A 144179-nucleotide genomic window follows, 5' to 3' on the forward strand; every position below is an offset into this window, starting at 1 on the left:
TTGGGCAGTTCTTGGCACACTGGTTTTGACTACAGATTATTCCATTTACCTGATCAAGACATAGGGATCACGGCGGATGTGACCGGTGAACAGGGAATGCTTACTTCTCCTGGACACCTGGTCCCACCTCTCGTACATTGTATGCCCAGGGTTTGTGTTTGCCCCACTCTTTATTTTGCATTCCTTGTGGGAGTTATGAGATTGATCGCTATTCGTTATTTTCGCCTTTCATACCTTTGATTTTTTTAGTTTATGTTAATTTGGCGCCCCATATGTTTCACTAATTTATTTTTCTGGTATTTGTCTATTGCATTTTCATCGCAAATCATGTCATGAACTTTGCCGGATTTATAAAGTAGTAAGCTTTAAGAAAAATATCTGTTTAAAGGATATTTGACAGAATTCTATAAATCTATGAAAGTTTGCATCTAGCTATGCAATCTTAATCTGCAATTGTTGCAGTTTGCAGTGGAGCCCAGCTTTGGACAATAACTCAAAAAATAGATTCATGTGTATGGTACATGTATAAACAGACATTTTATCATGGCCGATATTTCCCAGAAGAAAAACCGTGCAAAAAAGCTGTGAAAATACCGAAAATGGATTTCTTGTTTATGATGTCATAATTTCTGTTTTACATCTTCTTCTTATCAATTTGAGAATGACAATTGAATTGCAATAGGATTCTTGCACAAAAAATTTCTTATTATTTTCTTTAAAACAGTATGAAGAATGTCGATTTTAATGGACAAATAGAGCTGTGATCATAATCCTCTGTGGACTTCATGATTCCTGAGCCTAGGGTGTATGGTGTTTATATAGTGAAATGCACTATTTCTTTTAAAATCTAAACAAGCATATTATATAATGAGCATGAATATATCTACTACATGTATCATATATTTGGGTCATTACTAGCATGCCGTGGCTATTATCTCTTCTTAATCATCATTTGTCGATATCATTTATGTAAAAGAATTATTTACTTTACCTAAATTTCCGGAGACTTTATTTTAGTAAATAAAGAATACAAATTTAGCTGGGCGGATCCAGAACATTTTCAAAGGGTAATTGCTAACTCAAATGGTACTTTTACACCCCAAAACCTGAATTACAGACCCCATATTGTCCAAATTATCCTTTAGATGAGAGTGTTAAAACATTTTCAACAAAATAGGTGTAAAATCCCCTCTAGACTCATACATAATGTACATACGCCATTCTACAATTCAACATTTTCATAGAGAGATATAAATGTAATGATAATTAATGGGTCTTTCATCTACCTGTAATCAATGTCATTCTACAAAATGCAATCAATCTATCAATGAAATTCGGGATCTTTAAGATCTACATATACAGGTATTCAACAAAAGCACCATATCTTCATGAATACAGTTTAGATTACGGTTAAACCATTGATAGCAATTGTAATGATTCATAAATACAATGTACAACGTTAATAAATTTAATTACCCTGAGTTTGTATTGCACGGCAGAACCACGAAACCTTCCACCACCTTATAATTCTTCAAATTCTCTCGAACACCACGCTAAAACCAGAAGTCCCTTAATCAACATAAAGAATTATAATTGTGTCACGTGTTTCCTGTGGCAGTATAACCTTCTTATCATACACTGTGTGCGCTTTAGGTTTAACGCCATTTTTATCAATCGTTAGTTTACTCTGTCTGATAACATAAACATGTAGCAATGAACGAATAAAAAGGAAGAAAAAAGTTTTACTTGTGAAATTACTTGTGGAGGGGACTCTCTAAAGGTTAATTCAGGTTACAGGTGCATACACGTGCAGTTATATAAATTATAGCAAAAGTTCCTATGCTTACTATGTAAAACTTATACGGTACCAATTTTGATGCACCAGATGCGCATTTCGACAAATAATGTCTCTTCAGTGATGCTCAACCGAAATGTTTGAAATCCGAAATAACTATGAAGTTTTAGAGCTAAATATAGCCAAAAACAGCGTGCCAAAAAACTGGAGCCAAATTCGTCCAAGGATAAGAGCTATGCATGAGGGAGATAATCCTTAATTTTGAAATGAATTTCTAACTTTTATAACAGCAATTAAATATACATCCGTATTTTCAAGCTAGTAACGAAGTACTTAGCTACTGGGCTGTAGAGACCCCCGGGGACTAACAGTCCACCAGCAGAGGCCTCGACCTAGGGGTCATAATGTAAAACTTATACGGTACCAATTTTGATGCACCAGATGCGCATTTCGACAAATAATGTCTCTTCAGTGATGTTTGAAATCCGAAATAACTATGAAGTTTTAGAGCTAAATATAGCCAAAAACAGCGTGCCAATGTGACGGCAGGGTACTTAAAAATCATACGAGATGAGGTAATATACAAAATGATTCCCCCAAAACATGTACCGATGTTTTTTATTGATCAAAGTTTAAACACTATAAAACCTTGATCAAAGTGTATTATTCACGATTATACGAGATAAGATTATGACAGGGATGAGTTTAAGCACAGTTTAGTCTTTATGAATCATGACTACATCACGATTTTCTTGATGGTTCATTAGAAAACCTTATCAAGTGTCTTTAAACATATAACCCTGACTTCCCTTTTAGTAAGTGCTATGACCGTTCCTGTACTTTAATATCTTTATCATTCACACTATCAGTCCTCACTTAAGCTTGTTTGCTCTCATGTGTCCATGTTTCAAGGATGTCGCTTCATTTTTCTTATATTAACTAATTATGAATTCCTGAAACTTATGTAAGATCAATGCATAATGACACTGTTATGACTAGGGCTGCGCAATAATATTGATATTCTCATGTATTGCGGTTCGTTGGCAAAATATATCGTATTCCGATACGGTGTTTTTTCTTTTCAGTACCGATATACCGACAGAATGCTCGGAATTACGAGCTAGGAATTCCTATAATAAAATAGCATAACGTACCAGGGGCGTTATCGTGACGATGATTTCTTTTTTTGATACAATATTAACTCGTTATATCGCCAGCCTTTGTGGCAATTAGATTTTGGAACGCAGTTCGCAGTTCACTATTCGCAATTCAATAGTGAACTGCATTCTAGAACGCAGTTCGCAATTCATATTTCCATATGCATAAAACAACACCACACAGGAATTATAAGGACGGGGTGCCAGTTACCAACCCCAAACACTGCGAAGAAATGGTGATGGTAATCTCTCTAGATACGGAGATCCGCCTCTCCAATTTTTATGTATAACGCAATACACTTAGTGAATAAACATCGGGTTTGGAACAATCGAAGACCCCTACCCCGGGGACTGAAATTTTGGGGGAGGGGTATTAGTGGTCCTCTCCCATCACTGTGAAGAAATGGCAATGATACTCTCACTAGTTACGGAGATCCGCCCCTAATTTTTAAACATAACGGATTACATCTAGTGAATAAACATCGGGTTCGGTATCATCAAAGACCCCTACCCCGGGAACTGAAAATTTGGGGGTACGGTATAAGTCATCCACTCCCACCACTGTAAAGAAATTGTGATAGTACTCTTACTTTTTAAGGAGATCCGCCCTCTATTTTTATGCATAATGCATTACACTTAGCGAATAAACATCGGGCTCGGAATAATCTAAGACCCCCTACCCTGGGGACTGAAATTTTGAGGGTATGGTATTAGTGGAACTCTACCACCACTGGGAAGAAATGGTGATGGTCCTCTCTCTGGTTATGGAGATCCGCTCCTCCAACTTTTTTTAATAATGCATTACACTTAGCGAATAAACATCGGGTTCGAAATCATCGAAGACTCCTACCCCGGGCTTTGAAATTTTGGGAGTAAGGTATAAGTCGTCCACTGCCGCCACTGTGAAGAAATGGTGATGGTACTCTCTCTAGTTACTGAGATCCACCCCTCCGTATTTTTTTATGCATAACACATTACACTAAGTGAATAAAGATAGGGCTCGGAATCATCGAAGACCCCTACCCCGTGGACTGAAATTTTGGGGGAAGGGTATTAGTGGTCCTCTCTCCCTACTGTGAAGAAATGAGGATGATAATTTCTCTAGTTATAGAGATCCGCTCCTCCAACGTTTTTTAATAAAGAATTACACTTAGTGAATAAACATCGGGTTTGGAATCATCGAAGACCCTTACCCCAGGGATTGAAATTTTGGAGGTACGGTACTAGTGATCCTCTCCCACCACCATTAAGAAATGGTGATGTTATTCGCTCTAGTTACAAAGATCCTCTCCTCCAATTTTTATGCATAATACATTACACTAAGTGAATAAACATCGGATTCGGAATCATCGAAAACCCCTACCCAGGGGACTAAAATTTTGGGGGAAGGGTTATAGTGGTCCTCTCTTTCCACTCAGAAGAAATAGTGATGTTACTCTCTCTAGTTACGAAGATCCGCCCCTCAAATTTTTATGCCTAATCCGTTACTCTTAGTAAATAAACATCGGGTTCGGAATCCTCGAAGACCCCTACCCCGGGGACTGAAATGTTGGGGGTATGGTATTAGTGGTCCTCTCACCCTGCTGTGCAGAAATGGTGATGGTACTCTCTAGTTATTGCAATCGGCTCCTCCAACATCTTTTAATAACGCATTACACTTAGTTAATAAACATCGGGTTCGGAATCATCGAAAACCCCTATACTGGGGGACTGAAATTTTAGGGTAAAGGTATTAGTGGTCCTCTCCCCCCACTGTGAAGAAATTATGATGGTATTTTCTCTAGTTATGGAGATCCGCTCCTCCAACTTTTTTAAATAAAGCGTTACAGTTAGTGAATAAACATCTGGTTCGGAATCCTCGAAGACCCCTACCTCCAACGATTGAAATTTTGAGGGTACGGTATTGGTGGTCCTCTCCCACCATTATGAAGTAATAGTGATGGTACTCTCTCTAGTTATGGAGATCCGCTCCTCCAATTTTTATGCAAAAGGCATTACACAAAGTGAAGAAACATCGGGTTTGGAATCATCGAAGACCCTTACCCCGGCAACTAAAAGTTTAGGGGAAGGGTATTAATGGTCCTCCCCCACCACTATGAAGAAATGTTATTCTCTCTAGTTACGGAGATCCAAACGTCCAATTTTTATGCATAAAGCATTACACTTTTTGAATAATCAACGGGTTCGGAATCATCGAAATCCCTACCAGGGGAATTGAAATTTTGGGGGTAGGGTATTAGTCGTCAACTGCCACCACTGTGAAGAAATTGTGATGGTACTCTCTCTAGTTATGGAGATCTGCTCCAAGTTTTTTTAATAACACATTACACTAAGTGAATAAACATTGGGTTCGGAATGATCAAAGACTCCTACCCCGGGGACTGAAATTTTAGGGGTAGGGTATCAGTCGTCTTTTCCAGCCACTATGAAGAAATGGTGATGGTAGTCTCTCTAGTTACTGAGATCCACAATTTTTTTTATGCATAACGCATTATTTTGACTGTGGATAACTCCGTTTACCTGACCAGGATATGGGGCTCACGGCGGATGTGACCGGTCAACAGGGGATGCTTACTTCTCCTAGGCATCTGGTCCCACATCTGGTGTGTCCAGGGGTCCGTGTTTGCCCAACTATCTATTTTGTATTGCTTGTAGGAGTTATGAGATTGATCACTGTTCGTTATCTTCACCTTGCATACTAAGTGAATAAACATCGGGTTCGGAATCATCGAATACCCCTACACTGGGGACTGAAATTTTGCGGGAAAGGTATTAGTGGTCCTCTCTCTCCACTGTGAAGAAATGGTGATGGTAGTTTTTCTACTTATGGAGATCCACTCCTCCAACTTTTTTTTAATAAAGCGTTACACATAGTGAATAAAATTCGGGTTCGGAATCATCAAAGACCCCTACCCCGGGGGACTGAAATTTTAGGGGTAGGGTAACAATCGTCTTATCCAGCCACTATGAAGAAATGGTGATGGTACTCTCTCTAGTTACTGAGATCCGCCCCTCCATTTTTTTTTAATGTATAACGCATTATACTAGGTGAATAAACATCGGGTTCGGAATCATCGACACCCCTACCCCGGGGACTGAAATTTTGGGGAAAGGGTATTAGTGGTGCTCTCCCACCACTATGAAGAAATGGTGATGTTAGTCTCTATAGTTTACAAAGATCAGTTCCTCCAATTTTTATGCATAATGCATTATACTTAGTGAATAAACATCAGGTTCGGAATCATCGAAGGCCTCTACCCCGGCAACTCAAATTTCGAAGGAAGGGTATTAGTGGTCCTCCCCCACCACTATGAAGAAATGGTGATGTTTCTCTGTCTGGTTACGGAGATCCGCACCTCCAATTTTTATGCATAAAGCATTACACTTATTAAATAAACATCGGGTTCGGAATCATCAAATATCCCTACTCCGGGGACTGAAATTTTGGGGAAAGGGTATTTGTGGTCCTCTCCCATCATTGTAAAGAAATGCTGATGGTACTCTCTCTAGTTATGGAGATCCGCTCATACAACCTTTTTTTAATAACGCATCACACGTAGTGAATAAACATCGGGTTCGAAATCATCGAAGACCCCTATCCCAGCAACTGAAATTTTGGGGGTAAGGTATTAGTCGTCCACTACCACCACTGTGAAGAAATGGTGATGTTACTCTCTCTAGTTACGGAGATCTGCACCTCCAATTTTTATGCATAAGGCATTACACTAAGTGAATAAACATCGTGTTTGGAATCATCAAAGACCCATACCCCGGGGACTGATATTTTTGGGGAAGGGTATTAGTGGTCCTCTTCCACCACTGTGAAGAAATGGTGATGGTAATCTCTCTAGTTATGGAGATCCGTTCCTCCAACTTTTTTAAATAACGCATCACACTTAGTGACTAAACATCGGGTTCGAAATCATCGAAGACCCCTACCTCGGGGGACTGAAATGTTAGGGGTAGGATATCAGTTGTCTTCTCCAACCACTATGAAGAAATGGTGATGTTACTCTCTCTACTTATTGAGGTCCGCCCTCCAATTTTTATGCAGAATGCATTACTCTAAGTGAATAAACATCGGGTTCGGAATCATTAAAGACCCCTACACTGGGGATTGATATTTTGGGGGATGGGTATTAGTGGTCCTCTCTCTCCCCACTGTGAAGAAATGGTGATGGTACTCTCTCTAGTTACTGAGATCCGCTCCTTCAACTTTTTTTAATAACGCATTACACTTAGTGACTAAACATCGAGTTCGAAATAATTGAAGACCCCTACCCCGGGAACTGAGATTCTGGGGGTAAAGTATTAGTCGTCCACTGCCACCATTATGAAGAAATGGTGATGGTACTCTCTCTAGTTACTGAGATCCGCCCCTCCATTTTTTATGCATAAGGCATTACACTAAGGGAATAAACATCGGGTTCGGAATCATCGAAGACCCCTACCCCAGGGATTCAAATTTTGGGGGTAGGGTATTAGTGGTCCTCTCCCACCACACTGAAGAAATGGTGATGTTACTTTCTCTGGTTACGGAGATTCGCCCCTCCAATTTTTAAGATATTGAATCACACTTAGTGAATAGACATAGAGTTGGGAATAATCGAAGACCCCTACCCCAGGGAATGAGAATTTGGGGTTAGGGTACTAGTGGTCTACCCCTACTACTGTGAAGAAATTGTAATGGTACTTTCTCTTGTTATGGAGATCCCCCCCTTTTTTTTTTAATTGATAATGCATTAGAAGCATAGAATAAACCTCGGGTTCGGAATCATCTAAGACCCCTACTTATGTTTGAAAGGTCCACAAAAGGAGTGTGGAGGCAAGGAAAGGGACCCCTTGGGCTCTCCTTTTTGCCCTTAGTTTTGGACTGAAGGAGTAGCAAATTGGGCCTCGCGAAGGTTTCTCCACTTTTCAGACCTCTTTAATAGTTGAATATGGTGTTTGAACAAAATGAAACTGATACACGGAAAGAGAACAACAAAGACAAACTTATAGAACCCTGGAAAGGGATAGCATATGCCTTTATGGACAATTGAGCTGACCTGAAAGTTCCTAATCTTAGATAATATAGGGTCATAACGAAGGCAAATATTAACTTGGCAACTGAAACCTGGACTGTTTTGGCCATAGGGACATGGGCCTCCTGTTTCCCCCCAGAAAGCCCGAACGTCACGGGGACTTTCTCCTCTCCCATCAGTACCAAATTTTAAATCCAGGCAAGCTTTGTGCTGACGTAGGAGCTCCATTCCCACATAATCTGATCCTCTAGGGGAGGCACATAGGCTTGAAAGCTGTATTCCACATTTCCTAGGCGTATATCCACGGGACCAGTGATAAATCTTATCATCCTTGCATTTTCGCCAGCCTGCACAAGGGTGACAGTCATGTTGCTTTATGAGCGACTTGGGATCAAGTTCCTCGTAGACCATGGTGAAAATAACACTGACCGTATTACTACTGCTTGCAGTTGCACTCCCTGGATTGTCATTTCTACAATGGATCATGTGGTCGGGCGTAATTGCCCAACGGGGTAAAGAAGTCTCTGTAGGGCCCAGAAGCATGCTAACAGGGCATGTCATCCGTCTCCTCCGCTGCTTAGCCAAAAACCATCTCCAACCTATTTTTCTCTTCTGGCTGAGAAACTTCCTGCGTCACTGCTTCTGGGCATTTCTCAAGCGTCTCATTATCCGTCGTCTTCCTCTTGAACAGGTGACATCTCTTGATCTGGTTAATACTCCAGGTCCCTTTCACCAAACCCTTTCAGGTCTGGCACTGCAATATCCTATGGGAATTCGAACCTGTCTGAGACACATGAGTCATCCATGGAGAAGGCTTCAAACTTGTCGTCTTCCCACCCGATGATTTAGTATCCAGATTCCTCCTTCTCCTCTGGTGCCTCCAGGAACTGGATTCGGATCCTGTTGTTCTTTAAATCACGCGCACAATTGAGTGCATGGTTGTCCCTTTTTCCCGATGACTTTTTTCCCCAGTGTCCGATACCAATATCGTGGGCCTTTGCGAAGAACGCACCGGTGTCAGCATCCATACATCCCCGTGGATAGACCCCTCTTTAGCCAACGGTGGATGGATCGTCGCTCCCTGCCTCGCAATTATCCCTAGCCTTCACCGTTGCCTTCTGGGTGCATGAAAGGTGAAGAAAACAAACAGTGATCAATCCCATAACTCCTACAACCAATACAAAATAGATATTTGGGCAAACTCGGACCCCTGGACACACCAGAGGTGGGATCAGGTGCCTAGGAGGAGTAAGCATCTCCTGTCGACCGGTCACACCCGCCGTGAGCCCTACATATATATCCTGATCAGGCAAACGGAGTTATCCGCAGTCAAAATCAGTGTGCCAAGAACGGCTTAACAATCGGTATGAAACACGTCAGACAGCATTTGACTCAATGATGGGTTGTATTGACGAACTAGATCGTTATAACGACCATAGAATTTGCTAAATGCTGACTTCATTCCAGACTGTTGAAACCCCTGTACCATAAACTTGTTTGTCAGTAGCTTACCTCGATTTAAAAACTTACCATTAGTCTATACGCAGAACGAGCTCTTGCATATCGAATCAGTTGAGATATATAAACATCATATGCAGGTGATAATGGAATATTGCTACATAAATATGGGAAGTTGACGATGGAGAGGCTGAAATCATCCCGTTTGTCATACAGTTGAGTTGTCAGTCTACTTTCAATAAAATATCTAAGTATGAAGCAGAAGTGGATGACTCTGTGGTGTCTTTTATTTCGAGCTCACAGGGATATATCAAATCGACATATGAATGAAAGTTATTATTGTTAATAGACAAAACGTCATCGATATATCGAAATGTCGAATTGAAGACAACAGCGAGAGATTATTTCTTCTCACGTAGAAGTTTTTGAATAAATTCTGCTTCATATGATTATAAACACAGGTCAGCTAACAAAGGAGCACAATTCATGCCCATGGGAATTCCAACAGACTGTTGGAAGACCTGATCACCAAACACCACGAAGATATTGTCAATGAGGAACTCTAGCATATTTTTCATTTCAACTTCAGAGTACTTGTGCATGGAATCAGAGTGGTGTTTAACAAAGTAAGTTTTTGAATGACTGATCACTAGATATGAATATTTCCGTTTTCCATTTTTTGTTGAAGAAGCAACTGTCTATGATGTCAAAAAGTTTTTAATTTATCGTGAGGAATGGTCGTGTATAGTGTTGAAAAGTCATAGGTTTTAATGTTATTGATTTGGGGAAAATTCTGCGATTTCAAGTTTACTAAAAGTTCTTTAGAATTTTTAGAATCCACATTTGATTAACACCACTTCTGGCATAGGTAGTTGCACAGTAAGTTTGAAGTTTCTCCTTCACAGCTGTTAATATTTTCGTGAGGAGCAAAGATAGGGGCTTGGTAGAGCACATACTGGATCCAGCAGTGTATCTTTGTTTGTAAGGGTTTTTATGTAGTTTTTATGCATTTTATGCATAGAACTTGAAATAGACAGCCGCCCCACACTTGAAGCACCCGAGGTTTTCTGTTGATGCCCTGCTGTGATGAATGGTACATCTGGGGGAAGGATTCTGCCCCGCAGTTCCTTCCCCAGTTCCTCATTTCTCAGACATGTCCCTTAAATCCTTCAATGACGTTGTTCCCACCGGCTGCTGGACCTCATCCTGGACTACCATCCTCATTTCCTTCATGGGCTTAGATTGACTTGGTTTATTGGGAATGCTGATAGTACTGCATCCTGTCCATACAGGTAGCTTCCTTTACAGTCTTAGATCTACCATCCAGGGCGTACAAAACTGCATCTCGATCCTCGACTATAAAACAGCCGAGGAGTGAAATGTGAATCCACATCAGGCGCAAATGGAAAAGCATGTATCGCTAAGGTGAGGACCCGGTTCGCCCACTGGTTCAGCGACTCTCCCACACTCAGAAACTGACTGGAAATTCATCTGATGTATGCACTGAAGATTTGAAGCGCTTCTCGAAACGTGTCAAGATCTCAGCCAGTGACAGATTATCGTCCATCTCCAACAACAATGTGTAAAAGTCGCTCGAAGTGTCATTTAAGGAGAAGTAGAATGGGTTGTGATGCTCCATCTCTTTCAATTGTTTATTGCAAGCTAGCCGAACAATCTTGTGGAAGAAGGATTTCCAAGTAGACTCGTGTACCAAGGCGAGTTTCTACCCTTGCCAATCGCGTGTTCTCCTGCATAAGAGTACCGGCGACCTGGACGGGGGTGTGGGGTACTTGGGCTAGACCCCGGGCGGAACGCCTAGAGAAAAGCGTTTGTGATTCTGGTTCACCTAAATGTAACTGGGGCGGAACGTTAGCTACTCTTCCCCCTCTACACCCCCATATAAACAGTGGTACCAGACTGTGCCTGAAAAAGAACAGATGGCCCCTGCTAATGATATAGGACGGCCATGGCAACGATGTGGTGCATATATGTGCCCGCATATCCACAAACCACGGGGTATACCAAGGATTAGGTGTACTGGGCACTCCCACAGACCTCAAGGAAATGGAATGCGTAGGTTTTGCAATGTTGTACTGCATGGTAAAGGGCCAGAGGATCCTTTGAGATCAGGACATTGGAGGGACGTCAGGACCTGGTGAGTTCCAAGAATAACCCCGGCTCCAACAATAGGGCAACTAGGGGATACGACCTTTGTGTAGGGATATGCTGGCGATGACAAGAACCCCTGATACCAACCGTGACCGTATTGGCTTGGGGTCTGGTCATCAACCTATCGGTGAGGGGATTGGGCTGATCTCTCCAACACTGGAATGAAGGGATGCGGTGATTGGGGTATGATATTCTGGGAGATTCCCAGAACTGGGTATGTAACCCACGACTGTATAGTCGTAGTAGGCCTCACTGGGATATCGGGCATAACTGACCCCCTCCCCCATGGGAGACTAGTAGTCGTCATCCAACCTATCTAAGTCCCTAAAACTAGAACTTTTCTTAGACGACAGTATGGATCCCCATCTAAAATCTAAAATGTCAATATCCTGAAAGATGAACTGGAGACCAGTAAACCTCACCCCTACTATTACCACCCCTGAACCTTCCACTCCCTCTCTCAAACAAAAAGGCAAGGACGAAGAGAAATAATCACTCAGGGTCTATCATACCGTCATGGGCACTTCCACTCCGTGGGTTGTCTAAACTAAAGCCTACATTGCCTCCCAAACTACTCATGTGTAAGTACGGGAATATGGGGTTATGTCGCGCTATCGCTGGGGTATCCGGGGAGGGCCACAAGCCCATCAAAGAAGATACCTCATCCATAGACAAATGCATCACCCTCATGCACAAAAATATACAAAGCTACTAAATTTTTATTACAAAATGTCTAAATAATTTATTCTATCTGTCTAAAACAATTACTAAACATCAATTTAATTCAAATTGAATAACATAAACTAAACTGAAAAACTCCGTCAAAATGGCGGCAGACCAGCGTACTGCAGAGAAACAAATACTTTGCAATTCCCCATGGAGATAACTCCGTGGGCTGGAATGAAAGTACCCCATAATTAATCATTAAAAAGCTCTGAAAATGGACCGAGACTCGGAAGGCCCAAGATGGGACCCCAGCAGTAGCAAACTGAGGGCGGAAAATGATAGTCCTAGGGTTTCCCCTTCTTACCTCCATACTCTTTTTGTGGACACTTCAACGATTAAGTTGTTATTAGTCTTCCTTATATATGATCTTACATGATGGAAAATCATAAACTTTCAGGTGAGCTCAATTACCCTTAAAGGCCTATTTGATCCCTTTGAAGGGTTCTATATTTGTGACGTCATTGCCCTCTATCCTTATGTGAAAATTGTTTTCTTTCATCACCCCAATATTCAAACATAAGAAAAGTCCGAAATGTTGCCACACCCTTGGGATCGAGGCGTAAGGTTGTACCACATCAGTCCAAAACTGAGGGTGGAAAATGATAGTCCGATGGATCCCCTTCCTTGCCTGCATACTGCTTTTGCGTAGTCTTCAAAGATTAATTTGTTATTACATGTACTGGGGTAGACTTCACTATGACCCTACATGATGTAAAATCAAGAAACTTTCAGGTCAGCTCAATTGTCCTTATAGGCCTATGTGACCTTTTAAATGGTGTATATGTTTGACTGTGTTGTTCTCTATCCGTCTATCACCTTTGTTTTCTTTCATTACTAAATATTCAATTATTAGAGAGGTCTGAAAATTGTCCCACCTTTATGAGGCCCCAGGTAATGTGACTCCTTGCATGGGTTCTATATTTTTAACGTCATTGTTCTTTACCCTTTATCAGTTTTGTTTTATTCCAATACCCTATAGTCAATTATTAGAAAGGTCTGAAAAGTGGCCCCACCTTTGGAAGACGCCAGGTGGTACCCCTACAGCCCCAAACTAAGGGCGGAAAATGATAAATTTAGGGATCCCCTTATTTGTCTACATATTCATTTAGTGGACTCTTCAAAGATTAGGTTGTTATTAGCCTTCATTATGACCCTACATTATGTAAAATTAGGAATTTTCAATTGAGCTCAATTCTACTTTAAGGCCTATGTGACCTTTTAAGAGGATTCTATGTGTTTTACCTTGTTGTTCTCTACCCGTCTATCCGCTTTCTTTTCATTCATCACCCAAAATTCAATTATTAGAGAGGTCTGAAAAGTGGTCCCACCCATGGGAGTCCAAAGGGGGTACCCCTACAGCCCCAAACTGAGAACGGAAAACGATAGCTTTAGGGGTACTCCTTTTGTGGATTCTTCAAAGATTAAGTTGTTATTGGCCATCATTATGACCCTACATGAAAGTATCACCCTACATGTAAATTCATGATTTTTCAGGTGAGCTCAATATTGCCCTATGTGACCCTTTTAAAGCTTCTATATGCTTACCTTCATTGTTTGTCTAGTCCTTTATCAGTTTTTTTTATTTCAATACCCTACATACATTTATATGAGAGGTCTGAAAGGAGACCATACCCTTGGAAAACCCCAGGTGGCACCCCTAAGGCATCAAACTGAGGGCGTTAAATGATAGTACTAGGCACCGGGATAGGCGTTTTCAATGATTCCGAACCAAATGTTTATTCACGAAGTGCATTGCATTATGAATAAGAATAGGAGGGCGGATCTACGTAACTATCAAAAGTATCTTCAACAAATCTTCACAATGGTGGGAGTGGACTACTAATACCCCATCCCCCAAATTTCAGTCACCGGGTTAGGGGTCTTCGATAATTCCAAGTCCGATGTTTATTCATTAAGTGTAATGAATTATGCATATGAATTGGAGGGGCGAATCTCCGTAACTAGAGAGAGTACCATCACCATTTCTTCAAAGTGGTGGGAGTGGACCACTAATACCTTACCCCCCAAATTTTTGTCCCTAGGTAGGGGTATTCGATGATTCCGAACCCGATGTTTAATCACTTAGTGTAATGCGTTGTGCATAAAAAATGGAGGGGCGGATCTCAGTAACTAGTGAGAGTAGCATCACCATTTCTTCACAGTGGTGGCAGTGGACGACTAACACCTTACCCCCCAACATTTCAGACCCCGGAGTAGGGGTCTTCGATGATTTCGAACCCGATGTTTATTCACTTAGTGTAATGCGTTATTAAAAATGTTGAAGGAGCGGATCTCCATAACTAGAGAGAGTACCATCACCATTTGTTAACAGTGGTGGGAGAGGACCACTAATACCCGTCCCCCAAAATTTCAGTCCCCGGGGTAGGGGTCTTTGATGATTACGAACCCGTAGTTTATTCACAAAGTGTTATGCATTATGCATAAAAATTGGAGGGGCGAATTTTCGTAACTAGAGAGAGCAACATCACCATTTCTTCATAGTGGTGAGAGAGGACCACTAATACCTTACCCTAAAGTTTAAGTCCCCGGGGTAGGGGACTTCGATGATTCCGAACCCGATGTTTATTCATTTAGTGTAATGCGTTATGCATAAAATTTGGAGGGGCGGATCTCAGTAACTAGAGAGATTAACATCACAATTTCTTCATAGCGGTGGGAGAGGACCACTAATACCCTACCTCCCAAATTTCAGTACCCTGGGTAGGGGTCTTCGATGATTCCGAACCCGATGTTTATTCGCTAAGTGTAATGCGTTATTTAAAAACGTTGGAGGAACGGATCTCCAAAACTAAAGAGAGTATCATCACCATTTCTTCCCAGTGGTGGGAGAGTTCCACTAATACCATACCCTCAAAATTTCAGTCCCCGGGGTAGGGGTCTTCGATGATTCCGAGCCCGATGTATATTCACTAAGTGTAATGCATTATGCATAAAAAATAGAGCGCTGATCTCCTTCAAAAGTAAGAGTACTATCACCATTTCTTTACAGTTTATATATGGATAACTGATTGATGCACCTCGTCCCCGAAACGTATTGATGACAAATGTTGCACATGCACCATTAATCCTGCGTATACACTTTTGACCTTCCGAGTTCGCAAGGCAGTTAACCCAATTATTTCGAGGCAAAATGTGAGACCAAATAATAAAAGTTTTGGGGAGTACATATTGTAAGTTAGCAATATTAGCCAAAGTTGACTTAAAATATTTTTGAACGCCTCTTAGAGTATTGTGTGCCTGACCAATATTGTTGCCCCCACAATGAATAATGATAATCTTTAGCACCTCATTACGAGCCAACAAAAACTCGATTGTGGGATATAACTGCTCCCAAACCATACCACGAATTCCATGCCATAAGATGGTGGATGATTCTCGACCAAGTTGATCTTGATTCGATTTCCGTGCATATACATGCGCCCAGTGAATAATTGATGAACCTAGTATCCAAATGGGATCTAAACATAAATTGAAATTGATAAGTATAAAATCAAAATATTAAAATTGGTCTTAATTTTAACAGAAGTCCATATTCAGACTGCAACTCAATAGAAACTCATTGTGCCAATGGTCTTTTGTAGGATTTGTAAGCTGCTGACTGCCACCTTCCCATTTGTTTAATAGCTTCCTCGGAAAACCCTTGTAAGTATAAATGGGTTGCCCCCCCCCCCCCCCCCCCCCCCCCCTGCGAAAAGAGTGAGTTTTATATTCAGAAGTTTGAATATTCAAGAATCGAAGGTGGCGTTATAAAGACTTTGGTCATTTTAGTTCATCGATTTGAAATAAGATATGGTTGATCAATTAATAAATTATTGCCCTTTTATTGTCGTCCACATATGGCAAGATATGAAAAATGCATGAAATTATTTTGCTTTAGTTCTTAAAACTTCGTTAAAGAGTGGCATATTCTGCACTTGTGCATTTGTAAAACACGCAAGTTTATCTAAAATAGTTCCATTTGTGTCATAGTAAGTTCTACGATGACTGAATAGGTTGAGCAGTTGACAAACACACATGTAATGGCTGTAATTTTTCTGGAACATTGAAATATGACATCACAAACATAAATACACACAAAAATCACATGGTACACGAACTTTACAGCAGTTGATAGCAAGCCTCATCGTATAGATATTTGGTTTGTGTGCAAATGAACATTGGCTGAAGTTTGCAGCTGATAGTACTTGTTCACGCATAGGCAATACTGCTGACAATTTCAGAGACACTTTTTAAATTAGTATGTTCAAATCATTATCGCAATTACCTATGCTTACATGTTTTCAGGACACGTACTAAATTTAGTTTCGCTACCAGTGGCGGATTTTCAAATTTTCAAATTTAAGGTCAATCGTTGTATCTTGTTTAGAAAAATGTACAAAACGATAAAAGGAGCAATAATATCTTCCACTCCCAGAAACATGAATGACAAAATCTGTTGATTTCTTGAATTACTTTATTGGGAGAACTTAATTTTTCCAAAAACCCTTCAAATTTGCGTCATTTTATTAATGTCACCTTATAAAAAATGATAGAAAATAGTACAAATGACTAAATAGGAGACAAATTTCAATCCCTATAAAATCTGTAATATCCAGGAGCTCATGGCGGCCCCAGACCCCCTGCCTCATAAAGCGGCGCCCCCCGTAACCGCAATTCCTGGATCCGCCCCTGGCTACGATTCACCGAACAGACCAATTATGTATAATTAGGGTTTCTGATAGGGGGAATATATAAGGAAATTTGGCCTTTTGTACATGGGTGGCGGATGGCGATAGGCGAGGTTGGCGTTGTATCGGGATTTTTAACGTGTATGGAAATTCGTTTTACACATTTCGATGGTGGTATGCGGGGATGGCGATATAACGTGTGGCTTAAATTGTACATTTCTTATATTACTTACTGGCTTAGACGCTACAGTGTATAAAGGAAAGCGATTTAAAGCAACCTGAATCCTACCTAAACCTACAAACACGTTCCAATATTTGGAACGCAAAAGTGCAAATAATCCTTCAGTTTTAAGAGATTTATTAAAGATGAAACCATACGACGTATGAGAAAAACAAATGATGGGGATGTAATTACTAAGTTACTTCAAGAAATAGAGTTTCTAAGTCCCGTTTACTTTCACTTTCGTTTTACAACTTCCGGGTACATCAGCGTTCATAGTAACAATATGGTGTACTGTTTTGCAAACGATTGGACTCATCGGATTGGGGGAAAGCAAACATGTAGCTTGTTTAGATTCCCAAACGATCCCCCATAGACGCTTGGACACACACAATTACATCTCGCATCTCATCCACAACAAACCAAATATCTCTTCCCCTCTCTACCGCCGCCTCGCCTTTACTTGTCAACTTCGTGTGCCTTCAACGTACTTCGCCCAGTATAAAATAGATAACGCCATTGTTGCAATGTACCCGGAAGTTAATTCTCTCGCGAAATCACGTCTGTCACGTGACAAGATTTACAGACCCAATTCTTAAAGAATTAAAAAAAAACTGCTGTTTGATGGCAAACTCTGGCTCTGGCTGTCCTTAATTGCTTTCACCATTTGAAACGATGCTAAAGTGTCTGTTATTTCCCTCAAAACTTTGTCAGTGTTAGATCCTTTCACATTTACTGCATCATTTTACATCACTCTTACAAACCCTCGACTTTTCTGCATTTTCTTGTCAGCGTTCTGAAATGCCTGTAACTCAACGGCATGACGTACCGCATCATTCAAATCCGCCGGACGTGCCTGTTTATATCGCAGTCTCATGTCGGAATCTCTGATCGCATGTATGAATTGTTCCTTCGCAAGAATCTCCTTAAGATCAACAGTGGCTGTTGAGTATGCCAAATTCGTGAGTCTTCTAATATCCTGGCCTAGCTCAGGCAGAGTCTCTACTGCTCTTTGCTTTCTTTCCCGGAGTTGAGCTCTGTATAACTCAGTCTGGTTTGTCGGCGCAAAGCGCTGTTCCAGAGCAGTACACAGTACTTTATAGTCACGTTGGTCAGCTCCTGGCAGATTCCCCAACACACCTTGTGCATTTCCTCTGAGCAATACTGCTAAATACATGCCTTTTTCTTGAAGTGACCAACAATTAAGCTCTGCACAAACTTCAAAATGCGATTTAAAATCACTCCAAGACGTACTTCCATCAAATATCGCAGGTTTAATGAAATGATGCTTTTGATCTTCATTGCGAGATTGCGAAGCGTTTAGTTTCCTGAAATTGATGATTTTCGAATGTGATAGGACTGTGAGCGTGGGGCGTCCGAGAAGAGTGAGGAATATATCGTATTCTGACAGGGCACAAAGTTCAGCTTCCAGGTGTACGCCGAATAAGTTTGATATAGAATTCCACCATACAGTATGCTGGTTTGAGAGTAACGGACAGGAGATTGCTGTGTGGGAGAAAACGCCAGTGATAGTATGACCACATAGCACACAAATGACTGGTGTTTCTAAGGGTTTAGACGCAATAAGCTTGCACGTAAATTTAAGGTTCTGAATTTCACTGAGGGAGTTTGCTGAATGCCAAATGCAGGTTGGCTTAGATATGCAGAAGATGGTGTTGAAGCGGAAGAAATCTGGATCAATATTGGTGCAGTTGTTACGTTGAGAAGTTTGGTTTTTGTACACGGAAGAACGAACTATAGACTTCCAGGATGATTTCGGAGGGAATGATCCCGTTGAAATCCATGTATGGAGATAATCCGACAGTTGGTAAGTCTGCAGGAGAGACAAGACATCTGGAATGAAGCCCATTTGGTTTTCGGAAAGCTGATACAGAAAAGAGAACAATCATGATGTAAAAATCTTTTTAGAAAAGTAGTTGGAGTCCATTCGACAGAGTCTGCCCATAAAAAGAAGTTTCCTTGTGTCAATTTCTGCAGTAATTGGTAGGCTATTTAAAAATTGTTCACAAATATCTGATCTGGTGAGTCTTGGGAGGTTGAAAATTTGTTTAATGATTCCGTGTTGAAGTGTGTTAAGACGTCTTGAATCTTCTTTATTAGTGCTATTCAAAAGTTCACAGCCGTAGAGAATGGACGGCACAACAACTGTTCTGTATAGATGAGCCATTATCATAGAGTTTACTCGGGATGTATCCATGTCGGATAGTGCGTAAAACGATTTCCACCCCTTTGAACATGTGTTAGAGATTCGAGAGCTTGATTTGGTATTACTGTTAATAAGAATTCCTAGGTGGTTGTAAACTTGTCCATATTGTAATTTGGAGTTTCCCAAGAATATATCTATGTTTGCTGGTTGTCTTTGACCTTTTGCATGGAACGATAAAATACTGGATTTAGAAGCGTTGAATTCGAAGCGCCATTTGCAATCATTGGCTGTTGGGGAACATTTGTAAGCAGTGTTCATCATAGATTGGAGAGCGGAAGGGGAGAGAGCGATGCAGGCAATGTCATCTGCAAGAGTTGGAGAATGGTAATTATTGTTGAACACCATAGGGTAGTTAGTGTTTAGGAGTTGAAGTTCGTCTAACAAATTGTTAATGAAAACAAGATAAAAAAAAAAAAAAAGGTTGACAAAACACCACCTTGCCGAACGCCTTGTTGGACGGGAAACCGGTGTGATTTAGCACCAAAATTCTAAATCTTCAGTATCTGATAAGCAATCTACATGTAACGAAGGACCCGGTATCCAACCCGGGGGATAGTTGGATTATCTGGCAGGAATCTTCAGGTTCATATAATCGAAACAAAGTTCCAGGCTATCCCAGAAGTCGAAAAAAGACACAGAATCCAAGGCAGCAGGATTTCCCATTTCCGTCATTATTATAGTGATCGGTTTATCATTTACAAAGCGTAACACAAATCCGGATATATTCCTAAACATATGTAAAGAGAGAGAGAGAGAGAGAGAGATGTTTGTCTTCTATCAGAAAGGGGTTCCCTCCAGTTTGAAAATGAAGTGAATCTAAAGTTTCTGAAGCTAAAATTGGAAGACCAGTTACTCTTCTGGCAGCAAATATTTTAACTTTTTTAACTGGTTTAAATCAAAACCCACACATCCAACTCCGACTACAGAGGTGTATTCTAATACAGGTCTAATAAATGTTGTATACAGTAAATTTTAACTTTTTTAATATACACTGACCAGCTTAAATCATTGTAAAAGATAAGACCAAGGTGTTTGTGAACACTAACATATTCAAGCTGACATAGTCAACTCGTACCCTGACCGACTCGTACCCAGCTCAACTCGTACCAAATAGGTCAACTCGTACCCAAAAGGCAAAAGTCAACTCGTACCCAAGAATCTGCCCATAATGCAATATATATATGCACATATAAGTGACATACCGCTTAGGTACGAGTTGTCATCAACTGAAGAGGAGGAGTCAACTCGTAACCAGATTCTTGGGTACGAGTTGACTTTTGCATTTTGGGTACGAGTTGACCTATTAGGTACAAGTTCACCTGGGAACGAGTCGGTCTGGGTACTAGTTGACTTGACTCCTGTTGAAACACTATCTTCGGGGTTTTTTCAAGGTAAAAAATATTGCTTTAGTTTTATTCGGATTAAATTGAAGAATCCATTGTTTGGACCATTTGTCTAAGATTTTTAGATCATGATTAACGTGTCGTTCAATTACAGTTTTGTTTTTACAATGGACGCTATATAGCCTATATTATGGATTATGCGGTAATAATAAAAATGAATAAATGAAATAAAATGCAATAAGATGAAAATAAAATGTAATGAAAATAAAAACAAAAATTATAGATACATGATAATTAGATGTTTAATATATCGTATAACAGGTATTTTCTGCGGTTGGAAATTTTTGCGCGATTTGATCTGTAAATGGTAGCAATTTATATTCTGCGTTTTCAATTTCTCCGGTTGCATTATACCTGTATGTACCTATGAGCATCTTATTATTTTGCGATTGTAATTTTTGCAGATTTTTCCTATCCCACGAAATTCCGCAAAAAATGGAGAACCCCTGAAAATACCTGTTATACAGTATGTATTTTTCCTTGCAGATAATTTTAAAATAAAACGTTCTCATAGGCGTAGCTTGGGTTCGAATATTACCGAGGCAGCGGGTCTGGGGAGCGAAGCCCCCCAGAAGCTATCGACATTTTAACAACGTAAAAGGTTTTTTTTTTTACTGAGGTAGCTGCCTCGGTTGCCTCAATGGAAGCTACGCCACTGGTTCTTCATGATTACGACAGAGTATACCATGAAGTATGCGGCAGTGTTCAATACGGAAGTTCCGAGTTCTGCGGGAGTTACTTCCTGAACGCACAAGAATGTATCATTTTAAAACATTCATTGTTTTACACGTGTATGCATGTGGTCGGACGGTTGACTGGCTACACTATATCCGTTACGGGAATCAAGTGTTTCTTTACCTAGAGTTAACGCCCGTATTCTCTTCGTGCATGAAGACTTACCATCTGCTTCGCGTTAAAATTTCATTTGACAGTTTCTACTTTTCTGGAATATTAATTTCCAATAGTTTTCTTTAAACATTGATCCCTGTTTAAAACCGAAGACAAAATGAACCCCCTAGAATGAATACAGATTAGTTTTCACTAAAACTCAACACATGATGTCGTAAACAGCGAATGCTATTTATAACTATTCTATTAGGTATGAAATTATACGCTAAAATAAGTCTTCAAATAGGTTTTACGAAAATCTTGTAAAACTTAATGTAAATAGGCGTGGGTTTGACAGTTTGGAGTTAAACGTTTCAGCTTTAAGTTTAGGCGAAGTAACATGGAATTTTAACCTATGCAAAGCGACCAGTACCCATTTCCACAATTTTAAGTTACATGTACGGTAGTTAAGCGCAACTGACAGCATATATCTAATTAACATTACGTGAATGTACGACTTAATGGTACGTTAATTGTCAGTTAAAGTTAAATAGCCTTAACATACTTATCTTCTTATCGTACCAACGCCTACGGTGATATAAGACCTCGGACTTTTTACGATCGCTGCAGACACGGGCGTTGTACGAAAGGCACCTCTACATTTAGCGCAAAGTGCATTGTACACACACATTTGAAGAGAGAGAAAAAAGAGATAGAGAGGGAGTAATTTTATCGACCATTACAAAGATCAAAATTAAGTTTTACAATGCAATGCTTCTAATTTTAACTTGAGAATCGTCTTAGTGAAACAAGTGAATGAAAAAAGATAAATGCTTAAACTCTGAAGCTAAGTAATGCGTTTAATTTTCAAGTTAGACTTCGAGGTACAAGAATGTCTTTAGATGAACCAATGAGTATTGCAGAGAAACCCAATTCCTGATTTATGAAAGACACATTTGCCTATTGTTACCGAAATGACTAAAAAGGCTTAAATATACAGTACATAAAAAAACCACTGTCCTATATTGTATTAAAATTCACACAACTTGCAATTTCTCCTTGTGAATTTTAGAATTGCTTTTGTGTAATGGCCGAAGCATTATCGTATGGAAGTAAATAATTCATTGCGGATAAATTGTAAATAGTTTTTATATAATTAGATTGGAGACCGCTTTTTTCACTCTCAGATTTCTGTTTCTTTATTTTTAAACACACTCCAGTAATTTAATCACGATTCAGATTTATGGCAATTGTTTTAGTTTAAAACTATTGAGCAAAACAATTGCATACAACAGATTTAATTTTCATTGCGATTTCGATTACCTGGGATTTGGTAAATGCTTTCGCAATATTTAGGTAAAGCTTTTTTTTGTATATTTATACGTTATATAATTACGGCAGTCTGTAGTCTAACAATGTCCCGGTTCTTTGTGCATAACATCACTTCCATGCTGATTCCATTGTTTGGCAATCTTTATTTTATATATACATTTTGTACTTGAAAGGGAAATTATTCAAATACCAGTATACATCATTTTCCAAATATTTGATTTGCGATTAGATAACTTTTCGATCACAACAAAACTTCTAAATTTGGCCGATGATTTAAAGTCCCAAATTTCCACTGTTGATCTCGAACTCTTTGAGCATGAATTTGCATATTAAAACATTTTCACTTGTCCAGACAAAAATATTGTGTGCCGTGATTCCTTGTGTGTGTGTGTGTGTGTGTGTGTGTGTGTTAAAATACATGTGTATAAAACGTGTTTAACTGTTGATAATGACAATAACACCTTTATCCATTTAAACATTGTTGCATCCCGCATTAATTGGTACCTCGTGCATCAAATTACTAGAAATGTGTTCTATAACTGCCTTTCATGCTGAAATCGTGCACCAGCCACTGTAAAATTCACTAGGTTTACCGCGCCATAGGTCAAAAACGTGGAACAAAACGGAGGGGGGTACAGTATATACATGTGTATATATATATATATATATATATATATATATATATATATATATATATATATAAATATATATATATAAATATATAAAACGTGGAACAAAACGGAGGGGGGTGTACAGTGTATACATGTGTATATATATATATATATATATATATATATATATATATATATATATATATATAAAACGTGGAACAAAACGGAGGGGGTGTACAGTATATATATATATATATATATATATATATAGTTCATGGTCAAAAATGAAGTCGCTTATGAAAGCAACACTCAGCCTTTAAATGCTTCATATCAACAGTGTAAATCTAGGACAAACCCCGCCAACAGTGTAAATCTAGGACAAACCCGTCAGAAATGACCAACTCCGTTCAAAAGCAATTTGTTTTAGTCGCCTGTAAACAGCACTCGTGCGACTCGGCATTTAAATGTTTGATATTCGATTAATTGGAAAATGTAACAGTGTAAATATAGAACCATGTCCACTAGGACACTAATAGGACACTATGAGAACATTATGAAAGAACTAAATTTGTCTTTAGTGAAGTTCATATTCAATGATTTTACACACACAAATAAAGGTTTCGAAATGATCTGGGACAGCGTGACAAGGGTTTGTCCTAGATTTTAAATTACAGATAATTACTTCGTGATAGGAACCGGTTAGAAACTCACCATTCCAAAGACGAGGTGTGCATTTACCAATAACGACCGGAGAACGGCGAATATACCCTCTATTGTAAACCAGAGAATTGCTAATATACCCTCTGTTGTAAATCAGAGAATTGCGAATATCTCCTCTATTGTAAATCAGAGAATTGCGAATATACCCTGTATTGTATACCAGAGAACGGCGAAAATATTTTTTACTTATCCTTGGAATGTTTCTTGAATTTGGACTATAACTTCGGGGTATTTCATATTTCAAAGTCAACTTTGGAAATTATAAATTGACAGGTCCCAAATAGATATGGTTATTTTTTTTTTAGATATATTATGTTTTGAATCAAATTATAAAAAAATATTTCATACCTGTTATTTTTGTACAAATATTGTTTGAAAAGCTAGCTATAGGGATGCTGTAGTTAGGATATAGAAGCACCAGTAACATACAGTGGTTAAAATGCTCATCAGATTACAAATTCATAGTTTATATAGAAACTGCTTCTGATGTGAACAGAGAACATTCCAATGAGGCAGCCCAAGATTAAGTTGCCACGAAAACACATCTGTTTGAAGCACTTCAGGTGGCAGGGGACAGTTTCTTTGGTTTTGAAACATGTGGATAGGGGGTATACACCAAAGTCAGATTATGACAGACTAATGAAAAATCATATTTCCATTTTATGTCAATACTTGTATTTCATATTAGTGTAGTTAATAAATTATGACCCTAAATTACATGTAATCTATAAATACTGGTGCTGGTGCACAAAACATGCTCTGAGCAGGTTCCCCTTTTTTGCTTTGATTTTCCCTCATTTGGGCTAATCCGCACCACCCCTACACCATCACAGTACCAAACATGGGGATTTAGACACTGTGCACAATCAAGAACCCTATCTGCCCTTCTCAAAAATATACCTCTCATATGGGGCCATCCACCTTCCTCACAGCTACAGACCTTTTGCTAGACCCTGCATGTTTTCACCGGAATTTCTTCAGCAACTGACCACGTGTCTTAGTTTCGTATTTGCACCCATCTATATGCTAGGAATCATGGTGACACCTACATGTTGTATATCAACATTTTTACTAAGCACTCAGCTACATTTGACATGCATCCTAAAATTATTGTATACATTTTTACACATGTAATATCACTTCAAATACGGGGTAATTCCATTTTTTGAAAAAGTTGACCGGGCCTATAGTGCGAAACTGTCCCCTGCTACCTCAGCAGGACGGTGAAACTGAGCAGACTGACAAGGGAGGTCACTGATGGGTATACATTCAATGAGATTGGGAAAAAAAACGTGAAACATGTCATCCTTTTAGATATAAATGTATAGTAATTATGTTCAACAATATTCTGGGAAACACAGTAAAACTATATGTTCATGATGTAAGCTTTATTTCAAATACAAATACAGGTATAAAATCATGAAGTATTGACAATTGATTATTCAACAGGTACACCACTAAATATGCAAGATCCATTTCAAAGGTATTTTAAAATGCAATCATACTGCAAATTTGCATACATGCAGGTAAATAATATGGCTTAAGCAATGTGAAAAATTGACTAGAAACATTAGAATGGAGTTTCTTTTCTTTTGCTGAGATAGTTTTTAATCTTTGGGAGAGCCTGTACTTTCGCTCGACAAGCCTTGATTTTGGGAAACTTGTCTAAAACTGCCGCATCTCGAGCAACAGCAGTTTCGAAAGCCTCAAACAGCAAAATATCCGCAAACGTCATCTGAAATTTAACAATATCAAAATCTGTGTTTTTCTTAGGTTTACAAAATGTAATAACGAGCATATTATCCTTATCATGAGAGAGAGAGAGAGAGAGAGAGAGAGAGAGAGAGAACTAGATGTTTGTTGACAAGACAAAAATAACTGTTTGTTAATAATGAACTGGAGAGATGAAGAAGCCTAATTTTGAGCTCAAACTATCAAACACAACATCTCGATTTGCCGAACCTTTGTGGATTGAGTACTTACTTTTTTCCCCACAGCCCAACCGTCTGTAGATTTGTTAGCTGACATAATGTTCTCCACCCGAGTACAGGATTTGTCAAAAGTGGAACCTAGCTCTTCCTTGGCCTTTTTCTGAGATTCCTGTGGCAAAGATTTCATAACTCTTAAAATGCACTCAATATATCATCTAAAACATAGTGTTTGCCTCATTACTTTTCTCATCAACATATCAAATGTAGGTTACTTGTTTGATAAATGTAGGTACTTATAAAATGTCACATATAGGTACGTATCACGTTACATGTCACATGTAGGTACGTATCACATATCACATGTAGGTACGTATCACATGTCACATGTAGGTACGTATCACATGTCACATGTAGGTACGTATCACATGTCACATGTAGGTACGTATCACATGTCACATGTAGGTACGTATCACATGTCACATGTAGGTACAAATCACATATCACATGTAGGTACGTATCACATGTAAGTACAATGGTTAATGATATCAATACCTCATCTTTGGGAGCAAACATCATCTTAAATCCAGCATTTTTAAATTCGATGAGATATTCAACGATTTCCTCCACTTTAGCTTTGTCTAACAAATTTTCGCCATCTAGACCTAAAAGAAAACAGGTACTTAATTTGTAAAACAAATTTTCTTGTTCAAGCAAGTTGTGTTTAGAATATTCAGAGAAATCCAGATCTTACCAAATGAAAGTCAAATAGGAGCGTTTAAGGTTTGCACAACGACTTAGTGTAAAATATATCTATAAGGAATGAATTTAATTTTGGGGCATATTACGAGATATTACCTGATTGAAGTCAGTTTACACTTTATAATCCGCGAAGGATTTGGAAATAAGTTAATAATTTACGTAGGTCTTGTGCTTAACAAAGTTTTATTTTAATTTTGCATATAAATTCTTACAGTTTCCTGCACTATATACATGTACAATAACATCAATTGGAAGGGATTAGATTTTGCCTATTTTTCTATACAAGAAAAGTTTGAAATAAAATATAGTTTTCTTCTTTCGAAGTGCTTTATATTAGTGATTTCTTTTTCATCATAGACGAGATATAAACCCTTCAGAATGATATCAGAAATTCTAGGGATTAAGTATTAAATGGTTTGTACTTTGAAGAGGGAAATACGAAATGTATGTCAATATTGTTTTAAAAATCTAGGTAAGCTTTATGTAAAATTCCATCCATGAATTACATGTACAGGTTTCTTGCATAAATTATTCTAACATGGACCCCATGATTTAATTCTTATTTGATTTTTATGTCAGGGTTATAATTTTCTTCATTTCATGTTTCAATAGTTTCTGACTTTTAACCGTTTTATAGCAAACAGAAATTTTATGTGCAAAATTCAATAACGTTTTGTTAAAAGGTCACAACAGACAAAAAGAGAATAATGAAAAGAATTAATATACAGGATATCCTCAAATTTCATCAAAGTCAGACATGCGTATCTGACAGTCAAAAAGCAAAGCAAAGAAGCTCCGTTTTGCAGCATTGTAAAACCATCAACATGTAAAGGTTTAGCAAAATGGAAATTCAATATTTAAAAAAAAAGATTATTTTACTTGGGGAAACTGGTCCATAGCCGTCGTCCAATCACATTTTATCTATTATGATAAGCATTTACAAGAACATTGGTTTGATTGTGGGCGATGCATGTGCTCTATACTTTCAAGTGCTTTAAATATGTTTTTCTTCTGCTAGTTTCTCAAGACATCCACCTATCTAATGCGTCATAGTTAATGTCACAATGATACGAACAGTTAGACTAAAATGTGCAGCAATTCTTATTTCCCGTGTACTATACTGTAAAATACGGTGGTACATGTATATATAGGACTTGCAAATATTTTTTCCTTCTTATGTTAGAAAATATTATATCGTTCGAATGGGATATTATGTCATATAAATATTTGCATGCTCTAAATATACTTTTAAAAATAAAATACATGTATATCAAAAACAAGACCAATATACAAAGAGTGAAAATGTACCTGCTTTTTAAACTACCGGTATTTTACTTTATTTTATCATACAATTATCATGGAGATCTACTCAAGCCAATCATTAAAAGTGTGTATTTAAAACAGCTAAATGCTGAATTCAAAGTATGAATAGGTCAAATCAATGCCTGACTTAGTTTTTTAATGCCTGGCTTAGTAATAAACACATAAATCTGTTCTTTTCTCTCCGATTTTGTATATCGTTATACATCTTGTAAAAATATACTTAACGAAATTTTCTTTTGAATTTCATACCCAGTAGTGAACATTTTGAAATCTTGTATATAAGTATCAAGAGACAAACAAGATTAAGTGAAGGACATTCCTTCATGTGTACTGTGACTCACCAAACGTCCTCGCTAAATGGCGAAAAATAACAAGGCTTTGCGAAACTGGTTGTCCATCTACCTCAAGAATTGGTAATGATCCACCGGGAGTCTCTGGAAAAAATAGAGAGAAAAAAATGTTTTTGAAAAACTGCATACGATTGGCAAAACATACTACTGGCTGTATCAAATGTTATGTAATGGGGATTTTTCAGCACACTTTTTCAAAGAATTCAAATGATAAATTTTTGGGGAAATTTAAAATGAAAATGTATCCATCTAAGCTTATTGACATCGTACTAACTTGGTTTTAAAGCTGGCCATTCTTCTTGCTGCAGACGGCGATCCTCAAAGGGGACTCCTGCCGCTGCAAAAAGTATCCTTGCGGGTTCCCCTCGGCCACGGCCGTCAAAGTATGTGAACACGTATTTAGGCATTGTTGTGATGTCCAGTTATTCAACACAACTTAAGATATACCCGTCGATTTGGCTTTAAATACCACACATTTGTATGTTCTGAAAATTGACATTAAAGCTATCCAATGACTGTCACTGGCTGTATGCTTCAGTGGAGCTTTGTCAATATTATACTCGTGAATAAAGGTGTACTGTATTGAATAAGAGCTGAATCTAATCCCAAGGAAAGATTTTATGTTGGCTAAAATTTCGAAACTGCAAGTAAATTTCGGAGTTTGTTATGATGAATATCATATTGCTATGGATTTTCCCTAATAAAATTGTTGTAGTAGAATCTAGTACATGTGTACTTGTTAGTATGCGAGCCTTACACGACTTTGTTATCAAAATACCGTTTCACTGTTATTTAAATTACTATATTATCCCGTTACCATTGGTTTTAAAAGCATACTGGAGGATTTAATGTCGTAACATGTCGTTCTGTGCAGCAAAACCGTTAAAGCCACCTCCATAAAAATATATAGACCTAACAAGACACGCCTCCTAAAAACTTATAGATTGTGCAAAACGTGCAAGTAATTCTTCTAAGACATAGACAAGTCCACTGTTGCTCGGAATTCCAGGGGGTGATTTTGAAATTAAACAAAGGTGAACTTTCCACATTGATTATTCAGCCAATTGTTGAAACAAATCATGATATTAAAACCACCAGGTTGAGAAAAGTCCGATACATTCGTAGCCCTCGAAGCAATATGAATACGGTGTAAATATTTTACCGCCATTTACAAAATACGGATGTACGGAAATAGTAAAATTAAGTAGTAAGAATCACGGAATGATTTTGCATGGATGGTAAAGCTTTAATCATAAAAGGATAAATATATAGTGTTGTCCGATATATTAAATGTAATACACTAAAGTGTATGTATCCAAACTTCACACCCAGAAAAATACAAATGCACACTTGCAATTACATAAACACCTGTCATTCCAGTTGAACTGCTTCAATACCGGAAATATTGAGCCATTCGTTATCCACAGTTCCGTTAATTCGACCAAGCAATTCACCCGTGAGTATAACCCCTATGCGGATTCAACACTTAAACGGACATCACTCACGGATGATGTCCCTACTCCCGGATTCCCCAATGTTCCTTGATTGTACAATGTACGTCTTTTGTTAACCTCCTAATTTTTCTCAACATGTAGGAATAAATGGTCTTCTTAACCTTATTTGATCACGTTTCATTATTCAATAAAGACTTTTTTCCATCAAAATTGTTCACAAATTTCAAGGCTTTCTTTTTACAACAATAAAAGTCGACTAGTCCGGTTATTCGAAATTAAGCATTTGACTTTCTTGCAGGTGTGGAAATTAGCAGTAATGACATAATAAAAGAGGATCGAGTTTTTAAATAAATATTTTTTTATAAATAACGGCGTAACATGCAATTTGTTTGCTTATTGGGGCATATCAAAACATACTTGAAATAAGTTCTAAGCAAATTAATCGGACTGGTATTGCTGAACAAGCCTGTTCATGATTTACCATTCATAAGATTAATGGGATTTGTTTATTTCATTGAAATCAAAATTGTGAAAAATATACGATGAATACCCAATAAATTGAACATTAAAAATACAGGTGGAAGGGGTTCCTGCCATCAACAAGATCCTGTGACTTTCATAGCTTATTTTACTTTACCTTTTCCTTCCGTTTGTACCGGTGGGTGTCGCGGGGAGATACAGTGGTCCGTCAGCAGCAAGGCGAGTGGCCTGGACGAGGGACATCTTGTGAGCTCTCTGGGCGTCTGCCACGGAGTCGCTCCAGCGTCGCATTGGTCTTCCTCTGGTTCTCCAGCCAGAGTATCTGGTGTTATATATGTCCGAAGAGCTGGTAGGTTTTGACTCTTTGGAGGTGTCCGAACCACCTGATCCTCTGGTGCTCGATGTTGTTGCAGGACTGGTGTTGCTCCTACCATGTCTCTTAGACTTCATCTCTGATCTTGTCCTTTCTTGTTCGCTGCTCTTCTTGGACATTTCATTTCGCATGTGACCAGCTTCCTCTCGAGGGTTTTTGTTAGGGACCATGTCTGGCACTAGTATGCGAGTGTTGGTAAGAAAATGGCGTTGATGAGTTTCGCCTTGGTGCTTATGGGGATGTCGGGGTGTCTCAGGAGAGGGGCAAATCCCAAAATAAAAGGTGTGTCTACAATGATTACTGTCGTTCCACTAAAAGCGTGCTACATCGCTTGATCGAGCGAGCAAATTTCACTCCCTGTTCATCGGCCTTATGGTTTCAATCAAAGTGAGTTTGAATGACCACGCTATTCCATTTTTTCAATGTGATCGGTCACTGAGAACAAAAGTGAAATCTGGTTCATTGAAATCTATTAGAAGCCTCGCTTAAACATTTGTACGCTCGGTCAAGGAAAGTGTCATGCTGTTATTGAGACGATAGTAAACCAAGTCTGCATAGACGGTTGAAAAAATTCTTTCGCAAGGAATCCTATTGCAGCCATTGTATTTCATCATACCATCGCCGCGATGAAAAGAAGCTACAATGGCGATTGTACAATGAAATGATTTGCATGATGGCGATCATGTCGTCGTACCTTTGCAGTGATGGTACGATTTAGCACTTGTCAAAAATGGGATTCCATAATTTCGAGCAAAAGAGAACTTTTTGAATACAGCAAATTAATGTCGGAAAATTTCTTATCGAGTACATTAGTATCGAAATCTTCATAGCCTTACTACTGATGCCCTCTGTTGGTGCCTCCTAACTGAACCTGACACTTAATTCAATTCAGATTTTCATATCTCGAGTTACCAAAATAATTTTCAATATCGCCTCTTTCGACCCGTGTACTGAAACTTGATAAATGATGCCAGCTGAACCATGATACTCCCGTTGCAATGTAACAATTAGAAGATACTATTCAAATTAAGATAACTAAAACAAACTATCGGAATGTGGATCTTTTGATCTGCAAAAGCGTATCCAAAAACAATAAGAATTGGTGACATTAGAAATGAATAGAATCACGAGGTATATTTTGAAAGCTCTTTTTCCTGGAAGTCAAGAGAAATAGTAATTTTAGATGTATGTAATTTATTTGAATTCATAACATTTTTATTATGAATGTACCAGGTTCGTAGGATTAGATCGAACCCGGATCCCTTAATCTCTAGTCAGGTGCTCTAGTGTACCCAGTTACATGTACATGTATATGACAAATGGCGATCCTAAGAGCGCGATTATTACAAGATCATCGTTTGAATCTCTCTCTCTCTCTCTCTCTCTCTCTCTCTCTCTCTCTCAGTGCAATATGTATATATATATGTATAGTACATCTACTTTGTGTTTGAAATAAACATAAGCGCACCTTTGAAAATAACTACTAAAACAATTCACTGTAAACAGTGTATCACTCAATTTATTGCTTTTAAACCCCATCAGTATATATACATCTATTGCATCAATGTGAGTAATATGAGAGATCAGAATGGGGTTTCCTTTCTTTTGCTGAGGTATTCCTTTATCTTTGGGTTTGTCTGTACTTTCGCTCGACAAGCCTTGATTTTGGGAAACTTGTCCAAGACTGCCGCATCTTGAGCAACAGCGCTTTCGAAAGCCTCAAACAGTATAATGTCTGCAAATGTCATCTGAAATATGACAATATCAAAATCGTTATTTAAGAAACAAATTTCATTTTTATAAAAAATAAATGAAGTATGAACTGCAATGCTTCACGCCGGTATACTTGGCATACTTCGTAAAGTGCGTTAGCAGTCCATTACTCATGTATATACCGCTTCATGAAAAGTATGCGCGAAGCGTTGTGTAGTTTACATTCTATTTGAAAATCATTTCTGTCAGAATACCTAGCCGTTAGAATAGATGGACAATATACGCTTCATGAAAAGTATGCGCGAAGCGTTGCGCAGTTCATTTATTTTTTTTTATGTTTATATTCTATTTTCATTTCTATCAGAATTCCCAGCCATTAGAATAGATGTACTATATACGCGTTCACAACTGCAGTGCATTCATGGGGAAATGACTTCATTACAATTTGTAAAGATACCAAAGGCAAAATCACTGGAAATGTAAATACAATAGTTTACAATCAAGATTTACTGATTGTTTCCCAAATGGATAGTAATACCTGTATATAGAATTCTTCATCTAGATGCATAACATGCGATTTCCTTTCCGACTTTTGAATAATATTGTGTAATCAACTAAACTAAAAAGGTTTCCAGAATGGCATGTTTGAAATTTATATTTGTATATTGTGAATATGAACGTAATACAGGATTTTTCGTTTACTAAAGATTTCATGAAATGCCTGGTAAATTTAAGAATTGTGTAAATTTCCTAAACCTTAATTGTTTTTTTTAAAAAACTGCCTTACTCATAATGATTTTGGATGAAATATGACATACGTTATTTGATAGTTCTATTGCTTTAGCTAAGACCCATAATATGGAAATAAGCCCAATATTATTCCTACATCTTGCATCATGTGATGTCTATTTCCTCAAGATAGCACGTCATGTTTTGGATTGATGGGTTTCCTTACCTTTTTGCCAACAGCCCAACCTTCCGTTGATTTGTTAGACGATATGATGCTCTCTACCCGGGTGCAAGATTTCTCAAAGGTGGAACCTAACTCTTCCTTAGCCTTCTTCTGAGATTCCTACATCAATATTCCACTAGTGGTTAAATATATGTACAATATATACAAAATGTAGATATTTATTAAAAAAAATTCTTTTCACGAAAAAAGTTATAAGAAATTGTGGTGCATGACATTCCTCGTTAAATTCATTATCTTTGTCTCCTGGTAAATATATTCATTACCTCATCTTTGGGAGCAAACATCATCTTAAATCCAGCATTTTTAAATTCGATGAGATATTCAAGAATCTCTTCCACTTTAGCCTTATCTGGCAAATTGTCACCATCAAGTGCTACAAATGAAAAAGAAATAGAATGTTGACAGGTGTTGAACAAGGTTATATATATATATATATATATATATATATATAAAGCACCAAAATGGCCAACGACACGATCAACCAGATTGTCAAAGTTTCGAGACTACCTCTATTCTTCCGAATTACATAATGTGGCCAATATTAACAGAGAATAATAACAAAACATATGTTAATGTGTCTGGTTTTTTTGGCTGAAATGTGTTTGAAATAATTAAATACTGGTGTTATTAATAAAATATACAATATAGAGCAATTTTCATTTACTTCAAATTTTAGTGACAAAAGGAAAGCTATCATACTTTCTTGAACATGTTTACCCCAAATAACCGACTAGAAGATTTATACCACATTTAGGAGGCCAAGCGTAGAATTGATAACAGTATTAAGCAATGGTCGTGATTTACCAAAAGTTCTTGCTAGATGGCGAAAGATGACCAGGCTTTGAGTAACGGGTTGTCCGTCAACCTCCAGAAGTGGTAATGATCCACCGGGGGTGTCTGGAATTTAAACAAACAGGTTCTAAACTAAATGTAAAAAACAATTCAGTATTTGTTGGATAGAACTCCCAAAATTTATATCTGTAAGCACAATTCATGTGTATAAGGAATCAAATAACATTGAAATTTTACAAAATTAACAAAAAAGAAAACTTAAAAGGTGAAAATATGTGCTTGCATTTAAAAACACTAAGTCAAACATAAGAATTGTAAAATTACATGTAGCTATCTTTATGGACGATATACTTACTTGGTTTAAGAGCCGGCCACTCTTCTTGTGTAAGGCGACGGTCTTGAAAGGGAACCCCAGCTGCTGCAAAAAGCATTCTTCCGGGTTCCCCCCGCGCACGGGCGTCAAAGTAAGTATACACGTATTTAGGCATTGTGTTGATGTTCAACTCCTGCACACAACTAACCATAAACCTCCCGCTCGTTGCATTATATACACAGGGCTGTTGTATGTTCTCAAATTTAACACGAAAACGGATCAAAAACTTTTGTTCAGCTGGTCGTCACGGGTCTGTTGCATGCATGAATGAAACGGTCAATATTGTATACGTGAACGAAAGGTGAAATATTAGAGCAAGGTTATTCTTAGGGTGGGATTATAATATTTCGAAACTGCGGAAATTGTAAGATGGCGTGTTTTAATAAATTGTCGCAGTTATTTCTTTTCTCTAGTATCAATGCTATAGAATCTACGAATACATAGCGAAATTTATTTGTTACATATATGTTATTTGCATTGTTCTTAAGTACATGTAATACATCTTATTTATTATATACTTTCAGTTTCATCTCTTCTTTTTTCTTTAAAAGTTTGCGGGCATATATCACACGATATATGCCCGGAAACATTCCGGCCCGCAAACATTACGTCACAATCAAATTTCTACGCCGTTCATTTTCAAATTTTTTCGTGTTTTTCATCTTTTACTCATTTAAACCGATAAAGCTATTGTTAAAAATGAAATTATTGTTAGTTTCTAAATGAAATTGAAAGTATATGATAAAAAGGTTATAAACTTTGTATGGGAAATATGACGACCTCGTTTTTTGTCGCGAACGGACCTCGCAAGCTCGGTTCGTGTACGCGCTAAAAAACTCGGTCGTCATATTTTCCCATACAAAGTCTATAACCTATAAATATGCTAGATTTAAAGTCATATTTATAGATTAAAAGCCGTAACTGGAAAGTCGGAATTAGATTTGACAATAGATATGTGACAAGTCCTCTCTAAACGTCTACTGTGGTCTTTAATTGACATCACAATTTTTATAGTAGCCCAGCTGTGATTGACAATGAAAATCGATATACTGGTACACTGTATGAGTGATTTCGAAATTCATTTACCTTTAATTCATCACAATTTTTTTTCACACCTGACATTACCAATTACCGGTATTCTATTATAGTCGGGTGGGGTTTTTTTTTCAGAGAGAAAGACATAATATTAGTGTGGTTTTTTTGTGAGAGAGAGAGAGAGAGAGAGAGAGATCGGTTTTGTTGATGTGTCATATCGTGGATATTTCCTCTACCCTTATGTGTGCCTCCTTAATGATCAACAATTGTATACTTTGTTAATCACTTGATTTAGTTATGCGCAAACAACGAAAATTGTTATTCAACGGAAAATAACGAAATGAAACAACAGTATTAAGATTAACATTCTTCAGTCTCAGGAGAGAGTCACCCACGATTATAGGCGATGGTAGATGACAAGTTTGGTTTTCATGATAGAAGTAATCGAATTGTGTGTGTAAAAATGGGGGGAGGGTCGATAACTAACATTACTAAGTACATCTCTCTCTCTCTCTCTCTCCCTCTCTCTCTCTCTCTCTCTCATTGCCAATTTACGATTTACATGTAGGCCTTAATAACACAAGTTATTAAAAAATACAGCGCATGTTGGAAGGACGAGTTATTTTTGGAAAGTTATTTACGAGGGAAACTAAAACGTTTCAGGGAATTATCAAAGTTTCAACGATGTCAATTTGAATTCAATTACAGGGCCGTAAATTACATGGAGGCGGAGGAGGCAGCTGCCTCCTCCAACTTTTGAGCCAAAAAAAATTAAAATTTAAAGTTCATTAGAATTTATGCAGGGCCGTAACTGCCGATGAGGCAGACGAGGCAACTGCCTCGTCTGATTTTTTGGCAAAAAAGAAAATAAAATTATATAAATGTTATATTATAGGATATATGTTTAAAATGAAGACAAGCACCTTTGTCTTTGACACCATATTACGATTCTTTACATAGTACAAATGAAACACAAACATGATAAATTGGGATTTAAAAAGTGTCATTTTCAGTCGTAAAGTCAATCGGCGGCCCCCAATCCCCTGCCTCCCCTGATTTAGAACCCTACTTACGGCCCTGTTATGATGTTTCCAATAACTAAGAACATGATACCTCCCTTAAAAAGCATTCCAAATCTTTCTTTTAGAATGAGTTAGTCAAGTAACATCTTAGAAGGCCCTAGAATCAAGGATTTTGCACGAAACGTGTTCAGTGTGCACAAAATGTGCTCAGTGTCTGGGGGCCTGGGCGGGCCCCAGACCCCCGCCTAATTTCCTGCCTCCTCCAAATTGAAGGTTAATTTACGGCCCTGAATTACCCCGCCGAAAATGGAAATTATGAGAGGATTTAAACTTACCGGTATATTATTAATCAGTATTGGAAGAGGCAGATCAAATTCAGTGTGATACATGCAATTTGCTTATCAGACGGCAAGTTACAGGACGCCTCAGTACCACGCGCTGGACTCATACATTATATGTAGGTCCTTGTGGACAGGACTTCCGGTATTTTTAAATGTTCAATTCCTTGGGTATTTCGGACATATTTTTTTTAATCAAATATGTAACTTCAGAGTTTATATATTTCAATGGAATACACAAATCTCGCATAGAAACCGTTTTTAAAAATGTCATATCACCAATCATTATTATGATCGGTACATTGTCCACGTACATTGTATCGAGGCTCTCTCTTCCACCAATAAAAACTGGGCGCCACCAGATTACTGAGAAATTGTTGGGTGTGGCGAAAAACAGCAAAACAATGCTACAGTTCGAAATCAACTTGACGCAAGGCGTCAAAGATATCAGGCCGCAAATGATGAAAATATAATTTCTATTATGATGCGCGGCTTGTAATAAATATGCATCATTTAAGGGTTTGTATTATAGGCATATATAAACAATGGATATTTGGTGTAATTGATTTTATCGAAAAATAAAACACATTGAAACAGTATTAGTTTATTACTGATAAAACATTGAATAATACATGTAAATGGGTTTTTTTAAATCAATTGTTAAAACGTGTACGTACTACATATATATCATTCACTTTTAAATGTTGCTTTTTTAAACAAGTCGCCCATTCAGAGTACACACCTCATGTAATTTCTTTCACAAAATGATTAATGCTACATTTTTAATCACATACATGTATTCTCACTAAGTCATGAAACATTAGATGGAAGACGGTTTTCTTTTACTGAGATAGTCTCGCATCTTCTTGTTGGTCTGAACTTTGGCTCGACATGCCTTGATTTTGGGAAATTTGTCTAAAATAGTTCCATCTTTCGAAAGACCAGTTTCAAAAGCCTCAAACAGCATAATGTCTGCAAACGACATCTGAAACACATTGAGTTACAGTAAGTACATGCTTACGAGTATTTTCATGAATCAACTAAAAAAAAATTAAAAGTCAGATCAGTATTCAATGTAGATTCAATAATCTATATGTGTAAATTAAGATGAGAATACAATCTAATAACCTTAGGCAAACACATGGAGACTTTTGAATAGGAATAATTATGTGTATGTACATGTACGTGTATTTTAGAATACATCCAAGCAACTGCATGTGTCGATAAAACCAGCTTCTCAAGAACGGGAAGCACTCGACCTAACCAATTCAATTTTCTTGTACTAATGTAATTAAATGAAATATGATCGACCTCATCCCAGTTTGATAGTTCAAAATCTAGAGCTAAAAAGTTTAGTATTTCATAATTTTGTAGTCTTGATTTACGGGAGCGTTTTGATGTCAACTGAAAATAAATCTATCTTTACCTTTTTGCCAACAGCCCAACCTTCCGTTGATTTGTTAGACGATATGATGCTTTCTATCCTAGTGCATGATTTCTCAAAGGTACCGCGAAAATCCTCCTTAGCCTTCTTCTGGGATTCCTATATGATAGTTCACAAGTTATGATTTGAAAAAGTAATTCAGTTAAAACCTATTTTTTTCTGTTGAATACATTTTCGGTTATTGAAAAAAAAGAGCTTTTCCTCTCCATAAAATTATCATGTCTAATGCAAGTAAGTATATGTCATTTACTATTTGATTGATTCATTCTTTGTCTTCAGATTTTATTACCTCGTCTTTAGGGGCAAAGAACATTTTAAATCCGGCATTTTTAACTTCCGTGAGATATTCAACAATTTCTTCCACTCTAGCTTTGTCTAATATATTTTCGCCATCTAGACCTACAAAAGGAACACGAGTAGTCGATAAGTAGATGGAGCATTTCAGACAAAGGAAAAGTGTCAAGAATATATTTTTGAACTGATTAAAAAGTTACAATTCTAGGTCAAAATTCCACCCATTACTCTTCACGGACAGTTAATGTCCAATGACTATAATGTCAATCTGACTAAAGTACAGACCTATATTATTATTATTATATATATAATAATATAGGTCTGTACTTTAGTCAGATTGCTATAATGTGAAAATAAATGATGTAGTTATATTTAGAAAGGTCATAATTTGTAGCATTCAATGCTGGTCACCATTAAAGTGATGAAATCCTCCACATCTCCGACTAACTTTCAAGTTTTCAAGGACCTGAAAATACTCTCTGTAGACTATGGCCAATCAATAACAGATATACGTGTGGCATCGTCTTTCATACCTCGTCCTTTAACCATTAACTCGAGTGTCATATCAACTCAAAATCTTGTATTCAAAACATCTTATTCTGTGCCTCACCAAATATTCTTGCTAGATGACGAAAGATGACCAGGCTTTGAGTAACGGGTTGTCCGTCAACTTCAAGAAGTGGTAATGATCCACCAGGAGTCTCTGAAATTCAGTTTTTGATATATCAACAGATACATTGGAAATTGTATTCTACAGGTAATGTAAAACTCAATGATAAGATACTCGTATCGAAATGGCCAGAACACAAAGCGAACTTTTTTCCCTTTTCAATGCTGGCTTTTTATTTTGGTTATAATGTCATTACGTGATGATTTTTTTGCAATCTCCGTAAACTATTCTCACGTAGTTGCAACACTAATATGTACACTCATCAACATATCTCAATTCAACTATCATTCATATGCATGTTTTCCCTCTTCCTGAAACCAAAAAGATTTTTTTAAAACAAGATATTTTTGGCCTGTTGAAAGAAAATGGCCAGATAATCACACGTTTGTGACGGATGTACAAATGAATTCAGAATTATTTGCTAAAATTGTAATCAGTTTCAATTATCTAATCTATTTAATGACATAGTTGTAACAAACTTTTGTTATCAAGTTCTATAGCTGTACACTTCCATTAAAATGAAGACCAATTACTGGTGTTAGTGGAATTTTTCCGTTAGGGTCAAAAATTGGTATCATTACATTTAGTCCTCTAGGAATGTTAAAAATCAACTCCATTGTGAAAAGACGAAAATCAATAAACCAATGAAATGTGTGTATATTAACCCAGTTTTATGATACATGTATATACTTACTTGGTTTAAGAGCCGGCCATTCTTCTTGTGTAAGGCGACGGTCTTCAAAGGGAATCCCTGCCGCTGCAAAAAGCATCCTTGCGGGTTCCCCCCGAGCACGGGCGTCAAAATAGGTGTACACGTATTTAGGCATTTATATTGATATCCAGTTTCTCTAACAAGACTGATAATGGACTACCCTCGTTTGGCTTTATATACCAAACTTTTGATTGTCCTAAATAGTCACCATTAAAACGTGAAGCATGATCTTTGTCCTTGAGTGGAACTTTGTCAATATTGACCATGTATTTGAACAAGGGTTGCCTAAGAGTAATTATTTATGTAAGAGTCAATAATTGACATCATGTGCCCAGGACTCCACTTCATCAAGCCAAAGATTTAGAAAATAGTATCGGTTAATGTATTTTCAAGCAGCATGGTCTTAGAATAACGTCTTCTTTGCCTTACTTTGAAATTCTTCATAAGGTACTGACTGGTGATCAATAATGGATTATACAGCACAGAGAACACCAGCCCACAATTGTTAAGATATGATTTGGGGCATTCCATTAATTTCAGAAAAATAGGTAACGAAATTGGTATGCAGGACAAGAAAACACATCCACCGCGGACAACTCTTTATACAAGTGCCAGCGGAAGGAGACTGCATCTTAAATTACATTGTTTCCCTTAATTTATCTATTAGGAGTCTCACAATACGGACAGTGGTGGCATTCCTCCTCCCAACCCGTGCTGGTTAGCTGTAGTCAATCTAGGGTATTAATATGAACCGCCTAAAATCAACATTTCCCCAGTAAAATCAAATTGGTTTGATTTCTTTTGCATAATCTAGCCTATAGATTCAAATCCTCTGAAATATGTCAGAATCCTATTGTCCTTAATGATATATTTGAACAAACTTTTGTTATCTATTTCTATAGTTATAAACTTCCATAAAAATGAAGAGTAAGACCAATTACTGGTGTTAGTGAAATTTGTCCTCTAGGGTCAAAAATTGGTACAATTACATCTAGTACTCTAGGATTGTTAAAAATCAACTCCAATGTGAAAAGAGGAAAACAGATAAACCAATGAAATACGTGTAAATCAGTGGCGGATTTAAGGGGAGCGCAGCTGCCCCCCCCCCCCCCCCCTAAAATTTTCAAATAAGATAAATCGTGAAATTAACAGACACCATTCATGGATTCTCTCAATGTTACTTGTGGTATGAATGAAGGTGCTTATCATTGATATCTTCCTTGTATGTAAAAAAAAAAAATATATAAATGCTTGGAACAATCTTTTTGACAAACTCTTCAGACTTGACGAAGCTATCATTGTAGACACACATTTATAATGACAGTTTAATTGTCTCGTTTTAATGGCTTTATTTTTTCGACAGTTCATAAATTCCTTAACGAATCTGGAAGATATAAAGTTTAATAGCTACCCTCATGTGACCTCGAAAGATTTTGCAAAATCAATTATTTGTGTTGGTGTTTTTTCTGATAGTTATTGCAAAAAATCTGGTTAAGCATAAAATATTTCAAAAGTCTAAGTTATACAAATACAAATATTTATTGGCACAAACACAATTACAATATTTGGCAAAGGCCCATTGAACATCATTAAATAATCTTGACATAATTTTTATGTAGTCTTAAGTAATTGACTTCGATATTCAAAACAGTCTGTAATAAATTTCAAAGTAATTTTTAAGACTTTGTGTAAAACACTGTTAAAATATACTTGTAACATCTATCTTTCATTGAATAATCAATTATTGAATCCAAGGGCAATGAAATCTGTTTTCATTGATTCTTTATCAGGGTCCATTATGCGCAATGTTTTGTTTATATTACCCAGCCATTTTGTAAAGAAACAGTTTCATGAAATTGTTATGAGTACTGTTATATCATTATAACCGGTTTTTGTAACTTTTTAAAAAAAAAAAAATAATGTATCTTAACCCTTTCTCTACCGGCATATTTTAGAGGTTTTTAAAGACTAAATGACAGTATTTTTAAATCAATATAAATCTGCATGGATCACGACTTGGGGTAGGCATATGACATATAATTTTGTTAGGAATTGGACAGAGAACAATTTCTTATAAAATTTGTCAATGTATCCCATGACCTCAAAGAGGTCTACGGGGTCAAAGGTCATATAAGTGCACATTTTTGCAATCTTTTTTTCTCTGAAATATATATATTACGACCCCTCTCACTAGATTAGAGTCAAAAATAGGAAATTCTAAATGTATGAGCTAATGTGCCTTTTAAAATACTACAAAAAGAACACAATCAAACTGATAAATTTTATTGACAAACAAATATTTTTGGTTGCTAAGTAACAACACTCATAGTACAATTTTGACCATAATTTGCCTTTCTGCATCCATTCGACACAATTTAAACGTAATTACAATCCATGATGATTAGTAAATGTCACATTATTTTAAAAATATAATCTTTAAATAGATCTTAATCATTTTAAAAGGTTTTTAACAAAAAATATGATGAAGAGAATTAAGGTCAAAGGTCATCAAATGGAAACTTGGTCCTTTATATTCTTGTCCATCATTTTCTAATAATATGACGTTTTGCCATTATGTTCCATTAGATAGAATAAGTATTGCAACATTAAAACAAAGATCTTTCAATTATTGTTAATCTAAAATAATTTATTTTTTTATTCAATTATATTTGGTTGCTAAGCAACAACACCTTATCAAATGTTATCAAAAAGTACTAACCATTTTTCCTCCCCGAGTTCAACATATACAAATGTTCAAGTACTTACTTTCAATCACTAGATTTAAATGTACTTGCATCATATTTAACAAAAATGTTCTTATATTCAACCTCTTGAAACCTATTTCTAGACATAATTCTTGATAATGAGTTGTTCCGACAGGGGCATGCGTTGACCATTATATGTCTATCGACTGGAACTTCACAGCAGGCATGTATAAGATAATGCACAAAAATCTGGGGGGAAAGTATGTCTTAATACTTAGTCCTAAACACTAATGTATTGTCAAAGCTTTTGAATACTCAATTGGCTCTGTAAATGTTTTCGATAATCAAGGCCCTCTGAAAAGTATGCATTTAATTACTTATGAAATTTTATCAGAGGTAATTGTAGTACACATTTAATAAATGAGTTACATTCACAGCCAGATTAATTTTGGTAAAGGTAATCTTTTTACTATGCATTTTATTATTCTTTTTAAACTGGAAATCACTGCCACAATATCGGTTTTTAAAACTAGTAAAACGTGTACAGTTCCTCTTCAGTGAGAGGCTGCAAACTTCCTTGGGAAGTATATGGTAACCCTTCCCCCTAGATATGACCATCTCAGCATAATGGTTGGTGGCAACACAGATGGAGAAAACCAAATCTTCTATCAGAGACAGTTTCATAAAATCTGCAGTTCTCCGAGTAATAGGGTCCCATATCTGAAAGAAAATTGCAAATAAAATCAGTATTGGCCACCATACCTTAAAACGTGTCATACCTTATAATTAGAAACTAATTAGAAATTGTTTTGTCTCTTTTTGTATGTATACGATCCCTAGTTATGCAGCACCCACCCCCCACCCCCCAAAAAAACCCAGTAAAATGGTACACACATATCAGTGTACCATAATGCCATGATTCCATTTGTGAATGTATTATCTGGATTTATTTGAATGTTAATCAAATTTATACTGATTTAACCCTATATTCAACCTCAAAGAGTCATACCAACTTAGGGATGTCCAATCGGGAATAAAAAATTAATCGATGATCGGATTAATCGGATCCACCTTTTTGATTGATTAATCGAAAAATAATCGAATTTTATTCATTTCAAATTTATGGCATAAATATATGAATTTACTTTTTTACCCTAAATATTAAGTTAATTAGAATAAAATCATTAGATTAATTGATCTTATCTTGTTTAACATCTCTCTCTCTCTCTCTCTCTAGAGAGAGAGAGAATTTTTCACTAATGGAGACATCTAACAGTCTAAAATCATTAGAAATTTGAAGTTAATAATCCGATACTTTCGATTTGGTTTTCCCGGGATAGGGATAGATTTCTTGACTTTTGCTGTTATTCTTGTGGGACCCGGGTTAGAATAGAGTCTTGCTTGTTGTAAGAGGCAAAATCCGAGGCCCCGTGTCACAGGAGGTGTGGTATAAAGCACAGGGGCTCCAGGTTGTTAGATATTGAAGTTTTGTATTATTTGTTCCCAAATGATAAATTGAAGTTTAGCATGATTTGTGTCCGAATAATAGATTATATAAATAAAATCCACCACCAAAATCCGCTTTTTTCGAGGTTTTAAAAAAGGTGTATCGTGTACATTAAAAAAAGTAAAGGGATGACACTCACCATCTTGGATTTCTGGGGGGGCCTCGATTCACGGCTTGTTTTTAACAATTTCTACTCTCTGCCTACCGGTTTCTGGCGAGATCTATGTTAGAAAAATATCCAACGACTTCTCCCTATCGTCTGCTTATGTCTACACGCCGTATTAAAGATCCAGTGACCCGAAACATCCTCGATACCTGCCCCTACTTATCGAAAGCAATGGTATAAAGATCCCTCCCTGCTCAAAGACTGTAAGTGCCGAGCATAGGCCTAAATTTTGCAGCCCTTCACCGGCAATGGTGACGTCTCTATATGAGTGAAATATTCTCGAGCGGGACATTAAACAATATTCAAATTCAATCTTATCGGATGATTCAGTTTCGCCAGCCATTTTGATTTTAAATAGTTAATTCTCGGCAGGAATATTCGTATTATTAAAAAGATATCGATGTCGGCGATTTTCGAAATGACAATCGATTGTTCACATCGTTTCAGTTATAGCGACCAATAATCGAAAGTCAGCGATAATTAGTACATCACTATACCAACTGAAAGCCAGGTTGTCATCAATGCCACAGTTCTTGGATCAGGTGTCCCTGTGTCGTCCACATCAGCATCCTTCCAATCAATCTCTCACCAGAGGGCGTATTACGCTGCGCTACAACACCTCTGTCAACGTCTAAATGACAAGATTCTTGGCAAAACTTACCTATACCTATAGCATCATGGATAATAATTTTATAAGTTAAGTTTTATGCTTTAAATCTTAAAGTAGGTTCACAAAAACAACGAATTCCATGATTATACTAGTATTATTGAATGAATGAATATTTATATAAACCTAATTCGCTTAGGTGTCTCATATTTACCATCTTCTGATTTTAAAAAATTCAGAGAAGTGTTTGATTTGCTCAGATATTATCATTACAGTTCGATATGCTAAGTTGGTTTTTGTACATTTTGATATAACTTTTTAGACGTTGACAGAGGTATTAGTGGAGCGTAGCGGGAACGATAACTCTGGGTAGAGATTGCCTTCCAATGCCAATCTCTACCCAGAGTTATCGTTCCCGCTACGCTCCACTATTAATACCAATCGGAACTCCTCGAATGTCTCGCGCACTCGACATTCGAGGAGTTCCGATTGCTATTAATACCTCTGTCAACGTCTAAAAAGTTATATCAAAATGTACAAAAACTAACTTAGCATATCGAACTGTAATGATAATATCTGAGCAAATCAAACACTTCTCTGAATTTTTTAAAATCAGAAGATGGTAAATATGAGACACCTAAGCGAATTAGGTTTATATAAATATTCATCCATTCAATAATACTAGTATAATCATGGAATTCGTTGTTTTTGTGAACCTACTTTAAGATTTAAAGCATAAAACTTAACTTATAAAATTATTATCCATGATGCTATAGGTATAGGTAAGTTTTGTCAAGAATCTTGTCATTTAGACGTTGACAGAGGTGTTGTAGCGCAGCGTAATACGCCCTCTGGTGAGAGATTGTTCCAATGCATGTCTGGATTTGCCAGTAGACTGTCGCTAGCGGATGATACCTGGGAACTTCCCAGTAAATTTTGGGATGTCAATACCCTTTTTAAAGAAGAAAAGAAATTACAATTAAGAATTGTTGGTTTATGTTTAAAAAGCAAAATATAAGTTTCACGGTAGCATGGAACAGTTTCGCACTTAAATTTATTTACTCAAATTTATTTAAAGATAAGGTAAGGAATTGCATACATGTGTTAGAAATGAATCGAATATTTTATTATACATTGCGAGAGTAGCAGAGTGAGTAATGGGGAAAAAAAGTATCATGTAGGTGTCTGCATTATGCCTAGCATATACATGAGGGCAAATACTGAGGAAATTCAGGTTAAAACCTACAAGGTCCAGCGAAAATACTGAAACTCTGAGGGAAAGTGAATGACCCCAGATATAAACGTAGAATTGAATTGGTTCTTCATGATACCCAGTGTCTAAATCCCCTTGCATGGTACTCTGATGGGGTGTGGATTTAGTTGAAATTAGAGAAAATCTAGGCAAGAAGGGATTGATTGATTGATTGATGTTTTCTGCCAAACTCAACAATTTTTCAGTTATCTGGTGGCACCCAGTTGTTTTTTTTTATTGGTGGGAAAACCCAGATACCTGGGGAGAGACCACCGACCTTTCGAAAGTAAACTGGGAAAACTTTCTCACTTACCGGCGCGAACGGGATTCGAACCCGCGCCGACAGAGGTGATAGGCCGTGTGATTTTGAGCGCGATGCTCCAACCACTCGGCCACGGAGGAGGCCGGCAAGAAGGGGACAAGTGTCCATCAGCTCATAGCATACAAGTACCAGCATGTATAGATCACATGCAATTTATGGTCATAAGCTACTAAGTGTATATAAAATACATGCATTTGGATAAAAGAGAAATCAATATGATTTTTCATTAGCCTGTCATAATCAGACTTTGATCGATGTTAACCCACCCCCATTTTGGCCCAAACACACATTTTGTTTTTATTTCTGTTACAGGATAAAGAAAATAATTCAAATTATGATAATAAATTCTATCATTACAGTAATGCAAAGTGTGTTTTCCAAACAGATTGTGTTTTCTTTTCATAGAAAGATAGTTTCTTTTATAAACTTGGAAAATAGCCGTCTCACCAGCGGTCGTGAATGCCCAGTCTGATTAAAACCACCCCATCCCATTATACACTAAATCCACCCCCTTCTTACACTCGCGCGTCAGGTAAGGAGATAATTCTGGGAAAGGGGGTGGGGGTGTTAATCAAACTGCCGGACCCGGACAGGGTGTTATTCACTTGGATTAGATATCATAAAATATAAATATTTTCTTTCATGAAACGACAAATTATGGCATCAAATCGCGGTTAATTAATCGTGAATTTTTCATAACATGACAAAACCGCATTTTTTTTTTCTTTTTAGTCGGCCTATGTGGCTACATCAACTTGCATGTACGTACTTATACTGAATGCATGATCGTTTGGGTCATCCTGCAACAGGAGATCCAGGGCATCTTCTTCTGACATCAGGTCGTTTTAAAGATGTAAAATACAAGCGTTCGCTGTGACAGTCACGGTGAAGCTGTTCTTGAAGCGTCTTCAATTCAATTTTTTTTATTTTGTTAACAAAGCAATATGTTCAAGATTTTTTGGTAATAAACATCGTATCAATTTATTGGGATAATAAAACAATGAGACTTTATTTTTCAACACAACGAATATACAATTTTCATTCTGTGCGGTATCAATACATAGCACTTCGTGGTATAAAACGGAAAATCCATTTTTTGTTGCAGTTTTCGGCGATAAGAGGCAATGAATGCAGTCATGTCATACATGGTTTTTAAGTTGAATGATTGTACAATACAACGGTAGTAAATACATTTACATAGCATATTCCCTGGAAGCTCAAAAGGCCGAGATTCTCAGGGGGTGCCATTCTGTGTCATTTGAAGCTAGGTACCTTGTGTTGTTATTAGTATACAGAGGTAATAAGTCATTTACAGAAACAAGTGCCTGTGATAAATATAGATAAAACGCCGATCTGTTTAAACATTGAGAAATAAAATCGTAAAAAAACGTATATGTGCAAAAAATTGCTATTTTCTTATAACTTTACCAGGCATTAAAAATAATGTTTATATGTACTGAAAGCATGGAATATATGCTTTTCAAAAATATAAAAAATATTGCATTCATAGGGAAAATTAAAAAAAATCATAGCGAGGGGGGGGGGGGTGGGGTGGGGGGGGGGGGTGGGATGGCCGTGCGACAAAGTGTTGCGTCATATATAGACGAAGTCATCTTTCATTTTAAATGCTTTTTTAAATTTAATGTCTTTATTTACTCAATTGATTTTTACATAGTTAAAAAATATAGAAAATTTCCAAAAATATGATATATAAAACATATATATTACGTCCGAGGTTTCAAAGATTTATAGACACTCCTTTTGCGTAGCTCTGTTTTTACGCGCTATCGGTCATATTGACCGATACGGTAGAGAGAGGGTTAAGGAAAATTACATTGGGAGGGGGGGGGTTAAAAAAAATGGAGATAGCTAAATTAAAATATTTGAAATATTCATGTTTCCGTACCACTTGCCTAGATTATTTCAGATAATTATATGACACTAATATTAGTTACTACCATCAGGAGAGGAACTTGTAAGCTGTAAAAACTTGTTTCCAATCTCTTTGCAAATTCATTATACATATACAGTGTATATTCATGTAACTGTTGTATTAAAATATGTTCATATCAAATCCATAAATCCATATTATCTTTACTGTATACATGCAATCGTCAAAACAATTTGTTAGGACCTAATTATATAATACGAAACGAAAACTTTGATAACTATGTTGTCTGACTTCAATTCTTTTCAGTAAAATAAGGTGAGAGATAGGTCACGTGATCTATGTTTCTGCGGGGTGGATCCAGGATAAATCAAGGAAATTTATCGAATATGGATGTTCAGACAACAAATCAATAATTATGAAAATGATTGTAGTATCGAAAAATGTATTCTGAGATTATAAAAGATGATCAAAAATGGCAAAGCAATCTAATTGAAATCAGATCCTAGGATACGCTCACAATTGCTACACAATCTTACGCAGAGTATACGGCGTGGATCTAAGAGGTCTGATTTCAATAAGATTGATGGCAAAGTTGACTCTTTTCCGGATCTTTTATGTTTGTTTGTTGTTGTTTTTTGTTTTGGTTTTTTCTTTATAATTTTGTTTCGGCTATATCTTGGGAGTGCGTTCGAGACCGCCGTATCCATATTGTGTTTGTGCTCCGTTCTTAAAGTTGCGACTCACGAGTGATGAGAACATGTGTGCACGAACGTTTTCTGGTTGTCTTGTGTTCTGGTGGTGTAAGTTCTTGCACCTCGAACCCGTTCTCGTGATGCGTACTCGGCGTTTGACATCGGCATGCATTCGTATTCGTGCCAAGAATGACGGTCTCGAACGCACTCTGCCAGCGGAAGTCAGGTGTTTACCATGGCCGACTACGAAAGTGTATTGTGTGTGAAAAATAACGTCCACGTATTCAGAATTCCTCCACGGCCCTCAAACAGGGGTTATAGGTGACTGAACTCCGGATATTTATATAGAGATTAGAAATTAAGGGAGTTTTGATACGTATTTGAGAAGGAATCAGGGGTTGGGGGCGTTTCTGTACGATGTCACACCCGGTGTCTCGCACAACAAACACGCACATACACAAAACAATTTACATGTATTTATAGTCTCTTTTATAAAACCTGTAGGAGATCTCACAATTTCTGTTTTAGAATTTTAGACTAAATTTAATGACACTGACACACACCTTTGAATTAAATCTATATATTAGGCTTAAACAGTGAACTACAGTACTGTACATCACTACCTGACTACATGTCATATTTTGACTAATGAAGTCCATCTCAATAGATAGTGATAAGTCTTGGTAGAAAACCATGGCATTTGTCGTGTCCACATTCATTAACTTGAGAGTTTATTAGAATTTCTATGCCCTTGTTTTAACAGTGCAGTTTGAACAGTAGAAAGTGGATACTTTCACGCTGACAACTAAAAAATATATATATTTACATAATAATACATAACCATAATAACTTAATTTTTTTCTAAATCTAATCAATTCAATGACAATTAGCTGACCTTTCCATAAGTGGAAGTATGTACATCTTGATCGAGAAAAGCATATTGAAAATTACAACTGAATACATGTCTTTGTAACCTCTTGAGACTATCCACAGTCATTCAGTGCGTGTTGACAGTGCTTTTACAAGTATTTATTCATGTATCTCTGTTTTTAGAGCATCTGACTGGAAGCTTGATGCACCAGACTGGAATGGGAGGTTGAGGGTAGTGGCTAAAGGCAAAGAATTATTTATCAAGCTGGAAGACAAAACCTCAGGTATACATGTACCAGCATATTAACTTTATGTTCCACTAATTACCGTAACTTGCAATCTAATTAAAATTAGATCTTCTCAAACCGTTACACTAGAGAAGGATCGGACAGCATTGCATTTGAAGTCATGCTATTGACCCCAGTCTCATGAATAATTCAATGAATATGCAACCAATAACAATAGCTTGACAAAGAATCAAGAACCAATCAGGAATCGTTTACTGAAGCATATTTGGATTGAAGGTGTCGATTCATGCAAGTTTATATGAATTCTAAATATCAGCATTAAAGGATTTTAGATACTATGCATCCATTATCATCAAAATGTATTTTCTATGGCATTCTAACATCACTCATGGCGGCCTCCATCTTCTTCGATTATTCTCCTGTGCCCCTGGGTTGTAATATAACAGCAAAATTTTCATGTTATTGAAAGCCGTCATTTGATTGGTCAAGTGTGAAAGGTGAAAAACATGACCTCAAACACAATGCTGTCAGGTTCTTCTCAGGTGTAACGGTTTGAGAAGATCTGATTTTAATTAGATTGCACAACTTGGTACATGTAACTGTCATGTACCACCTACTCCCATAGGTTGCTGTCAATAGTTGTTTATATGCAGTTCCAGTAGAAAATGACACAGATTTATACAGGAGATTAATAAATCAAGTACATTACTAATATATTCAAAATATGTGTACATGTTTTATTTTTTAATTTGTATTTTGGAGACAAACAAAAATAGATTTTGAAATACTTTCAGTGTTTGACACAGCAATAGGAAAATAACTTTCTTTGAAGCTTCAATAGGTGCATGTACCTGGTAATATGTAAACCAAGATTGGTTAAATTTTCCTGGAAGTTTGAAATTGGAACATTTTTATATAGATTGTAGACTGGGAGAGCAGTTAGTTAAACATTAGAAATAAACTTTGTGAAATATAATTCCATTTTCATTTTTAATTTCCAGGGGAGCTGTTTGCCCAGTGCCCAGTGGATAACCACCCAGGTACTGCTGTAGAGAGTGTTACAGATTCCAGTCGATATTTTGTCATCAGGATCAAAGATGATGGTGGTGAGAGTGAAAGAAATTATACTGAAACCATGTAACTTACGAATCTTGTTAGTATTTTTGAAGAACATGTACGAATTATAATAGTGAATGGAAGAATAATTTTGTAATGCCTCCATTTGCCTTGCACTTTTTGGTCAGTTGTTACATATGCTGTTGTCTGACTAATTACAAGAAAACTCTTTTCGTTACATGCTGATAGTCATCATACTTCATTGGCATGTTGGTCATAACTGGTAGTAGTCTTGAAACTGTCGCTCACTTGGGGGGGGGGGGGGGGGGGGGGGTGTGACTAATTTTTATACGCCCGTCTTAAGACGGGCCGTATTATGTTATGGCCTTCATGTCCGTCTGTCTGTCCGTCTGTCCGTCCGTCTGTTAGCTTTTTCGTGTCCGGCTCATAACTTAAATACTATAAGGCCTAGAATAATCAAACTTTGTCAGTTGATACATCTTGGGTAGAAGGTGTGTCGCACATTAAAACCAGGTCGCTGTGACTTTTAATTAAGAAGATATGGCCAAATATGGTAAAACCCTGTCCGGCTCATAACTTGAAAACTATTTGATCTAGAATCATGAAACTTGGTCATCTTATGCATCTTAGGTAGAAGGTGTGTCGCACTGTACTTTAAGGTCACTGTGACATTTAGTTGAAGTGATTTTTTGAAAAAAGTATGTTATAATTGGTACAATCCCTACTCATATAAGAGTTTTGTAGAAAACCTCATTCAAAAATGTTACATCAAGAAAACACATATTTTTTTTATGATATACTGTACAGCTTTTTTTTAGCCTATGTAATGTTTCCTTTGTTTCTAACAATAACATGAGAAATTCCACTTGTCCCATGGGAGTAGCATGCAAAGGGCATTTTGACAAGACTAATTAATGAGTTTTGTGTAGAGTATCTCTGATCAACATGATCAAGCAGGTGTTATCTTTATCTCTAGGGAATTGGGCAGAGAGATCTTAGCCTCTTAATTGCAGATATACCAGAAATTATTTGTGAAAGTGAATTTGTTTGTTGTGGTTAGTCTTTATTTTCAAAATTAATTTGACATTGTACTATATAATTTTTAATTTTTTTTCTCAGCAACCTATATGCAGAGTATCATTTCTCACTAAGACAACAAATGGTTGCAATATGTATAAAGGCCTATTTTAATGATTAGTATTTTGATGTTTTGTTATGGCTGTGGCATTGTTCAGAAAAAAGATATACAATGAACAAAGCTGCAGATTGGGCATTTGTGTAAATCTGAACAGATGAAATAGTATTGCAATAACCATATTAAAAAATGTTAATTCAAGAAACTACACATTCTTCATTATATACACTGTACTATACAGCAGTATATAACAAACAAATTATTTCTTTTGTGTCAGTAACAAGAGAAATTTCCCTTGTCCCATGGGTGTAATTATCAAGCAATTCAGGAGGCATTTTGCTAACAGAAAAATTGCATTCTGTCAAATTACAAATTAATTAATGAGTTTAGAAGATCTGATCAAGGAGGTGCTATCTATATCTCTTGCAATCAGGAATTGGGCAGAGGAATCTGGCCTTCTAATTGATCTGTCAAATTTTAGAACAGTTCTAATTGGTAGCCATTACTTTGAAAGTTAATTTGGTATAAAGTTTAAGAATTAATATGATATTGTAAAATATATTTTTATTTTATATCTCAACAACAAGGTGCAGATTGTCATGTCTCACTAAGATGACAGTTTTACAGTCTAAGAATAAACATAATGACTAATGTTTGATGTTTTATTACGCTGTGCATTGTTCTTCATTCCTTAAAATACAATGAGCAAAGCTGCAGATGTGCATTTCTCAAGTCTAACACAACCAGTTGAGAAATATATGATGTATTATTTTTTTCTAATTAATAACTACACCATAGGAGATGCACCAGTGTTTGAAATAACCGTTTTTAATCTATATTTATTTATATTGACATCACCATGCATATTTTACTTTTATACTTGAAGATTTGACAAAGGCAGATACTGATATATGTATTTTTTGATATGTTGAATAAATCAACCTTTTTGAGTACTCCCATTTATTGTAAGTTGTTTGCTTGGATAAAGGGCTATCTTGCACTTTAATCATTTCATTGAAAACATTTGGGAAAATGTTTTTATATCCTTTTAAAAATCATTAAGCTTACATTATCAATATTTGAAGCAATGTCACATGAGGCCATAAAGTGGGTAAGATTCTTAAAGGAAGGTTGACATTTGGTTCCATGCATACCTATCTCTTCATGGTGATATGTTCATGTTAACAATATGTGACGGGCGTATCATGTGCCGTGGCGGTGCACTTTATTTTTAAATTCATTTTATGACACAGATTTTCTGAGCATGATTCATGTGTTATATCTCCATATTCAGAATTCATATCATATTTCAGCACAACACTTGAATCAATACTTACCTCAAACATTTCATAAAGCCCCATTCACATGTATCCAATACTACAGTGTTTAGTGTTCATGTTATCTGCAATAACACAAAATAATTGTTATAAGTTAACACAGACTTTGATGTTTGTTTATATAAAATGAAAGTATTTAAACATATGAATGTAAAAATCAAATTGGCAACTTACTTGTAACATAAATACATAAACATGTTAACTTACTTGAACCTGCGAGTTTAATTCAAATGGAGCTTAAATAAGTGTTTGAATTTCAGTTTTGACTTAATAGTAGGGGAAAATATATTAGGAATTTTGTGATATTTTAATCTTCAGTATACAATGTAAAAAGACAGAGACATGATACTTGTTTTATGTGTAGAAAAAATAGTTCAGTGAAAGGTTTCTATAACAGGTACAAAATTTATAGCCAGACGGATACAGTTCTACAGATAGAATAGTAGATGTCCCCTACTGATTTCCAGGTCAAAATGTACAAGGTCTCGGGGGTTCTTTTCTAAGCATTCAGCACTTCTTGTCCAACCAATCAAACTTCAGACGCAGGTTGGATATGATTAGTAGATATTGTTGTCCCGCTGATAACTGTGAAACCCACCTGATACATGTATCAGTCATATTAACATCGAGATCAACAGATCAAATTTTAGGGTCAAAAATTTGTTTTATTTGCATTTTTCCATTGAAACATATATGCATATAATATTTATTTAAGGTCAAAGTTTACTTAATTTTCTCTATGTACATTACAATATGGAGAAGAGGGCAGATAAGTTCTACAATCATTTTTTAAAATATAATTTCATTTAAATAAATTATTTCCAGGTCGCAGTGCTTTTATAGGAATTGGATTTGATGATAGGAGCGATTCTTTTGACTTAAATGTAGCTCTACAGGATCATTTCAAGTAAGAATTGTATGGAACTATCACTGTACAAGGGAATCTTCCTGAACAAGGCAAAGATATTTCTACAAAAAGATTCCCTTCAACTTTGTTGTTGTTGTATTGCATTGGGGCAAATAATTTGTGGATTTAAAGGATATACCTATATCACAAATTGAAACTTCATTCCCGCCGTAAAATGACCGAAATATTGCCAAAACGGCATAAAAAATCAACCAATCAATCAATAAACTTCATTGAAAAACCAAAGTTTTATGGTATTAATGATTAAAAACCAGATTTTATTTTTATGATTGTGTAGATGGTGATTAGTTCATTTGTTTTGGCAACTTGTATTCTGTAGGTGGATATAAGCATTGTTTTAGTGAGTTATATTCTGTAGGTGGATATGTAAGCATTGTTTTAGTGAGTTATATTCTGTAGGTGGATATAAGCATTGTTTAAGTGGGTTATATTCTATAGGTGGATATAAGCATTGTTTAAGTGGGTTATATTCTGTAGGTGGATATAAGCATTGTTTAAGTGAGTAATATTCTGTAGGTGGATATATAAGCATTGTTTAAGTGAGTAATATTCTGTAGGTGGATATATAAGCATTGTTTAAGTGAGTAATATTGTGTAGGTGGATATAAGCATTGTTTAAGTGAGTAATATTCTGTAGGTGGATATAAGCATTGTTTAAGTGAGTAATATTCTGTAGGTGGATATATAAGCATTGTTTAAGTGAGTAATATTCTGTAGGTGGATATATAAGCATTGTTTAAGTGAGTAATATTCTGTAGGTGGATATAAGCATTGTTTAAGTGAGTAATATTGTGTAGGTGGATATAAGCATTGTTTAAGTGAGTAATATTCTGTAGGTGGATATATAAGCATTGTTTAAGTAATATTGTGTAGGTGGATATAAGCATTGTTTAAGTGAGTAATATTCTGTAGGTGGATATATAAGCATTGTTTAAGTGAGTAATATTCTGTAGGTGGATATATAAGCAGTGTTTAAATGAGTAATATTCTGTAGGTGGATATATAAGCATTGTTTAAGTGAGTAATATTGTGTAGGTGGATATAAGCATTGTTTAAGTGAGTAATATTCTGTAGGTGGATATATAAGCATTGTTTAAGTGAGTAATATTGTGTAGGTGGATATAAGCATTGTTTAAGTGAGTAATATTCTGTAGGTGGATATAAGCAGTGTTTAAGTGAGTTATATTCTGTAGGTGGTTGAAGAAAGAAGAGGAGGCCAAAGTAACAACTAAAGAATTTGACAGTGGACCCAAATTAGACCTTGGTTTTAAAGAGGGACAAACAATCACTATAAATGTAGCAAAGGTATATGGAGCGCCAAATTAACATAAACTCAAATAATTGAAGATATCATTATTTCAATTATTACTCTCTTTAATTGAATTAATGCGCGCATTAAATCAATTATTGCTCTTATCAAATGAATTAATGCACGCTTCAATTCAATTACTGTTCTCATCAATTGAATTGATGTGCGCATCAATTGAATTAATGAGAGCAATAATTGATTTAATGCGCACATTAATTCAATTATTGCTCTCTTCAATTCATTTGATGAGAGCATCAATTTAGTAGAAATATTGCTCGCAATAATTAATTTAGAGCTCGGTATAAATAACTTGATGATCTCTTTAATTCAATTGAAGATATCTTTAAATCACTTACAATGCTTTTGTATAAGGAATTAATGCATGCATCAATTCTTTTAAAGAGAGCAACAATTCAATTAAAGATATCATTAATTCAATTGTGGATATGTTGAATTGAAGATATCTTTAATCATATAGTTGCTCTCTCTAAAAGAATTATTGCTCTCTTCAAATGAATTAAAGATATCTTTAATTCAATTGAAGAGAGCAATAATTGAATTAATGCGCGCATTAAATCAATTATTGCTTTCATCAAATGAATTAATGCGCGCATCAATTCAATCATTGCTCTCATCAATTGATTTAATGCGTGCATTATATCAATTATTGCTCTCTTCAATTGAATTGTAGCGCGCATCAATTCAATTGTTGATATCATTAATTCATTTGAAGAGATCATTAATTCAACTGAAGAATTAATGCTATCATCAATTCAATTAATGCGCGCAATAATTCAGAATTGAAGATATCGTTAATTATTTGAAGATATCTTTAATTCAATTGTTGCGCGCATCAAATGAATTGATGACATCTTCAAATAATTGAAGATATCTTCAATTATTTGAGTTTATGTTAATTTGGCACTCCATAAAGGTATACAATAATGCAAGCCCAACACATATCACATGTTTTTACCATTCATTTAAGAAATTTTGCTCAGTGCAGATTTTTATGATGTGATAGGGAATGCCTTGAAAACACATTGTTAGACATCTAAATGATGTGTATGCAGATAAGCCAACAATGGGTACCCTGACAACTGCTAAAACAATGTTTATGATTTTGAGTGTGTTTTAAGTGGTGATAATAAGTCTTTATGAGTTAGATGTATCAATTGATTTTGTTAACTTCTTACAGACTAAGAAAGTGGGATCTGATACACCAACTTCCAAGCCTCGACCAAAAGGGACCAGCGCAGGAGGAATATTACCTCCCCCTCCTGGGGGAATGAAATTACCACCACCACCAGGTGGAGCTTTACCACAAACTTTTCCATTGCCATCTACTGGCGTTGTGTCACAAGCACAAGTGAACAAGAACTCTAATAGTAATGTTGATCTGTTAGGTTTCGACTTTGGTGATTCACCTAGTAGTAAATCTTCAAATGTAGCCCCAGTTCAACCTGTACAGACCAACAGTGATCCATGGGGAGATTTCACAGGGGCAGGGTAAGTTTTTAACTAGCAGCTGTGATTGGCTTCTAAAATTGAGAACAAAATCATGAAAACACATGTTAGTTAAATGTCCCTTTAACAACTGGTTGAGAGAAAATTAATTGATGAGTGTAACACGTTCATATGATGCAGTGTTCTCCTTCAATCATGTCATTTACTACAAGAGGCATTAAGCCAGAATTCACAACATTTCATCTACATTTCTCTGAGAAATACATGAATAAACTTATTTTCATATAATTTTATAAATAATTCTCCCTAGAAGGTCCATTTAACATTTCTGCAGACTTCTAAGTGAATTATTTAGACTCCAAAGGATGTTAAAACAAGATTCAGATAAATTTGACAGTGATTAATATTGTTACAAAGGTTCAGAACAGAGTGGAAGAGATTTAGTTGTCCATACTGGTGTACAGTTGTATATCAGAAATCCACAAATGACCATTTCCTCCTCCAGCCCTGTGTAGTGGTCATCAGTGATTGAACCCATGATGAAAAAAATTACTCAATTCAGTTTTAGATTTGAATGGTGACACTTATTATTACAGAATTTCAATTGGATTTTTGAGTCAAAAGAAAACATCAAAAGTATTTGCTGTAAGCAGCATTTACAGGGAATGAAGATAGGTGCAAACGAAACTTCAGTATTAAAAAAAAAATTAAAATTAAGAATGGTATGATAGTATATTTCCTTAATTCTGTCTTCTTTTTCCAATATTTGTGCACAATTAAGTAGTACATGTACATGTTAAGTGATGTAAATTTTTGACACGTTTTTCAACAGCCATATTATTTAAGCGGGCTCTGACTCTCCTAGAGAGGGCATTGACTGGGGGATCATAGGCCGTTTTTCTTCATTTTCTCATATTACTGAGATTTTAATTTTATAAGTATTGCGTGGTTTTGATATATTTGCATGTTGGTATGTTTTAACTCTACAAATCATTCAGAAGTTCTGAAACAGACTTATTCTTAGATCTGCAACAGAGGTTTAAATAAACTAAACTAAACATGCCCACTTACAACTGTATGTCATAGGGTATTTTACATGGTCTGTTGAAGCTTCTACATGTAAATACCTCAGACAGTAACACAGACCTACAGTTTTAACATATTAGTATGGCTTCCTATTGTGTATCTTTAGCTGACATAGCAGACAGATCTAAATGTGGCATTCAAATTTTAATATGGCATATTTAAGAAATGAAAGACTTTAAAATTTATGTGTGTGTGGACTTCCTTAAATATTTTCTACTGATATCAAAACACTACCATTTATGTAGCTTTATTTGGTTTTGGTAAAGTTTAGTAATAAGCACAAATATTCCCAATAATACTTTACTATAAGTTTACAACATTAACTTACAAACACATGTTTATTAATCATTTTAATTTCCCCTTCTTCATTCCATTATAATCTTCTTATCTCAAGTAACTCCTCTGATATCTTTTCTCTTTGTGAAGTTTTGGTAATCGCTAATGGAACACTCAACACAGCATGAAGAGGTGACTAAATACCCACAATTTTGTCACATTATAAAACCATTTTTTGCCTATAATCTACCTACATTGTATTTGTGTAAATTTTATCCCTGCACTTTCCTTACTTGTGTTCAAAATATTTTGTCATTCAACCCATTATAGTACATGTATAGAACTTCCCATTTTGTTTGCAATATTCAAAATCAGACTATTCTAAGTGTTACATACAATATCTACAGATATTCAGGAAAGTTGAGCAGAAAATTTTCATTATATTCATGCAAAGCAAGTAAATAAACCAATGTTTACATTCACTAATATTTTGTCTGTAAAAAGCTTTTCCTGTCTCAGTCATCGTTTTCATTTCTCATTGAAAGCAACAAGAGGTGGAAATGACCTTTCAAGTTGACAGAAAGGCCCGTAAAATAATTTCTGTCCATTTAAGGTCATACACAATGTTTCTCAATAACATAAAGTTTATCATGACATTTCAGGTATAATTCACTTGCATCTTATCTTGTTCTAACAAAAAAAATTATGGGTATACTACCAGGTCTGTTTTTAGAGTTTGCATATTTTGATAGTTCCTGGTTGTGGCAAGTAAATATATAAAGCTCTTATCTATTACAGAAGGCTGTATATATGTACATTACTAAGATATTGTAACAAAGAAGGGAAGAAAAATCTTTGAAAGAATCAGGTCGAACTCTTGTATGACTAGTTAGGCTAACCACTGAGTGAATTAGGTCGACATAGAAAGTATGGTAATATTATTCAATAATTTGCATTATCAACTTTAAACTTGTTTCTGAAATCATACAAGAACTTTTCCTATTGAGGAGATAAGAATTAGTTTTAGGAAAAAAAATGGAAGAAATGGACAGGTATGCATAACCTTAAATACAAGGAATAGACGTTAGTTTGTCAGCGTCATTGGGGATATAACAGTGATTGTAATCATCAAATCACCCATGATTCCACTATTTATATGTGCCCATAATACAACCAAACTAAACACATATTCTTTAATGTCCAACTTTTAAAACCGGGTGTAAAACAAAGCAAGTTCAGACGGAATGTTTAGTTTATTTTCTTTCTCAAGTGTATTGACATGTTGTGGGCTTTTAAGTATGTACCATACATCACAACATGCACAGTGAGAGACTGTAGACAATGATTGTTCACAGTGAGAGGCTGTAGACTAGGATTGTTTACAGTGAGAGGCTGTAGACTAGGATTGTTTACAGTGAGAGGCTGTAGACTAGGATTGTTCACAGTGAGAGGCTGTAGACTATGATTGTTCACAGTGAGAGGCTGTAGACTAGGATTGTTCACAGTGAGAGGCTGTAGACTAGGATTGTTCACAGTGAGAGGCTGTAGACTAGGATTGTTCACAGTGAGAGGCTGTAGACTAGGATTGTTCACAGTGAGAGGCTGTAGACTAGGATTGTTTACAGTGAGAGACTGTAGACTAGGATTGTTTACAGTGAGAGGCTGTAGACTAGGATTGTTTACAGTGAGAGGCTGTAGACTAGGATTGTTTACAGTGAGAGGCTGTAAACTAGGATTGTGTACAGTGAGAGACTGTAGACTATGATTGTTTACAGTGAGAGGCTGTAGACTAGGATTGTGTACAGTGAGAGGCTGTAGACTATGATTGTTTACAGTGAGAGGCTGTAGACGAGGATTGTGTACAGTGAGAGACTGTAGACTAGGATTGTGTACAGTGAGAGACTGTAGACTAGGATTGTTTACAGTGAGAGACTGTAGATTATGATTGTTTACAGTGAGAGGCTGTAGATTATGATTGTTTACAGTGAGAGGCTGTAGATTATGATTGTTTACAGTGAGAGGCTGTAGACTAGGATTGTTTACAGTGAGAGGCTGTAGACTAGGATTGTTTACAGTGAGAGGCTGTAGACTAGGATTGTTTACAGTGAGAGACTGTAGATTATAATTGTTTACAGTGAGAGGCTGTAGATTATGATTGTTTACAGTGAGAGGCTGTAGACTAGGATTGTTTACAGTGAGAGGCTGTAGACTAGGATTGTTTAAGAAATTGATATGTCAGTTCCATTACTTTGCATGTATTAATGAGGTTATACTGCTCGATTTTCCTGCACTGTCATGATATAGAATATTTCAAATTGAGGAATTATTACTATTGAAATTTTTTTTGTCATTTAAAAAGATGATATTCATAATCAATGCGTAAATACTTGTAAATAAATGAAATAAGGACATGTATGAACTTGAACAATTGTACAATCATGGATCTATTGCTGTATCTGAATGAAGAGGTGATGTTCTATTTACCTGTATTTGAATGGAGATTCGGTTTGCATGTAGTTATTATAATATTTAGATTCTTTGTTTTTCTTTTTACAGGTCAGATGATAGTGACTGGGTACAGTTTTGATGGCACTAGATTAAATACCGTCGTATTCTGAACTCATCTGCTCGAAACATCGTTCTGTAGTTACATCAGTCATCGTACACCATTTCGACATTCATGTACTGACAATGTATATACCAATATTCTGCAAACTGCAATAGAAATCATTTTGTGAATGAGATTCCATTTTGTTTTTCTATTGATTTCAGATTTGTTTAATGGTTTCTTTTCCTGATTTTATTGGGGGGGGGGGGGGGGGGGGGGGGTTGAGACAGGTAAATTAGTCATATTATATGCATTTTGAGGTAATACAGAATTTGTTTGCAGAGTGGATGTAAATAATTGAATTACCCGCATATATTGCAATATAATTTTGTACAAAAGATGATGAAATAATTATGTTGTTGAAGCTTCGTGTTTTATACTAGACTACCAATCAGTGAAACTACGAAATTCACATGCAACAGAAAATAGCACTGTTAATTTCAGTGACTCATCATATTACATCTTTACTGTATTGTTTTTGGAAATGCATGGGAAGTGTTGTTTTGCAGCTGTGCTGCATAGTGACAGGTGTTTTGGTTTTTTTGTACATGTGTCATGCACAAGTACATGCACAAGTACAGATGACCTTTAAGCATAATGAATTTTGTTTTGTTATCAGACTGTGTGAAGTTTCTTGACTAATTTTTGAAATTCAGTCAAGATTTGACATGTGTGTATCATGTAGGAGAAGATTGCAGACTGAACTAGGTTTTTCGTGTTTGAAAATACATGTATATGTGTATGGAACTTAGACAGAGAGAGCAAACAAAGGTTGTTGTATTTTATTGATGAGGCATGTAAATGAGCTGGTCTTTATAGAAACACTAATTTGTATGGGGTCTGCAGATACTGAACTCGAAATGTGAAACTGCATAAAAATATTTTTAATTCCTCATCCTATATTTTGGCAATGTACAATCTATGTTAATACTCCCCTTGCCACTAAAAATCATTTTATTGTAAATACTAATATTTGACAAAATATTGTTTTTATAATAGATATTATGATTCCTCTCTCATTAGCTAAAATAATGCATTATTATAGATTCTATTAAGTAATTTGAGTAAATGTTTCATAGTAGTTTTGGAAATGGTCTCTGTATTTATGTAACTCACCAATGCATTTCATTGTTGAGAGGGAGTATGTATTTTGATAATTCGCTCATTCTCTAGTCAGATACATATAACAATTTTAAATAGTTTACAAGTTGGATACCATGTTTATTTGCATGTAATTAGAGATACATTGAAGGGAAATTAAATAGAATAGTGTGGTTTCAGTGATTGATATTGGCATTAGATATTGTGCATTTGCTCAAACAAATAAAATAACCATGAAGACAAAGACAACTATTCTGTATTCATTCCTCTTGAACAAACATCAGACTGCAGTGCTTTCTTGGTTTGATAGTACATGTACTGTTCATCCAAGAAAATTGGAATGAAATGAAAACTGACAAAACCACGGTATATTATGCAGGTTTTCACGATTCCTCTGAAGATATTTTATACTGTAAAAACAGGTTTTTGAGTGATGTAATAATATGTAAAATTTTGACTTAGAGCGGTAATTAATTGTCAGTTTTAATGACTTGTTGTTATTCATAATTGTGATGGGTATTTCACCATATTGAAAAGTACTTTCTTTACATTTGCACTTGTGTGTGTGTTGTTTTTTTTCTGTTGAGTTATTTCAGTTGTTTTGGGTACCCTAATTCATCCTTGTGGATGACAAACTCATTTCCATTCCACTCTGTACATATTGTATTAGGAGTATAGTGAATGTTTTCTTTACATGTGCAAGTATAAGAAGTAAAGATAATGGTGTAATATACAAGTGAAACTGGTCAGCTAAGATACATGCAATGTTGTAAGATTATTGATAGGAAATAAATTGATGTGCATATTCATGAACTGCATTTGGTTACCTGACTTCTGCCAGTTTAGGGTGAGGGGATATTTTTTTCTCCCCTTTTCCCTTTTAGCTCACCTGAGCTGAAAGCTCAAGTAAGTTTTTCTGATCGCCTCTTGTCTGTCCGTTCGTCTGTAAACTTTTTACATTTTCGACTTCTCCAGAACCACTGGGCCAATTTCAACCAAACTTGGCAAAAAGCATCCTTGGGTGAAGGGCTTTCAAGTTTGTTCAAATGAATGGCCATGAAAATATACAGGGAAAATCTTATCAAAAACCACTGGACCAGGAAAGTACAAATTTGTATGACAGCTTTCTGACGTAGTGTAGATTTTAAAATCATGACCCCCAGGGGTAGGATAGGGCCACAATAGGGGATCAAAGTTGTACATACAAATATATAGGGAAAATCTTCTCAAGAACCACTGGATCAGGAAAGTACAAATTTATATGACAGCTTCCTACAAATTCAAGTTTGTAAAAATCATGACCTCTGGGGATAGGATGGGGCCACAATAGGGGATCAAAGTTTTACATACAAATATATAGGGAAAATCATTAAAAATCTTCTCAAGAACCACTGTGCCAGAAAAGCTGATATTTACATGAAAGCTTCCTGAAATAGTGCAGGTTTAAGTTTGTTAAAATCATGGCCCGAGGGGTAGGATGGGGCAACAATAGGGGGTCAAAGTTTTACATGCAACTATGTAGAGAAAATCTTCTCAAGAACATTAGGCCAGAGAAGTTTACATTTACATGACAATCTGATTAAAATAAGATCTTTGATCCGCTCCATTATTGTTGTACGTATGTCGCTACATGACAATAACGGAGCGGATCAAAGATCTTATTTTAATCGGATTGATTTACATGAAAGCTTCCTGTCGGTGCAGATTAAAGTTTGTAAAAACCATGGGCCCCGAGTGTAGGTTGGGGCCACAATAGAGATCAAAGTTTTACTTGCAAATATATAGGGAAAATATCTTTAAATATGGGCCAAGTGAGCAATGTGGCCCATGGGTCTCTTGTTTACTGTGTCCATTTTACATGTACTGTTGCTGGGAATTCATTAATTTTTAGCATAGTTCTTAAACATTAAAGTCAATCAAATGATATTCACACAGGTTAAAAATTATGAAGACAATAAGAGATTAATCTTGAGTAACCGGATGCAGCATTTACAATTTCATGCTTTTCTGAGATGGGGAAACATATTTCAGCAGAATGGGTGTTCCCAAAAAGGCCAGAAGTTGTAAGACAATTGTGCTCTGGTATAACTTATCACAGCAATCTATTTTGCAGCCTTCATTTACTAGAAAAGCAAATTAGCCTTTAATCTTTTAATTAATTTTTAGTCCCGTGGGGATCTTGGTTAGAATAGGTCCTCAGTACCCCTTGCTTGCTGTACGAGGCGACTAAATGGGGCGGTCCTTCGGATGAAACAGCAAAAACCGAGGCCCTGTGTCACAGCAGATGTGGCACGAAAAAGATCCCTCCCTGCTCAATGGCCATAAGCACCAAGCAGACGTCTTCTATGTAATCTCTCACCAGAGGGCGCATTGCGCTATGCTTCAATTTAACACCTCTGTCAACGTCTAAATGTTAAGATTCTTGGCAAAACTTACTTTTAGCTATTGCATCATAAATAATTATTTTACAAGTTTTAGTTTTAAGCTTTGAATCTTAAAGTAGGTTCACAAAAACAACAAATCCCATGATTATTCTAGTATTATTGAATGAATGAATGTTGTTATAAACCTTTTAATTCGACCAGGCGTCTCACATTCACCATCCTCTGCTTTTAACAATTCAGACAAGAGTTTGATTTGCTTCGATATTATCATTACAGTTTGATCACAGGCAATTGCATCGCTTGGGGTCGAATTTACTATTAAAGAGTACTCTTGTCGCAGGATCGCTCGAGGTCGAATTTACTATTAAAGAGTACTCTTTAATAGTAAATTCGACCTCGAGCGATCCTGCGAGTTTGATATGCTAAGTTATGTTTAGTACCATTTTGATATACTTTTTAGACGTTGACAAAAGTATGAGAGGAGCGGAGCGGGAACGATAACTCTGGGTAGAGATTGCTCTCTATGAGTGAACAATTCTCGCAAGAGACATTAAACAATATGCAATCAATCAGTTTCTATCAGCAGTGTTAGCAGAAAATCCAAGTGAAAAAGGAAATTGATTGGCAAACCAAAGATAACTTTAAATGAATTTCAGATTTTTGAAATTAGAATGTGAGATTAATAGAATCCTTCATTAGTACGAGTGTGGGATAGGGAAATTCCACCGAGGGGACAAGATTCGCAGTCTAGGACGAGGCTTTGCCGAGTCCTAGACAGCGAATCTTGTTCCAGAGGTGGAATTCCCCTATCCCACACGAGTTAATAATGAAGGATTCTATTATAACAACCATCAGAGTTATGAGGTTGATCACTGTTCGTTATCTTCACCTTTCATAATGGTGTGTCATATTAGTTCTATCTGCATGTGTCATTCAGATACTAATTAATAGTTTCAGCTCTTTTTTTTTTAGTTCACTTGAGATGCTCAGGTGATCTATTGCAACCCATTGTTATGTATTATTAACTTATTTTGAACATTTTTCAGTCTCAGAAACTACATGATCAATTTTTACCGAAATTGCTGTGGAAAATAAGTTGATGTTACAGCGTATATGTATTATAAACTAGGAACAAAATAGTGAATTTGGGGTGAAACTTAAACCTTTAAAAATTGCAAATTCTTTTAATCCCGGGGATCTGACACAAGGAAAAATGGTTGCAGAGCATAATTGAGAATTTTTCACTCATGGAGACGTCACCCTTGCCGGTGAAGGGCTGCAAAATTTAGTCCTATGCTTTGCGCTTAATGGCCATTGAGCAGGGGTGGGGGGTATTTATTATGCCACATCTGCTGTGATAATGAACCTACATGTAGGTTTTTACAGTCTCATCCGAAAGACCACCTCTTACGGCAAGCGAGGTTTACTGAGGACCTATTCTAACCCGGAGCAGAGCATAAAAGCTCCCGAGTTGTGAAATTCAAATGGGTCAGAGATTCAGGGCTGGACATATGTATCATGCAGTGAAATGCGTTGGATTTTTAAAATTCTCTCTGCGTATCTGGGAAACAAAGTAGGTTTATAATTATAATGGGCTTTGAGGTTTCTACCAATAATAATAAAATTAATGGGTAAGGGGTTCAGACGCTTATTTTCCGTTATTTTCTATACAAATGATTAATATTGGGTGACCCCCACCCCCAGAAGCCTGGGATTAATTTTTTTAGACAAACCTAGATCCCATATACCATTTAGAATGTTGCAAAGATCAAAGGAATGCCGCGGTCATTATTCTGCGATATTCCTTTCTGCGTAATAACTGATTATGAGAAAATTGATACACAATACAATTATCACAACAACAAAGCTTATAAGTGATAATTCAATTCTATACCCATAAAAAGTAATCAATAGATCTATATGTACGTTGTGGTACATATTTTATTTATAACTGACTGCAAAATATTTCAAACATGTCGATGCACAGTCCCCACGTACAGGTATGTATAGTTTTCTTGAACTATGTATTCAGAGCGGTTTATTTAATCCGTCAACATCAAACTATACTTGAAATATTTTTCAAAAATAGGTCTTCTCACTTTTTTCGTCAGCAAAAAACATGTAGGCCTAATTCGTTTCTGAAACTGTTATGACGTCACTGTGACCTGTAATTCGTAGCTGTATAGGTAAACGATCAGCTGTAAAAAGCCCGTAGTAGAATAGAAATAAAGTTCTTGTTTTCGTGTATGATGCAGAATAACCTCTTCGGTCTCGAAATGTTTGAAATATAAAAACCTCGACTATAACGCTTTGGTTAAATATTTCAAAACATTTCTCGACCTCGAAGGTTAAATTATCCTGCAACATACACGAAAAATAGAAATAAAGTTCTTATGTTTTCGCGTATGTTGCAGGATAACCTCCCAATTTTAAGTTGATAAATGACTTGTTTTGAGACATAAAAGCCGAGGCGTTAATTACGAAAACACGGTCATTATTTCTTAAAAGGGCATGGACACGATTTGAGCTTTACAAAAAGAGTGAAACAATTACATAAATCGAAAGAGGGATGAGATAGACAGGGAATTCACACATTTCAGAAAAATTATTGCCACAAAAAAATTATCATAAAGGGGGGATAGTAGTAATATCCATACTTCAGGTGCCTGTGTGACAAACGGAACGGGATGATTTCAGCTTCTCCATCGTCAACTTCCCATATTTATGTAGCAGTATTCCATTATCACCTGCATATGGTGTTTATATCTCTGAGCTCATTCGATACACAAGAACTTGTTCTGTGTATGATCAGTTTCTATTTAAGCAAGGTACATGTAGATGTTGGCGGAAATTGTGTTTCGCTCAGAATCAAGTCTCACGAAATATGAATAATCTACTATTAAATCGAGGCAGGCTACTGACAAACAAGCTGATGTTAAATAGGGGTTTCGACGGTCTCATTTAAAGCCAGCATTTCACAAATTCTAAGGTCGTTATATAATGATCTAGTTTGCCCATATAACCTATCATTGTTTGATATGTTTCATACCGATTGTTAGGCTGTTCTCGACACACTGATTTTGACTACAGACTACTCCGTTTACCTGATCGAGACATATATAAGGGCTCACGACGGGTGTGACCGATCGACAGCGAATGCTTTAAAAAAATCTTCCTATACACCTGTTCACAAAATATCTTAAAACTAAGATCAAAATTTACAAACACTGTAATTTTCTTATTTTTCATCTCTTGTAGACTTTCTTAATTAATATGTAAGGCCGGTACATCCATGGTTTATAAAACTTGAATACATACTTATGACCTTGTGATCGGTATTTGATTATCAGAGAGAATTATTGTTTTCAACTTAGTCGTAAGATATTTTGTAAATAAAGGTCCAGATCCACCATACCAACAGTTACAGTGTACACAAGTGATCAATTATAGATGAATGTCTATTCATTTAAAATAGCATCGCCTAGTTGCGTAACTCATTAGGTTAGTACGGTAACTGTAGAACGCGGATTTATGGAGCGCCAAATTAACATAAACTCAAATAATTGAAGATATCTTCAATTATTTGAAGATATCATCAATTCAATTATTGCTCTCTTTAGTTGAATTAATGCGCGCATTAAATTAATTATTGCTCTCATCACATGAATTAATGCGCGCTTCAATTCAATTATTGCTCTCATCAATTGAATTAATGCGCGCATCAATTGAATTAATGAGAGCATCAATTGAATTAATGAGAGCAATAATAGATTTGATGCGCGCATTAATTCAATTATTGCCCTCTTCAATTCAATTGATGATAGCATTAATTTCGTAGAAATATTGCTAGCAATAATTGATTTAGAGCTCGGTATAAATAATTTGATGATCTCTTTAATTCAATTGAAGATATCTTTAATTATTTACAATGCTTTTGTATAAGGAATTAATGCGCGCATCAATTCTTTTAAAGAGAGCAACAATTCAATTAAAGAGATCATTAATTCAATTGTGGATATGTTGAATTGAAGATATCTTTAATTATTTAGTTGCTCTCTCTAAAAGAATTATTGCTCTCTTCAAATGAATTAAAGATATCATTAATTCAATTGAAGAGAGCAATAATTGAATTAATGCGCGCATTAAATCCATTATTGTTCTCATCAAATGAATTAATGCGCGCATCAATTCAATTATTGCTCTCATCAATTGATTTAATGCGCGCATTATATCAATTATTGCTCTCTTCAATGGAATTGTAGCGCGCATCAATTCAATTGTTGATATCATTAATTCATTTGAAGAGATCATTAATTCAATTGTTGCGCGCATCAATTCAGCAGAAGAATTAATGCTATCATAAATTCATTTAATGCGCGCAATAATTAAGAATTGAAGATATCATTAATTATTTGAAGAGATCTTTAATTAAATTCTTGCGCGCATCAAATGAATTGATGATATCTTCAAATAATTGAAGATATCTTCAATTATTTGAGTTTATGTTAATTTGGCGCTCCATACGGATTAGAGTCCAGCAGGGGTTTAAATTTTTATTTATTATATATCCCCCCCCCCCCCCCCCCCGATTGCTTTCTACTAAAACTGCATTATTGTACATATTCTCTACTTTTCATCCATATCAAATTTCTCTGGTGCAGCATACATCCTTAGTATCTGCTACTGGTAGTAGTAAAAGTAGAGGCGCTTTGGATTTCAATCTCTACCCAGAGTTATCGTTCCTTACACTCACTTTTTTTAAAAAGTGAGAGCAAGGAACGACAACTCTGGATAGAGACTGAACTAGCTCTAAAAGTATCGCATCCACGAATCATTAAAGGGATGAGTTACCTAATATTTACATAAAAAACAAAACCAATATTGTTATTGTTTTTAGTTCCGAATATTGGATATACGGACACAAAACGCAAGCTATGGATTTTAAAAGCCAGTGGAGGTATTATAGATATGTGTATCATATGATTGTTTTTAAATGTCGGAGTATGTCAATGCTGTTAATGAATAATTCGTCTGATTTGAACTGCACACGTTGAGGAATTTCGAGTTGTTGAAAACTTGACAACATTTCACTGAATCTCTGTTCAACTGTTCAAACTGAAATACTCAATGCTGTGGGTAAAATTTCCTTATTATAAGTATATGAATATATTCACAGTATATCATTTGTATTATACTGTAAATTTTATAGATTGATTAGAAATAAAGAAATATTAAAATTCTGAATTATCATTAAAGACCAATTTAAGACTTAAGACCTCCCCCCCCCCCCCTTAAAAAAAATCCACATTAATAATGCAAGGGGATAGCTAGGGATTGTTTGATATGGAAGCAAAAGAGACAAGAGTTTAATGCTGCCTTAAGGACCCCAATAGGCCCAGGACAATGTCATGATGATGTCCAGATGGGCAGAGCCCCCCAAAAGCTGACAGATTTTTTTTACAATCCTGAGACCTAAATGTGAATGTCCAGAAAATAAGGTTTACAGGAAAATGATCTGCTGATTATGTAAAAGTTAATACTATTAAAAGTAGAAAAAGAATCCCCCTTTTTTTTAGTTTTCTTCAACAAATTGTACATGTATGAAAATTTAGATATATACAGTTTTTTCAATAATATATTAAAGCAATTTAAATTTACTGTTTATTTCACAAGTCAAATGTCACAGAAATTTTTTGCTTTCAATTCGATTGTGACATTGTCGCTAGGTCACGTTTTGAAGAAACTTGAAATTATTTTCACTTCATAAAAGACACAAAATCCTCTTGGAACAACCTTGGAGACAAAATAAGGTCTTTTAGCATCAATGTTAACAATTTCAAAGGATGACATGTTGTTTTGTTTATGTGGCGCATGAATGATTGACCTACTATCGTTTTTTCGAACCCTTGTTATTAACCTGAGAAAAATACTGTTGTGTGATAAAACCAGATATATAACGCACAAGAACATTATTTAATCGGGAATTAATGTCACATATTGTATTCATTACTGAATTTTTTGTGGGAGAGGGTTTATGCATTTATTTGCTTACTAAAAAAATGTAGAATCAATGTTTTCTATTTTGGCAAATGATGTGGAAGCTAGCACTTGCATACAACTATAGCTATGCTTTTGCAATATGTAATAAATGATCGATGCACAAAAAATATCATTCTTAGAAAATCTGTTATTGTCACATGGACAAAATTCATGATAATCCATTGCCTAATGTCATGATAGATGCTGACCTTGTATCAAGGTCTCGCAGTGTCTCAGTAGATCTCTTTCAGGGATCTGTTTGATATACATTACTGAAATAATCTCTTATAGATAGAGCTACAGTATAACAATTTATATAATGCAGACATTTTTGTAATTTAGTAAAAAGGAACCCATAAATGGCATCAACTGTTTCTTTACGGAGGACTCCTTCAACAAGTACTCGAGGCTACCATCGACACTGGAAGAGAGACTTCTGATGAAAATTAAACAGATCAAAGGAGAACCTGTTTGTCCAAGCACTGTACAGGTGCAAAGTCATACTTCTTCTCCCAGGTAAAAGTAATTTTGATTGTAATTTAGCCTGAATATGCACTCAAATTGAGTAAGCAGTTAGAATTTAATTAGCATACTTAATTTTGATAAAATCCAGCCGAATTGAACTAAGTTGGGTAATGGGTATACCCGGCGACGCGCTAAGAATCAAATGACTCAGCTACAGTGCAGTAATGAAAATGTTAACCTTCTATTGTATAAACATTATTCCGCATAGAAATGACCAACATATTAACAAATCATGTTTATTTCACCAGTGTATAAATTAAAAACATTATGTCTTAGAATAAGCAACTCTCAATACTACTGTCTCCAAGGATGACAGCATGAGGCCGCCTTCGCCTATCAAAATTTTGTGGCTCAATCAGCTGACCTGGCAAGATGCGTGCGCAATTCCAGCTTACATTCAAGTGTGTCACCAGTCATCACCAGTTAACCCGAGTACACCGGATTGTTAGAATCAAGTATGCTAGTTGCCCCCAAAATCAAAGCTTGAAGGCATATTATTTTGGGTCTATTCATCCATCTAACTGTTTGTCATCATTGTTAATCTTGGTGATAACTTTTGTAAGTACAAGTATACAAGATAGATACTTCCTACTGGATGATCTGAAAGGTCAAGGTCAAAGCTATATGAATAATAACAGTCAACTTTATTTATCAAGGTCATTTTTTCCTTTCGTTTTAATTGGCCACACTCTGGGGTATAGTGTTTGACAAACACAATTTTTGAAATGAAAATGATTGCTTATAAATACACAATGTGTTGCAACAAGTGAATATTGCTTATACACAATATGTTGCTAGAAGTGAATGTTGCTTGTACACAATGTAATGCTACAAGTAAATATTGCTTATACACAATGTGTTGCGACAAGTAAATATTGCTTATACACAATGTGTTGCGACAAGTGAATATTGCTTATACACAATGTGTTGCTAGAAGTGAATGTTGCTTGTACACAATGTAATGCTACAAGTAAATATTGCTTATACACAATGTGTTGCGACAAGTGAATATTGCTTATACACAATGTGTTGCGACAAGTGACTATTGCTCATACACAATGTGTTTCTACAAGTGAATATTGCTTATACACAATGTGCTCCTTCAAGTGAATATTGCTTGTACACAATGATGTTAAATGCTACAAGTGAATATTGCTTGTACACAATGTAATGCTACAAGTGAATGAAAGACTAGAATGCTTCTGTGGAACCTGTTTAGTATGCTAGTTTATTATATAGCTAATAAATAGTCTGTTATAAAATCTGCGTAAAATCTAGAGAATGTTAGTGTTCAATATCCTGAGAATTTATTGAACGCTAACTTTGCATTGCTTGAATTGTGTGCGCCCGAAACATTCTGAGTATGAGTGTTCAATATTGACCTTACCATAACAACGTAAACAAGCCGTAATGACAGGTTTAATATTGAACAGTTAAGAAATGCATGCTGATATTGCACACTTTCACCTTAGATGCCAATATTGATGAATTTTCGTCTGTTTGGGAGTATTTTAAGTGAAAAGGGATATAATTTAACAACTAAATACTTTAGCTATATAATAAAAGGGTTATTGAACTTATATGGTGAATATTGGCACTCGTTGACTGTCAAAATGTACTCACAAGCTTGTGCATTTTCCCAGCCAACTTGTGCCAATATTCACCAATAAGTTCAATCAATAACCCTATAGTATCAATAGTCATGGATTTCTTTACACATTTTTCTTAAGTGTAAATTTATCATGTTGTGTGCTCTACATGTAAAGATATTTTCCCACGATGTTTAATGTTGGACTTATAAGATTGATATTTATCAGAGATGAGACTCCAGTGTTAGGGGAGAGTGTACAGATTTTGTCTGACAGTACAACTGAACTCCCGACCGTACAGAGAGAAACCAAAACCCGAAGTACACCAAACCAGCAAAAAACGTAGGTATCCTTTTATTGATGGTCATACATGATGTACCTCTTATTTTATACCCCCCCCCCCCCCCCCACCTTCCTTCAAAGAGGTGGGGTTTATTGCTTTGCATGTGTTGTTCAGTTGGTATGAGGTTAATCAGTGTAGAATTTGTTGTCCATCCAATTACTAGAGAACCTTTTGTCTAATGGTCATTAACTTCATAGGCAGGTTAGTCGTGCTTTCTGGATAACCTTTATGGGTTTTCAGTTCAAAGGTTCACCATGTATTTTTCAAAACTCATGTTTTCTGATCATGGATTTCAGTGTGGTGGAAAGTGTTAATTACATGTTTTAGGTCACCTCTGATAATGTAAGCGACACTCTCATTAAAAAATTCTATACAGAAGGTCAAAATTGAATAAGGGCTATTCCAGCAAAGAACGTATGGGGGGGGGGGGGGGGGGGGGGGGGGGGGGGGGGGGGGGGAAGGGACGGCAGCAGATATTTTTTTGGATGGGTGGGGGTGATTTGGGAAAATATATTTGTATGGGTGGTTGTCTTCCAGGTTAAATAAAAAACATGGGTGCCTGTGAATTTTGATAAAAATGAAAACGTATCACGCTACGTTTCTATTATTACAAAAGAAGAAGAAAAGCGGAGCCATTCTACATTAACTTTAGTACGGAAAAAAGATTGATAAATGGGCAGATAACTCAATGTTACCGTAAAACTTTCCCCTCCAAGGTGTTACCCAATGTATTGTACCTGTCCTAAACTACCACCTGTCTAATGCAACCAACGATCATGAGTTTTACAACCTTTTCGTGTAATTTCACCTTTATGAAACGACTGTACATTTTTTCGATTACAACGCGATTCCTACTTTCGATTTCAGTCGAGCATGACTATTCTGGGAATTATCGCCCCTAACACTTTCGTTTTAAAATGCGCAGGTAACAGTTCGGCGGTGTTCTTGTTTAATCGGCACTCTGAATCAATTATTATACCCAAGCTATCAATTTGTTAACGTGTAATTAACATGCAGCGTTGTGTGAGGTTAATTACCAAAACCCGAGTTGTTGTTTAATTAACAAAATCAAGGATCAGGGAATCACCGTTGTTTCCGAAGGTGTGAATTTCGACAGACTTTGAGATGTGCGGGGTAATTCGGATATGAAATCTCCCACCTGGTATACCATTACGTTTAACAGAGTGGAAAATTTGCCTGATTGCGATATAAATCGGGTAAATATTATGCTTGGGACTGAAATTTTAAATGGAATATTCGCGAGTTTCCCGTAGGCCTACGAGAGATTGTAGGGGGGAAAGTCAAAGGAAAAAAGTCACAATCTATATGCATACACTTTGTAATTTAGGGAAATATCTATGTCTAGCACTTAAGTTGCGAGAAAACCTAACTCTTTGAAAAGTTCTTCTCCGTTGCTTGCTTGAATTTGTACACCACTATACAATGCCATTTTATGTATACATATTGTAACTGATGTAATAAGACACTTGTCTTTTAAAAGCAATAAAGAGAGTAACAATATATGTGAATTTAAATTAAAAGTGGTATAATATATTCATATTTTATTTAGTTATATATCATTTAAAAAAACCAACTTCTTGTTATTTCAACTGTGCAATTAACAAGCACCCAGATCATGACATGAGTAAAAAGGACATGCACATCTAGTCCAGAAATGATATGACAATATCCCACATCATCAGGGCTTGAAGCTAAGTTTTTATGTCACCAGTCCAGCCGGACTGATGGGGTATAATTTTAACCAGTCCGCAGAAAAAATTACCAGTCCAACAGAGTTTTCCAGAAATAATCAAATATATTTTGTTGATATCATTAAAATGAAATTTAACTCATTATACCTTAGACAATATTGTAACACTTAAATGTGGAATTTATATTTACGAATCAGATTCGTCCGGTTGATTAAACAGATCGAAGCATGCCAAATGTGTATGAAATTTCATATTAAGTATATTTTCCAAAATGATGCTTTAGAAAATGAACCAGTCCCATCAGACTGACTAAAACAAATGTCAGTCAGTCCGCCAGACTTTTAGCCAGTCACAGACTGACGGACATATGTTAATTTCGAGCCCTGATCATTAGTGAAACTGTTCGTTTATAATAAGCAAACAGAGCTTAGGTTTCTACAACTCACATGTTTCCAGAGTATACAAAATTAATTGAATTTTTTCTTTCATTTTATATGCTGAGATCATCCTTTTTTTCTCCCTACCAAAATTGCATTGGAAACCAAAATATGTAATTTTTTCTGCAATGATTGCTACCTTCATCTCCCGATGAAACAACAAAGAAAGACATTTTATTGTTTATATTTTTTGCATTTTTAAAAATATAAACTAGAATTAAGTTCTAAAATATCATATGGTTGATCCATTTGTTACGTTAAATGAAAGTATTGAATTGTATGGGTGGTGGTGGCAGGGGAGAATCTAATTGTATGGGTGGTGGTAGCAGAGGAAAATTTAATTGTATGGGTGGCTGTCTTAAAAATAAAGTGCCTTCCCTCCCCCCCCCATATTTTTTTTGCTGGAATAGCCCTAAATATTAATGCATTGAAACTTACAGGAAAAGGAAACTGGGAGCTGAACCACCATATGTAAAGAAAGTCCCCCCACCCAGGAAATCCAGATTCTCACATGATCAGCAGAAGCGCTTCGTGTACCTTTACAAGAAATATGCTCACAGAGCTTCAGTGGATACAGTAGAAGAAGAGAGAAGTGAAATTAGAGAACTACAGGTGCTGGGAATCATTCAAAGAAAAATTGCTTTGTTTGATCTTAAGAAAATTCATAGGGCTGTTGAAAGTCAAGTGGCAAAATACCTCTCATGACATCCTTTAGCATAAGCCTAGGAAATAGTATACATGTACATGTATGACCATATATGTAAGATATGGTGTAAAAGATGCATGCATGTACATTGTACACTGATTAATTAATTTTTTCTAATTTGATATTTATGACAGATACTGACAAATGAAGTTCTTGAAGAGCAGAAAGAGTTCCAGGAATTTCAGGAGGTGTTAGCCAATACATCTCATAAAACAGACTACACCTACATGCATCCTGCCACCAGGGCTTACACGGAGGCAAGGCAGTGTTTTCCTTTTTCTCTCTTTCAGTTACTATTTGTGAGTCGGAAAAATTAAACCAGCAGAATTGTACTTTGTGTAGGGTACTTTGTATGTGTGGTATTAGATTTTGATACATTTACATCTAGGTAAACATTGAGTTGATAAACTACATGTAGGTAGTGACTGTTCATTTGTCACATGTTCAGCTTTATATGTGACAGTCAGTAGTTCTCCTAATGAGACTTTAAAACCAAGATTACATTCAAATGAAGAGGGACAGCAAAGATTTTGGGGTCATACCACTTTGACTGTATGTAAGTCTGTGTGTATATCTATTGTAACACAATAACTCAACAGTTTTCTTTGTAACAATTTCAAATTTTATACAGAAGGAATTGACATAAGAGAAAGACAGATATCTATTGATTAGTGCCTATAGGAATCACATTGTCCATCTGTTTGTCACAACTTTTGATGTGGCACAAAATCTTGAATAGTTTTCATTGTAAACTTTCATATTTTATACAGTGGTAGTTGACCATTAAAGGAGTATGTCTAAAGATTTTTTTGGGTCTTGAGGTCAAGGTCACAACACCTAGAAATTGTAACTTTGCTTTCTATGTGACACAATAAGTTGAAAAGTTTTCAATATTTACCTTTCATATTTTATGCAAAGGTAATTGGCAATTAAAGAAAGACATCTACATATTTTGATCTGTCCCATCTCTCTATCTGTGATAATTTTTGTTATGACGTGATATATTGAATAATTTTCAACATAAAGCTTTAATTTATATCTTATGTGAAGATAGTTGACCATTTAAGAAAAACACCTATAGATCTGGGAGTCATGAGGTAAAAGGTCAAAATTACAAGAAATTTTAATCTCTGACCTTTCTATGCCTTCATTGCATCACAATATATGGAAAAGTTTTCAAAATGCACCCTTCATATTCTATAGAGAGATAGCTGTTTATTAAAAGAATACACCTATTACCGTGGTAATAGATTATGGAAGTCTGTCTGTTTGTCTGTCATCACTTTTGTTGAATCGATATCTTGAACATTTTTCAACAAAAAGCTTTCATATTTTGTAAAAGGCAGTTGATAAATAATTTTCAACATAAAGGTTTTATATTCTATGCAAAGATAGTTGACCATTAAAGAAAGACACCCATAGGATTTTTGGTTATGAGGTCGAAGGTCATGAATACAGCAAACTAAATTTACTACATATATGTAGAGCTTTTATACTTAAAACAAATGTAGTTGATCCTGCAGTTCAGCATGGAAACAGATCTGGGAAAAGAACATAATCACTCCTCTCTGTAATTATGAACATTAGTGAATTCTGTGTCATTAGCACGTCTAGTAGATGTACATGTAATATATGACTTACTGGGTAAGTTCTCAGTGGGACCCTATCTGACTGAGTCAGGTTCCTAGTTGAAAATATGTTATTATAAATTGTGAATAATTACATTTTCAATTATTACCCCAACCTTGGTCACGGAAATCACTGGCACAATAAGAAATTTGAGATGCTACATGTAAATGAACCAGAGGCTGAGAGCTGATATCGCTAAATGAGTGAATTTAAGATTCTTGAATTGATGTAAACTTCATACACACAAACGTAATATGTAGGTAGAATAATTTTGAGGAATTTTTATCTATTGATTAATTATTTGTTCTTTATTTATAGGATTATATCCAGAGTCGAAAGAAGGAGGTAGAATTATACCCAAAATATTACAATGCAGAAACATCTTTTAAGATTGACGGTGAAGGGCAGTCCTCTAAGATGGTGTACATAAAGCCTCTTCTTCAACTGGTGAGTGTTCGGTGTTTTTGCGTGCATGGTTACACAGTATTAAATATGGTATGATTCTATGTACAGGAATGTAATATTTTTTTATATTTCATTACCACCCACAAGCAATTAAAATCCCCAACTGCTACAAATGTCTGTATTAAATTTAGTTTTCTTTTCTTTTCATATTGATCCATTCTATTTCAAATTAGACCCTTTGATATGCTCACATATATCGCTACATAGCAATATACATTAGTGGATCAAAGGATTTAATTTTAATTAGATTATATTGATGCTATCTGGTATTTGGATTTCTTCTGTCTTTTTTTCTTATGTTTATTACCTAATGTTATATATCCCCTCAAGGGCCCAGAATTGGTTTAATAAATCTTATTTTATTTTATTTGGTGACACAATATGGATATTAATTTTCCTCCAGTACCTTTGTCATTTTACCATCTGTGCAGGGAATTAGAGAAACTACATGTATAATGGAAGTGATCTTTGGGAACTTGATTTTACTCAAAAAATGCAAATAGCAAACACACAATTTTATAAATACATACATGTAGCATGCATCGTTGCTCAGTACTTAAGGTGCTAAAAATTAAACATGACACATGACAGATTAAAAAAAGAAATTAAAGTACAGCATTTACTCATAGATGCTTTTAGGTTCTGTCCATTTATATTATGTGATTAGTGAACACCAGTAAGGAATTTAAAGATGTATAAAACCATTTTATGATTGATATTCTGTACAGATTTTGTACCACATTTTGCAAACTTGTATTCAGATTTTTCACTCAAAATCAGGCCTTTTTAAAGGGATTGTACAGATATGTGGTTGAAAATGATTCATATGCACATTGTTCACATCTTCATCAGATTCATGAGGAAATGGCTGCAACACTTCACGACGGCATACTTTTCATGAAGTGCATGTCCTATTCTACATGTAAATGTACATGAATTCCTAGTTCTTTATTGTCAACTTTGTTTCACCAATCCAGCAAATTCGTTCCTTTTTTTGGTTTTACTAACATGATATGAAACACCTTGGGCAATTCTGGTTGTTTTTTTTTTTTTAATTCTTCAAACTTTCCCTTGTATATTTCATTTCGACAGATCATCAAGAGCACTTGTGTTTAATATAAATGTATTTTCATAGTTGACATCAGCTGAAGGAAAGATGTTTAGTATGGTTAGACTAGTAACCGGTTTTCTCAAACAATCTTTCTTAATTTTTTTTAATTTTCAAGAGATACTCTTCAAGTCTTGTGAAAATTAAAGTACTAAAAGTACATGTACTGAGCAGTGCTAGGTTTGATCTAAAAGTAAATATATTTTTTATTTCAAATAATCCTCATGGTTAATGAGAAGTTAAAGATTTATTTCATACATGTAGTACTTGGATTTGACAGTACCATATTTCAGGGTGCTTCTTCAGTCAGTGAAATTTTTCTTTCGTATCGTATACCATGATATGGGACCTCTGTTTTAAAGATCATATCTGAAAGACCTGTGATTGTCGAGCATTTGGCGAAGAAGCAATCACTACCTATGTTTACCGTATATCTTATGTTTGGTGTGGGCAGAGCTCAAACTGTACCACTGAGTTACAGTGACTGGTCTTCTATCAATTGAATTCAGATATCTAATTTGATAGAAAATGGGGGGAAATGTGTAATGTAATGAAAATCACAGAATAGTATACTAAAAATCTTCAATATTATTTATCTAATGGCAAAGCAGTGATTTTCCTGAAAAGGATCAATTCAAGGTAACAAAAGATGAGGGCTATAGGGAAAACAATTTTCCATGAAAAGTCACATTGTTATATCGTGCGCCTAGTGCTTAAAAATCAAGAAACTTGAGTTTGATTAGAGAAAAAACACTTGCTACCTCACACTGGTTATGGAACCTATATTGTCTGCTTTTTCATGAAATTTTTCCTTTCGCATTTTTTAAGGGAATTGTACCAAAGATGATCCTCCCATCTGTGGCCCAACAGCTGAAGCCAGAACTACCGCTGGACTCACCTGCAATCAGTCAGCAGTATCCAGTGTCTAAAAATAGAAATCACAAACCAGGAGCCTGGAATCATGAGGTTTGTGAGGGAAACTACTCAGGAAATTTTTGTTTTGTTTTAATCATCACTCCATTTCTTATGGAAGAAATCATGAAATACATAGACAATGTATTTTACTTGAAAGTCGTATTTTTGTTGAAAGTCATATACTTTCAGTTTAGTAGGACAGATGTCTAGAATAGTGTTGTAATATTCCTGTGGTCCTTTTCACAAAATATCTTGCATTTTAGATGAAAATGTTCTTCCTGTATTTCAACAATATACACACCACAAGGTCATATTAAGTATGCAAGTTTCATAAAAAATGTTTACTCATTTCATATGATATAAAGTAAGTTGGGGCAGTTTACACATTATATACCGCTTAGCGACTTACTTTATATCGAATAAAATGAGTAAAAATTTCTTTCATTTGTCAAATTTTTCGACATCTGCTTGGCCATACATGTACTTGTGTGATTGAGGCTTACTTAACAGCAATTTTGTAATCCCATGAAAGAATTCATTAATTTAAAAATAAATTATCATATATGAAAAAGTATATGTACAATGTATATTTCTTGTATGAAAATATTTTTTGGTGAAACTAGAGACTTCAATTTCTCTTAGAGATAATACAAACGCATGTGTATAGGATATGGTTTTGATGTTTATAGGATATATGCTTTTGATGTTTTTACATGTAGAATATGGTTTTTATGTTTATATGTTTATAGGATATGGTTTTGATGTGTATAGGATATGGTTTTGATGTGTATAGGATATGGTTTTTATAGTTATAGGATAATACATGGTTTTATGTTTATGGGATAATACATGGTTTTATGTTTATAGGGTAATACATGGTTTTATGTTTATGGGGTAATACATGGTTTTATGTTTATGGGTAATACATAGTTCTATGTTTATGGGGTAATACATGGTTTTTATGTTTATATGTTTAGGTTTATATGTTTATGGGATAATACATGGTTTTATGTTTATAGGGTAATACATGGTTTTATGTTTATGGGGTAATACATGGTTTTTATGTTTATATGTTTAGGTTTATATGTTTATGGGATAATACATGGTTTTATGTTTATGGGGTAATACATGGTTTTATGTTTATGGGGTAATACATGGTTTTATGTTTATATGTTTAGGTTTATATGTTTATGGGGTAATACATGGTTTTATGTTTATAGGGTAATACATGGTTTTATGTTTATGGGATAATACATGGTTTTATGTTTATGGGTAATACATAGTTCTATGTTTATGGGGTAATACATGGTTTTATGTTTATATGTCTAGGTTTATATGTTTATGGGATAATGCATGGTATTATGTTTATGGGTAATACATGGTTTTATGTTTATATGTTTAGGTTTATATGTTTATGGGGTAATACATGGTTTTATGTTTATAGGGTAATACATGGTTTTATGTTTATGGGTAATACATAGTTCTATGTTTATGGGGTAATACATGGTTTTATGTTTATATGTTTAGGTTTATATGTTTATGGGATAATACATGGTTTTATGTTTATAGGATAATACATGGTTTTATGTTTATGGGTAATACATAGTTCTATGTTTATGGGGTAATACATGGTTTTATGTTTATATGTTTAGGTTTATATGTTTATGGGGTAATACATGGTTTTATGTTTATATGTTTAAGTTTATATGTTTATGGGATAATACATGGTTTTATGTTTATGGGGTAATACATTGCTTTTATGTTTATATGTTTAGGTTTATATGTTTATGGGATAATACATGGTTTTATGTTTATAGGGTAATACATGGTTTTATGTTTATGGGGTAATACATGGTTTTATGTTTATATGTTTAGGTTTATATGTTTATGGGATAATACATGGTTTTATGTTTATGGGGTAATGCAAGGTTTTATGTTTATGGGATAATACATGGTTTTATGTTTATGGGATAATACATGGTTTTATGTTGATGGGGTAATACATGGTTTTATGTTTATATGTTTAGGTTTATATATGTATGGGGTAATACATGGTTTTATGTTTATGGGGTAATACATGGTTTTATGTTTATGGGTAATACATGGTTTTATGTTTATGGGATAATACATGGTTTTATGTTTATAGGGTAATACATGGTTTTATGTTTATGGGGTAATACATGGTTTTATGTTTATATGTTTAGGTTTATATGTTTATGGGATAATACATGGTTTTATGTTTATGGGTAATACATGGTTGTTATGTTTATGGGGTAATACATGGTTTTATGTTTATAGGGTAATACATGGTTTTATGTTTATAGGGTAATACATGGTTTTATGTTTATGGGTAATACATAGTTCTATGTTTATGGGATAATACATGGTTTTATGTTTATAGGGTAATACATGGTTTTATGTTTATAGGGTAATACATGGTTTTATGTTTATGGGTAATACATAGTTCTATGTTTATGGGGTAATACATGGTTTTATGTTTATAGGGTAATACATGGTTATATGTTTTTGGGGTAATACATTGCTTTTATGTTTATATGTTTAGGTCTATATGTTTATGGGATAATACATGGTTTTATGTTTATAGGGTAATACATGGTTTTATGTTTATGGGATAATACATGGTTTTATGTTTATGGGGTAATACATGGTTTTATGTTTATATGTTTAGGTTTATATGTTTATGGGATAATACATGGTTTTATGTTTATGGGGTAATACAAGGTTTTATGTTTATGGGATAATACATGGTTTTATGTTTATGGGATAATACATGGTTTTATGTTGATGGGGTAATACATGGTTTTATGTTTATATGTTTAGGTTTATATATGTATGGGGTAATACATGGTTTTATGTTTATGGGGTAATACATGGTTTTATGTTTATGGGTAATACATGGTTTTATGTTTATGGGATAATACATGGTTTTATGTTTATAGGGTAATACATGGTTTTATGTTTATGGGGTAATACATGGTTTTATGTTTATATGTTTAGGTTTATATGTTTATGGGATAATACATGGTTTTATGTTTATGGGTAATACATGGTTGTTATGTTTATGGGGTAATACATGGTTTTATGTTTATAGGGTAATACATGGTTTTATGTTTATAGGGTAATACATGGTTTTATGTTTATGGGTAATACATAGTTCTATGTTTATGGGGTAATACATGGTTTTATGTTTATAGGGTAATACATGGTTTTATGTTTATAGGGTAATACATGGTTTTATGTTTATGGGTAATACATAGTTCTATGTTTATGGGGTAATACATGGTTTTATGTTTATATGTTAAATTTATATGTTTATGGGATAATACATGGTTTTATGTTTATGGGGTAATACATGGTTTTATGTTTATATGTTTAGGTTTTATGTTTATGGGGTAATACATGGTTTTATGTTTATAGGGTAATACATGGTTATATGTTTTTGGGGTAATACATTGCTTTTATGTTTATATGTTTAGGTCTATATGTTTATGGGATAATACATGGTTTTATGTTTATAGGGTAATACATGGTTTTATGTTTATGGGGTAATACATGGTTTTATGTTTATATGTTTAGGTTTATATGTTTATGGGATAATACATGGTTTTATGTTTATGGGGTAATACAAGGTTTTATGTTTATGGGATAATACATGGTTTTATGTTTATGGGATAATACATGGTTTTATGTTGATGGGGTAATACATGGTTTTATGTTTATATGTTTAGGTTTATATATGTATGGGGTAATACATGGTTTTATGTTTATGGGGTAATACATGGTTTTATGTTTATGGGTAATACATGGTTTTATGTTTATGGGATAATACATGGTTTTATGTTTATAGGGTAATACATGGTTTTATGTTTATGGGGTAATACATGGTTTTATGTTTATATGTTTAGGTTTATATGTTTATGGGATAATACATGGTTTTATGTTTATGGGTAATACATGGTTGTTATGTTTATGGGGTAATACATGGTTTTATGTTTATAGGGTAATACATAGTTTTATGTTTATAGGGTAATACATGGTTTTATGTTTATGGGGTAATACATGGTTATATGTTTATGGGGACCCGGTAGTACATGGTTTTATGTTTATAGGGTAATACATGGTTTTATGTTTATAGGGTAATACATGGTTATATGTTTTTGGGGTAATACATGGTTTTTATGTTTATATGTTTAGGTTTATATGTTTATGGGGTAATACATGGTTTTATGTTTGGATGGCATCTTACTGGATTGTCTTTCAGATATACATTTTTTCCCCTTTTCTTTAGAGAGGTTTTGTCAAGGTTATAAAATTGTTAATTAAGATATGAATACTAAAATCTGGGAAATCTAATTTTGTGGAATCACTTATTTTCTGAGGGCAAATATTTCTGAATTAAAAAATAGCATGTTTGTTGGATCTTTGATATAAAGATGACAAAACTAATTCAATTTATTTTAGCTCTGCACAGGAACTTACGCATGTACTCGAAATGTGGTTGTTATGACAACAATATCAACAAATGTAACCAGTAGATAATGACCTGCTTCATATTCCATCTCCCAAACTAAATGTAATAGAATGATATATCGTCTGAAGGGAAAAGCCCGATTTTAATATAACAGTTTTGACTTACTTTGAACAGCCCTGTAGCATGGACGACAATGCCGCACACCTGGCTGTAGGGAACCGAGCACACATTGTGATATCTTCAGGAGCTCTGCAGTGTTTGGTAGACAACCATGCCCCCAAACATCTGGAGGACTGGGAAATGCCAGTCACTGTAAGGGACTACCCACTCAAAGGTTAGCTGATGAGAAATGAATGGCTATTTTGAATACTGTAAATCACATATTTTTACAAGACTTCTGAGAATGTTTATCTTTGTTCATCACTACATGTACATCTATGTACAAAACCTTATTTCCACATCAAGGTAATCTCCAATTCATGTAATCATTGTAATAAAAAAATGTGAAATAAAATCATGTATGAATCACGAAAATGCATATAATTACTTAATAAGTAGATAATTACTAATTACTCTGGATAATTTTTTTCAGAGGGTGATAAAGTTATTGTTCACAGAGTTGTGTTCATAGACAGACCTTTTTTAAAACCACAGTTGACATCCAAAGACAAAAACACAAAATTCTTCAAGTGTGCTCTGAAGGCTTTCATAGCAAAACCTTCACAGAAGGGCCATGTGTTTAGTAAAATTGAAAATTCTCAAACAGATACAAAGCCTGTTGGACCAACTCCTGCAGATAATGCACAGAGCTCCACAATACCTACTAGTAAAGCTTTGATTGAAAATGTAGGGAAAGGTCGTACTGTAACAAAAGAGGAGCCATTTTCTACTGAAGATGTCTCTCTGGAGGACCTTGAATGTTTTGGGACAGCAAAGAAAAATCAAAATTTTTTATCCAAAAACAAGCAAACTTCAGCAGTGGAAGTGAAAATGGAATCTCAGTCAAGTATAGAGGACTTAGAATCATTTGGGACAGTGACTGCAAGAAAACCTGCAGGTAAAGCTAAGCCTAAGGATTCTGATCAAGACTTGCTCAGGAAAATTAAAGAAATGCATAAACCCCAGAAACAAACACTTCCCATCAAAACTCGGCCAATAGAAAAGACAGCTTTAGAAATAAAAGACGTAGAAATGAATTCTTTAGGAAATTCAAGTACATGTGAATTTCAAGGAAAATATACAGACACAAACTCACATGGTGGAGATGACAGTGTTGCAAATTTGAAAGGACAAGTTGCGTGTGCAACAGATACAGTTGATGTACCAGATGAAGAACATTTTCACCCAGATGTAATAGAAAACACAGGTATGGACTCATTAAATGAAATTTCTCAGACGTCTACACTTAATATTATTAATGATGTCACAAACAAAAGTGGAACTCAGATGATACCTTGGCGTACACCAGAATTGTTAAATGAATGTGAAGAAAAGACTACACCAAGGAAAGCAGTAAAAATTCCAGCAAGGAGGGCTCTGGGGAAAAGTGAGGATGACAGCAGTGATGAGGACGAGGACAAATTATACATAATGGAAAGTCCAAAGAAGAAGATGGAGGTAATTGATGAAGCTCCTGCCAGTCCTTCACCTGCTAGTCCTGATCCAGGAACTGATGAGATGGAGATCTGCAGGATCATTCCAATAGGATCAGACTATGCTTCTGACTCAGCTCAAAGCCCAGCAAGATTACAAGAGTCACCCACTAGTCCATGCAAGGAAAGTTCCACAGACTTTTCAGAAGCTTTACCTTGTCCCATTATTCCGCTGTGTAGAGAAAGTGAAGATGAGACTGCTGACACTTCAAAACAGGGACAGACGCCACAACAGAACATTCAGTTGCCAGTCGCTAGCTTTGAAAAACCTGTCAGCACATCATTAAGGAGATCAAACAGGCACAAAAATGAGAACCAAAGAATGGATTCATTGAAAACAGACAGTGGTCAGTGTGAAAGGAAGACAAGTACTTTGGACAACAGTTTCAGGGAGAGTTGTGGACTTGAGGACCACCAAATGGTTGATGGCGATTCTGATGAAGAGTTAGTGATAAGGAGGAAAAAGAGTAAGAGAGATGTCATCACCTCAGACAGTGAAGATGAAGGAAAAGAAGTAAAAGCAGAAGCAGTAAAGAAAAAGAGGGGGAGGCCTAGAAAAAATCCCATTGTTGTATCAGTAGCACCGAAGGAAAATGAGAGCACAGAAAAAAAGCCAGGGGCTTCAATTCGTATGGTGACTCGATCCAGATCATCAGTCGGAGGTACATCAGAGGAGGAGGTATCGGACAAGGAGGTGACAAATAGATCAAGGAGGAAGTGCAAGTCTGGGATTACTACTACTAAAGAAAACAATGTAGAGGTTGGGAAATCTGCTGAGGATGGTAATGAAGTTGTAAAAGATCAGGAAATTGTCACCAATCAACAAAGCTTTTCTTCTGATACTTCTGAAGCATCTTTTGTACAAGCTAAGAGACTGAGATCGGATAGTGCTGGTAGGCATTGTAAAACAGTTTTATAACGAAATAGTTACTATCAATTTGATCTGCAGTTTTAAATAGGTACTTGAAATTTTTGTTTTAAATATTGATGTAATACAAATATTTTATTGTGAAATTGCTTTGCACATATCTTCAGAAAACCTTCTTGGTAAAATTGGACCACAAAAAAGAGTAAGTCGGATTGGCAGACCACCCATTCGTCCACCTGTGCCGATATCAAAACTAGAAAGCTCTAAATCCATACAACCAGAGGCCAAGTCGAGGGAGAAAAGCAGCAGACAAACAGACAAACTGCAGGATAAGTTCAGCTTAGACAGCATCTTAAATGTGCAGCAGAAGCTCCACAAATCTAGTGGAGGTAAAAATGAATATATTCATGATATGCGTCCTGAATTTATCAATTATTGTGCAGTTTAATGATGACTGACAATTGAAATTCTAAATCTAGCGAGAAATTAGCTTCCTTTCAGATTTAGAAATAGATGTATCAAATTAAAGCAAGTACAATTTTTCTTTTGTAGAACCAAATGTTCCTAATTATGCTTCTGAAAATGTTGATCATATATTCAAGTTCCCACAGCGGAACAACGTGACCTATAACCTTTGGGATTTAGGGGGTTTCAGCGTCATCGTACGATGCAACATTCATGGCGTTATAAGGGACATAAATCAGCAGGTGTGTAAATCTTATGTATTTCCATTTCTCATCACTTTTAAAAATAATTCAATATAATTATATGTACAATGTATGTACAAAACAGAGGTAGGACCAACATTCCAAGGTAATCTTTTTAACTACATGTATTGCAATTAATGGTACTATAAACAAGTTATGACATACATGTTCAATGTACGTGAGCAGATCAAAGGATCTGATCTTAATCAGATTGATACATGTAATGCTTTTGTCCATTTTTTATGCATTAAAGATTAGTTTAAAATTTAGTCTTTGATCTCTGTTCATCTTCAACAGTTATCGTTCATTCATCTGGTTCCTAAATTGGAGTACCAGTGTTTATTCGGCATGGAGCAAGTTACACCCAGCGAGACTGCAAGAACATGGATCTCCTCCTACATCAGACCTAACTGTCGAGTTCTCAGGGGTAAGTCATGGAGTCGGGACTGGTCACATTTAGTAGGATGGCTCTAACATGGACTTTCTCTCATATCTGTTGAGTTCTCGGTTGTCAGTCATGGACAGGTAATACCTGATGAGGAGTGACACTCCTAGAACTCGGACTTCCTCTTACATCAGACTCACCTGTTAAGTCATAGACAGATCTCTAGAACTTAATGATGAAACTCCTAGAACTCAAACTTCCTCTTATATCAGACTCCAGGGTTAAGTCATGGACAGATCTCTAGAACTTACGGATGAAACTCCTATATCTTGGACTTCCTTTTACATAGGACTTGCCTATGCATAGTAAGACCTTTAAGAACATGTATTTTATCTAGACCTAAATATGAAGTGCTCAGGGATGAGTCACTAGGAGGAAAATGTTGTGTAAACAATCATAATGTTCCAGTTGTCACTGATAATTAATGGTGGAAATACATGTAAGGAGTGATAGATACATGTATGTTGTGCAGCATTTAGATATAATTGGTACAGCCAGATGTGAAGCACACATCATACAATCACATACTGTTATTTCATAATGAAGAATGCTTTATTGACCTATAAAATGAATGTTTGATTTTGATTTAATCTTATTATATATAGTCTTTGAATTATTTTAATAATTGATTACGAAAATTTTAGGATTTCCCATTGTAAGTAAACTGGTGCTAAGATGAGCATAATTGACTTTTTCGTCCCCAACATGTTTCCTTTCTGTCTGTCCATCTGTGTGTCTATCTTTCTGTCATCTATCACAACTTTCTCCAGATTTTGATTTAGGAAGCTGAAATTTGACATGGGATTTGCTAATGTAATGTTTACAGATCAAGTTTCATCACAGTTGACTGATTTGATGAATTTTTCTAGGCTTATCACTATGCTAAAACAAATTTTTTTATTTTTATTAGCTCGCCGGGAAGACTGTCCAAAGAGCTATTGTCATGACCCCAATCCCAGCGTCACACTTTAAGGAAAAAACTTTAACCTGGGCTTATATCTTTTGAACCAAGGGGGATAGGGTTTTGATGTTTCACATATAGATGCCTCATGAAGAGACCTTTGTTTTCGTACCAAGACTTTTGGCCTAGTGACCTTTACTGTGAATTTGACCTACTTTTTAAAAACTTTAACCTGGGCTATATCTTTTGAACCAGGGGGATAGGGTATTGATATTGCACTTATAGATGTCTTATGAAGAGACCTTTGTTTTGGTACCAAGATGTTTAACCTATCAACCTTGACCTTGGACTGTGACCCACTATTCAAAAACTTTAATCTGAGCTATATCTTTTAAACCGGGGGGGGGGGGGGGGGGGGGGGGGGGGGATATTTCTATATATTTCACATATAGATGCCTCTTGAAGAGGCCTTTGTTGTGGTACCAAGATTTTTGACCTTGTGACCTTGAAGTTTGACCTACTGTTAAAAATTCAGAATTCAATTATTACAAATTTGTTATAAAATTGATTAGTTCTGCATGCATGTATACAGTTGTATAAGCATTCGATATACATGTGTTTGTATTATCTCTAAGAAAAATTAAAGCCTCGAGTTTCGAGAAGAAATATTTTCAGACAAGAAATATACAGACTTGTTTTGATACATTGTAATTCATTTTGATGGATTATGTAATGGAATTACAAAATTGCTGTCAAGTACGCTTCAATCACCCAAGCTACATGTATGGCCATGCAGATTTTGAAAAATTTGACAAACGAAAGAAATTTCTAGAGATTAAAGATGATACAATTTACACTTTGATTATTTTTTTTTTATAGTAATAAGGACTGCATGCACGCCAAGATGTTTTTTTAAAAAAAATTAGTACCATGTTGTTTTAGTGGAGTATATTTTTCACATCTTAAAGTACTTAACTACTCAATTGATTGTTTAGTCAAATGTGTCTAAAAAATTTGTATGCAAAAATATATAGCATTTTCATTCCAGCAAGATTTTTTATTTATATTTTTGATTGAAATGCCAAAACTACATGTTTATATATGATTCGAAAATCCTTGGCCCATAGATGGTTTTTCTGTTTACTTGAATGAAAATGCAATGAACATTTCAGGAATATCGACATCTATTCAATTCCGACCCCGTATATCTAAATTCTATAAAATTGTACATACTTATTTCATTAATTTTGTTTTTTATCATTGGTTTATGAAAATATTTTTCAAGAAAAAGAAGGAAAAGAATGCATTTCACCTTAGATTTGATCTGGGATCACCCTGATGAAAATCAGACGAACATACACTGTACCACGCAGCTATATCAGATCATTTGAATTGAGCGTTTTAAACAGATGCAAATAGAGTGTACAATAAAATAAATGCAATTGTCATACAAATTGAATTAACAAGAATAGTAAATGATACCAATAATATATTTATACCCCACGCAACGAAGTTTCGGAGGGTATAATGTTTTTGACCCGTCCGTCAGTCTGTCAGTCCATCAGTCCCTTTTTTTGTTAGCACAACTCCTATGAGACTACTCAACAGAATTTCCTGAAACTTTGTAGTTTATATGGACACACTGTGTAGATGTGCATATTCCCAGGAAATTTTTATTCAATAATTTTTCCAGGAGTTATGCCCCTTTCGAACTTAAAATTTCAAGCAAGTATGTCATGTTTTTGTTAGCGCAACTCCTCAGAGACCGCTCAACAGAATTTTGCAAAACTCTGTAGTTAATAAGGACACACTGTGCAGATGTGCATAGTTCCAAGAAATTTGGATTCAATAATTTTTGTGGGTGTTATGCCCATTTTGAACTTAGAATTTTGAGTCCGTCTGTCCTGTTCTTGCAGTAATGCATAACATTACCATTCATTATGTTAGGCATTGTCAACCAATGTTGGAGTGTGGGTACATGTGTATGTGAGTTTGCTCACTTTTTCTTTCTTTCATTGTTAAATGTAACTATGTGTAAGTATTGTTTTACGTCAACAAATTTAAATATTTTTGACAAAATACAAACAGAAATTTCATATGAAAACGATTTTTAAATGAATCACGAGTTTTAATATAAAAAAATGATTTTTACTTTGAACTTCATTTTTAATTCAAGGGGAAAAGGAATTTACTTCGTAATATGCGTAAATTTGCTATATATCCACGTTCAATATAAGTACAGTATTTTTATATAGAGCATATAAGGAATTAGCTGGAGAAATCTGTTTCACTTCGCTATAACCATAAATTCACTATATCTGTGTTCACTGTATTTGAGTTTTACTGTACATAAGTTTGCATTTACTAAATATAAAGACAAAGGTAAAGCTAAAACTAGGTCATTGCTTTGAAGTAGACATTTTTACTCTGACCATTCTTGTTTTTTAAATGATCATCATTACACTTTTTTTTTCTATAGTGTGATAATAAATTATCATGGGATAGAATGGTGCTCTTTTTCTAGTTATTTGAAATACATGTTCATGTATGTTTCTTGACTAATACAAGGGTTAAATTTAAACCCCCATCTATCTCTAGAGTACCAAGTAGAGCATTACTTAACCAAACTTACCGGTAATCAGATATTTTGCCAGATGTGATTTGTGGTTATCAAGTGAGCATATCAATACAGATATGTTTCACTTTCATCACAGTTGGATTATTTCAACAAAAAAGTTTCATGGTTGACCTTTTTCTTTAATTAGTGTACTCTATTTAGCTCTCTCTATTTTTTTTTTTATTGTGTGTATGTACCTTGTCATGACCCATGAGCGCAGGGTTATAGACAGCTTGTACGTATAAATCCAAGTCACTGCGAGAAGTCAGTATTTGGAATCAAATCAAATCCACATTGAATATCCTATACTCAGATATGCAAAGTCCACTTGGATGGAAATTTAATGATTTCTTTGATCTGTATTCTAGCAAGATTCCATACACAGAGGACAGAACTTGTTTGTTTAGAAGAATTACAACCAGCACAGATTGTACCACCTACACAGGGCTTCAGGTATCACAATATACATATACAGTGACCCCTCGATATATTGCCAACTTTTGTTCAAGATGAATTTGGGCAATAAAGCAGGGGGTGGCAATATAACGAATTCACCATTACAGATGATTTACTGAGCAGTCAAAAAGAAATTCAATACCATGAAGTTATTTGGACTCCATTCTGTATAAACATTTACATTATCTTGAGTTTAATTCCACAATTATTAGAAATTAACCTGGCCACCATATCCAAACTATCACATGATCACCACACCACTATCAAAGTGCAGGTGTGATTACCAATGGGAGTTAGGTAATTGGGGGGAGGGGGGGGCAATATATCGAGGGAGCATTGTCCTTTGCTTTTCAATATTTTGAAATTGCATTCTGTTGAAATATAAATATTTTGTACAAAGTACATTAGATTTGGCAGAAAAGTTTGAGTACTTCATCATGGGAATTAATATTATGGGCATTAATGTTTGGATTTGTTGACAAATACAATTTTGTTGGTATATAAATGTGTGCTTAGCCACCCCTTTTTTTAGAATAGAAAATGGTACTTTGTTGATAATTTGATTTTCCTGCAGCCAAAAAAGGAAACCAAAGAAAATTAGTCTTCAAAACAAATACAATGAAGACCACAATATAGGATAAAGTTGTGTGATCTTTCATGTTTTTTATCAACAGCCCGGGAAGTGCCTTTTTGATGCTGCAGAATATTTTCCACCACCTCCACCAGTGAGTACACTGTATCTTAGTTGCAATCAAGTCTCTAAAACATGTGTACAAATTATCACAAAATCTAGAATCACCTTCATGTTGCATGTACATGTAATAGCACAAGTTAAAATGTGATTTATTTGATGTGTCAAAAATGGCAGCATTCTTTGACAATTGTGCCATGATTGTTTTAGGTTATCTCCTGGACAATATCTCCTCGGTCACAAGAAATTTTCTGATAAATGTATGATAAAGAAAGCTACAGAAGACAATAAAAGGTAACAGCATTAGAAATTAGATGATATAAAGATTCTGTGTACTAGGTTATATATGTCATCACCATCAATGTTTTTCTTATGATGATTGGATTTCTTTTATATACTAGGTGTGTAACCATAAGATTGTAATTGTTTTAAGATGAAATAGGTGGGACAGATTGTTTTCAATATTAAATTCTTACTGTTGGCAGCTTTTATTATTTTCAGTATGGAAAGTAAAGAAAGGAAAAATTAGTTTTATTCATGAATGCACTTTTTCGTATACAGGGGCTCATATGACCTACACTTTAACCAGCTGGGCTTTGCTGATCCCGAGTTTGACCTGAAGAAGGTGCCATGGACTCCTCTGGATCCCACCATTATGCTTCCCTACCATACATTACATGGCAGAATCCCACTGACCTTTGACCCAATTGGTGAGCAGGTCATATCTGTACACATAAAAAAGTGGCTTGTACGATTCTCGTGTTATGTGTTTTTTGAAAGAAATAAGTGCAAAAATCATGCATAAAAATCAGATGAAAAATTAAATATCAAAACATTCATGAAAACTTATGCAATTACCGTACTCTTTAGCTGAAGGCTCAAGTGAGCTTTTCTAATCAAAAGTCCATTGTCTGTTGTCAGCGTCGGTGTAAACTTTTCACATTTTCATCTTCTTCTCCAGAACCACTGGGCCACTTTCAACCAAACTTGGCACAAAGCATCCTTGGGTGAAGGGCTTATAAGTTTGTTCAAATGAAGGACCATGCACCCTGCAAAGGGCAGATAATCACAAAAATGCAAAAATAGGGTGGAGTCAAATCTTTAAAAATCTTCTCAAGAATCACTGGACCAGAGGAGCTGAAATTTACATGAAAGCTTCCTGATATAGTGCAGATTCAAGTTTGTTAAAATCATGATCCCTGGGAGTAGGATGGGGCCACAATAGGGGATCAAAGTTTTACATACAAATATATAGGAGAAATCTTTAAATATCTTCACAAGAAACACTGGGCTAGAAAAGCTGAGATTTACATGAAAGCTTCCTGACATAGTGCAGATTCAAGTTTGTTAAAAATCATGGCCCCCGGGGGTTGGATGGGGCCACAATAGGGACCAAAGTTTTACATGCGAATATATATGGAAAATCTTAGATATGGGCCAAGGTGACTCAGGTGAGCGATGTGGCCCATTGGCCTCTTGTTCATGATGTGGCTTTTATTCAGAAAATGGTTTTTGATTCATGTTCATTCAAATAATTGTTTTATGCCTCGTTCACACGAAGAATTTAATTCGCATTAAACGTAAGTTAATGCGAATTAAATCTGAACCGCGTTCACACGGAGATTTTAATGCGCATTAGTTTACTTCGAATTAAAATTGACGTCGCGATTTAATGCGAATTAAATTTACTTCGCATTAGCTCCGTGTGAACGCTAAGCGAAGCTAATTCGCATTAAATGTACACGCATGCGTAAAGGCAAATTTTGGTCACATGCATCATACCCATGGTCAGCTATATATATTAATGTCAGTTTTGTACGAAAAACTAAGCAAAATGATAATAATCACTAAAACATGTACAAACAACATGTCATTAGATAATGTCAGACGTAAACCTGTGCTCTGCATAGGCATACTGAGTAATACATGTGGAAGGAATTGTTTTTGAATACGACAAAAATGTTTTAAAATAGTGATATGATTTTCTTTTTTACATTTTTTAAAACAAATATGCCGCTCATTGTTAATTCTTTTATACCATATGACGTCATAGTAGACTTATAATACGTATTAGTAATTAAAAATTACGTCACAACAGTAGTCAGCGGAATGGTGAAAAAGACGTTCCGAAGTTTTAAAACTGGGCCCATGAAGAAACAATATATTGTCTAGATTGAATGCTGGTCGTCAGAGGAAATAACAAGTAATTTCTTGGGAACATATAGATAAACACGACAAAACTCCTTATGTGTAGATCTGTTATGCATGTAAATTGTAAACATGTAGTATACATGTATAGCGTTTTGAACAAAGAATTCTGTATCTACACAATATTCATTAAAATATCTATAAAAATAATTTTCAATAACATAGTCTATTCTTTACTTTATTTCACTCACCCATTAATGGAGATGCATACGAATTTAATGCGCATTAGTTTACTTCGCATTAAATATTACCGCCGTGTGAACGCTATTTAATTCGAATTAATTTAATGCGCATTATTTTACTTCGCATCAAATTTGATGCGAAGTAAAATTTAATGCGCATCCGTGTGAACGAGGCATTAAAGTTACATTTGTATACTGTGCCAGCATTGTCCGAGTAAAACTTTCTCTGGGATGGTAATTACATACATGTATCCATTCCAGATTTGCCAAAAATCTATGTATGCTGTGTATCAACAAATCTTGGTTGAATAAGAACTTTTTGAGGATGTTTTAACTAAAACTTTATACCTTACTGTGCATGACTTCTTGTATCTTCTTTCTTTCTGTGTGAAGAATTTGCATAATATTCATGCAAGTGTTGTATGATTAATGAAAATCATGCTAGCCACTTTTTCCTGTGGTATGGAAGGTAGAAATTACATGTACCATTACAATTAATGAATTGATGTGATTGAATTGAGGTGTATCTATACACTTTAATATCCCAAAGTCTGTTTTAGTGTACTGCTATCTATTTTTGTCTATCGTCATGCATTTTTTGTTGTCCATTTTTTGTCATCCTTCTTGCATTGGTCATAAACTTACGAACATTTTCAGCTTCTTCTCTGGAATAGCCAAACCAATTTCAACCAATTTTGGTATATGTATAACATCTTTGGGTGAAGGGGAACAAAATTTTGAATTTCATTGGTCTTTGGGCTGGATGAGTGTGCCCAAAACCATCAAAATTAATGTAATCTTCAAAAATCTTTTTCTCCTGGACATCAAGCCATCAAACTATTAGGATGATTATAATAAACAATGAGCACAAAACCAATTGTGTGAAATCCATGACCCCTGGGTTCAGGCTATAGGGTGGGGCTAAGTTGGTCATATATTGAAAATACATTATATCTGGGAAAGTCTTCTTTATTTCTGTACATTAAGCAGTCAAACTGTCGGCAAGATATATTTAAAATGCATTACATCATGGAAAATCTTCTTTACTTCTTAAGACATCAAGGAGGTAAAATGTTTGCATAATTATAATGAGCATTTAGCCCTCTACCAAAAACTGTGAAATTCACGACCCCTGGATTCAGGCCATAGGGTGGGGCTAATTTGGTCTAATGTGGAAAATGCATTGTATCTTAGATAATCTTTTCTTTTGAACGCCAAGCAATCAAATGGCAAGATTACAATGAGCAATGAATGAGCCCTATATGAAAGGTGTGAAATTCATGATCTCCGAGTTCAGGGCTCATGCCATAGAGTGGGGCTAAATTAGTCTAATATTAAATGTGTATTGTATCTTAAAAAATCTTCTTTACTTCTGGACGTCGAGGCGGAAAATGTTTCCATGATTATAATTAGTAACAAGCCCTCTACCAAACTTGTGAAATACATGACCCCAGGGTTCAAGTGCCAGGGTAGTGCTAAATTCGTCATATACATGTGTATTTGTATTGAAAATGCAATAAAACAAATCTTCTTTACTGCTGAACATCAAGCAGACGAACTGTATGATTATAATTAGCAATGTGAAATTTACTATCTTTGAGTTCAGGTCCCAGGATGGGGGTTAGTTGATCATATGTTAAAAATATAATACATTTTTGAAATTTTTTACTCCTATAATTAGCAATGACCAGTCTTTAAAAACTGTAAAAATACATTTTCTGTTATAGAAATATATATAGAATAGAAAATTGCATTTCACTGTGATGTGTTAAAACCTAGTCACCTATAAAAGATTTCCAAATTATATAGTTATACCAATGTATCTATCATCTAGTACAAAGTATGAAAATGGAGAAGTATGAAAAGCACACGTCAGGTAACACTGTGACAATGATATTTAAATAGTAGAAAATATGCATACTCAATGGACCCAAAATACCCATGAGCCTCTTGTTTTAGAGCAAGATTTGAAAAATAGATTATCTTCTGAAATATTTCTAGGTAATTGCTTTATTTGTAACCAAATAATGAAAAAGGAAGAAATTACTGAATGTGAATATTGCTGATATCAAGATATTACTTCGCAGATTTTAAATTTAACTACTCATCCCAAAGTAAAATTGCAAAGAGGAAGAAGAAGAACAAAGGGAAACGGAATAAAGGAAAAAACAAACCTCCACAGCAGAAGTAATGTGTGCTCAGAAGAACGGCTCAGGAGAACGGTTCAGAAGAACGGCTCAGGAGAACGGCTTCAGGAGAACGGCTCAGGAGAACGGTTCTGTGACATGTGGTGCTGGCATACTGTGATTGATCTCATCTCATGATAATAAATAACAAAACTTATGGTTCAAACAAAGATTATTTAATTGGAAATTTTATAAAATCTGATAAGATCCATGTTGCGATCCTGCATATCATGTAGTAAGAATACAAGACTAGAGCGGATAGGGTATGTTCTGGGATATGAATACAAGAGTGGATGGGGGATGTTCTGGGATATGAATACAAGAGTGGATGGGGGATGTTCTTGAATATGAATACAAGAATGGATGGGAGGATGTTCTAGCTGGGAAATAAATATGAGAGTGGATGGGAGGGTGTTCTGGGATATAAATACAAGAGTGGATGGAAGAATCTTCTTGGATATGGACACAAGAGTGGATGGGGGATGTTCTGGGATATAATTACCAGAATGGATGGGAGTAGGTTTTGGAATATAAATACAAGAGTGGGTGAGAGGATCTTCTGGCGTATAAATACATGTACAACAGTGGATGTGGAGATGTTCTGGAATGTAAATACAAAAGTGGAGGGTGTCCAGGGATATAAATACAAGAATGGATGGGAGGAGGTTATGGGATATAAATACAAGAGTGGTTTGGGGTGTTCTTGGATATAAATGGGGATTTTTAAGGAATATATGCACTAGGCTGTTAGTACACGGATTGCTTTTACATACATTGGGTGGATGGTATGAGTACATGCACAAAGTATTGTTATGGGTCAGAACAAACCCTTAATATAGTGCAGCGGAATTTACTAACAAAAAGCAATCAAACAATTATTAAGATTTATTAGCAATTGATAATTGATAGAAAATTGTAACAATAGCAAAATACCAACTAAAATCCCACAGGCACAAAAAATAGTCATTTCAAAATCGTAGTTCCCAGTATAATAATCGAAAAGGCATGTAAAATGTCTAACCAGAGCTCTTTTTTATCAAAAGAATTTCAGTGTATTTATAATAGGAATGAATTTTCTAGTACAATCTTGAAAGACCATGATGCAACCATTACATAATCTTTCTACTAAAAATAGCATATATTGAGATCTAGAACAATCTAGGTCACAGGTGTCACAACAATTATACACATCACTTCTCTAGAACAATCTAGTTCAATTTAGTGCGAATAGCAATACACAACAGTATGCTTATCTCTTCTTATTACAGCTTGTACTCCATATACTACATTCATACATTCTAGTCAAAATTGTTTTGGATGTGAACAGAAGTAATATACACATACTCCATTATTGAAGTATACACTCTAGCTTTAAAAAAGATGTGAAATCAATGAAAATAGGGGTTTACAAGCAAGGGTGTATTACAGTTAGCAAATCTATGAATACTAAATTATGGTCATTTATGAAGCGTCTCATTTTTGCAAAAAAATTGTTATGTTGGGGATTATTTCAATAATAATAGCTATATAGCTTGACAAGCATGCTTTTATTAAGATGACGTAAAAGACGCGAAGTAAGTGATACCACAAATCTTCATACATTTATCATTATATGAAAGTTGAAGATAACGAACAGTGATCAATCTCCTAACTCCTACATGTATAAGCAATACAATATAGATAGTTGGGCAAACACGGACCCCTGGACACACCAGAGGTGGAATCAGGTGCCTAGGAGGAGTAAGCATCCCCTGTCGACCGGTCACACCTGCCGCGAGCCCTTTATCCTGATCAGGTAAACGGAGTTATCCGTAGTCAAAATCAGTGTGCCAAGAACGGTCTAGCAATCTGTATGAAACACGTTAGAGCATTTCACCCAATGATAGGTTGTATTGACGAACTAGATCGTTATAACGATCATAGAATTTGCGAAATGCTGACTTCAATCGAGACTGTTGAAACCCCTGTACCATCAACTTGTTTGTAGCCTGCCTCGATTTAAAAACTGACCATACGCAGAACATGCTCTTGCGTATCGAATCATTTGAGAGACATAAACACCATATGCAGGTGATAATGGAATATTGCTACATCATACTTCTTACATTTATCATTACATCATACATTAAATGTACTCTATAGATAACTCATACAGTTATCATACATCTCCCTTTTTCAAGATAATGATTATAGAAATTACTGGATTTGAAAAATGTGTGAAACGGAGAGACATTATCTCAACAAACGTACTGAAGCTAATGACTAGCTACAGCTGACTGGAATAATACACTTTAACTGAATAAAACAAACTATTGACTTGTTCATAAAATATGCAAACTTTAGCACATAAAATCATTACAAGTGTGCTAATTCCCAAGTTCAATCTGTCAACTGGTGTCACAAATCTACCTGATCTGCCTGGTGCCATGAGGAGTGTTTTGGGTGTCGGGCACTGTTTTGTCATTCATAGTTGAGTTTATGAGTGTTTGGACTGACAGTTGATGCGTTTTCACTATCATCATTGCGCATGAATTGTCATGTTGGTGTTGTGATCATCGTAAGTATTTTTTTTTATCTGCACGCGTTTGCTGGCACAGAGTGATGACGAATCCTTTGAATGGGTCCTCTAGGAGTGTCGATGTTGTATGAACGGTCACTCTGGTTTGTCTTGGTTACAACAGTTCCCCCTCCTCCCTTCACCCACAGTTTCTCCTCCTCCTCCCTTCACCCACACAGTTTCTCCTCCTCCTCCCTTCACCCACAGTTTCTCCTACCTTCACCAACAGTTTCTCCTCCCTTCACCCACAGTTTCTCCTCCTCCTCCCTTCTCCCACAGTTTCTCCTCCTCCTCCCTTCACCCACACAGTTTCTCTTCCTCCTCCCTTCTCCCACATTTTCTCCTCCCTTCACCCACACAGTTCCTCCTCCCTTAACTCACAGTTTCTCCTCCCTTCACCCACACAGTTCCTCCTCCCTTCACCCACACAGTTCCTCCTCCTCCCTTCACCCACACAGTTTCTCCAGACACAAGTTAACGAAGGAGTTTGCTTACCTAGTGTTGTAGAAGTTCAGCTTCTGAGTTGTATGCGATTACTCTTCGAATTGTGGTACTTTCTCCAAATATGACCACTGTGGATTGTAGTTTTTCGGATTTTCCAGTATAGTGCTTCAACGTTGTCTTCCCATCAGAAGCTCTGCTGGACCGTATCCATTTTTCAGCCTAGTTGATCTGTATGCCAAAAAAACCCCGCAAGATATGGAACTGTTGCATTTCTAATTAGGCGCTTTATCGTTTTTGCAGCTTGTTCTGCTTCGTCGTTGAGGATAATAAGGACTACTGGTCTGATATTGAAAACCGTAATTTGCGCTTGCATATTGTGGTCTATTATCGGAAATTAGAACAGCAGGGATTCCATGTCTAGCAAACATGTATTTTCGGCGAGTCACGTGACTGTGACATGGTGTTGTTCAGTTTGACTATCTCGACAATGCGCAAGAAACAAGTAAATATCATTAAATGAAATAAATAATATTATCCTAACATCTGCCAGGATCTTTAAGGGAATTTGGTAGGTCTCAATGGTTCTGCATGATCATGTAGATTCGTCATGAAGACAAAACAGGATACTACCAATTCAATTTCTCTGGTCACCACATACCGGTAGTATTTCGGATGCGTTCCCGACATTTAAAAGTTCCTTGATGTCCTCTGTAGCATGTTGGTCCTTAGAACTGAAGGGATAACAATTCTGTTCTCTCAAGAGCAGGCCTTGACAGATTGTCAGTTTATCTCTAATTTGCCAAAATATATGTGTGGCATCATCGATAGACGGATTGATTCTCATATCCTTGCAATCCTTCCTGACAAGTACCTCATGATGATGCTCAGCACACTGTCTTCATATCGCTTTCGTCGAATGTCCTCTAGCATTGATTCGCTTGCTGGAAGGATTTCTACGACAATGCCAACGTATACTTCTACCATCTACTGAGATTCTTCATTAACTTTATTTTTAACTTGGATGATCTTGAAAGTGCATCTGTTGGGTACAGACTTTTCCCTGGGACATGACGTATCTTGTACTCATAAACCTTATTAGGAAGCGTGAATCCTTGGTGGATTGATTGATTGATGTTTTCGCCACACTCAACAATTTTTCAGTTATATGGTGGCGCCCAGGTTTTGTTGGTGGAAGAGAGAATCCAGTTACAATGTACCTGGGAAGAGACCACCGACCTTCCGAAAGTAAGCTGGGAAACTTTCTCACTTACCGGCACGAGCGGGATTCGAACCCGCGTCGACAGAGGTGAGGTCGTGTGATGATGAGCGCGATGCTCTAACCACTCGGCCATGGAGGCCCTTTCCTTGGTGGAAACTCCGATATGGCTTTGGATCCTAGTAATGCTATGAGAGGTTTGTTGTCTTTCTATGTTGAATTTCATACCCATCAAAAAATCTCAAAATTTCTTGCACGTCCAGGTGACTGCAAGTGCTTCCTTCTCTACTTGTGCATGTTGTTGTTCTGTGGGTCTCATGGATCTCGATGTGTATGCAATTGGCTTCCACTGGTCTCTTTTGCTGTCTGTCGATTGCAGAAGTATTGCTCCGAGTCTGTACGACGATGCATCTGCTGACATCTTTATGGGAGTCTTTGGATCATAGACAGCTAAATACAGTTTCACTGCTTCGTCTGTAATCTTGCGAAATGCTGCATCCTGGGAATGTCCCCCAAATGAACTAATTTCTTAATGTAGCATGTCAAGCAATGGTTTGCTGTGCTCAGCTAAATTAAAAGTGAATTTCATCATCTCCAAGAATCTTTCGTTATGTGGCGCCTCAGAGTTCTTGACTGCCGACACTTTCTTTGGATCTGAATGAGTTCCATTGCTGTCTATTACACGTTCCATACAGTTTATCTTGTCCTTTAAAAATTCATATTTTTCACTATATAGTGTGATGCCTACTATGACAACTTTTTCAATATAGTCATGTTCGTCTTAAGTGGCTCCCATGACTAGTATGTCGTTCATCTGACATAGAACTTCCTCGGAGCCTGAGAAGATCATCTGTATTCTCCTCTGGAAATAATAAGGTACAGATGATATTCCAAACGGTAATCTGTTTAAGCGATGCTTACGGTATTTCCCAGAGTCCACGGTTTGAGTCTAACTGTGAACACTGTCGCTCCAGTAAGTCTATTTATAGTAACTTGGTCCTTGGTAGCTGAAAGTTCTCTCTCCTGGCCCATCTATTGAGTTTTAAAAATTAAAAATATCATTTTCTTAAGTAATTCTTCGCAATTTTTACTACGAAATTTGGATAAAGTTCAGACTGATGGATGGGTTTTTTTTATCTAACAATTGACAAATTCTTATTTCTATTCTTTATCTATTCAGTCCATTTCAAATGAGGATTTAAAAACCATTTAAATTTTAACAATTGGCAATAAGATAAAATTATGTTCATAAATGTAAACAGAAAATTTTATCTGAACAGAATTGTGCAAGCGGCGAACGTAAAGAAATGAACGTGCGCTAAGATTACGTTGCAGTGTATATTGTATATTGACCTTCACTTTTGAGTATGCCTACAGTTTAGATCACGATCATGAAAACATTCTCAAAAAGGTTATAAAATCATTCTCATAATCAAATGGAGCACATACTAAACATTTATAGAGTATGCTTCACAGCTTGCTAAGAGTAGTACCCAAAACAAACATGGCTGAGTTTGAGTATGAGGACGGTAAAAGTTTTATAACCTCCAGGCCACAGAAATTTGATTGATTGATTGTATATTATTCAACGTCCCTCGAGAGAATTTTTCACTCGTATGGGGACGTCACCATTGCCGGTGAAGGGCTGCAAAGTTTAGGCCTATGCTCGGCGCTTTCGGCCTTTGAGCAGGGGGATCTTTATCGTACCACGCCTGCTGTGACACGTGGCCTTGTTTTGGGTTTTTTTCGGTCTCATCCGAAGGACTGCCCAATTTAGTCGTCTCTTACGACAAGCAAGGGGTACTATGGACCTATTCTAACCTGGATCCCCAAAGGAATCGGAGAAATTTGATATGGATGAAAAGTACAGGTCACCTACAACAATATTTTGAAATTGGAAACTTTCAAATTCACTTTATTTACTACAAAAAAAATTAAGTTTTAGTAGAAAGTTATCTGGATTTTTTTTAAAATCATGTTTTAAAAGGAGGTCAACCATTACTACGGTGCAGTATACCTCCTTAAGTGACATGGGTAACTAGAGTTGTAAATAAAATATCTAATATCGTCAGTAGTGTTGAACTCGTGTTATGCGAGAGTAGTCTACATTATAGCAGGAGTGAGTGACAAGTGTTCCAAAACGGTGGCGTGTTAGGAAGAAACGTATCCTGATGATTTTTTTGTATCAGAAATGTATAGCAGTGATAAAAACACGGAACAAAATATGATTTTGACACATAGTTTTGGAAATGACTTCATTTTCGTTTTAAAATCCATCTTGAAATTAATAGGAATTAACGTTAATCAGCATTTGCGAATGTACACACAGTCGAAATTAATGTTGATTTCACCAGGTATGTAATATACAATAATAACGGTTTCTTTTTTAAATTGTCTTTTACGGGTTTAACAATTTGCAATCGTTAATGAGTATATAACAATTAGAAAACATAAAACTGTCTATGGCATCAAACAATAATGATGTTTCTATCCCCCATGATGTAAACAAACACTATACAACACAAGGTGTTTTATTTTGATTTATAGAGGCCAGTAACTGAGCGTGCGCAAATTCAACTCTGATGTTACAAGGTTGCTTTAACCGAAATGCACCCTAAGATTTTAAAACACATGAGGGTGTGAAATGCGACGCTTCTCGCCGGCATCATAAGTGTGCTTTATGAAAAGCCTGTCGGTGTGAAGCCTTGTACACAGTCCACGCCCGCATGTATTTGTAAACTGAAGTTTATTTCTTATATTTACATCGTACTTTCATTTCTGTCGGTATTCCCAGTCGTTAAAATAGACGAACTAGATTTATATGTATCCATACGCACATTATTTACAACTTCAACGCATTCACGAGGAAATGTCTATCATTACACTTTGTAGAAAAACATTGGAGATGTAAATATTGTTACATATTTTCCATTATTTGTGGAAGAATAACGTAAATACGATGCAATTTTCGTAAATTTGGCTTTCAGTTCATGCTATTCCTGGAAAGTAAAATAAAACACGAACTCTGCCTAACCTATAATAAAGTAATGCGAAACAAGAAGGATGTACTAGTGTATCAATTGCGAGAAACTGTCCCAGTGTTATCAGATACCAGGAAAAGACATCATTACAGTGTAATTTCCTGCTTTTGTTTCAAGTATTTAAAAAATAATATTGTTGATATTTGTTCTTTGAAAGTGATGTTGAAGCCGTAATCTTACTCGTGCATCGTGGATTGGTAAACCACCGTTTGGAAGTTCGTATTACGTAATGGTATTCCATGTATAGCGATCATTTTTCATATCTGATAAATGGATGGTGGGATATTTGTGATTATGATATAATTTTGAAGAGTTTATCAAACAAAATAATCCACCATAGGAATTTACGAAATTCTGATTACTGCTTATACAAATCTCTTGATAAAAAGTTTCATAAACTTTCTCTTTATGAAAATATGAAATTAATAATTTACCACCCTTTTTTTCTTCCGAAAAATAAATTTTATACTCCCCAAAAATTTTGGGGAAGCATATAGTCTCTGTCCGTCCGTCCGAACTCCTATCTCTAAAGCTTTCATCAAATTGATATCAGTGTTGAATAATCGGATTCCATATTACATGAAAATTAAAATTTGATTTCAACAATTATTGGTTATCATGCGAATGAATTTCGGACAAAGTTCAATCAAGGACATTTTTGAAAGATGAAGGTCACTCAGAACATACATGTACATGTATGCCTTCTATATCATATGACAAAAAACCTAATTTCTACAATATCTCAACAGTTATTCATCATTGTACGAATGATTTGAACAAAGGTCACTCAAAGTCATTTGTGAAAGATCAAGGTCACTCAAAACATGTCTTTATGTGAAGAAGACACATTGAAAGGTCAAGGTCACTTAAAACATAGCCTGTATATGAAATAGCTCTCTTTCAACAATATTTCATTTATACGTTTGAGCACTAGACATTGGCTTTACATGTAGAAACATCTCTTTATCAAGTCCTTCATCATATGAAGTAGTTCATTGGTTACATGCACTTTGGGGAGCATCCATCAGCTTTCTTCTATTTTTGTTCTTATCCTTGCCAAGGGCGGATAACTTTCAAAAAGTATCAAAGACAAAAAGGTCGGCTTTTAATCATATAGCAGTTATATAAATTTCGGAAATTCCTTTGTGGCAAGTTTGGCTAATATTAGACCTGTGGTTCTGGAGAAGAAGTCGAAAAGGTTAAAGGTACATGTATAAGAATGAACGCCGGACAAAAAGTTATCAGAATAGCTCGATCACTTGAGCTTTCAGCTAAAGGGGCGCGACGAATAGCACACGTTATGCTTAAAAGACAGTCACTTGGTCAACACTCGGCTCGTTTCGGAAAGGACGTCGGGCTCTAAAACCGTATGGGGTTTTTTGTCCAGTGGTGGATCCATAACTTGTTAAAATGGGCCCAAGAGGCTGGGGTCTGTAGGGGCTTCAAGGTTTTGATTTTTTGGTTACTGCTTTGGGTTATTCTTGCTCTCCTATATACATAATAAAATCAATGAATAACAACCTATATTGATGTATAATGTGAAATCTTTTACTTTTGCTGTTGTTCTACCACAACTTTTTTTTAAGTTTTGGTCACAAGGGTGGGGGTGGGGGGTGGGGGGGCTCTAAATCCGCCACCGCTGTCTGTATATTTAATAAAGGTTTTTTGTTTTCTATTATTCATAATATATCGTAGTATTGAGATCTTTATTGGAATCTTACATAAAATTGGAGCACCTTTAAGAAATATTAAATGGTGTAATGCCGGCGTGAAACGTCGCTGTTCATACCCTCGTGTATTTCAAAAAAAAAAAAAAGAAACATATTTCTTATATTTACATTCTACTTTCTTGTCCGTCGGAATTCCCAGTCGTTAAAATATATGTACTATATTTATCAAATCTTATCCGCGCATTGTTTAAAACTGCAGCGCATTCATGAGGAAATGGCTGTCATTACAACTTGTAAAGATATCAAAGTAAAAAACAATGGAAATGGCGATATATCTGTGCATACTATATGTATATTCATAATTCCCTTGGTAGAATTATCATGTGTATATCCCTCCTACTTAAAAAAGCAAATTGATATAAATACTGCTGACATTATTCATGGGGCAAAATTAGACCCAATCTAATTAAAAACGTACATTAGATCCGCTCGCATACTCGCTACACTGAGCTAATCAAAGGATCCAATTTTGATCTAATGGAATTAAACAGCTAGGGATTTGACGAAGTATGAATATTTATAATTATAATATATCTGATATATTAATAAGGATTTAAGACCTAATTATCAATTAATGCTATACATTGGTACATGTAGCGTATTTTCCCTCGACTTGTGTGGAAACGATGACGTGATCTAGAGCGGTTAGCTAAATTGTCCCTCCCAGTTCAGTTAAAAACCGAGACGGATTATCTCACTTGCCCACTATGAATTTTATTATTTTAAGAGATAAACAAATTAATATCCCATTTTGAATGCATATCTCGGCTCAGGCATTTTCGGGTGTTGCATTCATATCAACGCGTTCCGTCAACAATCAATATTTTACGTAAGAAAAGACACTCTAATATTTACAAAATTAACCGCGACTAATTGGCCATTTGTTGACTGAGCAAACAACGTCTTCCATATATTGTTACATATGAGGAAGAATTTCCCCTTTGGTCTTATCCTTCTCAAAATTTCCCATCGTTTGGGGTCTATGTACTTCTACGTGTGTGTACACAAACGTCCGGGCTCGTCGCAAGCCAGGCGGTGCCCAATGATTTTGTACGGTTGGTAGCACTTGGCGACTTGTCAACTTGTCCATTTCGACAGGGCGGGATCGTTAAATAGTGGATGCACATCACCAGCGGTAAGTTTAATATCACTAAAGTATATAGCTATTTTTTCTTTAAAATATAACTACCATATATTTGTAAGTTTTAGAATAATTCACAGATATATAGTGACGTTGGTGTGGGAAGCCCGCGATCAGGTATTAGCAATAGTTTTATGATAATTTTATTGTCCATGTCCGTCAATTTATGAACACGGTGCAATACAATATTGCCGCTTTATTCCTTTATGAACGTCTCTGTCATAAAATGTGTGTAACAGTAAGTAGGAAATGACCGTTTTCTCTTTGTTTTATTATTCATTAAAAGCGGACTTTATTGAACTAGTGCATATCATTTAAACACTCATATTAAACGCGGAGATAATCGATGGATTAGCTAAAAAATTAACGATGTAATCCGATAGGATTAATGAAACTTGTCATTGTAGGTAGGTTTAGCAAGGATCCCATTTTACTCTGTATGTATGGTATTATTGATTGGTTTTTGTCTACAGTTAACAATGGAACAATAGCGGAGAACAATTCGAGTACTTGAACCGTTCTCCGCACTAAATTGATCTAGTATAGTGTCAAAAATGCTAACAAAAAGGTCTGAATATCGGTGTACGGCTTTTTATGTCCCGTTTTCTATTAGGAAGTTCATCAGAATTAAAATAAATTTTGAGCTTTATTTAGGAGGGGGCCCAGATATTTTCTCGACACCTTTTTAAACTCACGTGCAAGGGCATTTTAAAATTACAGGAATTCTAACAGCCTATTTAGCACTAAATTATCCTTAATTTACTAAAGAGCCTTGTAAGAAAATATGTTTAAAGTTCAGCTATCCAAATCAAAACAAGAACAAATTCCAACGGTATCGTTTATTTTCTAGCTATGAAAGAATTATACTACATGTATGTCACTTGTGTTTCATGATCTGTCAGTTTTGAATTCTTTAATCCTATTTTGGAATTAATCTTTTCCCAACAAATGTTTTAAAAACACTTTTTGGAACCTATTCTATCTATTGATGAGCTGTTTGTCCCGAAGGCTGAAGTATTTGAACATTTTACGATTCTTGTTGACCACCTGTGTTAACGTTGAGAAGTTAAAATCCAATTTAAATACTGCCAATGAATCACCAGTTAATTTGTAGTTCCTATCAACAATGTAGAGTTACTTGCGTCGAACTATTATCAACCAACGCGATCTGTGGTTATTGTTATTCCTGGTAAACAGATTCATTCACCGAATACACCCTCTTTCCTGTCGGAGGCGATCCCTACCGAACAATAACGATTGTTAACACGTTTCGCTGACCACTTCTAAATTCACTTTAGGTGCTCATTTTCATTTGGGTGTGGACCAACTTAATTGGTACAGCAAAATAATTGTGGTCATGAAAGCAATGAAAAAGACAAAATCACGATAAAAAGAAAATTCTTTGATTTTTAAAATGTAATGGAGTAAAATTCTAATTTGTAAAAGAATATTTTCCATTGGACTACTCAACCATGTCATTCTAAATTGAAGCCATGTTTTTCTCCAATGTAAATGATTGATCTTATTAAAATTTTCTTGGCGATCCCAGGTATTTTACATTAATACAGGCGGAATATGTCTTGAGGTACATGTAATATAAAAGGATTAAAGACATTATATGAGGTAATCCAAAAAGACACAAATTAACCTAAATTCATTGCAATTTAAATTTTGATTCACGGGATTAAAAAATCAATTCAGACTTGATAACAAGTACATGTATAAGCTTAACGTTTCATTGAAGTCCATTATTCTATAGATGCAGTCAATATCAAGATTATGGTTCCGAACTTTAGTTAGTAATATTTACTGTTTCGTTTCAGCTATGTCCGGAAAGAAGCAAAATGGTGGTCCAGTCTCCCAGAAAGTACCCAGCAAACAGCACGAGACTCGTGAAACCGACATTAACCAAAATGATCGTATAGCAGTGATGGAGATTATCAAATACTTTAAACGAGAAAGACATCAGATTATGGCGATGCTGAAAGAGAGTAGGGAAGATTTTGAAACCCTGGAAATGAACAAGCGTGCAATCCATATGGAAGTGGATACAGTTCGCCGGGATATTAACAAACATTTAGATGCCCTGGAAGCTAAGCTTCGAAAAAATTTAGATGAAATTCACAAGGAAGCTGCAAAAGAATGTCAGTATCGTATCGCCGAGCTAGAGGCTCGTCAAAGTGCAATTCAGGAATACCAGAGGAGGCTGGAAAACGTCATCAAGTTTTGGTCTCGAAGACAAGATTCCGATTTAAGTGCCATACAGACTTTTTACGAGTCCATAATTCAGCATAGACTAGATACTGCAAACAAGAGCTACGAGTATGAATTTCAAATAAATGATAAAATTGACAATTTGAAATCCCTAATTAAGCAGTTTGGAAGCGTGCGACTGCACTGTTACGTCAATTCGTTCGACGATTCCGGTGTGCGCGATATACAGAGTTCCCAGTTAGATCAAAGTTTAGAGGACTGCACGGCGGTAGTGACGACTTCCTTCTCTATTTGTGAAGACCATAATTCTAATATCGGGGGCTGTACCTATCTTTATAACGGTCTACTGATGATTGGAAATCGTCTGACGAATTCATTACAGCAGGTGAGTGTCCGAGATACACGTAGATCTGAAGCCACCTAGGAGTGTCTTATCTAGTTCAACAAGACCTTTAATTTGACCCACAACACAACTTGCAGAATGTTGTAAAATAGATTTGAAGGACGATTAGTAAATACAAATAAAACATTCATTACTGTCAACAGGTGAGCGCCCAGATTGATCCGAGACTACCGGTGAGTGTCCCACCTAATTCAGCATGACCTTTTCGCCCGCAACAATATACAAACTATGTCGTGAAATAAATTTGATGGAGGTCATTCATTAATTACAAAAAATAATAAATCAATGAAAAATATTTCTTAAATGAAAAAAAAAATAGCTTGACAACAAACAAACAAAAAATTAAAAACACCGAACAAACAAAAAACACAACATTAAAAAAACCCACCTCAGTTTTATATTGCATGTATTGATTCTTCATTACATACTACAAAGAAGAGCATTCCCTTATGTAGACAAAAAAGAAGTATATGTAGAATACAATGTACATAGAAATGTAATACAGATTGCCATGTCTTTGCAGTATGATCCGAACGGTACGATAGCTTCGGAGATGTCATTACAGGGAAAACCATGGGATGTGTGTCTCGTCAACCCCTTCACGGTGGCGGTGTCCCTTCCCTACAACAAACCATGGAACATGTCTTACGTATCAACCATCGCAATTGTCGATACCATTCAAATGAAAACAGGTAAGCTACCAATGAAACTGCTTGTTACATCCCAATCGCAAATGTGGGTTGTTGGTTGTTTTTTTAAAATAATGGATTGACAAAATAAAGTGAACGATAACGTCGAGCAGCGTAATCTGAAAACCAAAGCAAATATAATTTCTTATGGACTTTCAATGAACTTGCGAAATGAATTATAATTTGAATTTTGATATATTTAGTCAAAGAGATCACTATTCATTCCAAAATCCACGGCCTGGCCTATGGCGAGGAGAAGTTCTATGTGGCCTGCGTTACAGAAGTAAAAATACTTAACCTCAAAGGCGAATCTGTCCACGTGATCAGGGTGCCTAACGGCTGCATCAGACAGGTCTGCACTGACAAAGGCAGACTTCTTTTCTCCGACTGGAACCATAACTGTACACAGGTATAAGATTTAACACTCTGTAGCACAGCATCCGATTATACCGGTAGTTGATAGGTAGACCTAAACTGTCTTTATATAGTCTTATTCAAAAGGTGTACTTGTATCTATGGTTGTTGTAAAGCCATATTTAAGTTGGTTGGTTGTATGTTGTTAAACGTCCCTCTCGAGAATTTTTCATTCATATAGAGACGTTGAAGGGCTGTAAAATTCAGGCCTATGCTCGGCGCTTATGGCCTCTAAGCAGGGCGGGATCTTTATCGTGCCAAACCTGCTGTGACACACGACCTCTTATCCGAACGACCGCCCCATTTAGTTTAAGACAGGCAAGAGGTACTGAGGACCTATCCTAACCCGGATCCTCACGGGACCATAAATTCAAGCAAAGAAAAAAGAGACCTATGGGCCGTATCACTCACCCTACTGCAATACATGAAATTTCATTTGTACCACACACCCCTCTTGCGGCCACGGCTTGAACCCAGGGATGTGAACAAACTTGAATTTAAACCACATGATTGTGTAATTGCACAATACTTTGATGAGTTTTACCTTTGTAATTCATGATTTTCTCAGAGTTTTGATATATATTCTTATGTAAAAAAAAAAATTATCCCTGTTATTGCTCCCACCTACATTTAGGCCTAGGCGTCTTGGTGTCTATTCTTGATGAGAATACAGTCATAGTAATGTCTCAAACTGAGCCTTTTAGGACATGCAAAGCATTTCCTTGATACATGCACATGCATTATTATCATTCATCCTTCAGTAGTATCATGGGGTCTCAGAGGCCCGACAAGCTGGAAAGCATCTCTTATTTAGTTATTTTGAATATTTATGATTTGTCGCTTTCTGTATTTTCCGGAAGATACCATAAAGCAGGTGATAATGTCATTCTGTCATATTAGTTACACAGTTAGGTATTGACCTGATACGGAAAAATACATGGTGTGAAAAGAAAACCCGTACGGGTTTTCTTTTCACACCATGTATTTTTCCGTATCAGGTCAATACCTAACTGTGTAACGAATTTATCACGTCGAAGACCTCTAACTGTATATGCGGGGGTCTATATCATACAACTTAGTCAAATGTCTTTCCTTTTGACACGGCTGCAAGTCGAACCCGACGATAAATAAAATTACTCGCCCAATACGGATTTTACTCGCATGATACGGTTTTTTTTCACGGCGTCATGTGACCAAGATATGACCAATTAGATTTCAACAATTTTGTCTGAGGCGTGATAAAATGATATATACAGTCAGAAATATACATATCCAATTCTGAACATCACTGATTGCAACCCAAAGCCCGGATCTTATGTAATTAGTTTAAACGGAATAAAATAATTTCTTTTATATCTAGCTAGTGAGAAATATGTTTATAGATATTCAAGGCAAATGTTAAGAAGATATTTTAGAGCTTGATATTGAAACTAGCGAATCTGAATCAGATTCTGCCCTAGACTTTAAATATTACTAAATAAGATAAATACTTGTACTCAAAAACGAAGACACGAAACAGTCTTCGTCTCTTTGCAACTACATATATATATACATGTATATTGTATATGAAAATATCGTTTATTCTATGCACTCAACACTAACTCTGATAGGCAAATGCTACGGTTATTGTGACTGCAGCTGACGAAGATTTACAAGATGCATTGTATATTTTTGTTTTCATCTGTTCTAAAAAGAAATTTAATGGTGAAGTTAACATAATACAAATCCTTTCAATATTTTCAAAAGGGGCTGTCACCAATGGTAATATTATTGAAAATGTAAATTAATTCAAATATTTGGGTATAATATTTTTCCAGACTAGGCTTCGTTTGTTAGGGAAAAACGCCAGTGATCAAGCACAGAAAGCCATGTATGGTACATGTAATTGGAATTTGAAGAGAAAAAACACCTATATTTGTTTAACAATTGAATTCCAACTTGGTAAGTTTGATGAACTAGTGATGAAAGTTACCACAAGTAATATATGTATAGGCATATAAGGTAACTGAGATAAATTCTACATGTCGACCGGTATAAAGGACAGTAAGCAAGTATGAGGCAACTGAGATGTCATAAAATAGATATGTAAGTGAAACATCATTTGAACTTTAAAAAGTTCTGCAACTATTAATACTTATTTGTATCATACAATGGTGTCACTAAGAAATATGAGATTTCATTAGAATATCGTGTGTTATAGAACGCATCGTAGATCTTGCAGATGTTGTAATAACAGAAATAATTCATTTGCAAATTTTGTTAATTAAATTTAATCTGTCAAATTTATGAACATAAAAATGTTACATTTAGTAAAATGTGGGTAATAGTCTATTCGCAAACCAAAACACAATTTATATTGAGCATTCCAAATAATCTTTTCCCCATTCTTTTCATTTTATGTTATATCATTTTCATTATGCCTCTGTCGTAATGGTAAAATTGTTTAATATTGTTTTATTTTCATTGAATGTAGATTGGATGAATAGAATAACTTCAATGGTGATAGTTGGAAATTGCTTATTTGCTAAATCATTTTATCCAGGAATAAAGAAAGAAATTCAATATTTGAAAATTTGAACTAAACATTAAACTGAAATCATACAGGATTATATTCATATAACGGTAATCAAATTTTTCAAAACTATCATAAATAATCCGTTACATTTTAACATACTTATAATAAATTCAGTTTATAAATATATTTTGGGGTTATTACAAGAGCAGTGTTTAATACCGGGCTTCAAATCCCCCTTCATACAATCAGTGCAAGTTTTTTGTATCCTGCTATAGAGGGGTTAAACCTGTATTGTGGTCACACCCAGATGTCACAATATTATAAGAATAAATTATAATTCTCTCTATATGAAGATGTTTGCATATCAGTTTGACATATATGTACTGTTGATTCTTGAAAAAAGCTTATAAAAGATTTTTTCTCTATAGGCCCATCTTAAACTGTGCCCCCGCCCCGGTGTGAGCGATGCATGCATTTTACAATTTGCACCCTTGTGTTTCCTGAGAGGAAGATTTTCCAATAATTTCTCCATTTATTTCTACATAAAACTTGTAACTTGTATTATAGCCCCACCATATAGGTCCGGCGGCGACAAATCTGAATTTATACTATATAAAGATGCTTGCATATTATTTTGAAAAATTCCATACTTGTGGTTCATGAATTTTTTTAAAATTCCTATATATTTCCAAATTTCTTTACAAATTTTGACTACGGATTACTCCGTTTACTTGATCACGATATACACATCACGGCGGGTGTGACTGGTCAACAGGGGGTGCTTGCTTCTCCTATGCACCTGATCCCACCTCTGGTATATCCAGGGGTCTGTCTTTGCCCCACTCTTAATTTTGTATTCTTTATACACTATTATGAGATTGATTACTGTTCGTTATGTAAAACTTACAACCTTTTGTGGTCCCGCTTTGATATCAGAGGTCGTGACATTGGCAAACTAGTACCTACACAAAATGAAGATGCTTGTACATGTATATTGATATAGCTGATTTTACCACTGTGGTTTATTAGAGGATTCTTATAGGATCATGTCATATAACTTAATGTAAATCTTTGAATTTCTCGTTAAAAATTCCTGTTTATACCCATGTGGAATTGGAGGTCACTATAAATAAACTCGAGCCTACAGTAAACGAGCATACTTGCTAATAAATGAACTTGACATATTTTTCCTCTGTGATCCCTGAGAAGATATTTAAAGAATTTTCTATATAATCCTATGTAATCCTGTTTAATCCTTTCAATCCCTCTTGTGACCCTATCGAAGTCTTGGGAGTCTTGATGTAACATAACTTGAATATAAATGACTCAAGGATGTAAATGTATATAAATTCTACCCAGGATATTTTAGAGATTTTTTTAAAGATAATTTTAGATAAACTATTATTTTGTCAAATGTTAAACTCCTATTGTAGCTCTAAATGCCATTATTTAAAGTTCCGTGCATACAAATTTTGAGTATTCTGGTGTAGTGGTTCTTGAAATCCGCCCTATTTCCACTCTTTCTAAATATCCTCCCACGGATAGGAACATGAGGTTTGATTTCAAAGAAACTTGAATCTCCTTAATTCAAGGATGTTTTATGACGAGTATGGTTGACTTTGGTCACGTGATTTTGAGAAGAGGTAAAAATAATGTGAAAAGTTCAAAGATGATAGAAAGATGGCGGGAAAAAGTTTGATCAGAAAAGTTCGCTTAAGTTTTCAGCTCAGACGAGCTAAAGATAAACACCAGGATTCTCAATTATCACACCGTCATTCTGGATCGTGATTATTAGAATTTTTGTCCGTATCAATTTTCATTTTGATAAATAGTGATGTCGTAATAGGTCCTCAGAACCCTTTACTGGACTTTTGCGAGAACGACTGACTTTCAAAGTCAACAGCTGACTTGGACATTTAAACCTGCGTATGGTATGGAAGCACGATATCGTTAACTATATGTAATATCGAATTGTTGGACAATAAAAAAGGAACTTCTTTTGCCTCGCTCTTGAGCTAGATTTTTTTGGTGATTTCTCTCGATCACGCACGTTAAGCAAAGACGAGCGTGTTCAAACCGCTGCACGTTACAGAATGGTGGCAGCGTGGTCACTCTGGTGTTTGGCTGTCCAGAGGCTTGCTCAGGTAGAGTATGTTTGGGACTTTGTGTCCATGTACGCAGTTGGTTTCGTCCTGGGACGACGGCGGTTGTGGTCGTGAACGACAGATGCTGAAGAGGTTCCAAACAATCAGAAAAGGCCCATGCTAAGCTTCGGGACGAAGCTTCCCTGAGCAGGGGGGAGTGTAGCAGACAGTATGTAGGGAATTTCTATGGCATCGTTAGTGAGCTAGCTTTTCCATTGAAATGGTAGAGTCTCCCTCTATTGAAGCAACGGCTAGTGTGTTAAAATCGCTGCACGTTACAATATTATTACGGTAGGCCTGTTACGTTTCAATCCACTTGAACTTCTTTCACAAGGCTATTTTTTATGTATACCTAGATGTACAATGTTAACTCGCACAGATACATTGATTCATGTTTAAACTTTACAAAAAAGTCATTACATCATGACAAATCGAATGCAGGAGTTTTGCGTTTTATTTTATCATTAAAATGTATGAAGTTGTTATACAGCTTTATTCCATCAAACACACACATATACAACACAGTGCATGCTAAGCGTACCGACAATTCGGAATTACATATGCATATCTGCACTAATGGAGGTCTGTAGCTCTCTGGGAAAATATTTGGTCATACCAGAGAGCTACATATCCACCCATTATAAAAAGCTTTGATTCACGGCGCAGGTTGCTGTATTCTTACATCATGATATCAAAAAATTCCTAACATATTTTTCCAGTATATTTCTGTCCAAACATTTATTAAAGCCCCATGTGAACCGAAAACTCACATCTTTAATTGATTACGTTTGTAGATATAGCTATGTTAGGTAGCAGTCAATTCGAATCCCGTTGAATTTTTTTTTATATATCTATTCATTCCATTCAATATGAAGTACGTACTCTGTCTTCATTTATACATAACATCTGGTGTGTCCAGGGGTTCGTGTTTGCCCAACTATCTATTTTGTATTGCTTGTAGGAGTTATGAGATCGATCACTGTTCGTTATCATCACCTTTCATATAATAAACACGAATAATGGACGTAAATTTTGAAAAGTAATCCTAGTACGCTATGAATGCTATAAGTCTGGTCCCCGTCCCCGATGATTTTTTCAATACTGACATAAAAACAGAAATTGGCGGGGATGGAACTGGAACTGTTTCATCTAAAATATATAGGCAAACGGCATAGCATTGAAGAAGATCTATGTTTACACATAAACACTAAATACCAAGTTTGGCCCCGTCCTGGATTCAGAACGTCTACCACGGATGAAAGGTGAAGATAACGAACAGTGATTAATTTCATAACTTCTATAAGCAATTCAAAATAGATATTTGGACAAACACGGACCCCTGGATAACCAGTGGTGGGATCAGGTGCCTGGGAGGAGTAAACATCCCCTGTCGACCGGTCACACCCGCTAATTTACAATTTCGGTAGAGGACTTTCAGCTCTATATGACCAGATCTATGTATTCAGTTTTTCTTACAGACGTAAGGTCATAAGGGAGGTTTTTTAAACATCGGTCAATGTTTGCTCCATCCTTAAGGCCCCAGATGTGCAGGAGTCCTGAAATATATACTTTATACCCCCTTGTCCTCATACCAAATATGAAAATATAAATAAATGGCAGTTATCAGGAAGATAAGAATGGTCAAGTGTTCACGCACGACGACGGATGTTGACCAATTGCATTAATTAAGTTAGGTGACTTAAAAGTATTTTTGGGGATATTAAGTCACATAGACTTTACTGTTTTGGAAACAGTGCGAGTATGGAAATGAACCGGAACAACTCTATAATGTTTGGACAACTTAAACATTTCTGTACATTGCAGCGGTTCATCACTTATCCATGTATACAGATATGTCACGAAAAGGTTTCCGTATTATATGCTGGTGTCAAAGTCAGCCGTTGACTGTAAAAGTCAGCTCATCTCGCAAAAGTCCACTTGTCGTAAGAGGCGACGAAATGGGGCGGTCCTTCGGATGAGACCGCTAAAACCGAGGTCCCATGTCACAGCAGGTGTGGCACTATAAAGATCCTCCCTGCTCAGAGGCCGTAAGCACCAAACATAGGCCTAAATTTTGTAGCCCTTCAACGACAATGGTCGCGACGTCTCTTTATGAGTGAAATATTCTCGAGAGTCCCTCTAAACAATATACAATTAATCAAAAATGAATACTTTTGCATGTTTTGTTAGATAAACTTGGTTTACTATTTGTTGCAGTGCTTTGGACGCGATGGCATGGAGATGTTTACCTACACTCATCCACTGATGAAAGGGCCGGTGGGGATTTCCGTGGACTACGAGGAAAACGTCTATGTCACCAGCTTCATCTCCAACAACGTCCACCAACTGACGCCTGATGGACAATTGAACCGGATACTGCTGAACAAAGATGATGGCATTAAGGAGCCCAGGGCTATCTGCCTGCAGAAGTACACTAACAGATTTGTTGTATGTGACAATGCTGGCGTTAAACTGTGTGAACTACAACCAGGCAAGACATAGCGGATGATACTCAATGAGTATTCATTTAATACATGATCTCAGGGAACAAATGCTGTGTGAAGAACAAACTAAGGTTATCTTGTTAAAAGTACATGTATGTTGATTCCTAGGATAAAAATGTTCTTGTATCTCTGGTGGTTTGTCTGCCTTGGCGTATTTTAAAAGAGGCTCTCTTTAAAAAATTATTCCGTAATGTACAGGTGTATGAAGTAGTGGAACTAAAACGGGGAGGGTTACAAACCCCTCCACTTTGGTTCGAAATGTTAACCATAAAAAAAAATTTTGGGGGCAGTGTTATGGGTCAGAATTAACCCTTGATAATACAGCAGCAGAATTAACAAAGGCAATCAAATAATTAATAAGATTTATTTACAACAAGCATGCTGAGAGTATTGTATGGCAATGCATAGTCCCCTACCGGTCGCAAACATTACTGGACCGCAACAATATTCGAAGTTCATTATATAGGTTATGGTAAAGGGGGAAATTGGGGAACCAGGTTAGGAATGGTTGGAAATCAACTACTATTCAGGAACAAAAATTAGACCAGGAAGAAAGAAAAATTTAGAATTAGGTTTAGGGCTTTAACCACGTCAATGACCTGTGAAATGTAGGTGAACATGAATAATTTAGCTACATTGTTGTATTACTATGCTGGAATTTTTAATGAGTGTAGTACTCTTATCTACATATAGATAAGAAATTAAGCTGGTGTAGGTGTGACTCCACTAGCTCTTATCAACTTTGTAGAAGCAAACTAAAAAATGTACCAATTATCAAATGAATATCTGCAAGCACAACAAAAAAATTCCGAAAAACTGACAATTCACACTATTTTTCGAAGTCCGGAATCTGATAATTCACGCTATTTTTCTAAGTCCAAGGGCCATAACTTAATGAAAAATCAATGGACCGAGATGAAATTCAAACGTGATCTGTAACTTGTTATGACAGCAATGTACCAAATATCAAATGAATATTTGCAAGTACAAAAAAAAGTCCGGAAAACTGACAATTCATGTTTTTTTCTAAGTCCCAAGGACAATAACTTAGTGAAAAATCAACGGACCGAGATGAAATTCAAACTTGATCTGTAACTTTTTATGACAAAGCAATGTACATGTATCAAATATCAAATGAATATCTGCAAGTACAAAAAAAGTCCGGAAAACTGACAATTCATGCTAATTTTTCAAGTCCAAGGGCCATAACTTAGTGAATCAAAGTACTGAAAGTACCGATTTTATGTAGATTTGCACCATATGCTTCAGGGATTGAGACTTATTTCAAAGTAAAAATTTAAAGAATAGAAAATTACCCTCAAAAGTCATAAATTTATGCATAAACGTATGTTGTGTCTCTATAACAATTAAAGCGCAATTATTTATGTCTGCATACATATAGACACTGGTTAACACCTTGTCTGGGTTGTATTTTACTATTCCAACATATTATATACTCATAAAATGGCTCATTTTTGTCAAAATATGTCATTACCTTAATTTTCTAGCACAAGAACATTTTTGAAAACCCCACACGTAACTTAATAATCCCTGGGTTTATGCTATTTTTTAAAAAATTTCTACAGCTCGCCTTTTTAAAAAAAAAAATGAGGGAAGGGATTGACATGACCAACACAACTAAACAATTCCTCATTGCATAAAGTGCAAGAACTTGTAATTAAACCTCACACATTTACTTATCCTTGATCTTTAAAATTGTCTATAATCTTACTAAAGATTGGCAATTCAATAAAAGCACAGGCGCTTTAAGTATAGGACTTCAGGTCCCCTTCTTTTATTTTTGAATGGTATTTCGGGTGTATTTTTGATAAGATATAAAATTTCAGAGTGTTTTTATTTAAATGGAATACACAAATCTCGCAAAGAGACCGTTTTTGAAAATGTCGTATCACCGATCACATTCTAAATCTACCCCGATGATTCATGGATTAAATGCATCACTATTAATTTTGGTGTGCAATAATTTCTCCACGCCTTTCAATTTCATCATTTTAACCTCACCACCTATAACGAACGAAGGGTGTGATGCTGAGATATTTCTGTCGCAGTCAAATACTTTAATAAGGAAAAACCCCGAGACGAGGTCTTCCAAATACCATTAGCTGCACGAAAAGGTTAGAGAATACCGATAATACATACATGTATCAAAAAGACGGCAGGATAAGTTTAGGTCTATAGCATGAAAATTAGAGGGAGTTTTTCTTTGATCTCCTGGGTGTCAGAAAATACTAAAGAAAGTGAATATAGTCATTTAGATTTAGTGGATATAATTTTTTTTCTCAATGTCTGGAAAAATTATTGGAAACATAATACTTTAAGTATATCCAATTATCTTATCATTGTGGACTCTTAATTATGATTTAGAGCATAATGGTGTTGACAAAATGTATACTTAAAGGTTAGATCAAAAGGGATCAATGCTTGATTATAGTACAAAATGATTTAGGGGTTGGAAGAGGGTACAATGTAGTTGTTTTGTTTTTATTATTATTATTATTATGCGCAAGGTACACAAGATATGTGTGTGAAGTATGTACAAGTGCTACTTGTTGGCATTATAATCTCACAACAAAGTTTTCATTCTTTTGATCAATTACCCAAACAAATAATGCTATTTGATTTTTCGGATCGAATTTGGATCTGAACACATGAAAGGGACTTGGTGAAATATTTTGTGTATATAGAATCACACCTTTTGAAAAACGAATGTTAGCCAATACTGTATACATGTACGAGGGCTGTTCGATATGTAATGTGTATTGTACAATATCTCAAAAGCCTTCGACTCAAATAGTGAAATGAACATTAAATAATTTCAAAGTATTCTCCGCAGTTTGAAATACATAATTTCAATTTCTGAATCCATTTCTGAAATGCGTCACGGTACGCTGATTTAGGTAGACCTCTGAGACACTGCCTGGTGGCTGAGCCAAGGGCTTGTCGGGACTTGTAACGACGACCAGATAGGAACTTTTGAAGTTTTGAAAAAAGGAAAAAGTCGCATGGGGCTAAATCTGGAGAGTATGGTGGGTGTGGCAAGACAGTAACCTTCTCCGACTTCAAAAATTGCTTCACAAGCTCAGTTGTATGTGATGGATCATTATCATGAAGTAGACGAACATGCCTAAATCCTAACCCAGGGTGTCGTTTATGATATTTCTTGAGCTTTTTTAGTATAACATTTCAGTAATAACGACCTGTAACACTTTTGCCCTTCGACACCGGAATTTGTACGGCTATACCATCACATGAGAAGAATATTTTCGGCACCGGAATTTGTACGGCTATACCATCACATGAGAAGAATATGCAATAAAGAACCGTCTTTGTGCTTCTAGTTTTTTGGCAACTACAGGCCTTCTACTGTGTTTAGTTAGCCATATTTTGTTTCCAATTGTTCTTACTGGTTCGAAATAGTAAACACGTTTCGTCACCAGTAACAATGTTTGCAAATTGTTTTTGATTGAATTTGGGAAACATTTTGAGCAATTGCTTAGCAGTTTGCACTCGTACACGTTTTTGGTCATCTGTCAATATATGCGGTATCCATCTGGCAGACATCTTTCGTACTTTCAAAATGAAATGCACCCGCGATAGCAATTTGCCAACATCTTTGGAAATATCACGAATCGTGTATCTTCCATCACTTTCAATTATTTCCCTGACTTTTGAGACATTTGCCTTGCCTGTTATAGTCACAGGTCGGCCAGATTTTGCTGCATCTTTGACGGACTCTTTCTTTCTTTCTACACCTACGAACTGTCTCATAAGATACCTTATCAGACCCATAAACTTCCCCCAATTCAGTAAAAGTCTGCATTACAGAATGACTGAGTTTTGTGCGAACTTTTATATAAGCTCTAATTTCTTCAATATTCTCAACCCGTTTCCCAACCATTTTTACAACAGTGGTCAACGACTGGCTCTATTGAAATGACTATAAATTTAAAACTATGTAGATCTGAAGACTCGTGTTTATACCGTTGGAAAGGTATTGGATAGAGCTATTCAAGAGTATCATCATCCACGAAATCGTGCAAAGCGTTATCGAGCTGTGATACAATACACATTACATATCGAACAGCCCTCGTGTATCGTTAAAATGTGGATAATCCATTGTCAGTTGCGCTCTTATGGTTCTTTAGGATTTCCATGACTAATTTACCTACCAAACGCTCTGGGGTTTTTAAAAATCATATTTGTGCAATTCAATTCAATTTATTGGATCTCATCACCATTATGCAATGATATGCAGATATATAAAGACAAAAAACTGTTATATATACATTTAGTAAATAATACATGCGTGTAATAAAGTATTTATCAAGTTAGAAAAAACGTGTTATCATTAATGTGACGAAAGGGCATTCTAGGTAGGGGAGCACATTTTATTGATTTTCTTAATGAAAGTACAGAGTTTTCTCAAAAGCAGTATTTATTGTTAGACATGATTTGTTTAAAAGTAAAGATATTTTTTAATTTTTATTTGTTTAGATGATAAAAAATTCCTTCTTTGTTCTTGTATTGCATCACAGTTGAGTACATAATGAAATTCATCTCCAATCTCTTGTAAATCAAAATATGTACATATTCTATCCTCTCTTGGTACATTTGTATGTTAATCCAATGCCCACTTTCAACCTGCAGATGGTGATTGCATTGTCGAAATCTATAAAATGTAATCGAATCATTTTTTGATAATAAATTAAGATAATTCTCAAATTTCAGTTCTTTATAGATTCTGGAATTTAATGCTTTAAATTTGGTGAAATTTGAAGCGTAGTGTACATTGTGAGCCTTTCCACAACCGGCTTGGCCAGTTATAATGAAATTATGGTCTCTTTGGCCAGGTTCAATTTACCATTTTCGTGTAGCTAATTGTTGATGGTATTCGCAGTTGGAAGACGTCGTCTCGGTTATTTTCATCTATTTGTTCGTAGAAAGAATTCAATTTGTATTCTAAGATGTGATAAACTGATGGCTTTATTGTAAAACCAAATGAATTTTCAAAGCTTTTTCATATCAATCAACATGATGAACAGAGTATCAAGAAATTCATTTTTTTTTAAATTCCCTCTATTTTATTAAACAACTTCGACTAAGAAATTAATGGGTTCAACTTTGTGTACCAATAATGAAGATTGCGTGAATCGACAGAGAAGTGCAAATAGAATGTCTACAGTACTGAAAGAGTGCTATAAAACTCTATAATTGAATATCAAATAATCAAGTATTATGGAAAGTTATTTCCCCATTATGAACTATAAAAGGCAATAAAATCATTTAATCTATCTATTTCGCAAAGAAAACTAAAATTACATTTTATTCACTACCGATTTTCTAATTTCTATTGTTAAACACGAGGTACGCGTGCTATATCTGTTAATCAGCTGACACTTGTTGCTTAAGAACTTGGTCGCGGCCTACGGGAAAATATGTTGGTTTTTTTTAAAAAGCCTGAAATTCTGTGGCGTATGAATACCTCAAAGCATAACAAAGAAAGTCTGGAAGACTGATAAGTCCAAGAGCCATAACTTAGTGAAAATCAACAGACCGAGACGAAATTCAAATTTGATCTGTAACTTGTTATGGCAAAGCAATGTACCAAATATCAAATGAATATCTGCAAGCACAACCAAATAAGTCTGGAAACTGATAATTCATGCTATTTTTTCCCAGTCCAAGGGCCATAACTACAATGTAAGTGAAAAATCAATGGACCGACACGAAATCCGAACTTCATCTGTAACTTGTTATAGCAAAGCAATATACCAAATATGATAATTATAAATATATGCAAGAACAGAGAAAAAAGTGCAGAAAACTGGACTAACGGACAGACAGACCGACGGACCGACGGAGCGCAAACCTGAAGTCCCCTTCGACTTCTTCGGTAGGGGACTAATAAATAACTGAAAGAAAATTGTAACAATAGCAAAGTACTAACTTACGATAAGTGAACAATGATCAAAGTCCGTGACGAGCTGAATCTACACAAAACAGTTCATTCTAAAATCTCAGTTTCCAGTTATAAAATAATCCAAATTCCTAAAGTGCTTGTCTAAACAGAGCTTTTTTATCCTAAAAAATTCGCAGTGTATTAATAAGTATGAATTTTCTAGTACAATCTTGAAAGACAGTGATGCAACCATTACGACATCTTTCTACTAAAGTAAACATCAAACTCTAGAACAATCTAGGTCACAGGTGTCCATTGAGTGCAATTAGTACACAACAAGAAGTAAACATCGAACTCTAGAACAATCTAGGTCACAGGTGTCAATTGAGTGCAAGTAGTACACACCAGCAGCAATCAAAAATATTTACCAATATTCATACATAAACAATGACGCTCATTATATATGTGTCCATTTATCTTGCAAAATCCCCCAATAAAACCCAGGAAATATTGGCCAAGACATACGTACAGCTGAAGACGGCGAAATTTCCAGTTTACGTAATGGCCCTGGTTCTTATGTTTTCCTCGCACGGTAAATATCAAAATCATTAACACAAAAAGCTAGAAAAACGTCAGATATTTTGGACAATGAAAACAGTTTCTAGTTTTTGTCACATCTCATTTTGTTTCAAACATATTTTCTATTAAGTAATCTATATGTAAACAAAAATATGGCACGAGCCTTATTTACGTAACAAAGAACTGTGAGTGCTGTATCTCACTTTTAACTCAACAATTGATATTAAAATTGTTGCTGACCATTTAGAAATACCCTGATTAAGCATTACAATTGTGGAAAATGAAAATTGAAGACCATTACCATTAAACGAGCCATTAAAGTTGTATGGTCCGAATATCAACAATTATTTTTCCGTCTTGTAAAACCCACAGAGGCCCGAACTCTGTGATGCCATGAATATTTTTATCTAAAACGGTCTTAGCCCCAGTGGTAAACACGCTGTTGAATCATCGGCTTCATCGCACGTACGTACATGTATTTATGAGACTGTACACCATGCAATACGATATTATATCTCCCCTTCCCAGAAGGGGGGCATATTGTTTTAGTTTTTTTTTTTTTAATTCTTTTTCTTCTCATACAAAGTTTGTCCGGGCCATTACTATTTTGTCTTTTGACATTGGCCTTTAATATTTGGTAAGTCGGTATATCATATGACAGTGTGTCGCGTACCATTTTTGATGACCTTTGACCTTGACCTTTTATGTAAAGATCAATTGATAGGACCTTTGAGGCTTTTTTTTCTGTCAGGGCCATAATTTTTTGTCTTTTGTCAAAGGCCTTTGATATTTGGTATGTAACCTTTTATGTAAAGGTCAAATTTTTGGACTAGGCTTTAGATATTTGGTACATGTATATCATGATAAAACAGAATGTCGTGTGCCATTTATGATGACCATGACCTTTTACGTAAAGGTCATAATATAATTTTGGGGGATTTTTGTTGTCCGGACCATAACTTTTCGTCTTTTGATACAGGCCTTTGATATATTTGGTATATGAGTATACCATGATAAGACGGTGTGTCGTGTGCCATTTTTGATGACGTTTGACTTTGACCGTTTATGTGAAGGTCAAATAATATATTTTTTGGGCTAGACCTTCGGTATTTAGTATGTTGGTATTTCATGATAAGACAGTGTGTCGTGTGCCACATTCGCTAACCTTTTATGTAAAGGTCAAATAGAATATGTGTTCGGACCATAACTTTTCTGGCTTTTGACATAAACCTTTGATATTTGGTGTGCTGATAAGTTTGATTTACTATGATATGTTCATAACACTGTTCCTTGTTTTAAGCACATATACATAATGGCGAATCTTTACGTGTTCTGTAAGCCTTAATTTTCAACTTTAAAGGGACCGATTCACGATTTTCCTCCAAATTTTGTTTTTCACTTTAAATGATCAAAATCTACAGTCTAATATGTTTTGAAGGTTTCTCAAAAAATTAAGGTTATTCATCATGACAGAAGCTCATTATAGAGAGTTTATTATTTGTTTTGAAAACAAAGATTAGGGAAAGTTATTGCTTATGGGGTTTTCAAAATAAATGGATATTGATCCAAGTTTATTATATATATCACATTTCAGTATACTTCAGGTAAAATGTGTCATTTAAAAGTTAAAATTTGTGATTGTACAAAATGAAGATGCTTTAAATTACAAAATTAACGTTTCACTTGTTTGTTTGTTTACATAAAAAGACTCGAGTCTTTGTTTACATAACAAAGAATCAAAGCTAAAATATTGCTCTTATCCTTGCATTATTTTATTGAAAGTAGACATTAACGGCAAACTGACAACTCAACTGTATGACAAACGGGATGATTTCAGCTTCTCCATCGTCAACATCCCATATTTATGTAGCAATATTCCATTATCACCTGCATATGGTGTTTATATATCTCAACTGATTCGATATGCAAGAGCTTGTTTTGCGTATAGTCAGTTTTTAAATCGAGGTAAGCTACTGACAAACAAGTTGATGGTTTTAACAGTCTCGATTGAAGTCAACATTTCGCAAATTCTATGGTCGTTATAACGATCTACATGTAGTTCGTCAATACAACCTATCATTGGGTCAAATGCTGTCTGACGTCTTTCATACCGATTGTTAAGGTGTTCTTGGTACACTGATTTTGACTAAGGATAACTCCGTTTACCTGAACAGGATATAGGGCTCACGGCGGGTGTGACCGGTCGACAGGGGATGCTTACTCCTCCTAGGCACCTGATCCCACCTCTGGTGTGTCCAGAGGTCCGTGTTTGCCCAACTATCTATTTTGTATTGCTTGTAGGAGTTATGAGATTGATCACTGTTTGTTATATTCACCTTTCATTCAGACAGTCCAAATTTTTTGTTGTCAACATTAAATGAGATATATTCTTCATTTTAACATCAAAATTGAAAAACATTAAATTTTATTTCGGAAAACGTGAACCAGCCCCTTTAAAGATGATCCCTAAAATGTTTTTTTTTTTAAATATAGAAATGGAAGATATCAGTTTCATTGTGCTAAAACAATTCGTCCTAATTTTATCTGTTTTAACCAGAATTATTTGATTTTAAATCGGTGTTTACAAACAACAATCATTCGGCCATTTCTAATGCACGAATCAAATGACAGTGACGAGTTCAGTTCAGACTCATCGCACCGGTGTCTTATCTGTGTAAAGCTGTGTATTTTGTTACTACAGTACGGTGTCAGTAAGAGAAGTACAAATATCAAATACCTCTTAGTAATTCGTTGTTTTCAGACTTTCAAATTCAAACAGTTGAGTCTAGGTTAGACAGACTTACGAGTGTCAAATTTGTTTATACGTACCCGCTATATTTACTTTTTAATTATCTTATCACTGTTTCCTTTTGCGTGTAATTAAGGGGAAGTTAATAATTTAAAAACTAATTAATCTGTTTTAAAGTAAATTTGTACAAAAAATGATAGATGAACATCAAACCATATAGGTTTAAATAAAATTTTAATGCAATGTACCATCTTAAATCTTTTAATTTTTTGTTGGCATTTGGGGGGGGGGGGGGAGGGGGGGTAGTTCAAACCCATAACAAATCCCCTGTTTGAGCAAAACAAATACCAAAGGAATTAATTAAAGTGTGTTAGCATTCTATTGTGTTTGGAGTTTTGAACGGTGTGAGACCGCTTTCCTATATCCATTGATGTACATAAATCGAGATCTATGTAGTTAGGTTAAAGTTATCCAGTATGGAGGATATTTAGATAGTTCAGAACGAAACGGTCTCCTGAGATAATGCCTAAAGTCAATTTTTAATTAAATAATTATACTTATGGAATCGTCGGATACCTGTGCTTGCTTTCTTCTATTTATTCATTTCCCACAGGCAAACTCGCTTCTCGTACTGTCCTAGGCATGCATGGCGCACGGAAAAAACAGTAATAGTTTTCTTCAAAATACAATGATCCATGTGGTACTGTTAAAGAACATGATCAAAAGAAAATAGTAAAGGTATGTTGTTTTCGAAGATTAATGATATGTGTAATCCCAAAGATCAGGTGATTCCTGGAAGACAAACTAATTAGTAAAAAAAAAAATACCAATGCAGCTTTCTCGGTGACATCACCAAGACAAGATAAGACATGTTCAGGTGTAAGTAAATAATAAACTCACAGAGCACCAGGACTAGCTAATAAGTAAACAAGAGATCCATGGCTCACATCGCTCACATGAGTCACCTTGGCCCATATTCAAAGATTTTCCCTATATATTCGCATGTTAAACTTTGATCTATATTGTATTCTTAACCTACCCTGGGACCATGATTTTTACAAACTTGAATCTTCGCGATGTCAGGAAGCTTTCACGTAAATGTAAACATTTTGGCCCAATGGTTCTTGAGACGGGTTTTCAAGATTTCCTCTATATATTTGTATGTAAAACTTTAATTCCCTATTGTGGTCCCGCCCTTCCTCCCGGGGGAGGGGACATGATTTTGACAGACTTGAATCTGCACTATGTCAGGACGCTTTCATGTAAATTTGTACTTTCCTGGTTCAGTGGTTCTTGAGAAGATTTTCTAATATTTTACCTATATATTTGCAAGTACCTTTGATCCCCTATTGTGGCCCAAACCTACCCCGGGGGTCATGGTTTTACCAAACTTGAATATGCACTATGTCAGGAAGCTTTCATGTAAATTTCAGCTCTTTTGACCCTGTAGTTCTTGAGAAGATCTTTAAATGACCATTCCATATTTTTGTGATTTTCTCATTTAGATAAACGTGAAACCCCTTCACCCAGGGATGCTTTTTGCCAAGTATGTCTGAAATTGGCTCAGTGGTTCTGGAGATGAAGTCGAAAATGTTAAAAGTTTACAGACTACGAACAACAAGCTATCAAAAAAGCACAGGTGAGCTAAAATATACATACATAGCACCGGGACAAGCTAATAAGTAAACAACCTGAGAGTATTGCATGGCAATACATAATCCCCTACCGGTCGCAAAAATCACTGAACTGCAACAATATCCGAAGTGTGTTATGTGAGTTGTGGTAAAGGGAGAATTGGGGAACCAGGATAGAAATGGTTGGAAATCAACTACTATTCAGGTACAAAGACTGGACCAGGAAAAAAGACAAATTTATAATTAGGTTTAGGTCTTTAACCAAGTCAATGAACTGCGAAAGGTAGGTGATCATGAATAATTTAGCAACAATGTTGCATTACTATGCTAGAAGTTTTAATGAGAATAGTGCTCGTACCTACAGAAATAAGAAACTTTAAGCTGGTGTGGATGCGACTCCACTAGTTCTTATCAACTTTGTAGGGGCGAGCTAAAAATGTACCAATTATCAAATGAGTATCTACAAGCACAACAAAACAAAACGTCCGGAAAACTGATAATTCACACTTTTTCTCGGAAGTCAAAGGGTCGTAACTCAGCGAAAAATCACAAAATTCAAACTTAATCTGTAACATACCATGGCAAAGCAATGTACCAAATATCAAATGAATACCTGCAAGCACAACAACAACAAAAAAGTCCGGAATCTCATCATTCACGCTATTTTTCAAGGGCAATAACTTAGTGAAAAATCAACGAACCGAGACGAAATTTGAACTTGATATGTAATTTATTATGACAAAGAAATGTACAAAATATGAATGAATATCTGCAAGCACAACAAAACAAAAGTGTAGAAAACTGATAATTCATGTTATTTTTCTAAGTCCAAGAGCCAAAACATAGTGAAAAATCAACGGACCAAAACCAAATTCGAAATTGATCTGTAACTTGTTATGACAAAGCAATGTACCAAATATCAAATGAATAGAATAATTCCTACCAATAATTATCTTTTTAAACTTAAATTAATAGACTCCCCCATTTGTACATTTTGCAAAAGTAACACAGAAACAACTGATCACTTGTTTGTAGAATGTTTTGAAGTAAAGGAGATCTAGTGTGCAATTCAAGACTGGTTTCTCAATAAATTTAATAAACCAATTATATGTGATAGACACGCCATACTATTTGGCAAATACAATAACAGAAACTTATTACAAAGTACAAAATTTACTAATACTTATTGTCAAGTATTACATATTTGCAAGTAGGTATAAAATGGCCCCAAAACTAAATGTTCGTGCTGTCTAAAAAAAAAACACCATTGATAGATTTTATATAGAAAAATCTATGTTGCTAAAAAGCTGTAAATATACTGAATTTAAGGAATGAATATATTATCTTTTCGGTGGATGGAGGGCATTGAGTTTGAATGATAAAACATGATATGATTTGAGTTCAATTAAAGATTTATTTTTGAACTACATTATATGACGCTTCGAAATTGGCGTAGTAATTTATGAAGACATCAACTGAAAATCGTAAATGGCGGCTTCCACGAACTGTTTACTTTTGACTCACAAACGGATTCCCTGTGAACTGAAAGGTGAAGCTTTGAAAGGATGAGTTAAAGATGAATCCTGTGGATAGAAAATTGCTGGAACTTTGTTGAGTGGAACTGGCATTCACCTCAATGTTCGATGTCGGTACGAACGGTAAGTGTGGGACATGTGCTTGATGTGTCATGCGATCAGAGACCAGGCAAGTAGGGTTCTCTTGAGGGTTTCTACGGTTTCCAGGGGGACGAGTGAGTGTTGCAGAGGGTCTTGCAAGTTTTGCTTGTGAATTACTAAGGCATTGCTTTTGATGGTCACTGCAATCCTTGTTATAACTGCGTACGGACGCCTCGTTCCGGTGCCCACTCACGAACATAATATGTCGGAGTTCAAAACCATCATCGTTAAGGGTTTGAAAGTACTAATATCGAAATTTCCTCCCTTGGAATCCATTTTCAGAAATTGCATTTAAGCAGACGTGTATGCGCGTGTGTTAATATGTTTTTCCTTCAAATAGTCATATTTATTTTAGGCCTATTTTGTATAATTAATTGTTTATTTATCATTTATTTTTAATATGCTAATGTTTTTGTTGAATGAATTTATTTGGATCGATAGAGTTGTTTAAAAATTGTTCTTTTCAGGATTCCCAATCTATAAATAGACCATTCAGTGGAATCCCCAACATTCCAATAGAAAGTACGTAGTTCCGGCAATTTAGTATTTTATTTTTCGGGGTATACGATATTCATATGATAGATCAACCAATGAAAAGGCGTGTAAACATGTAAAATTAAATGATATGAGAAGTACTGGCAGAATATATGTGATTTGCTTTAATTATGTACTGTTAACAGAAAACAATTGCTTTATATGAAAATTTCATGATTGAGGCTGATCAGTGGACCAGGCAAAATTCTTCCCCTTATAAGTTTTACTAATAAGTAAAAATATACATACACAGCACCAGTACAAGCTAATAAGTCAAAATATACATACACAGCACCAGTACAAGCTACTAAGTCAAAATATACATACACAGCACCAATACCAGCTAATAAGTAAAAATATACATACACAGCACCAGTACAAGCTAATAAGTAACAATATACATACACAGCTCCAATACAAGCTAATAAGTAAAAATATACATACACAGCACCAGTACAAACTAATAAGTCAAAATATACATACACAGCACCAGGACAAGCTACTAAGTCAAAATATACATACACAGCACCAGTACAAGCTACTAAGTAAAAGTATACATACACAGCACCAGTACAAGCTAATAAGTCAAAATATACATACACAGCACCAGTACAAGCTAATAAGTCAAAATATACATACACAGCACCAGTACAAGCTAATAAGTCAAAATATACATACACAGCACCAGTACAAGCTAATAAGTCAAAATATACATACACAGCACCAGGACAAGCTAATAAGTCAAAATATACATACACAGCACCAGGACAAGCTAATAAGTCAAAATATACATACACAGCACCAGTACAAGCTACTAAGTAAAAATATACATACACAGCACCAGGACAAGCTAATAAGTAACAATATACATACACAGCACCAGGACAAGCTAATAAGTCAAAATATACATACACAGCACCAGTACAAGCTAATAAGTCAAAATATACATACACAGCACCAGGACAAGCTAATAAATCAAAATATACATACACAGCACCAGTACAAGCTAATAAGTCAAAATATACATACACAGCACCAGGACAAGCTAATAAATCAAAATATACATACACAGCACCAGTACAAGCTAATAAGTCAAAATATACATACACAGCACCAGGACAAGCTAATAAATCAAAATATACATACACAGCACCAGTACAAGCTAATAAGTCAAAATATACATACACAGCACCAGGACAAGCTAATAAATCAAAATATACATACACAGCACCAGTACAAGCTAATAAGTCAAAATATACATACACAGCACCAGTACAAGCTAATAAGTCAAAATATACATACACAGCTCTCTCGGTGATTTCACCACATCAATTTGTGGATTTCCATTCATTTATTTTACATTTGGTTGGTTGCCATAACCATGGTCTAAATAATTCTTACTTGTTTTGGATAATGCTTGACATTCTAGAATTTGATACAATTCATCAGGTACTGTCCTCTCTCTTTTTTGTTTATACAAATTTATTTTATTAAAGCCACTTGGCTATTTGTTCAGAAAATAGGATATCTTTCATTTGAAGAGATGTATCTTAATATAGAGATATCTCTTTAGAAAAAGGATATCTATGTCAGTTAAAAGAGAGATATCTTGGAGAGATATCTCTATACAAGGGAGATTTTTTTTACTGCAAGAGATATCGCTTTCCTTAAGAGAGATATCTGTTTTACATTGAGAGATATCTCTTTTACTTGGAAATCAATTTAACTTAGAAATTCTGTGAATTGTCATGGAAGATATCAGTTCTTTAAAAAAGATATTTCTCTTTAAAAAGGATAGATCTCTTAAAAAGAGATATATCTTTAAGTTAAAGGGATATCTCTCTCATTATTTTTAAATCTCATGGAATGCTCCCTGAAGCCAAAGCCCACCGAAATCGTCCAGAGACTCGGAGAATAGGGAATCTAGATAAAAATATTAAATGAACGCATGCTACACTTGACACTATACTACTAGTCACTGAACCAATATTACATAGTGATTCAAAATGGACAACGCTGAAGCACAACTTAATGTGGTAATATTGGTGCATCTACAGATATATTTGATGTCCTGCAATATTTCATTGCCGTAATGAAATAAAGTATGAATGAATGAAGGGATATGGAGGATACCAATATATAAATATATCAGGATATAGGGCTCACGGCGGGTGTGGCCGGTCAACAGGGGATGCTTACACCTCCTAGGCACCTGATCCCACCTCTGGTGTGTCCAGGGGTCCGTGTTTGCCCGACTATCTATTTTGTATTGCTTGTAGGAGTTATGAGTCACTGTTCGTTATCTTCACCTTGCATCTATTTAATAGCAGAATTTCGAGTTAATGCCGGAACACCGTTTTATTCTGAATTTACAGCATTCACATGATAGCCCTTGGTACTGCCGGTGAAGACGATACATGTACAAGTATCCATATTACAAGTAGCGTTTTGAATTGAATCTCCGTCTTTACGAACAATCATATTTACAGTAGGTATAGTCAGCATATCGCTAATTTAAAGAACAGACGGAACTCTTCAATATCAGCAGACACGCAATTACGCCATGAGAGTGTTCATTTGAAATGAATTTAGTTACTTTTTATTTTGGGATTTTAAATCAGTTTACAGCATTAATGGTGATAGAGTCTGAGTGTTAGTTTAATAGTAGAATCACTTATTTGAAGCGAACGGCACTTACTGGTAAGAACACATTAATCGTCATCGTCGGAAACCACGGTCTGAGTTCACGTACACTGCCGGAGAGAATCGATGAGAAGCACCCGTGGGAAACCGATGATGATTAATTGCTCAAAGTGGACGAAGTTAAATGTGAATTTCAAGACATGAATTATGAAGGACTGCTTTAAGATTCGATGAAGGCGTCAGTCCAAATATCCAGCCGAGCTGAAATTCAGTCGAGATTTTGACGGCCCGACTATCAAGCTATATCTATATCTGCTGCCATCAGACGGATTCGATCGCTGCCGGTCGTGGTAGCTCAGTGGTAGAGCATTCACTTCGTAACCGGGAGGTCGTGAGTTCGTGTCATGGTCAAACCTAGGTAGTGATTGCTCCTTCGCCAAACGCTCGGCATTTGGAAGTGAGAGTCACAGATATTTCGGATATGACCTTAGAAACGGAGGTCCCGTGTCGCGGCAGGTTTTGGCACTTTAAGGAACCCTCGCCGCTACGGTTCTGAGCACTAAGGATAGGTCTAAAGTGGTAATTCACCTACAACTTGTGACGTCTCAGTATGAGTAAAAAATTTCGACGGGAGGTAAAGCAAACAATCAATCAATCAGTTGTTAGAGCACAAGGCTAGAGATTCAGGGGCCCCGGGTTGGAATTTTGGTCTGGTCCGTTGCATTTTCTCCCTTCCGGTTATATTTGGTGCCGTAGTCCAGCCACTGGAACTGACAGATGAAAATGTCTGCCAGGGGATAAAGATCCTGGGTTGATGTCTTCAAGGTGTAAAGACATTTAAGGAGGGAGGAATGTTGCAGTCAGAAGGGATCGATCGCCGGTGGCAAGATAATTCAGCTACATTTGGTAGAGCACCTGACTACAAATTGAGGGGCCGGGTTTAATCCTGGTCTGGTCCTTTGCATTTTCACCATTACTGTTACATTTACATGACAATGTAAATTAAAACACATAGCTTAAACTTTGTTTTATTTCATATCTATGACAAACCCGAACTTTCTCTCGCCATCTCAATCCTCCCTTTCAATTTCGAGAAAAGTAATTTCTGCAATATGGCTTCAAATGGGCTCCAATCTAATTAAAATTAGATGTTAGATCCGCTCACATACTCGCTACAGTGTAGCGAGTATGTGAGCGGATCTAACATCTAATTTTAATTAGATTGAATGGGCTCAGGCGAGTTAAATATATTGAAAAATATGATATTAACAATTTGAGTAGGAATTATGTACATAGCAATTGATAAAAGTTTGACGGGACACTGGGAAGGGACTTATTGATTTATTTAGTAAATGATATCCTAGCACCTAAAATTGTGAATTCTCATATACATGTAAATATAAACAGTTTAAGGCAAAATATATATCGATAGCTAAAAGACACTAAATATCATTTGTTTGTTGTCTTTGAAAAAAAAAGAAGCTTTCATTGGGCTCGATATTTGCGTAAGTTGTTTACAGTGCCATCAATACAGTATTGAAAGCAGTGGTTGTGTTTGTCTTGATTAGCCACACGAGGGGCTCTGTCTTGCAGACTACATGTATGGTGTTGTTTGGTAAGGAGCTGTTCGGGTAACAAGCTTAATAGTTCTAAACTAACGAAAATCATCTCGTAAAAACCAAATGTTAGCTTAATTCAGTAAATGAATATAATTGTAACTTTTATTTCGGTTTTAAACAATATAGGAAGAAATACGTTCAGAGCACAAAACAAATTGTAAACAATCTTCATCAAGTTTGAATTGAGCATGTCCAATCAAAGTAATACCAGAAAGATGGTAAAGCCAGAGACAACGAAAGAAGAATTAAAGTTTCTTTCTTAAAGCTAGCACGAATTCTTAAATATAAAAAATCATTTGATATCCTAAATCTACCACATTTGTTCCCTGTCAATATTTCATACCTTCTTACCGCTATTATCAATCATTTTAATCTAATTAACTCCTTAGTAGGTATTGTTAAATTCTCGCATGGGCTACATCCCTGTATTGATGTTTTCAATCTGAAATAGCTCTTTTGCGAGTATGATCTATCTCTGTCTATGACATTCAGCTTCAGATTTCAATTATACTCTGATAATATTCAGCTTCAGATTTCAATTATCCTTCAGTAGTAATTTGAACTTGTCAAAGGCTCATTATTTATCAACAAATATGGCCAGGGGCTTTCTAAGACAGCGAACATCTAGAAAAGCTCTTTTGCCAGTGCGATCTATTTCCGCTGCATACATTCAGGTGCCGCTCGGGTTAAACGCCGTAGCGTACATGTACATGTGATGTAATTGAACAATACCGGTAAATGGACAAGATCAAACTTGAAATAACATCGTTGAAATGATAAAAAAAAAGAAAAGTTTAATGATAATTAACCTAACCAAACATGAAAGAAAAGCTCTAGTTTCTCTTAAAAACAGTCCTGATATTCTTATGAAAAGGCAGCTAAAACAACACTGTAGTGATCATGGACAGAGATCAACATATCTTAGAAGGGATCAGACAACTCACTTCTCATCATTATATTGAGGTAGTTAAACAGGATTTAGTATCCTTATATCAAAAGATTCAGTCGAAAATAACAGAAATGTATCCAAATGACAGATTAGACTATATTCAGGTTTCTGGGTCAGGGCAAACATGTGGAAGAATGTACTAGCTCCCCAAAATACACAAAACCAATAAGCAAATTATTGAAGAACTTTTAAAGGTCAATGCAACTTCCGACAACGTCCACCTTGGGATCCGGGTTAGAATAAGTCCTCAGTACCCCTTTCTTGTCGTAAGAGGCGACTAAATGAGACGGTCATTCGAATGATACCGTAAAAGCCGAAGCCCCGCGTCACAGCAGGTGTGGCACGATAAAGATCCCTCCCTGCTCAAAGGCCGTAAGCGCCGAGCATGGGACGAAATTTTGCAGTCCTTTATATGCAATGGTGACATCTCCATATGAGTGAAAAATTCTCGAGCGGGATGTGAAACAATATTTAACCAATCACCTAGACAGCCCATTATTTCTTAATGTGGCACACCAACGGAAAATATACTAGGCCACTACTGCAACCCTCTTCTGTTACTGGTTCTCCAGAATCAACCTACTTACATCAGAGATACATCTGATTTCATAGCCCAAAAAATCGAATCGTTGACTTTACCGAAATGTTACAAGTCTATGTACATGTATGTACACCAACATGGAATTTACAGAATTCCTGCAATCCGTTAAAAAAGCGTATGCTGCACTGGCCCTTCCAGACCAAGCGTATCTGATCTTTTTTAATTTCCTTTTTAGATATATCCTTGAGAATTATTAGTTTGAATTAGATGGGATATATTACAAACAAATAATAGATGCTGTAAAAGGAACTCGACCATCGCCGGAAATTACCGACACACGTACATGTATATATACATGTATATATGAAGGATATCACTGATGAGGTTATCTCTAATTTCTGGTATGCTGACCAAATACTTTATCACGGTAGATTTTCAGATGACAAATTTCGTATTATTCAACAGAGATTTTTTTCACATTGGCTATTCTTGCCACAAGTTGCTGAAGTTCACCTCTTGAAATATCTGTCACCTCGATAACCTTCCTAGACACTGCAGTGTACAAAAAAGTCATGTTCTCTGAAGTGCATATTATATATACATGTATATGTTCCTATATCAATCCTACCAACAGCTTATAGTACCTATATACACAACGTACACATAGTCCTTCAATTTAATTAAAGGATAATACACTAGACATTTGAGAAATACAAATGACAAATCTGCAATCGAACTATCTTAAAAGAGTTGCAAAATCATTTCAGAGAGAGAGAGAGAGGGGGGGGGGGGGGTATAAAGAATCTGAAACTGAACCTACACTGTACTATACATGCTATTATGTCAGCGGATAGATCCAAACTTCTTGGAAATACGGAATACCCAAAGCAGTACCCAATGCACTTATCACCAAGTTCAGTCCATGTTCGAAAGAATTGCAAAACTACTTTTAAAAGTATTAGCATTACATACAAGAAGATGAAAAATAGAAACAAAAAACTATTCACGACAGCGCCTATCATTGCATACTGTAAACACGGGGACATCGGTGATCTTATTGCATGTATGAGCTCAAAGGTGAAACATATATACGATAATTTACCAGTTTAATTTAAAAAATGGACCACTGAAGAGACAGGCCTGGGTGCATTATTGAACATTGCTATATGCACTGGTAATTACATCTAAATACCACCGAAACACTCTTAATCTATAAGTAATTAATTGACGTATTGCTTATTCATTAAGAGTGTAGGGTCATTACTAATAGTCTGACTTGTCTGGATAATATGATGCCAAGTAATTACATTTCATAACACTAGATACATGTATTAAGATTGTTCATTTTCCTATACCATATATTTTTCAATGGTAAGCTCAAATGCTTACGTTTCATTGATTTTTTGTTTTTACTACTATCATTCATATCATTAGTATTATTATTATTACCCATAACGACTCCAAAAACCCGAAATTCAAGAAGAGAAAACAACATTACCTTCTTGATTAGTTTTCTAGAGGTTTTTAATAGATTAATATTTAACAAAATATTATGAATTTTTTTAAAAGTGAAAATCGGCAGTGAATACGAGACTTTATATCAAGTGTCTGTGAACAGGTTTTCAAAAATCACCTTTATTAAACTGGAAAAAAATTTTTAATTACCTTTGATCGCGTTTACTTTAATGACCTTCATAGTTGAGTTAATCCCCTTCACGGATACAGCGTGTCTATACACCACTAAACATTGATGGTTTACTAAAAGATCTGAACTATTTCTCATTGTCTGGTTTTTGTATGCTGTCAATCATGCACGCTTTCATTTATTCAATTTCGTCTAGTTTGTTTCTGTTGCGATTGCTTTGAGGTAATTTGTTAGATTGACTAGACTATTCCTATTCAAAAAATACATCATGCCTAACGCACAAAGTACTTGACTGTACATTTAGAAAAATATAATCGACGAAATTTTCATATTCAATGTTTATGAATTTCTTGCACTATATTCTAGCTATACCATTTTATATGAAAAGAAAATTGTATATGTTGATAAAATAGATATAAAATCCACGATCGTTATATCATTTCATACAAAGGGCATGTAGCAACGCAAAATGTAATAACGACGCAAAATGTAATAAATGTAAATTTGTCTTTATCTGTTGTTTTCTTTTAAAATAATGAATACTACCTGGTATGTACATATAAACCCAAACAATATATCAAGGTAGACACCTATTCAGATTTTATAATTACAAATTTCGACACAAAATGTAGTAGTAATTGCGCTCATATACGGTATTAAAGTAATTCCACCCTGCTGTGATGTCATCATATTTTGCAAAATCAATGATTTATTAAAGGACACATCGCATGTTTTTAAACTTTTTAATTTTTTCAGCAAAATTAATTCATTTCATGCCTAAAACTACTTTACATGTGTTTTAAATGAAACAGTTTGCGTAGTTTTCGAGTTTTGAAGCGATGAAATTCAAATCTTGCGATATGCATATTTTCTTCGATATTTTACGCGCCATTATCTGTGACGTCATATGTGACCTCGAGCGAGAAGATTTGAAAACAGTTGTTAGCCATTTCATAAACGGATTAGATTTAATTGACAAACAAACAATTATCACATTAACGGCTTGTAAATAACACTGCATTAGGGTGTTTTGTGCCGTTTAAGGGTGTACTTGCTGTCAGTAGAGAGGCTTTGGACTGTGTTTTTTTCAATTTTCGAAGGAAGGTATGAGGGACAAGACGTGAATATTTTTTGTCGGCACAACGACTTTGCCATAAAAAAAACCCAGTAGAATTTGTCCCTGTACTTTTTTAAACAAGCACTTGGACAAAGACGTAGATAAACTGCGAGAAAATGGTTCTATCGAAGCTACCCACTGTTACATATAAGCCTACGGCTTATGCTTTCCGTTCTGCTCTCAAATTCAATACACACTCGCACCAACTGACCTTCACCTTGTAACAACATATAGGCAGAACTTCGCTAGCAGTGTCTACCAACTGGTAGTTTTAAAAAAGAAATTTGAAGATAAAAGATAATTGAACTTTCAATTATAAATAATAAAATATGATATTTCCCAACTTTGAATTGAATTATAATGCTTTCATTTTTTTTTTTAAGGAACACGTACGTGTTAACAACAACACGTACAGCACGCCGCGCTCCCACTTCCTACGTAACAACGTGTAGATAACCAAAAAAAATAATAATGATTAATAAAATTGCTTGAATAAAATAATTTAAAAGTATTGGGATTTTCACCATAAGTTTGATAATTTTTATTTTATTTTTTTTCTCGAAATGCACCCGTGACAGTAGGCCTAGTTGTCAATGATACATAATCGTATCATAATTTAGATCTATCTAACTTCTCCAAAATAAATTTAATAATAATTGCACTGTTTATTTTCAAAAAGCAACAACGCTAATTACAGTTGTTTACAGAAATGACATTACCATATTGTGTTTAGACAGTGATCCCATGTAAACATGCATTATTTACTCGCAGATTTCATACTCGCTTTCCTCGCTACATTTGGGCCGCTATTTGTATGCACTGGTGGCTAAAAGATGTAAGACTCGGGAAATTTGTTAACATCGAAATAAATGTTATCCATGGTAAATTAGGCCCCTAAAACCCGAGTTTTTAAAAATATCTAACACTACTTTTACAACAAGTTGTTCGACGAAGGTCGCATATGACGTCACTGTACCACGTGACTATCTATCTAATTAACTAGGCTTTTTGAAATCGGGGCTTAGATTTAAGTCCGTATTGTGGCTAATTATCGCAATACTTCAGCGAACGAACTATTACAATTAATTTCTATAAGCATAAGGAAGACAAAATGCATATAATTTTGTATACTTTGAAAACACGATATGTGTCCTTTAAGATTTATGCATGATAGGAACATAAATATTGTTGGAGTTTTTTCCGATAGTTATTGTAAAAACGCTTGTTAAAAATAAACTACTTTAAAAGTCAAAGTTATTATAGGATTAAGCATTCGTTTTGAAGAATTTATCGATGTGTAAACTTCGGACATTTTACTCACAAACTGAATAAAAGTGCGAAGCACTTTTATGTTTAAGTTTGTGAGTAAAATGTCCGGAGTTTACACATCGATAAATTCTTCAAAAAGGATGTTTGATTCTTATAATTCCAATTCATTCACTTTATCAACAATTGCAAAAATTTAAATAGTTTCCCCGCGCTATGTTATTTGTTTTCAGGCGTGTATGAATACATCGCGTTTTCGGATTTATTGATCTGTAAACTCTTGTTCAGCTTTATTTTTGTCCAATCAAAACAATTGTAATAAATAACATTGGAATTATAGATGAATAATCAAGTTTCAAAATATTGAACCCAAGGGCTTAGGTGTAATTTATTCAAAAAATATTTTTATTTCGTAGATCTTACTTAGTGGATGTATACTGAAAATAGACATACAGCTGTATATCGCAATTTCAAAATTGATGTATTTCATAGACATTAGTATTCACGAATAAGTGAAATCCGTGTTGAGGTTTTTGCACAAGCCAAGGGTATAAAAAAATATTTATTGATTAGTAGTCTCAATACAGCCAAGGGTATAAAAAATATTTATTGATTAGTAGTCTCAATATCTGTATACAATGTAATCACGAAGCCTGTAATACATTAGATACTGATTTCGATATCAATTAAAGCGAATCTGCATATTTAATTAGACTGTAGTCAAAAATCTGATTACTTTTAATACCTCAAGATTTATCTTGCATACATGTAGATGTTTTAAAACATGCTGGGTTTATTTTTTTTTAAAAATCAAATACAAACATATGTATGGTGAAAATCTTACTTGCTAATGAAAATTATTTCAAAGATTAGTTACAGGTAGATTCGAAATTTAGACTGAGATCTATTCTCAGATTATGGTCCAAGGCCTGTTGTTTTATTCCTAATGATTCTGATGAAAACAAAACTGCATAGTTCTTTTTTTTTTCCTAATGAGTCTGACAAAAACAAAGCTGCATAGTTTTGGTTATTTTTCCTAATGAGTCTTATGTAATTAAAGAAAAGAGCCTCGCACTTGCATTTAATCTAGATGTTCTTCAAAATGAATTCATTTCTGCTCTGAACGAATGCATGCTTCTAATTTTTAGAGTCGACTCTTGCAGACAAAACACATGTAAATAATAGGAGAATACATATGTATATAAATCCCAGCTCCTTTGGGATTTAACAAACTGTAATGTAAATAATTACTTATAGCATATACATGTATTTTCTGTATAGCTGATAGGGTGCTGCTCTGTTCGGCATAAATATAGCTCCATTATGAGAATGAGTCGCACCTTTGTCGGGAATTAGAATGGTCTTTTATTGAGGAAATAAATGAGGAGTATTTTAACAGATATACAAAGAAATGTGTAAAATTCACAAATCCGACAAATAAAAAACAATACAATAAATATAACGACGAGGTTTTGACAGTACATAATAGAAGGAAAAGGCATACCGGTAATTGCTAAGCTCTAAAAAGTACCAAAGATGGATCAATTTTCGGCACATATCAAGAAACACGGTATTGAACCTGTGTAAATGTTATATCAGGCACGTACATGGGGAGGGGGGGGGGGGGGCAGGGAACCCTAGTGTGTCCTTCCCCACGTTTTTGACAATTTACTTTTCTCATCATTCTAACAAAGCCCGTATTTTCTACATGCCAAGTTCGACTGATTGTCTATCCCCTCCCCCATTTTTAAAGTAGTAATGAAAGGTAGCTGACGTCTGAAGTACTCAATAGAAGAATGTGTAGTGAATAATCCTTTTTGTCTCCCCTTCCCACGATTGGTTTGGGCAGAAGTACCCCAAATCCACTTTTTCTTGCTTGGCACTTGTGACGTGAACTTCTCCGGCTCTGCGCTCCCCTACTTTATGATGTATGTGCTTGTTTCTCTCAATATCAATGATGAATTGTTATAATTAGAATTTACAAATGTACTTTAATTCGATAGACTTTCAGTGATTTACAATTGAAAATGTTTAGGCCCAAACCCAAACTAATATTTTTT

The 144179-nt window shown here is 35.5% G+C and overlaps 6 protein-coding genes across 9 annotated transcripts in view; 2 read left to right on the forward strand and 4 right to left on the reverse strand.

Moving 5' to 3' along the window:
* LOC125652573 (nose resistant to fluoxetine protein 6-like) overlaps positions 1-1689 on the reverse strand; it is a 16845-nt gene extending 15156 nt beyond the window's left edge. For 2 of the 3 annotated variants that reach the window (XM_056150371.1, XM_056150364.1), the window contains exon 1: positions 1477-1619. The gene's annotated coding sequence lies outside the window, so the exon portion shown is untranslated. Of the gene's footprint in view, positions 1-1476 lie in introns of all 3 variants that reach the window. The other variant, XM_048881898.2, reaches the window with a different exon arrangement.
* A 24042-nt stretch (positions 1690-25731) lies between these two features.
* LOC125653797 (glutathione S-transferase-like) lies at positions 25732-29363 on the reverse strand. The gene is made up of 5 exons (XM_048883414.2): positions 28996-29363; positions 28713-28805; positions 26842-26951; positions 26342-26458; positions 25732-26093 (listed from the first exon to the last, which is right to left on the reverse strand). Exons 1-5 carry the CDS (start codon positions 29126-29128, stop codon positions 25929-25931), a joined length of 618 nt encoding a protein of 205 aa, XP_048739371.2. The 5' UTR covers positions 29129-29363; the 3' UTR covers positions 25732-25928.
* A 3184-nt stretch (positions 29364-32547) lies between these two features.
* Positions 32548-35009, reverse strand: LOC125653812 (glutathione S-transferase-like). The gene is made up of 5 exons (XM_048883435.2): positions 34862-35009; positions 34519-34611; positions 33978-34087; positions 33697-33813; positions 32548-32776 (listed from the first exon to the last, which is right to left on the reverse strand). Exons 1-5 carry the CDS (start codon positions 34992-34994, stop codon positions 32612-32614), a joined length of 618 nt encoding a protein of 205 aa, XP_048739392.1. The 5' UTR covers positions 34995-35009; the 3' UTR covers positions 32548-32611.
* Positions 35010-37869: 2860 nt separating this feature from the next.
* LOC125652555 (glutathione S-transferase-like) lies at positions 37870-40585 on the reverse strand. The gene is made up of 5 exons (XM_048881865.2): positions 40377-40585; positions 39623-39715; positions 39008-39117; positions 38701-38817; positions 37870-38259 (listed from the first exon to the last, which is right to left on the reverse strand). The coding sequence occupies exons 1-5, from the start codon at positions 40507-40509 to the stop codon at positions 38095-38097; spliced, it is 618 nt and encodes a 205-aa protein (XP_048737822.1). The 5' UTR covers positions 40510-40585; the 3' UTR covers positions 37870-38094.
* Positions 40586-49409: 8824 nt separating this feature from the next.
* LOC125652495 (little elongation complex subunit 2-like) lies at positions 49410-98405 on the forward strand. Of its 2 annotated transcripts, XM_048881735.2 has the most exons (22): positions 49410-49857; positions 50590-50690; positions 51656-51760; positions 55029-55110; positions 56325-56436; positions 57639-57949; positions 71744-71917; positions 73744-73857; positions 76448-76619; positions 76848-76970; positions 78661-78789; positions 80744-80881; positions 85497-85656; positions 85915-87867; positions 88010-88231; positions 88395-88549; positions 88847-88976; positions 92881-92965; positions 93643-93693; positions 93870-93953; positions 94221-94369; positions 98137-98405. In XM_048881735.2, the coding sequence occupies exons 1-22, from the start codon at positions 49772-49774 to the stop codon at positions 98238-98240; spliced, it is 4740 nt and encodes a 1579-aa protein (XP_048737692.2). In that variant the 5' UTR covers positions 49410-49771; the 3' UTR covers positions 98241-98405. The 2 variants fall into 2 exon arrangements, with proteins under 2 accessions (XP_048737692.2, XP_048737684.2); XM_048881727.2 differs by lacking the exons at positions 49410-49857; positions 50590-50690; positions 51656-51760; ... (1 more) ...; positions 56325-56436; positions 57639-57949 and adding an exon at positions 70192-70319.
* A 9815-nt stretch (positions 98406-108220) lies between these two features.
* On the forward strand, positions 108221-119379 carry LOC125652517 (uncharacterized). Its single transcript, XM_048881803.2, has 5 exons — positions 108221-108358; positions 110188-110963; positions 111505-111673; positions 111874-112079; positions 118961-119379. The coding sequence occupies exons 1-5, from the start codon at positions 108343-108345 to the stop codon at positions 119243-119245; spliced, it is 1452 nt and encodes a 483-aa protein (XP_048737760.2). The 5' UTR covers positions 108221-108342; the 3' UTR covers positions 119246-119379.
* Positions 119380-144179: the final 24800 nt, after the last annotated feature.

The sequence above is a fragment of the Ostrea edulis genome, chromosome 1, assembly GCF_947568905.1.
Source record: "Ostrea edulis chromosome 1, xbOstEdul1.1, whole genome shotgun sequence".
Taxonomy (NCBI): domain Eukaryota; kingdom Metazoa; phylum Mollusca; class Bivalvia; order Ostreida; family Ostreidae; genus Ostrea; species Ostrea edulis.

What these genes read in the sequence shown, in the direction of transcription:
- LOC125653797 (XM_048883414.2), bottom strand. Translation starts at nt 29,128, where the DNA reads ATGCCTAAATACGTGTTCACATACTTTGACGGCCGTGGCCGAGGGGAA. An exon ending in TGTTTGCTCCCAAAGATGAG is followed by an intron (nt 26,459 to 26,841) that starts GTATTGATATCA and finishes TCTTTGCCACAG; the next exon opens with GAATCTCAGAAAAAGGCCAA. An exon ending in GTTGGGCTGTGGGGAAAAAA is followed by an intron (nt 26,094 to 26,341) that starts GTAAGTACTCAA and finishes GTTAAATTTCAG; the next exon opens with ATGACGTTTGCGGATATTTT.
- LOC125653812 (XM_048883435.2), bottom strand. Translation starts at nt 34,994, where the DNA reads ATGCCTAAATACGTGTATACTTACTTTGACGCCCGTGCGCGGGGGGAA. An exon ending in CCATCTAGCAAGAACTTTTG is followed by an intron (nt 34,088 to 34,518) that starts GTAAATCACGAC and finishes TTTCATTTGTAG; the next exon opens with CACTTGATGGTGACAATTTG. An exon ending in TGTTTGCTCCCAAAGATGAG is followed by an intron (nt 33,814 to 33,977) that starts GTAATGAATATA and finishes ATATTGATGTAG; the next exon opens with GAATCTCAGAAGAAGGCTAA.
- LOC125652555 (XM_048881865.2), bottom strand. Translation starts at nt 40,509, where the DNA reads ATGCCTAAATACGTGTACACCTATTTTGACGCCCGTGCTCGGGGGGAA. An exon ending in ATGGCCGGCTCTTAAACCAA is followed by an intron (nt 39,716 to 40,376) that starts GTAAGTATATAC and finishes ACTGAATTTCAG; the next exon opens with AGACTCCTGGTGGATCATTA. An exon ending in TCTTTGCCCCTAAAGACGAG is followed by an intron (nt 38,818 to 39,007) that starts GTAATAAAATCT and finishes ACTATCATATAG; the next exon opens with GAATCCCAGAAGAAGGCTAA.
- LOC125652495 (XM_048881735.2), top strand. Translation starts at nt 49,772, where the DNA reads ATGGCCGACTACGAAAGTGTATTGTGTGTGAAAAATAACGTCCACGTA. An exon ending in CCACCAGGGCTTACACGGAG is followed by an intron (nt 76,971 to 78,660) that starts GCAAGGCAGTGT and finishes CTTTATTTATAG; the next exon opens with GATTATATCCAGAGTCGAAA. An exon ending in GCTACAGAAGACAATAAAAG is followed by an intron (nt 93,954 to 94,220) that starts GTAACAGCATTA and finishes TTTCGTATACAG; the next exon opens with GGGCTCATATGACCTACACT.
- LOC125652517 (XM_048881803.2), top strand. An exon ending in TACCATTCAAATGAAAACAG is followed by an intron (nt 111,674 to 111,873) that starts GTAAGCTACCAA and finishes TGATATATTTAG; the next exon opens with TCAAAGAGATCACTATTCAT. An exon ending in GGAACCATAACTGTACACAG is followed by an intron (nt 112,080 to 118,960) that starts GTATAAGATTTA and finishes TATTTGTTGCAG; the next exon opens with TGCTTTGGACGCGATGGCAT.